Raw genomic sequence first — 144,179 nt, 5'->3', positions numbered from 1 at the left:
AGCTCTTTGAGCAGGGACTGTCTTTCTTCTATGTTTGTGCAGCGCTGCGTACGCCTTGTAGCGCTATAGAAATGTTAAATAGTAGTAGTAAATAGTAGTAGTAAAGAAGATCTGTCAGGTTCTCAGGTTCAGAGCCCGCGGGGTCGGGCTCTGGAGCAAACGTGAGCCCTTGGGCTGCTGCCGAGGAGCGACAGCAGCAGGCAAAACCCACCAACCAACACTGGGTAAGCACACCGGCAGGGACTGCAGGCACTGCCCAGCGAACCGGAACACATGGACTGGAATCCCCCGGACTGGAGGACACAGAACTGGACCGCTGGACTGCAATCCCCCGGACTGGAGGACACCGGACCGGAACACACTGGACTGGAGCACACTGGACTGGTCCACACAGCTTCACCTGCGCTTAGCTACTAAGCCCCCCAGGAGTTGAGCTCCGGGTTTGAGTAGCCGGCAGGACTTACTGGATACCGGATGACACAGGGACCAGGACTGGAAACAGAAGTGCTCCTAAACCTAAACTGATCTACGTGCTCCCAAGCCCTAAACCAGCAGGAGTGTTCCTAACAGTAAACTGACAAAAGGACTTCCTAAGCCCTATACTAAACAGGAGCTCCTAAGCCCTGCTCAAGAAAGGGACTTCCTAAGCCCTAAACTAACAGAGCAGGGAACTAAACACAAAGCTAACACAGGTGCTACTAAGCACCAAGCTATAAGCAGAGCTCTACACTAACAAGCTAAACACAAAACTAACAAGCTACCTAAGCACTGCTCTAGCAAGCTAGATACAAAACTAACAAGGTGCTTCCTAAGCACTACTCTGGCAAGCAACCAGAAGAGCTCCTAGCACTAAAAGGGAAGACAGGGGAGCCACAAGGAAAAAACAGGGAAGCTAACACATAAGCCAAAAGTGCTTCTATAGCACCAAACACCAACAGCAAAGACTGCAATGCTCCCAATAGCACAAACACCAGAAGTACTTCTAACAGCAAACTCTGCAGTGTTCCTAACAACACCAAACCCTGAAGTACTTCTATCAGCAACAGAGCTTCCAAAGTCCTACACACAGCAATGCTTCCAAAACCAAGAGGGAAAAGCAGGGGAACCATAAGGGAAAAGCAGGAAAGCTAAACACACAGTCACCAGTGCACACTGCACTAACACTATCCTGGACCTTAGCAAAAGCAAGCAGGGAAACTAGACACAAAGTCAGAAGTGCACACTGCACCACCCTACCTAAAGCAAACACCACCATTGCAAAGGCTCTGAAGGAAACAACACCACTTCCTTATCAAGGCCCTCCCTGATGATGTCACACTCCCTAGACCCAGGCAACAGCACACTGGCCCAGAGAGCACACGGAAACCCAGAGAGGCCCAACCCACACCAATGCAGCACCGTGAAACACTTGAAGCCAGTACACCCAAAGAGAGGTAGAGCAACTCAGGCAACACACACAGGTGCAGTATAGTGAAACAATTAGAGCCATGCTGCTGGAAGCTGCCAGCACAGAGAGACAGAGCCAGCTCAGACAGGACAGACAAAAGAAACAGAAGCCAGCTAAGAAGCTGACCCCCAGGAAAGAGGTAAGTTTGAGAGGGGTTCTGACCCCAATCATAACAAGATCCCAAACCATAGCTACATATACAGTGTTCCACATTAGGAGTCACCACTCAGAAAAAGGATTTAGGTGTCATCATAGATGACATATTGAAACCCTCTGCTCAATGTGCAGCAGCGGGTAAGAAAGCAAATAGAATGTTAATAATTATTAGGAAAGGAATGGAGAACAAAACTGAGAATATTATAATGCCTTTGTATTGCTCCATAGGGGAAAGGGAAATGGGACTTGATATACTGCCTTTCTGTGGTTTTTGCAACTACATTCAAAGCAGTTTACATATTATATACAGGTACTTATTTGTACCTGGGGCAATGGAGGATTAAGTGACTTGCCCACAGTCACAAGGAGCTGCAGTGGGAATCAAACCCAGTTTCCCAGGATCAGAGTCTGCTGCATTAACCACTAGGCTAGGCAACTTGAATATTGAACTAAAATTGATAAATGGCACCCAAATTTAATCGCAAAAAAAATGAGCATGGAACGCTATTTTATAACCAGTGCTCTGAGTTGGGTGGATCCCAGTGCTACTGTTTAACAGTAGCACCAGGATCCATGGCCAACTTTGGGCATGAGGATTTACACCAACTGAAACCTGGTGAAAACTCTAGCATGCAATTTAGGTGCAGATCCGCACTATTCGATAAGACTGCACGCATTTTAATGGAACACCTCTGAAGTGCCCATGCTCCTACCATGACCATGCCCCTTTGCAGATCCACATAGAAACACTTAGGTGCTATTCAATAAATGGACACATAAGTGTGTTTTCCCATAGATCCCATTTGGGTGCCTTGCATCCATTAGATCACTTTTGGGCTCATTTTCAAAAGAGAAGGATGCCCATCTTTCGACACAAATTGGAAGATGGTCGTCATTCAAGGGTCGTTCAAATCGTTATAATCGAAAGCCGATTTTGGATGTCCCCAACTGCTTTCCATCGTAGGGATGGCCAAAGTTTAAGGGGGCTTATCGGAGGCATAGCGAAGACGGGACTTGGGCATGCCTAACACTAGGATGTCCTTGACCCATAATGGGGAAAAAAGGACGTCCCTGACGAGCACTTGGATGACTTTACCTGATCGTGTTTTTCTCATGACCAAGGCACAAAAAGGTGCCCGAAATGACCAGATGACCACCGGAGGGAATTGGGAATGACCTACTACTACTACTTAACATTTCTAGAGCGCTACTAGGGTTACGCAGCGCTGTACAAAATAAACAAGGAAGGACGGTCCCTGCTCAAAGGAGCTTACAATCTAAAGAACGAAATGTCAAGTTGGGACAGTCTAGATTTCCTGGGTAGAGGTGTAGAGGTTAGGTGTCAAAGGTGACATTGAAGAGGTGGGCTTTAAGCAGAGATTTGAAGATTGGCAGGGAGGGGGCCTGGCGTATGGGTTCGGGGAGTTTGTTCCACGCGTGGGGTGAGGCGAGGCAGAAAGGACGGAGCCTGGAGTTGGTGGTAATGGAGAAGGGTACTGAAAGGAGGGATTTGTCTTGAGAGCGGAGGTTACGGGTAGGAACGTAAGGGGAGATGAGGGCTGAGAGGTAAGGAGGGGCTGCAGATCGAGTACATTTGTAGGTTAGTAGCAGACGCATATAGACTGGGTTAATGTAACATCTGTACACGCAAGGGACATAAGATTTCTTGATGAAATCAAGGACAGCTTCATGGAACAGCTAGTTCAGGAGCCGACAAGAGAAGGAAAAATACTAGACTTAGTCCTTAGTGGTGCTCATGATCTAGTGCAGGGGGTAACGGTACGAGGGCCGCTTGATAACAGTGATCATAATATGATCGGTTTTGATATTGGCATTGAAGGAAGTGAAACTAGGAAATCAAGTACGCTAGCGTTTAACTATAGAAAAGGTGATTACGACAAAATGAGAAAAATGGTGAAAAAAAGACTGAAAGGAGCAGCTCGCAGAGTAAAAAACTTGCGTCAGGCGTGGATGCTGTTTAAAAACACCATCCTGGAGGTTCAGGACAAACATATTCCACGTATTAGAAAAAAGGGAAAAAAGACTAAACGTCAGCCGGCGTGGCTAAACAGTAAGATAAAGGAAGTCATTAGAGCCAAAAAAACAATCCTTCAGAAAGTGGAGAAGAGAACCAACTGAAAGTAACAGGATAGATCATAAGGAATGCCAAGCCAAATGCAAAGCGGAGATAAGGAGGGCAAAAAAGGACTTTGAGAAGAAATTAGCGTTGGAAGCAAAAATACATAGTAAAAATTTTTTTAGATACATTAAAAGCAGGAAACCGGCCAAAGAGTTGGTTGGGCCGCTGGACGAAAATGGTGTTAAAGGGGCGATCAGGGAGGACAAAGCCGTAGCGGAGAAATTAAATGAATTCTTTGCTTCGGTCTTCACCGAGGAGGATTTGGGGGGGACACCGGTGCCGGAAAGAATATTTGAAGCGGGGGAGTCGGAGAAACTAAACGAATTCTCTGTAACCTTGGAGGATGTAATGGGTCAGTTCAGCAAGCTGAAGAGTAGTAAATCACCGGGACCTGATGGTATTCATCCCAGAGTATTAATAGAACTAAAAATGAACTTGCGGAGCTACTGTTAGAAATATGCAATCTGTCCCTAAAATCGAGTGTAGTACCGGAAGACTGGAGGGTAGCCAATGTTACTCCGATTTTTAAGAAGGGTTCCAGAGGAGATCCGGGAAATTATAGACCGGTGAGTCTGACGTCGGTGCCGGGCAAGATGGTGGAGGCTATTATTAAGAATAAAATTGCAGAGCATATACAAAAACATGGACTGATGAGACAAAGTCAGCACGGATTTAGTGAAGGGAAGTCTTGCCTCACCAATCTAATGCATTTTTTTGAGGGGGTAAGCAAACATGTGGACAATGGGGAGCCGGTTGATATTGTATATCTGGATTTTCAGAAGGCGTTTGACAAAGTGCCGCACGAAAGACTCCTGAAGAAATTGCAGAGTCATGGAATCGGAGGTAGGGTATTATTATGGATTAAGAACTGGTTGAAAGATAGGAAGCAGAGAGTAGGATTGCGTGGCCAGTATTCTCAGTGGAGGAGGGTAGTTAGTGGGGTCCCGCAGGGGTCTGTGCTGGGTCCGTTGCTTTTTAATGTATTTATAAATGACCTAGAGATGGGAATAACTAGTGAGGTAATTAAATTCGCCGATGACACAAAATTATTCAGGGTCGTCAAGTCGCAGGAGGAATGTGAACGATTACAGGAGGACCTTGCGAGACTGGGAGATTGGGCGTGCAAGTGGCAGATGAAGTTCAATGTTGACAAGTGCAAAGTGATGCATGTGGGTAAGAGGAACCCGAATTATAGCTACGTCTTGCAAGGTTCCGCGTTAGGAGTTACGGATCAAGAAAGGGATCTGGGTGTCGTCGTCGATGATACGCTGAAACCTTCTGCTCAGTGTGCTGCTGCGGCTAGGAAAGCGAATAGAATGTTGGGTGTTATTAGGAAGGGTATAGAGTCCAGGTGTGCGGATGTTATAATGCCGTTGTATCGCTCCATGGTGCGACCGCACCTGGAGTATTGTGTTCAGTACTGGTCTCCGTATCTCAAAAAAGATATAGTAGAATTGGAAAAGGTACAGCGAAGGGCGACGAAAATGATAGTGGGGATGGGACGACTTTCCTATGAAGAGAGGCTGAGAAGGCTAGGGCTTTTTAGCTTGGAGAAGAGACGGCTGAGGGGAGATATGATAGAAGTGTATAAAATAATGAGTGGAATGGATCGGGTGGATGTGAAGCGACTGTTCACGCTATCCAAAAATACTAGGACTAGAGGGCATGAGTTGAAGCTACAGTGTGGTAAATTTAAAACGAATCGGAGAACATTTTTCTTCACCCAACGTGTAATTAGACTCTGGAATTCGTTGCCGGAGAACGTGGTACGGGCGGTTAGCTTGACGGAGTTTAAAAAGGGGTTAGATAGATTCCTAAAGGCCAAGTCCATAGACCGCTATTAAATGGACTTGGAAAAATTCCGCATTTTAGGTATAACTTGTCTGGAATGTTTTTACGTTTGGGGAGCGTGCCAGGTGCCCTTGACCTGGATTGGCCACTGTCGGTGACAGGATGCTGGGCTAGATGGACCTTTGGTCTTTCCCAGTATGGCACTACTTATGTACTTATGCTTGAATTGAATGCGGTACCTGATCGGAAGCCAATGAAGTGACTTGAGGAGAGGGGTGATATGAGTGTATCGGTTCAGGCGGAAGATAAAACGTGCAGCAGAGTTCTGAATGGACTGAAGGGGGGATAAGTGGCTAAGTGGGAGACCAGTGAGGAGTAGGTTGCAGTAGTCAAGGCGAGAGGTAACGAGAGAGTGGATGAGAGTTCGGGTGGTATGCTCAGAGAGGAAAGGGCGGATTTTGCTAATGTTATAGAGGAAGAAGCTACCTCCCCTTACTCCCCCAGTGGTCACTTCCCCCCTCCCACCCTCAAAATATATCTTTAAAAATATTTTGTGCCAGCCTCTATGCCAGCCTCAGATGTCATACTCAGGTCCGTGACAACAGTATGCAGGTCCCTGGAGCAGTTTTAGTGGGTACAGTGCACTTCAGGCAGGTGGACCCAGGCCCATACCCCCCTACCTGTTACGTTTGTGGAGGAAACAGTGAGCCCTCCAAAACCCACCAGAAACCCACTGTACCCACATCTAGGTGCCCCCCCCCCCCCCCTTCACCTGTAAGCAGTGGTGTGCTGGAGCCGGCTCGCAAGAACCGGTTGTTAAATTTTTAAAGCTCTTGCGAGCCGGTTGTTCTGGCAGGCGAGCTGGCTCCTAGGGGTGGCACAACCCAGCGGTAAGTGAGGTAAGCATGGCAGGAGGGCGCCACAAGCCATGCTTACCTCACCTCCCGCTGCTCTGGGGGGTTTAAATCTTTGATTTACCTCTGTCGCAGCAGCCGCAGTGAAAGCCCATCTCTAGTTTTCCCTTCATTCCCGTCAGTGTCCCGCCTTCTTCTGATATCATTTCCTCTTTCCACGAGGGCGGGACACTGACAGGAAACGAAGGGAAGGCTAGAAATGGGCTTTCACTGCGGCTGCTGTGACGGAGGTAAATCAAAGATTTAAACCCCCAGGGCGGCAGGAGCAAAAAGAGGGATGTTGGGGGCGAAGAGGGCGGGCACTGCGACTGTCCCTGCTGCCTTTAAACATGCTGTGGTCACACCTCTCCTTAAGAAGCCTTCACTCGACCCTACTTGTCCCTCTAATTACCGACCCATCTCCCTCCTACCTTTTCTCTCCAAATTACTTGAGCGTGCTGTTCACCGCCGCTGCCTTGATTTTCTCTTCTCACATGGTATTCTTGACCCACTACAATCTGGTTTTCGCCCTCGCCACTCAACCGAAACTGCGCTTACTAAAGTCTCCAATGACCTATTACTGGCTAAATCCAGAGGTCAATATTCCATCCTCATTCTTCTTGATCTTTCCGCTGCTTTTGACACTGTCAATCACAGCATACTCCTTGATATCCTGTCCTCACTTGGATTCCAGGGCTCTGTCCTTTCCTGGTTCTCTTCCTACCTCTCCCTCCACACCTTTAGTGTTCACTCTGGTGGATCCTCTTCTACTTCTATTCCTCTGCCTGTCGGCGTACCTCAGGGTTCTGTTCTTGGTCCCCTCCTCTTTTCTAATCTACACTTCTTCCCTTGGTTCATTAATCTCATCCCATGGCTTTTCCTACCATCTCTATGCTGATGACTCCGAAATCTACCTTTCTACCCCTGATATCTCACCTTGTATCCAAACCAAAGTTTCAGCGTGCTTGTCTGACATTGCTGTCTGGATGTCTCAATGCCACCTGAAATTAAATATGTCCAAAACCGAGCTTCTCATTTCCCCCACCCCCCCCCCCCCACAAACCCACCTCCCCGCTCCCCCCGTTTTCTATTTCTGTTGATGGCTCTCTCATTCTCCCTGTCTCCTCAGCTCGAAACCTTGGGGTCATCTTTGACTCTCTCTCTCCTTCTCTGCTCATATCCAGCAGACCGCCAAGACCTGTCGTTTCTTTCTTTACAACATCCGTAAAATCCGCCCCTTTCTTTCCGAGCACTCTACCAAAACCCTCATCCACACCCTTGTCACCTCTCGTTTAGACTACTGCAATCTGCTTCTTGCTGGCCTCCCACTTAGTCACCTCTCCCCTCTCCAGTCGGTTCAAAACTCTGCTGCCCGTCTTGTCTTCCGCCAGGGTCGCTTTACTCATACTACCCCTCTCCTCAAGACCCTTCACTGGCTCCCTATCCGTTTTCGCATCCTGTTCAAACTTCTTCTATTAACCTATAAATGTACTCACTCTGCTGCTCCCCAGTATCTCTCCACACTCGTCCTTCCCTACACCCCTTCCCGTGCACTCCGCTCCATGGATAAATCCTTCTTATCTGTTCCCTTCTCCACTACTGCCAACTCCAGACTTCGCGCCTTCTGTCTCGCTGCACCCTACACCTGGAATAAACTTCCTGAGCCCCTACATCTTGCCCCATCCTTGGCCATCTTTAAATCTAGACTGAAAGCCCACCTCTTTAACATTGCTTTTGACTCGTAACCACTTGTAACCACTCGCCTCCACCTACCCTCCTCTCTTCCTTCCCGTTCACATTAATTGATTTGATTTGCTTACTTTATTTATTTTTTGTCTATTAGATTGTAAGCTCTTTGAGCAGGGACTGTCTTTCTTCTATGTTTGTGCAGCGCTGAGTACACCTTGTAGCGCTATAGAAATGCTAAATAGTAGTAGTAGTAGTAGTAGTAGTAGCAGGTGGACATGGGAGTGGGAGGGCAGGGGAAAGAGGAGCATCGAAGCCATCGATGGATATGGATGGGAAGGCAGGGCCCAGGGAGAGAGGAGAAATTGCTGGACATGGAGGGGAGGGCATGGCAGGGGAGGGAGGAGAGTTGCTGGTTATGGATGGATGGAGGGAGGCAGGGGAGAGAGGAGAATTGCTGGATATGGATGGATAGATGGATGGAGGGCAAGGGAGAGGAAAGTTGCTGGACATAGGTGGATGGAAGGGAGGAGAGAGGAGGGTTGCTGGACATGGGTGGATGGAGGGGAGGGCAGGGAAGAGAGGAGGGTTGCTGGACATGGGTGGATGGATGGAGGGCAGGGGAGAAAGGAGAGGTTCAGGACATGGATGGAGGAGAGGGCAGGAGAAATTCTGGAGATGGATGGAGGGGAGTGAAGACAGGAAGGAGATGCACATGGATGGAGGGGAAGGGAGAGAAATGCTGGACATGAATGGAGGGGAGGGAAGAGAGAGGAAGTGAGATGAACATGAATGGAGGGGAGAAAAGAGAAATGCTGGACATGGATGGAGGAGAGGGAAGGGAGATAGAAGAAATGCTGGACATGGAGGGAAGAGAGAGGAAGGAGATGAGATGAGGAAAAAGGAAGAGAGGAGAAAAACTGCACATGAATGGAGAAAATAGAAAGAAGCTGGATCCACTGGACAGTCAAGTCTGCGGAGGACCAGAAATGAAGAAGAAAGGAGGAAAGAAAAGAAATAAATGGAAAGGAAGCCCTGGAAACGGAGTCAAGGGAATAGATAGAGAGCAGCAGAATTAGATACTGGGCCAGCATGATCAGAAAAACAAAGTCACCAGACAACAAAGGTAGAAAAAATTATTTTCATTTTAGTGTTTGGAATATGTCCACTTTGAGAATTTACATCTGCTATCATATTTTGCAGTGTATAGCAACATGTTTCGTTCTGTTTTTCTGATATTGTGCTGCATGCAGAGTCTAACTTCTTAGGATTTCAGGTTAATTTTTGAAGAATTTGAATAGGGGCTATCTCTGTTCTGCATGTATGACTGCAAGGCCAAGTGTCTGAATAGGGATTTGTTTGTTAGGTTCTGAGATTTTGGTAACACATTGTTTTTCAGAGTTGGCAAGAATGTCTGTTCTCCTAATTCCTGGTCTGTATGCTAATTTGGTTTGTGTCATTTTGGGTATATTGCAGAGATCTTTTTGTTCCTGGTAAAGGGCTTCTAAAACATACGAGAATCAGGTTCTCAACGTTAAAAGTTTATATTTATTTATTTATTTATGGCATTTTATCCCACATTAAACATGAATTAGATTGGAATCTGGGAGCATTTAATTTTTTTTTTCCTGGAGACAGTAATGCATTGCGGCCGCCCCCCATGCTCTCTCCCCGGCTATAGCCAACTCTGCAATTTGGGGGGGAGGCACAGAGGTGGAAGGGGGGCGCAGAGGTGGACCAGGGAGAGAGCCTGTTGTTAAACATTTACCAGCACACCACTGCCTGTAAGGGCTATGGTAGTGGTGTACAGTTGTGGGTAGTGGGTTTGGGGAGGGGTTTGGAGGGACTCAGCACACAAGGTAAGGGAGCTATGCACTTGGAAGCAATTTATGAAGTCCACTGCAGTGCCCCCTACAGTGCCCGGTTGGTGTCCTGGCATGTCAGGGGGACCAGTGCACTACAAATGCTGGCTCCTCCCACAACTAAAGGGCTTGCATTTGGTCATTTCTGAGCTGGGCGTCCTTGGCTTCCATTATCGCCAAAAATCAGAAACAACCAAGTCTAGTGACGACCATCTCTAAGGATGACCAAAACTTCAAGATTTGGACGTCCCTGACCGTATTATCGAAACGAAAGATGGACGTCCATCTTGTTTCGATAATACAGGTTTCCCCGCCCCCTGCATCGGGACGTTTTGCGTGGACTTCCTCATCAAAACTTGGACGTCCCTTTCAATTATGCCCCTCTAAATGTACAGAATAAAAATCTTTGCGTGGGTAGGTGTGCTCTTACATACATAAGTGGCAGGGTTGATCCACTCCTGGGTTTACCCCATTGTATGCAAGGAGTAAGACTTTAAGTCCCTGCATGCAATGGGGTAAACCCATTACAAGTCCCTGCATGCAATCGGATAAACCCAGGATTGGATAAACCCTGTCAGGCAAATCGAGTTCCAGTTGGCAACCCTAGCCACTGGCTGGCCATGCGACTAAGCACTATTCCCTAAAAGTGGATATGTCATAGCATGTGAATTCAAGGGGGGGGGGGTTATTCACATGGGCAGCACATGGGAAGGGCATTGACAGTGCTGACACTTATACACATAACTTACAGAACACAGTAAGGGGTATATTTACTAAGATGCGTTAGCATTTTTAACACACCTGTAAATTTAAGGCATGTTAAACACTAATGTGCCTATACATTTCTATGGGCGCATTAGCGTTTAACGCGCGTAAACCATTTACATACGTTAGAAATGTTAACGTGCCCATAGCGCTGCTTAATAAACATAGGCATAAGTTACATGTGCCTCTTGCATGCAGTTATGTCAGGTCTATGGCTGGTGTAACTTTGGAGTATTTTGCAGAGAAAACACTTAAACTGATAATTTCTTTTAAGGATTCTTTAATCCCCAACAACAGAAACTCATGTTTTGTTGTGACTCCTGAAGCAGGTGATCACGCCGAAACACAGCAGCAAGTTGAGTCCTATTTCTCAACTTCTACTGTTTTGAGGAATTTGTTTTATGTACATCTGGCTCCTTATTTTTTGATTATTATTTTTTTACAATAAACTTTGACTCGAAGATTTCCTTTTTCTACTTTTTGTTGGTCCTCCCCTAATTCCTTTTCTTCTAAATGTACGACACACAGATACTGGGTCATGCTAGTGTTCTAATCTAGAATCTGGACATCCAGATGCTGTTCTAGAATAGGGCAGTACCGAGTTAAAGAAAGCATATACGTGCTTAGCAGTCAGTGCCACTGAAAATATGTAGGGGTAGTGCTGGGTGGAGTTACAGCAGACTGAGGCCGGAATGCTCAACTATATTAAGATGGAAGCAAAATTCAGCTGCTAGCCATATATCTATGCAGTTTAATTTAGTGCATAACAAGAGTTATCCTAAATTAAACCACATAGGGGTCATTTTCTAAATTATGCTTGTGCATAAAAGGGCTTTTATAAAATTACCTCATGGGTTACCATCATAAAAATTTGCACTGTGACAAAGCAGCCCATACTTTTATGCCAAGCATATATAGATGTGTTCTTGGGCAGAGTTTGGGTGGAACACAAGGCAGAATCACAAACTCCCTAATTCTAGAAAAGTTGCCAAAAATTGCACGTGCAATTTAATTAAATGAAAAGCTAATTAGTGCCAATAATTGGCTTTTTAACAAGCAATATTGGCACTAATTAGATATACTTGGAACTTAAACATGTAAATTTAGGTGCAGGATCCACACCTAAATTTTACGTGGAAGTCGAAAAAGGGAGGGAGGAGGGGTGGAAATGGGAGGGTAATGAGTGGAACAGGGACATTCCTAACATTTATTTTATTTATTTTTTTGTTTTATTTGTTACATTTGTATCCCACATTTTCCCACCTATTTGCAGGCTCAATGTGCCTTACATAGTACCGTAAAGGCGTTCGCCAATTCCAGTATGAACAAATACAGTAATGTTGTGGTAGAATAAGGTTCGTGTGTACAGACACATTAGGGAATCATAGAGAGGAAGAGAATCGTAGAGAGGAAGATTTATTATATGTCCATTACGAGCTTTGGTTTCTTTGTGTTGCAGGGTACAGGCATTTAAGTTGGGTCGGTAGGGTATGCCTTTTTGAACAGGTTAGTTTTTAATGATTTCCGGAAATTTAGGTGATCATAAGTTGTTTTCACGGCTTTTGGTAATGCGTTCCATAGTTCTGTGCTTATGTAGGAAAAGCTGGATGCATAGGTTGATTTGTATTTGAGTCCTTTGCAGCTTGGGTAGTGGAGATTTAGGTATGTTCGTGTTGATGCATTGTTATAGAATAAAGGAGGATATGCACCTAATTTAGGTACATATATTTGCACCATGCTTCAGTTGGTGCAATTGCGTCTGCCTAAAGTTAAGTGCGCTTTCTGGGCATAACTACTATTCTATAAACCATGCCTAACATTAAGCATGGTTTATAGATTAGTGCTTTTTTGGTGCTGATTCTTTTAGTGCTATATAGAGAATTCACTCCAAAATGTGTTGTTCTTTATAAAATAACAGTGGTCGTGGATACATTTACAGCAGCTCCCAAGTATAAATGTTCAGAGCTTCAATCTAGCCACAATTTCTTCTGGTTTACCCCTAGCTTTTTATAAACACGCAAAGGCCGGAAATAGCCACCTATTCACTTAACCCAGTTGATCTGTAATAAAATTTCCCCCATAACCCCGGATTCTATATAGCACGGCTGAAATTGCGTGCATAAATCTGGTTGTATTCTGGATTTGTGTGTGTAATTTAATTACTTAACAAGCCAATCAGTGCCGATAATTACCAGTTAAGCCATTATTGACACTAATTGGCATTAATTAGAATTTGCATGCACAACTTGCTAGGCATATTCTATATAGTGGTGCATGCAAATTCTAATGAGTGCTGCCAAAAAGGGGACAAGGCCATGGGCATGGAATGGCCTGACCGTGGACATTCTGAAAATCTATGTGCACGCTTATACAATACACCTGCTCTGCATCTAACTTAGGCGCCAATATTTACATCAAGTTTTACTTGGCATAAATAGATGCACCTAGAGTTAGGTGCAGGCATGGCCACTAGGCATAGTCTATAAACTCGCTAAGTATAGTCTATAAACCATGCCTAAATCTAAGTGCGGTTTACAGAATACGCCTAGGCAGAGATATTTTCAGCACTGATTTTTCAGGCACCATACTTGCAATAAATTGATGTTAACAATCAATTATAGCAGTTAATTAGTATTATTAAAAAATCATGCATACATTTTCCTGGACACTATTCTATTACCCCAAGTGGTTAAATCCTCTAGTGTACAATTCAAAAGGGGGCAGGGCTAGGGGCGGGCAGGGCTGCTCCAAAAAATTGCCTCCAGAGTTCTAGAATAGCACTATTTCCACACCCAAATACCAGGAATTGGGCACCAACATTCACACCAGGTTTCAACTGGCATAAATACTAGTGCCCAAATTTGGTGCAGGATTGAGAGGTCAACTGGAAGAAATTTTGTAGAATATACATGCCGATTTTTTTTTCAGTGCTAAAATTTGGCACCATTAACTGAATTTGGTCTTATAAGCCGTAGTGACTGCACATAGTGATATTCAGTGCCACTGTCTATCCATATGGTAGAGTTAAATACACATATTTTCTAAACACTATCTGTATTTAAAAGAAAGGTGGTTGCCATTGTTATTCAATATTGTTCTATGTGTGTGTAGTTTTGGTTAGAAAAATCTGCAAAAAAGAACAAGTACAGGCACGTTTTTGCCTTTGCAAGCTTTCAAATTGAAAGTATGTGTGGAATTTGCAGCACCACATGCAGCTTGGAAATTATCCTCTAAAATGCTTTAAGTTATGCAGGATTTTAGGCATATTGTTTGAAACTTAATTTGCTAAATAGTAGGTGGCAACCTACCACTTCAGACTACAATAGCTTTGGAAGCTCAGTTGCCAGGCTAGGTACCTCCAGAATAGCAGCAACCTGATCTATGAAATGCAACACACTGCTTTTACTTATTGCTTACGCTTCAATTTATTTAAAACTGCAGGAAACTGCTCCACTGAATGGAGAAGAAGAGTAAGCAGGCCAGAAACATGAAAACAATGAACATTTGAGGTCACTTAGTCAATCCCTGATATATTACATCATATGTAATGATCAAAAACAAGGAAGATAAGATAAGATGGAGGACTGAAGTCCATAAATTCCCACCTGTGCTTTAGTTCAGCATGCCAGAAGTATGAAGAACTTCCACTCACTTGAAGAGAAGGATTTTAAACTGAGGAGGAGTGGCCTAGTGGTTAGGGTGGTGGACTTTGGTCCTAGGGAACTGAGTTTGATTCCCACTTCAGGCACAGGCAGCTCCTTGTGACTCTGGGCAAGTCACTTAACCCTCCATTGCCACATTGAGCCTGCCATGAGTGGGGAAAGTGTGGGGTAGAAATGTAACAAAATAAATTAAGAGAACATTCTTTCTGATAAAGTGATGTAAACTTGTCAGGGATTGGGTGAAGTAACCATTTGGTTTGGCTCTGTTTAATTATCTTAATTCATTCATCTAATCTAATGCCCTGAAATGAACGTTGTATCAGATTACAGCCTTGTTACCTAAACCTGAAGCTGTATCCATTATTAATTACATTATCTGCATCTTATATATCCTCTCTGCACTGTCATCCTTTATGGTAATGGCACTTAGAATTTATACTAGAATTTTAAGAGATGATTGTGGATGTGTATTGGCATTTTTGTCCACCTCAAGAAGTATATCACTATGGGGGTAACTATATTACAGATCAACTGGGTTTTTTTCTCACACGTTTTTCAGTAGTAGCTCAAGGTGAGTTATATTCAGATACACTGGGTATTTCCCTGTCCCTGGAGGGCTCATAATCTAATTTTTGTACTTGAGGCAATGGAGGGTTAAGTGACTTGCCCAAAATGGCAAGGAGCAGTAATGGACCTTGAACCAGCCCCTTCTGGATATCAAGACTAGTACTCTAACAACTAGGCCACAGAGAATAAGTGACTGCTTTTGACCTTTTTTGTGTTTATAAAAAGCTAGGGGTAAACCAGCAGAAATTGCAGCTAGATTGAAGTTGTGAACATTCACACTCACTTGGGAGCTGCTGTAAATGTATGCATGATCACCCTTATTTTATACAGAACAAGCACATTTTAGGGTGAATTCTATACATGTTGCTGAAAAAAATCGGTACCGAAAAGTGCTATTCTATAAACTGTGCTTAAAGTTAGGCATGATTTATAGAATAGCGCTTACATCTGGGAATCATGCTTAACTTTAGGTGCAGCCATTTAGGCATGTATCTTCTTGAGGCACATATAAGATCTAAAAGATTGATGAACTGCATGGACAACACAAAATTTCCAAAGACATTTTTCCTCCAGCACTTACCTGGGGCAAAATGACCTCAACATGGATGCCCACTACTTCCCTCCTCCAAAATTAAATTGTGAATCTTATGGATGGCATGAGTACATGAATATCTTTTCTGAAAAGTGTACACATTCCTTTTCTGATCCCATGCAGTCCTCTCACTTTATGCCTCCACTCTTCATGCCAGTCTTTGTGCAGTCACCTCTTTCCTGACCTATTCACCTTGATGCTATTCTTTTGCCTCTATCCACTTTCCCTGATACAGTCTCCTCCTTTCTCACTTACTTGCTTCTCTCCTACCTAGACTCGACTCCTCCTTTCTTCCCCTTCCAATCAACCTCTAACCTTTCGTGTCCCTACCCACTTATTCATCTCTGTCCCCAATTGTTTACCCTTGTCTCCCCCACAAATTACTCCTTACCCTCCTCTTCTCCTCTCATTCAGCAATTACTCTCCTCCATCCATTTTTCTTCTACTCATTCACCCTATCCTTCTTTCACCATACTTACCCTACACATCTATCTCAATCAACTACTCAACTTCGTTCTCTCCTTTATTTACTCCTTCTTCTCTTTCTCCTTATCTTCCCCTTCCCCTCTACTCATTTGTTCACATCTCCTCGACATATTCAACCTTCTCACCCTTTTCACCCTTCAGCCATCTCTTCCGTATCTCTTTTCCTCTTCTCCTCCTGCTTGCTCACTCTCTTCTACCCCTACATATTTACCCCTTATCCTCCTCTCCTCTATCAACTCGCCCACATGCCCACCTCTCTATACCATTCCCTTACCTCTTTCACCCTTTTTGTTCTACCTATCCACTCCCAACAATCCCTTCACATTCGTACTCTCTACCCCTTCAACTGCAGTATTTTGATCACATGTCCATCACAGTAATAGAATTTAATACTTGCACGCCTAATGCACAGAATAAAAACCTTTGCACTGATGGCAGAAAAAATAAAACACATGGTCCATCTAATCTGTCCAATTATTCTGTCCATATTGCTAAGGATATATTCCATCTTCTAGCCACAGAATGAGACCACCTACACACTTGCTTCTCATCTGGCGTAGTCTTTTTCTCATCCACATTTTCTTCTACCATATCAGTTAGAAAAGTCTACAAGATCATCCCTACTTAGGAGACCTTTCATTAACATACACTAAGCAGTTAATGCAGGAATTAGCATCTGCTGGTTGTGCATGGCTGCACTAACCATTAGCACAGCAACTTGACATTTTGCATCTATTTATTAATGCATGTGACAAGCTGATTCTATAAACTGGATGCTCACATTTATGCACATATTGGGCTAGATTCTATATATCGTACCTAAAAAACTGGCACAAAAAATATGTCTAGGTATATTCTATAAAGTATGCCTAAATTTAAGCGTACTTTATAGAATATGCCTAAATTTATCTGTGGTTCATAGAATACGCCAAGGGGGCAGTTATGCCAAGTAAAATTTGGTGTAAATGCTGATGCCTAAATTAGGTGCATACCGGGTGTATTCTATAACAATGCGCATACATCTTAGAAATACCCATGACCCGCCCACTCCATGCCCATGGTCACATCCCCTTTTCAACTACTCAACTTAGAATTTATGCACATCATGTTACAGAATATGCTTGGACAGTTGTGCGCGTAAATTCTAATTAATACCAATTAGTATCAATAATTACTTGTTAAGTGATAATTATTGGCGCTGATTGGCTTCTTAACTAAGTTGCTTGTACAAATCCAGAATACAACTGGATTTGCACGCACAACTTTAGTTGCGCAATATAGAATCCAGGGGATTATGTTAAACTGTACCTGCTGTACACCACCTTGGGTGAATCTGTTCATAAAGGTGGTTAATAAATCCCATTAAATAAATAAATAATTATGAACATTTACAAGAATAGCATATATATGCGTAAATGCAAAAATTCTGTTGAAACACTATTCTGCAAATACCCACGTATGTTACATATGGGGAATTCTATACATGGTGCCAAACATTAGGTGCCACAGGAGCTCATTTTCAAAAGAGAAAAACATCCAAAAAGTGTTATAAAGCACCATTTGGACATATTTCTTCTAAAAATGTCCAAATTGGTATTTTTGAAACCTATTTTGCAGATATTTATCTATGCAATTCGTCTGCAGTGCATCAAAATCACAAGGGGGCATGTCAGGGGCATTTTGAAGGCGGGATTAAGGCGTGCCTAACACTTGGATGTTTTACAGCCATAATGGAACAAATATGTCCAGGACTAAAACTAAGGCGTTTTGGTCTAGACTTGTTTTCAGAACGAATAAGGCACAAAAAGGTGCCCTAAATGATCAGGTGACCACTGGAGGGAATCAGGGGTGACCCCCCCCAATACCCCTCCAGTGTTCACTAATCCCCTTCCACCCCCATAAAAATGTGAATATAAATATGACTTACCAGCCTCTATGACAGCCTCAGGTGTTAAAGTCAGGTCTATTAGAGCCACATGCAGGTCCCTGGAGTATGTAGTGGTAGGTGCCTTGTACTATGGAGTGGGGAACCCAGGTCCCTATCTCCATCTACCTGTCACACCTGTGGTGGAAACTGTGACCCCTCTCAAAGTCAACAAAACCCTACTGTACCCACATATAGGTGCCCCTTCACCCATAAGGGCTAGTGTAGTGGTGTACGGGGGAAGCAGTGTATTTGGGTCAGTTTTGGAGGGCTCAGGGGACAAGATAAGGGAGCAAAAGTGAGATGTGCACCTGGAAGCATTTTCATGAAGTGCACAGAAGTGTCATCTAGCATGCCACATTGCTCTCCTGTGATGTCTGTGGGACCAGTCTGCTAAAAAATATTGGCCCCTCCTACATCCCAATGGCTTAATTTTGTGCGTTTTTTACTTGTGCATTTTTTTTTTAAATGGCCTGAAAAGATAAATTCACAAAGCACAAAACCTTGTTTGAGAAGCTCATCTGCAGCTACTCCAGTGAGACGGTTTCTAGCCATAGTTTTTTATAGCCACTCCTGACGCAGGCCAGTTGGGCTGAAACACAGCTGTGTTGAGTCATATTACCTCAATAAATCCATAGTTTTATCATTATTTTTGTGTCGTTTGTTTTTTATTTTATTTTTTATCTTTTTTATTTTTATTTTTTTATTTTTTTGTGTCATCTTCGCTGTTTTTGGTAATTGTTTATTTTGCGAAGACTGGTTTCTTCTGTGTTTTGGATAGGTAGTAACGCTAAAATGTCAGTAACATCAACATAGCTTAAGATATTTAAATGTTATTTAATAGTAATACATAAGTGTAATGACTAAATAAGTTCGTAAAATTTCTCAATAAAATTCAAAGTGGTTGCTGAGAAAACTGCAAAAAACTTTACTTACTTTTTTTTTTGCCTCACCCTGAAGAATAGGCTCCTACCAATTCCTTTGAATATTAACCTGACCACACCCATGAAGAACTAGTCAGATAAGCAAAAAGAGGGTCAAGCAAGAAATGTTATGAGAAATGTTCTGAGGTATATAGTAAGATGGGTAGGGTCAAACAAGTGGTAAGAAAAAAAAAACAAAACAACGGATCCAGCAGATGAGAATATGGAAGTTCATAAGGAGATCTAAAAAGACTGAGCCTGAATGGGATCAGGAAGGCCACAACTTAGAGACATGGGTAGAAGTGCTAAAGGATGATACTCTTACCAATTTCCCAGAATGACAGCAAAACACAGTTTTGGGGGAGGTGGAGGGCCTCCCGCTGTCAGGATACCATTTGCTCTCAATTTGGCTCTTTCACACCCCTCTCCCCTAGCCCACACATAAGTGGCTTAGCACAAGAGTGGCCATGGCAACTCAATGATGAAGAGAGCCAAAGGCCCCAGTATACATCACAGTAAAATTGGCCTCACAAGGGTCCTCACTCCCCCTCCTGCTTCCCCCTCCCCTACCCCAGCACTAAGGATAAACAGATAAGGAGTGAAAGGGAGAACAGATGGGCATGGATGGCAGACTGGATAGACAGCGAGGGAGGTTACGGAAAAACCTATCCTACACCTCACATTTTTCTGCACAGTTAAGCAGTGGATGTGTTAGGGGTGGATGCTCAAGGAAAAGAGCATGCTTCTTGGCAATTTGTCAGTTCTGTGCTTGGATGGAAAAATTACAGTACCTAAGGGGAAGGCTTGCATGACTGATGCCCTGTATGTACCAGAAGATATAACACTTGCTGCAGGAGTTGTGTGCCAGATAGAGGTGGGGCCATCAAACAATGGAATAAGAACTGATAAAATTATATTTTATTGTGACTAATGATATGTGTCCTTGTTTAAGCAATGAGATCTGGCTGCAGTCATATCTGTCCACATAGAGGATCAGACTTACTGGTATTGGCTTAGTTCTTGCAGAAAAAGGGGATAGGGTAGGAAAACAGGTGGGGTAGTTGATGAGGTGAGTTGAGGATAAGGAGGAGCCTAGTGTAGGAGTAGAACCTACATGGATTCTGGAATTAGCTGTGCACATAACAGATTATTTAAAAAAAACTGAAGACTGAGAAGCAGGTTAGAAAGCCAAACGTTGATTAATAGAAAGGTAGAGCAGGAGTGAGATGGGATGGTAATCAGGAAGAACAATGAAAGCAGTGTTGGGTAATATTACTTTTAACAGAAACAAGTAAAATAGGGCCCAATATTCAAATCAATTAAAGCGGGCAGGAACCTCTCCTGCTCACTTAAATCACTTCCCACTGCCTTAGTGGGAATATTCAGCAGCACTTAACCAGAGAGTGCCGACAAATATCTCCACAGATGCACAATTAAAAGTGAGCAGGTCAGGGTGGCGCTAGGGGCAGCACTGGGGAGAAGCCTGAGGTTATGCAGGCATCAACGATGTTCAGTGCTGCACTTGCATAGCTAAGCCCAGGGGGTGTAGCCAGACCTCGAAGTGGAAAAAGAGGGAAGCAAGGCAGGCAATGTAAAGAGACCAGTGCTGGAGAAACGCTTCAGCTGGCGGGGGTTGAAGCCCCCGCCAGTCAAATCAGGGGCCCCATATCCATTTTGGGGAGCCCAGGCCCCCGTGGCCCCCTGTAGCTATGCCACTTGTTAAGCCTAATTTAGGACAACTTAAAAGCTGTCCTAAATTAGGCCACTTAGCTATGTGGGTGCTGGCTCTGAATATAGTGCAAGCACCTGTGTAACATTTTTTTTTTACCAAAAGAGCCCCCAAGCCCTCTCCCACCCACCTGACAATGCCCCCTCTTTCCCTGTCTCCTCCTCCAGTCCATGGCAAGACCCCCACCCACCGGAAGACCCCTCCTACTACTACTTTCCAGCAGGATTGTTGGGGGCAGGAGCACATCCCCCTCACTGCACCTCTCCAAAATGGCTGCCATGACCTCTCATGGCAGCTCACAGTACTTGTAGTACCACTAGAGGTTGCGGCAGCCATTTTGGATGAGTGTCACAAGGGGCAGGAGCAAGGGGGTTGTGCTCCTGCCTCCAACAACCCTGCTGGACCACAAGGGATACAGCTAGGCACTAGAGAAGGGCCTACCTGGAGTAATTATAAGTTTTTGTATAACCACAGATATAGATAAGAAGGATTGAAATAATTGAAGTGATGCCAAGATGGTAATCTCAAACCAAAAACAAATCTGACTGTACCAGTTAACCGTAAGACTCAGAAAATTTGGCCTTATAGGATACCTTCTGGAATGGATGGTACCATGGTGTATTAACCCTGGTGTCACCCTATGGGATAGGGTGAAGAGGGGAATGTTAATATATGGGCTAGCTTGAAGACCTATACACTGGAATAGTGATGGGCCAAGCAACATAGCTTAAAACAGCCAAAAAGCACTGACTAGGCCTGATAACAAGCTAATAGCTTCATATTTGAGAATCTGCAAAAAGCAGGAGTCTTGACAAGACCAGGTACAACTTTCTAATGGAATGTGGCACCTATAATATAGGAATAATGGATAAGATGAATAAAATGATGTTCTTAAAATGGGACTTATTTTCCATAAGATGGCACACAGATCATAAGATGTTATGAAAGGTATTACAAAAGGAAGATGTGAAACTGATAAAGATATTTTAGTAAACGAGAAAAACAAATTGTTCCAAAAACATGTTGACATTTACGGAAGTGTGGCAAGCTCTAGAAATAGATAGAACGGAAAAGAAATGGGTACAGATGAACATCTGGCCGGATACGAAAGTATGATCTCAGAAATTGAGAAATATTAGAAAAAAAAGGTACCTCACAATTGACTTGAATTGGGACCTGGGGCTATAAAAGAGATAAGATTTTGAGAGAGAGTTGGAGTCCTCCCCAACACTTCTCGGACGGCAGAGCTCTGTGCTTTTGAACCCAGAATCTGTTTGATGTCTGTACTTGATTGAAAACTTGGTAAGATTAAAGCCTTCTTTCTGAAATCTATCTCTGTCTTTATTTTCAAGTATTCTTCACCTGTCATTGATACTACAACCTAAGCCACACACACAACTGACACTTAGTGTGTAGATAAATTACTGTAGCATTGTAATAGAATACATGTGGGTACATAGATGACCAAGGATTCACTTAGATCCTAATAGACAGAAGGCCATGGTCATGGACATTACCTTTGACTTACGGCTACTGATACCTACACAACTGAGATATCACTGGGATGGAATCTCAAAAGGATTTAGGCAGGCGGGCCAACACATAGTGGAAGCGCAGACCCGTTGTCCCTGGAGAAGGGTATTCCTGGGGCGCAAAGAGAGCCTTTAAAATTAACACTGGATGGCTAGGGAGCGGGGTGTCTTCTAAGGAGTTACTTGCCATGAGCTGGGGCTCAGGGGCTCTTTTAGAAAAAAACAAAGTTATGCAGGCCCTGCCCAGTATTCAGCTGTGGCCACATAACTCTTACACAGGCCCTGGATAAGTTCCGGCACCCAGACCACCTGAAATTAGCCCCCAGTATTCAGTGCTGGTGCCTGTATGTGGCCGGGCACTAAATATCAGGGGATAATTTAGCCAGTGACGATCAGTGTTTAAAAACATTCTGACTGCTGCGGGGGGGGGGGGGGGGGGGGGGAGGGGGATAACATCTAGAAAGACAGTTTTTTGGGAGGAGGGGAGAACTGTTGAAATGTTTAGGTAAGAGAGAAAAAGAATTGGTAAAGGCCAAAATAAGTGCTAAATACATTGAAAAGTTGGAAAGGATTCATAGTAGATCAAGAAACAAGTGTGGAATAATATCAGGATTAAGCCATTGAGTTTCCAGTGAGGAAAGTAGGAGTATTTAAAAACAAAGAGGTCAATATTGAAAAGCATTTAATTGAGCAGGAGAGGAACTGCCCAGTTAAACTCCACTGAGCAAGCTGGCAGCCAATATGCAGTGGCACTTAACCTGCCTATGCCGCTGAATATGTCCGCTAACTGGTCATCCTCTAACCAGATAGGTTAGATGCAAACTGTGGACGGAGTTAGGGCAGAGCATCAACTTGGCCAGTTAGCATAGATTTTCAGTCCACTAACCAGCTAAGTAACCGCATAAAGTTAGGCCAGCAAAAAGGCTGTCCTAACTCTATGCACCGAGTTAACCCAGCATTGATCTGAATATAAGCTGGTGTCTGGTTAATTTACAGGTTGGTGGGCATACCTGAATATTCAATGCTGAGAATCGCTTGTGCCATGGCACTAAATATCCGTGAGGGCCTCGTGCTAATGCTGGCCAATTCATTTTCAAGGCCACCAATGTACCTTTTAAAATAGCAGTTCTTCATCAGCAGCAAGCACAAGCAGCCAGCAACTGATATACACTGCTTGCGCCAGCTGCACAGCCTTCTCTGTGATGTAATTTCCTGTTTCAGCATAGGCGGAAACATGCCAGAGACAGGCTGTGGGAGCCGGTGGGAGCAGGGTGTATCAGTTGCTGGCTGCTCAAGCTCACTGTTGATGAAAACTGTTGCTTTTAAAAGGTACGAAGGGCCCTCAATTTTTACAAAAACAAGGGCGGGGGGGGGGGGGGGAGGCAGCAGTGGGCCCCTTGTTTGCCCCGGGCCCAGCTTTGTCACATTAATGCTGGAGAAAATTGAATTCTTGGTTGTTTTTAATACCCTTTATTCAGTGCAATTTTTCTAGCAAAAAAGGTGCCGGTACTCAAATGCCAGGCCACCCTTCAGGGGTGGGGTGATCACTGAGGGACTCACTCCACAATAGCCAGGCCCCCTGCAACCAGTCACAGAATCTATGACAAGGCAGAATTGGTGTCTTGAGCTTGACCTCTTTCATTAAAACTTGAGGTTCATGGGTCAATTTTAGCAGACACTGGAAAAGGTGCCGGTACTCAGTACCCCCGAGTACCCCCTCAAAAAAAGCCCTGCCTTTATTGGACTAACAGAAGTATCACTAAATGAAGATGTTATACAAAAGCTTTCAAGACCAAGTTGTTTACTTGGAATGTGGAAAAAGGAATCCCAGTAGTCTCAGAAAGTCATATAGAATATCATTCTTGGATAATTCTTAAGTTAGTTCAATAAAAAGTTATCATGGCGTAAGCATATATTAATGAACAAATTGTATAGCCTAACTGTTTTTTAAAATATAAGTGTGACACAGAATGTGGCTTGCACATTGCCTGAGAAGGCAGAAACGTAAAGCAATATTGTTACAACTAGAATTGGCTCCTTAAAACTGAATTGACAGCAGAAAGTGAAAGCAAATAGAATATTGTATATCTTAAAACACTACTGATCCTTTGCTTCTTCCTTGGACCTTTTCTGTTCCTTAGTTGGTCTTACTCCTAATTCTACCTTTTATTTTTTTTTTCAGAAACAATAAAAATGCAATGAAGATGAGAACTTAAAGCAAAATTAGCATAACAGAAGAAACATTCCTTTCTTATGTTTCCAAAACAAGAAATCAGGGTACGAAATGGTATAAATAGTAAGAAGGGAAATTTGAGTAACATCTCAGTCCACTGACAAGCATAGACTTTTCTCTTACATTCTATTCATACAAATTATTGACTGCATTAAGGGTACGCACAACCACATTGTGTTTTGCACTATTTTGCCTTTCTGCAGTTTTCTGATTTTTTCCCCCCAAGGGGTGTGGCATGGGCATCGAGTGGGCATAGTAAATTAGCCAGCTAGCTTGGTTCACTTATTGCGCACTAAGGTCCAGATTCTATATATGGTGCCTGAAAAATCTGCACGGTAAAATAACACACCTAAGTGTATTCTCTAAAGTATGCCTAAATTTTATAGAGTGGGCTTAAATTTCCACACGGTATACAGAATACTCCGAGTGCCTCTCCGTGCGACAAACTTTGGTTGCATCCATTTAGACCACGTAAATACTGGCACATAGATTTTGGCGCAGAGGGCCGTATTCTATAACAGTGCTTGTAAATTTTAGAATGCACATAAAATGCCCATTTCCCCACCCACAACCATGCCCAGTGTGTTTTTTCTAGCAAAAAAGGTGCCGGTACTCAAATGCTAGGCCACCCTTCAGGGGTGAGGTGATCACTGAGGGACCCACCCCTACAGTAGCCAGGCCCCCTGCAACCAGTCACAGAATCTATGACAAGGCAGAATTGGTGCATAGAGCCTAAGCTCTTTCATTAAAACTTAATGAAAACTTGGGGTCGATGGGTCAATTTTAGCAGACAATGGAAAAGGTGCCAGTATTCAGTACCCCCCCCCAAGTACCCCCTCAAAAAAAGCCCTGACCATGTCCCTTTTTTGATGCATGTATTAGAATTTAGGCACTCTGCATTACAGAACAACCCCAAGAGATGTCATGAAAAATCTGCATATACCACATGGTAAAATCCCAGGTTAAGTTGCAATAACTGCAAATTTTAGTGCATTTTAGTAAAAGGGCCCCTATAAGATATTTGTTAGCCTGCCTTAGAGTTCATTTCAGTTTTATCATTTCTATCAATTGCTATCAAGGAGATTTGATTGACAGGAAAAGGCGTCATGTGACAAGGCTGAAGCCGTCTACACCCAAGGAGGTTTAATTGCTTCCCTACGCAGCCGCCATCTTGATACACTCAAAATACATTACTTTGTATGGCGGCAAGCTCTGCCCACTGGCTTCTACCCAGCACACGCCTGTCGTCTCCTGTCAATTAAACCTTTTTGGTTGCTATACACTAATATAAATAGTTTCCAGATATATCTCTCATTGCGTTTACTAATATCTCATTTATGAAACATTTCATACAGTTTTTGAATGTAGCACTATAGAACAGATTTTGTGTGTGTGTGTGTGTGTGTGTGTGTATGCATTCCCAAAATAAAGGTTAGATAAAAATGCACCACGCATTTTATACAAACACAAGTGTTTTTATCAATTTAACAAAAAAAAAAATGTGATCCACAGGAGGCTGACATTTTGATCGTACACAGTAAACATTGATTTTCAGTTCTTGCATTCAAGTAATAGCAGTGATACTTCAAATACTGTCACAGTTGCATATAGACTTGCTCCAGCGGCAGAGAGAGGCTGGCCATTTTACGCCTTCTCATACTGACGGACAGCTACTATATCTCCAAAGGTTAAAGTCTGCAGATTTAAAAAGTAAAGATAAGAGAAGTGAATGACAAAATAAGAATTTGAATTGTGGTGTTAGGGCCAGATTATGTATATGGCGTCTAAAATGTAGATGCGTCCAAATAATGCACTTAGTGCTATTCTATAAACTGCATCCATAGTAAGACACAGTTTATAGAATAGTCCCAAAGCCAGGGGAATGCACATACATTTAGGTGTGGCTATTTATGCCACTGAAAACCTGGTGTAACTGCCAATGCCTAAATGTACGCTTGTTACCCTGAATTCTCTAACATTGTGTATAAATATGATTGATTTGATTGGTTTTATTTATTTATTTATTACACTGGTACCCCAAGCTTTCCCACACACAGCAGGTTCAATGCGGCTTACATAGTAAGTAGAATTATAAAGTGTTGTAAGGAGACTATTACAAACTGAAATAAACATAGTAATAGTAAGGTATAAGAATATGTGAATTGAACATGGAAAGGTGAACAAGGTAAGATAGACAAAGGGAAAGTGTAGGCAAGATGGGGACGAGAAGACAGGGGATGAGTATAAGGAGTTGAGAGACATGGTTTAAGGTATAATGATCTTCAGAGCAGGAGTTGTGTGGGTGGGCTATAAGGTTAAGTTGGGTCGTTAGGATAAGCTTGCTTGAAGAGATGTGTCTAACATTTTTCTGAAGGGTAGATAATCGTTGATTGTTCGGATAACACCTCTGACATGCACACACTCCTCCCACAGCCACACCCTCTTTTCAACTATGCGCATTGGAATTTATGCGTGTCTCTTTTGGCTTTTTGAGGAAGAGGGTTCCACTGGCAGGGCTTGGGGATTCCTGCCAGCTCAGGTACATGTGTGCAGGTGTGGGGTGGGGCAAAACTTTGCACCCCCCCCCCCCCCAAAAAAAAAAAAAATCTGAGGTCTGGCTAAACGCATGAGGCACCCAAATCCAAGTATTCTATAACTTTGTGTCTAATTTCTGGGACCTGCCCATGCCCCACCCATGACCATGCCTTCTTTTGAACTGCATATATTAGTTGGTCAGTAACGTGTTAATGCCTTAACTCAGTTTAGTAAATAGAGCCCTAAGTTTGTACCTGAGGTAATGGAAGGTTATTTGCACAAGGTCACAAAGAATATCAGAATTGAACTTTGGCTTCTCTGGTTCTCAAACCTTCACATAATTAGGTTCCTTCTTAATGTGTAAAGAACACAACAGGTATCTCTCATTCCCCTTAAATAAGACAGACTGATAGCATAAATCTGTTATGTAAAGGAAGCTCTTTTCCAGTCTAGACTCTCTTTTGAGAGAAAAGGTAATATGAAAAGTTTGATCGCTATGGATTTTCCCTAGCACCGAAGCATGGGAGCTCTCTAGCTGTCACTGCAATGCTTGTGTACAAACACCAATACTATTTCCTAAATTACACACTGTAGTTTGCAGGGGCATAGCTACCATTGAGAGAGCACAGCAAAAATGCCCAGGGGTACCCAATGGTAGGGGCTGCCTTAACTTGCACCCTCCCTCTCTCTCTTGCAGAAAAGTGGAAGGGGAAGAGGAGGGGTAAGACCTTGGAGGAGGGAGAAGCAAAAGGAAAGAGAGAGATAGACAGAGACCTGGATCAAAGAGGAGGGGGAAAGAAGAAGCAGATGCTGGACTGGGGAGAGTGGAAGGAAGAGAGAGAGAGAGCATGCGATGCTGGACCAACAGAGGGAGGGATAGAGAAAAGCTAGACTAGGGAGGGTAAGTGGGGGGGTCAGGGTTGGGGGTGCAGGAGGAAGAGAAAAGAGAGGCAAGAATCTGGACATGTGGAGGGACGGGGACACAGAAGAGATGTTGACAGTGGATGGAGCATAGGGACATGGATGCAGAGGGGCAATACTGGACACAAGGGGAGGGATAAGGATACAGAGGAGTATGCTAGACAAAGTTAGAGAGGGACACATAGGAGAGATGCTAAACATGGGGGAGGATATGGATAGGGACAGGGACACAGACAGGATATGGTGAGCAAGATGGATAGAGACACACAAGAAAGATGGATGGTAGAAATAGAGAAGAAATGTCAAAAGGACATGAGACCCTAGAGAGAGCTGAGAAAAGCAGAAGAGATACATTAGGACCAAAGCAATGTTCAATCAATAAGGCTAGGGAAAAAAAGCTTTTTTTTCTATTATAATATGTCAGCTTTGGGAAATTAGTCGTCCTCCCCACCCTATCGCCACTTCCTGGGAACTATGGTGTTAAAGGGGGCCCCATCCCAATTTTTCCACCCAGGGTCCATTCAGTCCTAGCTATGCCTCTAGTAGTCTATACTCTTTCTGAGGCTTCTGAGTGGAAGAGAATGGGTAGAATGAACTGCTGGTAGTAAGTATATCTTTTGTTAGTCTTAACATCTGAGAAAAAAGTTACATTAATTATTTATAGGAGTATTTTTTTTCAGGGTTGAAAAATAAATTTTACTGCTGCATTTGAAAGATGACCTCTATAAAATTATTGAAGGCAATGACTAGTCCCAGGGTTGTGTATCTCTAATACTCACCATGACCATTTTACCGTCCTTAAGTTCCCTGACAAATGTTGTCTCTTTGCCATCCCATTTCTGCACGTGAACTAACTTGTCTCCATCCAAGCTCACAGTAGACTGAAAAAAAAACCCCAAACATAGATACATGGATAAACATGTAAGTTGACATTCACTGAAGTCCATTTTGATTCTTCCTCTGGTTTCATAGTAGAATGAATGACTTGAGGCTAATTTTCATTTTCAATAATACACAAAAATGAAACAATTATTCATTTGAATCTAGTTGGATTTTTTAAAATAAATGACACAGTTTAGCACATCTGATCAGACAGTTTTGCCCTTGTCACAAAATGCCACAGAACAGCAGTATAAAATCAGCAATATAAATAAATGCAGCGGCAATTCTATGTCAGGTCATGCCAGGTTGATTTTGTTGTTTATTTATTCATAATTCACTTTTCTATACCATAGATCCAAAACCACTCCCTGTGGTGCATACATGCATTAAATAAGAAATCACATAATATAATTCATAAAATCAACACCGATACATATAAACATTTGATATCAACCTCCTGAGTCCTAAGCCCACTGGAACAAATATATTTTAACCCCTTCTTAAACTTCAAAAGAACGTTCCCTATGAAAGGCATTCAGGAGGTCATTTTGATCATAAATCCTTTTTCTCATTATAGTTTATATGGATTTGTTATTCCGCTTTAATTGTTCAAGCAGAGCAAAGCGGTGCACAGACTACAATAATTAGAAAAAGGAAAGGAACTCCATTAGCAATAGTAAAGTAATCAGACACAAGGAGGGGGGAAGGTGGAAGAGGCGACAAGGAGTAGCTGGTGGCCACGGTCAACCTGTTTCTCCAAAAGCCAGGTCTTTAACTCAGTCTTAAAATTCTTAAGTGAGAAATTACCAAGGAGTGAAAGGGGAAGATTGTTCCAGGTGTGAGGTGCAAGAAAGAAGAAAGCACAGCGTCTGGCTGATTCAAAGTGGGCAAACCTAGTACCTGGAAGAACAAGACGATGGCCATTCAACGAACAATGAACCCTAGTCTGAAGACTAGGCCCCCCCATCTGCTACTTTTGTAAATTTGTGCTGCTGTTGTTGTTTAAGAGGCCCTTTTACTAAAGCTTAGTGTGCGCTAACAGAATTAACACATGCTCAATTCTAAGAAGCCAATAGGTTTATAATGGGATTCTTGGCACTTAGTGAATGCTGATTGCTGTTAGCACACACTATGCTGTGCTAAGCTTTAGTACTAAGAAAATAACCACTGCATGAATGGAAAGTATTAGCATCCATAGCAAGTCATGAATTGCTATGGATGCTTATACTTTCCATTCATGCAGTCATGAATTACTCCTACAACCCACCATGGGTTCCACTGAGACAAACAGTCTTGTAATTAACTATGATGCCAAGTAAGAGATGTTACAAATCCACATGAAGCATTTGCACTGTCTGAGTGTCATATTACTAGTAAGATCTTAATTGGAACATATTTAATGGTTTGAGAAATGAGTTTATGGATTATTTAAACTGAGATAAAGCTCTCTAGGCTGCCACTCTCGGTGAAATGCACAGACCTGGTACAGTCAATGGTGCTGAGTCACCTCGATTACCGCAATGCAATCTATGCTGGCTGCAAAGAACAAATCGTCAAGAAACTTCAAACAGCCCAGAACACTGCAGCCAGACTCATATTTGGAAAAACAAAATACGAAAGTGCAAAACCACTAAGAGAAAAGCTACACTGGCTGCCACTTAAAGAACGTATCACATTCAAGATCTGCACATTAGTTCATAAAATCATTCACGGAGATGCCCCGGCCTACATGTCAGACCTTGTTGATTTACCACCCAGAAATGCTAAAAGATCAGCCCGCACATTCCTTAATCTACACTTCCCCAGCTGTAAAGGACTGAAATACAAACTAACACAAGCGTCCAGCTTTTCATACACGGGCACGCAGCTGTGGAATGCCTTACCACGTAACTTAAAAACAATTTACGAACTAATCAACTTTCACAAATCTCTGAAGACATATCTCTTCAATAAGGCATATCACAACATCGATCAATTATTGTAAATGCAACACATCACCACTTTACCTTTTATTCTAACTGGTTTCTTTCGTATTATCCTATTCTCTATGCAACTCCAAATGTAACTTTTTTACTCTGGAATGGTGAATGCCATAACTGAACATTGTAAGCCACATTGAGCCTGCAAAAAGGTGGGAAAATCTGGGATACAAATGCAACAAATAAATAAATAAAATATCAACCAACACTACCACCACAACCATCCTACTTGTAGAGAATTGCAATGCAGAGCTGGGAACAAACTCAGGTTCCGATGGTCACCGATGGGAGCCCTGTGTTACATCCCCCTTGTGCAACAGTTCTCAACCCAATCCTTGAGACACACCTTGCTAGTCAGGTTTTCAGGATACCCACAATGAATATGCATGAGTGCATGCAAATCTCTCTTATGCAGATTCATTCTGGATGTCCTGAAAACCTGCCTGGAAGTGTCAGGGTTAAGAACCCCTGTTCTTGTGTAGCAACCTCATTTGTGTAGGCATGCAAACTAATTTGAGAAAAGAAACTGATAGCAGCAGGATTGGCTCTCAAGGGCTCTCTTGACTCAAGGTCCATTGGCAGCTCTTGCCAAGATTTATCATTTCTCTTCAGCAGGCTTTTGTACCTTGCTGTTTTCTTCACTCACAGCATAAAAAAAAGCTTGTTACAAATGCAACTTTGGGTGTCCTTTCTTTAGAACGACAAAAGGCAGCCTCAAAAATGAAAGCAAGCCGATTCAAGAAATCCTGTCTAGACAATTAGAGCAAGGATCAGACCCCCAAAGACAATAAAAGTGCCCAGGTATCAGAAAGAAAAAAAAAGAGCAGGCTACTGAAACCCGCTTTATTTTTGCTTTCTTTTAAATGCAGCTCCCTGGCTCCAGGCTTTTTTCTTTTCACTTACTTTGCAGTTCCTGTCATCTGCGGTGGATTCATCGAACTCCTCTCCCAGTTTGCAACTGATCTCGGTGTTCTTGAAGGTGCTCTGCGTCTTGATCACCACTTTCTCCTCTTCCTTGCTGATGATCACCGTTGGTTTAGTAACATTGCCGACCTGTCTGGTGGCGAAGCCCACACCTGAAGAGCACCGGTGCAAGCAAAGTAATTATTTCACACCACACTTTCGAAGACCGCGTAAAATACCTTCAGCAGTTATTTTGTAAAGATATCGTTTTGCGATCACTGGGGGGGGAAAACAACTTTCAAATATCATCTTTTGGGGAGGTGAAAATACATTGTCACGGGAAGAAGCGAATCTGTGCATAGACCATTTCCTTAATGATATATTTAGGAATAAATTCCCCAAAAGCAAATGTTTATAGTAGACCTGACGCACAGTTAAACCGTGTACTTCATTTGTAGCGCGGGTATAGATTAGTAGATGCAATTTCAGTCACCCTTCTTTGGAATAATTTTTGAACAAAGGGAAACAGAAGCCTTTGAAATGTGCAGTCAGTTTTCAGCCTATTTTGCCAAATAACATTTTCTAAAACAAACTAGGCATTATTTCGTTTTCCACCTTAACTTTAAACACTCTCATAGAGAGAAAGTAACATTTTTTTAAAAAATGCCACAGAAACACGCGCAATAAACGATGATTTTTCTCCTGGAAAGCTCTACACAGTTCAAGGATGCAGAAGTACTGCAGGGTCTAAAAAGCAATTACTGAGGTAATGCAAGCCTTGCAAAACGATCCTATACTTACCCAGGGCTTTCATGTATTCATCAAAGTTCTGGCTATCAATCAGCTTCCAGGTAGCACAAAAGGCATCAACCATTTTTGTCCAGGAATGGACTCAAATAATAACAGACAAAAAGCACTGCTGTGGCTGCCTGAGATGTTTTGGGGAAATAGGAGAGCGTGCAGTGAACAGGCTGCCCGGGTAAAATGCTTCCAACCTGAATTCCATGCACGGCACTGCCTGCCTCAGTGATCTTCTTATTAAAGCTCAAACGGGGACAGAAACTGGGACAGGACAGGAGGGATGCCATGGTCCGTCCCAGTCCCTTCACCAATCAGATCGCTACTAGGGGGCAGGTCTTCTTCATCCGCTTGTTGATAGGCCAAAGTGAATAGGTCAGGCGAGAAGGTGCATAGCAGAAGGGTCCTCTTGCTGAGGCAAGAGGGGGATGGGAGGGGGCACAAGATCTGTAAAATGCAAGATGAGGCGCGATTTGCCTATGTACGAAAGACATAATCAACTGCACTGCTTTTTTTTACCTTTCAGGGTGGTCATTTCTGTTCTTAACAGCCTATCTTTACATATAATCATTGTTATGGGGAAAGATATTTCAAAGCAAATAATTTTCTGTTTAAGTACTGTGTAACCTTAATTGGTGTTTATGGTTGTGAAATTTTGATATCCCAGGAAGGGATGCTGTACTAAAATGGAAAGGTTTCATATTAATCTAGCAGGCTTGGGTCCCATATTTGTAATTGGATACTGGGGCATAAGATCTTGGAAAATGTATGTCCTAGGAAAAGTGACTGTCCTGTTTCTTCAGGAGTCTCTATTCCTTTTAACAAAAAAAAAAACAAAAAAAAAGGCTTAGTTGTTTTTGAGAAGTCTCAAGCCCAAGAGTCTGTCGGGAGAGCATCCAGTAAGTGAAGGATGGGGGCTTTTCTTTTTCTGGCAATGGCTAGCTAGAGGCTAAGGAGTGAGGTAGGAGGTTAGAACGATAGGGGGAGGGAAAGGGAGGGCAAGGTAGAGGCAGGATGCTGTGTGTGCCTTCGGTCTGGCTTGCCATAGGGCAATTTTAAAAGTAAGCCAAACCAGAGACAGATCTAATTGGCAAGTCAGCTAGATGGGGAGAGGGAAGGTTGGAATATGCTTCCCGAGTGCAGGGCTTTTCCTGCTCCTCGCAGCAGTGGCGTAGCCACAGGTAACATAGTAACATACATAGTAAATGACGGCAGAAAAAGACCTGCATGGTCCATCCAGTCTACCCAACAAGACAAACTCATATGTGCTACTTTTTGTGTATACCCTACTTTGATTTGTACCTGTCCTCTTCAGGGCACAGACCGTATATGTCTATCCAGCACTATCCCCGCCTCCCAACCACCAGCCCCACCTCCCACCACTGGCTCTGGCACAGACCGTATAAGTCTGCCCAGCACTATCCTCGCCTCCCACCACCGGCTGGCTCTGCCACCCAATCTCGGCTAAGCTCCTTAGGATCCATTCCTTCTGAATAGGATTCCTTTATGTTTATCCCACGCGTGTTTGAATTCTGTTACCGTTATCATTTCCACCACCTCCCGTGGGAGGGCATTCCAAGCATCCACTACTCTCTCTGTGAAAAAATACTTCCTGACATTTTTATTGAGTCTGCCCCCCTTCAATCTCATTTCATGTCCTCTCGTTCTACTGCTTTCGCACCTCCGGAAAAGATTCGTTTGCGGATTAACACTTTTCAAATATTTGAACGTCTGTATCATATCACCCCTGTTTCTCCTTTCTTCCAGAGTATACATGTTCAGTTCATCAAGTCTCTCCTCATACATCTTGTAACGCAAATCCCTTACCATTCTCGTAGCTTTTCTTTGCACCGCTTCAATTCTTTTTACATCCTTCGCAGGTACGGCCTCCAAAACTGAACACAATACTCTAGGTGGGGCCTCACCAACGACTTATACAGGGGCATCAACACCTCCTTTCTTCTGCTGGTCACACCTCTCTCTATACAGCCTAACAACCTTCTAGCTACGGCCACCGCCTTGTCACACTGTTTCGTCACCTTCAGATCCTCAGATACTATCACCCCAAGATCCCTCTCCCCGTCTGTACCTATCAGATTCTCCCCGCCTAACACATACATCTCCCGAGGGTTTCTATTCCCTAAGTGCATCACTTTGCATTTCTTCGCATTGAATTTTAATTGCCAAACCTTAGGCCATTCTTCTAGCTTCCTCAGATCCTTTTTCATGTTTTCCACTCCCTCCCGGGTGTCCACTGCCCACCCACTTAGGACTCAGGCCCACCTAACAGCAGCACTCATTTAGTGGTAGCTGGTGGGGATCCCAAGTAGAGAGTTGCACGGGGACAGAAATCTTACCCATCCCCGCCCATCCCTGCTAGAATCTCACCCATCCCCACTGGAATCTTACCCATCCCCACCCATCCCCGCAAAAATTTAACCCATCACAACCCATCCCCGCAAGAATTTAACCCATCCCCACAAGAATTTAATGGAACATAAAAGAAAATTCTGGTCAGCTCCCTCAGTCTCTCTCTGGATTTGAGCCACATCACTATAGGCAAGGAAGGAATGGAAGCTGAAACTTAGAACACTCTGGTGTACACATGTAAGATTTGTCTCTGATTTCTGGCACTGTGTGCTGAGAGGTCATCACATGCACGCGCCAGTAGGTCAGGTGTCAGACCTGAGGTCTGCGCATCAGTCCGGGAGCAAAGAGGATTAATTGTAACATAGTAAGTGACAGCAAATAAAGACCTGAACAGTCCATCCAGTCTGCCCAATAGTCACACTCATTATCAATTCATGATTAAATCAATGAGTGTGATATTATATACTTTCTTTCGTGTTTCTGGAACATAGACCATAGAAGTCTATCTGACCCTATACTTATGTTCCAACTACTGGAGTTCGCTTTGAAGCCCACTCCAGTCTATTCATCTTCTCATTTGTGGGATACAGACCATAAAAATCTGTCCTTATGTTCCAGCCACTGAAGTTGCTGTTTAAGCCCTTTCTAGCTCATCCTAAACCAGACTGCCATATATTAGACACAGACCATACAAGTCTGCCCCGTATCGGCCCTAGTTAATCACAGCCAGAGTCGCCATCTAAGCGTCATTTGACACATCCACACACATGCAGCCATTTAAGGTTAGGATTTTTATAACTTCCATTTTCTAATTAGAGATCCTCTGTGTTCATCCCAAGTCTTTTTGAATTCCATCATTATTTGTATCTCTACCACCTCCTTAATGGAAGACTTTCCACATTTGTGCTGTTAAAGCAAGGAGGAAAAGGAGGAGGAGGAGACAGCACTCAAGGTACTTGGTAGATGAGAGGCTGATGCAGTGCAGCTTACACTTCCACAGGAACCCTGCAGAACTGCTTCCATCCCCGCAGGAACCCCACAGGACCTGCTTCCGTCCCCATGGGAGCCCTGCAGAACTGCTTCCGTCCCCACGGGAACCCCGCAGAACTGCTTCCGTCCCTGCAGGGATCCTGCGGGTTCCACGGGATTCCCGCAAACCCTGTTCCCGTGCAGATCTCTAATCCCAAGATCTGCCAGTTGAAGACCTCCCCCTGATGGTGCTGAAAACATTGCTCTCCACTTCGGCAGTCTGAGTTTCCTAAGCTGGCACCTGCACATGTTCAGTTTTTGGCGCATGCCTGCTGCAGGCTGCCAAGGTGGAGAGCAGTGTTTTTCTGCCAGCTGAGATATATTTTTAAGTTGCTGGAGGAGGGGGTAGAACACTTGGTGCCCACCCACTTCTTGTCTAGGGCCACCCAAAATCTGCTGTCTAGCTACGCCCCTGCCTCGCAGGTGGCTTTTGCATTGTGAAGTGGGTGTCCCAGCTGACTTGCTTCTGCGTGCAATGGATCCGGAGGTGGTTGGTGGAGACGTGGCGGGTGAGGAAGTGTCTTTATGTGTGGGGGACTCCTTTGATGAATTAATTCCAGAGCGTGTAATTACTGTGCCCCCTCCATGAATGGGTTCTCCGGTGCTCCCCACCTGTAAATCCAAAGCTGAGACTTTGTTGACTCTTGCCATCAAGGCTGCGACGTCCATTGGGGGAAACAAAGTTGAAAGAGTATGGCTGCTGGAGGAGGGAAGGGAAAAAGAGGTGGAGTAGATGTGCAGTCCGGTGGGATGGAGAGCAGACAGGGGTTGATGCCACCAGAGGATGCAGGAGCTCAGGAAGGAGAGTTCAATATGAGTGCATAAGTACATGAGCACATAAGTATTGCCACACTGGGACAGACCAAAGGTCCATCAAGCCCAGCATCCTGTTTCCAACAGTGACCAATCCAGATCACAAATACCTGGCAAGATCCCGAAAAAGTTCAATATATTTTATGCTGCTTATCCCAGAAATTGTCAATCTTTTTATGAATTCGACTCTAGGCTACTTAAAGCCCGTCAGCTAATACTTGGGTTGTACTTATAAACAAAAGTAAGCTTACCCTGGTGGTTCTTTACATCTAGTTGACCCTTTCACAATTTGAGCCGCCACCAACAACAATGGCAGCAGCGCCTTACAGTGGTTTGTCAACCAGAAGTTACTGAAATGTGCAGATCTTAAGATAAGTGACCACTTTGCCTGCCATTTTCAGTGTGATTTATGTATAAAACTGGAAAATTATTAAAAAATTGGACACTGACATATTGAGAGCACATGCACTATTAAGCAACACAGTAGGAAGGAGGGGGTTTTGTCTATGATTATAACAGTCACTGTAAGGGCTTCACCCATATTGTGGGTGTAGATGATATTGAGGGGCATTTCCGAAAGGGACGTCCAAGTTGCGATTTGGACGTTCTTGCAAAACATCCAAATCCAGGGGCGGGGAAACCTGTATTTTCAAAACAAGATGGACATCCATCTATTTTTTCGAAAATAACGCCAGGGACGTCCAAATCCTTAAATTTCACCGTCCCTAGATTTGGATATTCCTAGTCATGAACGTTTCTGATTTTCGGCGATTTTCAAAACCAAAGACTTCCATGTTAAAAACGGCCAAATGCAAGCCATTTGATCGTAGGAGGAGCCAGCATGTGTAGTGCACTGGTCCCCCTAACATGCCAGGACACCAACCGGGCACCCAGGAATTGCTCCCAGGAATATACCTCTCTTACCTTGTGTGCTGGTTTTCCTAACTTTTTCAAGACAAGTACCCCTAAGTCTAACAAGTATCAACCGAGTACCCCATCCTCCTCTTCCCCCCCCCCCCATACCTTTTTAAAGCTGATCTTAGAGAGGTTGCTGGCAGCGATTCACAACACGCTGCCCGTGCAGACATCGGAGCCTTCTGTCTGGCCTTCCCACCTGCCTATGTGGAAACAGGAAATTGAGTCATATAGAAGGTTCCGATGTCGGCATGAGCAGCAAATTATTGCTGCCCCTCTTCCAGCAACCTCTGTAAGACTGCTTTGAAAAGGTATGGGAGTGGGGAGAGGGATGGAAGGATTGATGCCATCGCACTTGAGATTTTGTTTTCGATGGGAGCCACACACCGCATACCCCCTGGGGACGTCTTGTGTACCCCTTGGGGTATGCATACCGCGTGTTGGTTAACTGTCCTACACTACAGAAAAACTAGTCACAGCAGCTCCGGTGGAACAAACTGGCTGGGATTCAAGAGACTTAGAGGTTACAAAGGTAGTCAAATGATGTGGTTCATAGAAAATATAACAAACCCCCTGATATTTAATTAAACGTTAACAAGGATAACATAGAAAGAATAATGTCCCTAGCTTCAGCACTGCAGGTTAAGTAAAAGGATTTGATGCCATCTTTTTTGAGTGTCCTTCGAAACATCAGAAAACAACTGAACTTTATCATTCATAAAGGTTGCATTTTTTACATGGAAAAAACATTTTAAGGAGTCAGTCCCTATGTGGTCAAGTACATATGTTACCAAGAGGGTTGCAATTACAGGGTCAGATTCAGACCTTTTGAACAAAATCAGTCAAATCCAAACTATTTCTAGAGAGGGGGCTTGAAGCTGTACCCTCTCTCTTCTTCACCTGTGGGAGATAGTATGTTCTAGATACTAGAGGAACCAATTCAATTGGCACTTTCAACACTGTTGTAACACATTTTTTATATGTACAAATAATCCTGGCATTTGGGAAAAATTTATAAATCTCAAATTCTTCCTTCTATCAGCATTATCTAGAGCCTCCAATTTACAATGCGTTATAATCGCATTCTTTATGATGATAGCCTCTCTCAGTTGAACCCCTTGAATATGCTTTTCAATGTCTGAGACACGTTGTTTCAAATCACTAATATCGGCCTGAACTGTGTCGTATTATTGTCCTACTACCTCTAGTTTTTGAAGTCACTTCCCATATGACCTAGAAGGGTCTAGTCCAATCCCAATATACCTTCCCATAAAGCCTCTAGTGTAAATGTTTTAGGTCGGTCTCACGAGTGTCACAGCTAAGGGAGCATTAGGAGTAGGAGGTGCTGCACCTTGCGAGGAAATCTGGATCCCCTTGTTCTCTTCCACTCCCAGAGTGCCAGGCAGCAATCCACCAGGCTGTGAAACCCCTACCATGAATGTCTCTTCCTGCCAAGCCACTCCAGTGGCTGAAGGCTGAACTGGAGCTGTCTCCCTGTCGCATTCATCTCCAAGCCGCACATCTCGGCTCACACGCAGCATAAGCAGGGCAAGCCGCTCTTCCGGAGAAAGTGAGACACCCAGCTCTAGGGGTGACACCAGCCTCCTTCCACCGGGGGCAATCCCCAGCAAGGCGCCGTCTGGTGAACAAAACTATCCATCGGTCCGGAAAGTGCTGGTGCCAGTTTCTCCGCAAAAAGCCGCCGAGCTCTCTTGTGTTTTTCTTCCCCATGCAGTATGTCAAAGGGTAAGTAAGCATGTGATAAATCTCTTCTGCTTCTGTAGGATATAATTACTCTAGGTTTTCATTGTGATGATGCATTGAAATTTAATTTGCAGATCTTTTTTCATCTTCATATGTTGTGTCAACTAAAGACTGTATTTGATAAAATTGGTGCATGCATTTGTTACAAGTAGACTTGATTATAACTCTTTTCTTTGGAGTGAGGAAATTCAGTCTTCAACGGTTGCAAATGGTGCAAAATACAGCTACACATTTAATAAAAGGGTCTAAGAGATCAGACCACATTATGTCAGTGCTTCATCAATTACTTTGGCTGCCTGTCACAGTACACATCAGTGTTAAGCTGCTGTGCTTGGTTTACAAATCTTTCATCTTGGACATCCAGGTTACCTCTCTAGCAAGTTATTGTAAACCCCCTAGTGGTGGAGTGAATAATTGTAACAATTAAATAAATAGATAAAAATAGATAGGAATGTCTTGGTTTCAAAGGGTTCCCAAATAAACTCCACACAAGGGATTTGACAAGAAAAATATTATATATTTTATTAAACAGTAAAGTAAATAGAAACACTTGGATATGTTTCTTTAAGTTGGTACCAATTATTAAACTTTGATGGTATTAAATAGAGATAGTACAAGATGTTAAATACTTTGCAATAGATTACAAAGGCAATGAGGTGTTCAAATTTACAGTAAAAATTACTAAGACCCCAATCCAACTTCTGCGATAACACAAAATGTCCCAAACATGTACAGAAACTCAATTATCACTTCGCTCCTTCTGTACTAAAACTTAGTCACTCTACAATAAATACTTCAAGGATATTTTCAGTTACTCAGCAATAAGCATTAGACAAATTTACCCAGGTACTCCTTTCCCCTTAATGTAACTTCAATTCTGTTCCTCAGGGACACGACCCTTTGTCCCAAAGTCTAAATTTTCTCTTACAGGTTTCTACAGCTTTGCATACACCCAGGCTTCCCTCAGATAAGTGTGTTATAGTGAGTGTGTAATGACAGCTAGTGTACTCAGATCTGAGATTTTTTTTCTTTTTAGGATCAATTTGTGTGCACACAAGGATATTACCGGTATATCAGTTCTTCCCTAGCATCGCCACTGTCTTGCGTTGGGTACCTTGGTTGTCTTCGTGTCCACATCTCCTCAATTGGCAGGGTCAGCTCACCGACTCAGGAACTCCAAGGTACCTACTATCCTGACTCAAAAGAACTCAAAAAAGCAAAACTCTGCCTCCCTGAACTCAGTGTGTGTGCCCCCTAGACTCAGTCAGTAATTTTCTTTGGCAGAGGACCTTGTGGACTAACTAAATTTAAATAAAAAGATAAGCAAGGGAAATTCCTATCTAGCCCTCCCAAAACATAACCCTTTTTCTTTTGTTGCTTCCCTTTTTACCCGTTCTACACCCACTACTCAAACTGATGGGTAGTTAAACTTGACAGATTTATCTGGATAACTTTAGACCAGCCATTTTGATGGTGTAATCTTTTTCTAAGGTGCGCTAACCAGTTTAGCACACATTAAATGCTAAGAAGCCCATTTTATGCCCATGGGCTTCTTAGCAGTTAGCACACGCTAAATCCATTACCTCCTTTTAGTAAAAAGACTCCTTTATCCGGTTAAGTTTAGTTGGATAACACTGACTTTCAATGCTTTCAGGTTAAACTAAATCCATGCCCCCAAAACACCCCATGTGCCACCTCCAGATAACCTGAAGACATTTTGTTCCTGAGTTGGTGAGAGAGAATTAAACCGGTCTACAGGGTAGAAGTTTTGAAGAGATTAGACCAGGTACAATTTGGCATCCATACATTTAATGGGGGCACTTTCGAACAGGGCGCCGCCGAGGACTTTAAATCTTTTACCTCGGTCGCAACAGCGTCAGTGAAAGCGCTGCCGACGTCTCCCTTCCCTTGCACTCATTGGTTCCCTCAGTGTCCCGCCTTCTTCTAACGTCACAAGAAGGCGGACACTGAGGGAACCAAGAGCGCGAATGGAAGGGAGACGTCAGCAGCGCTCCACTTTCACTGACGCTGCTGCGACCGGAAGTAAAAGATTTAAAGGCCCCAGGGCGCGGAGGAAAGAGCAGAGAGGCATGGGATGGGAGGGCAGAGAGACAGGCATGGATGGGAGGGCATGGATGGGAGGGCAGAGAGGCATGGATGGGAGGGCAGCAGCAGGGCCCAGGGAGAGGACAAATTGCTGGAAGGGGAGGGGAGAGAGGAGGATTGCTAGCTATGGATGCAGCAGGGAAGGGCAGAGAGGGACAAGGATGGACATGGGGGCCCAGGGAGAGGACAATTTGCTGGAAATGGAGGGGAGGGGAGAGAGGAGGATTGCTGGCTATGGATGGAGGAGGGAAGGGCAGAGAGGGACAAGGATGGACGTGGATGGGAGGACAGGACCAGGGAGAGAGAAGAAATTGCTTGAAATGGATATAGAGCAAGAAATGAAGAAGAAAGGAGGAAAGTAAAGAAATAAATGGAAAGGAAGCCCTGGAAATGGAGTTAAGAGGACAGATAGCAGCAGACTCAGATACTGGGCCAGCATGATCGGAAAAAGAAAGTCACCAGACAACAAAGGTAGAAAAAAATCATTTTATTTTCATTTTAGCGTTTGGAATATGTCCACTTTGAGAATTTACATCTGCTATCTTATTTTGCAATGTATAGCAATTTGTTTCTAAGAATATTGCTGACAATTCCTGTCAGTGTGGCAAGTGGTGAGCGATCATTTTCACCGGGGGGGGGGGGCGTGATCATTTTCACGGGGGGGGGGGCGCCAACTGATAGTCTGCAGGGGGGCGCCAGAGACCCTAGGCATGGCCCTGGCATTGTCACATTGCACCTAATCACCTTTTAGACCTTGTACATAGCAGCACATTTTCAAAGGGAAACTATCCACATTACCCCCAACCTAACTCCACTTGAAAGCTGGCACTTACTTGTAGCCAGGCAAAAGAGGCCAATCTCCAGCCAAGCTATTTTACCCAGGTCAACAGCTTTGTAAACCGCCCCCCTTCCAGGCTAACATTTAGATTTACATAAGAAAAAACAATCAGCATTTATTTGCATTAATCTTTTACGTAAAAAAATACCTGCTATTTGTCTAGGCAAAAAACTGTTACTTAGCCATAAATAGTACGAGAGGAGTGGGCTGCAAAATTTAGCCAGAGAGCACCATCTTGAGTGTGACATGAACATTTGCACAAGCAGCAGGGATAAATCTGAATGGGCAGGTTTCACCCATTTAGATTTCCCTGAATATTCTGCTGCATTTCCACCTGAACTAACATGATTGAACATCAGGATAAAAGTTATTCAGTTAACTTTTTCCATTTTTTTTTTTTGCAAGTCAAACATGCATGCTCAAGTTCTCAAATGAATAAGGGTAGCCTGCTCTATTTCCCCCCTCAAACCCTCGCACAGAAGACAGACTACAGTCTCAGGCCACGCTGACTCTGTTTATTGCTCAATTCTGCATCTGCTCATTTTTTCTCATTCATGGAAGACAAATAAAGACAGGAAGGAAAACAGCCGTGTTATAGAGAAGCAAAAGAAAAATAGAAAGTGCTACAATGTAAAAGCTCTTTTCTATCCACCTCTATTTCAGGCTCATAGCACCCCGCCTGTAATACAATCTGTATAAGAAGCTTCATCTAAATACTGAATTGCACACACATGGGTAGTCTTGCAGTGTCCTTCACAGACATAGCTGGAGTCATAACTCACAAGGAAGTGTTTGTAATAGTTTTGAAACTGTTTACTGTGCTGCTCTCTGAATTGCTTGACAAGGCCATACAAACTCTCTGGCTGCAGGTTTTGAATGCTGTAAGTGTTGGTCATGATGTATTCCAGCTTCCAGATTGGTTTCTTTTCTATATTGGCCTCTGTAAGGTTCAGGAAATACTGCCTCAGGTCCTGAAACAATACAAAAATGGTGTTGAGGAAGCTTTATTATTATTGAAGTTTGAGTGCTTGCCCATTCACAAGAGAGAAACCCTGAGCTGTTTGACAATGTTCAGTATACAACATAAATTTTGAAATAAGAACTGTCACACTGGGTCAGACCAAAGGTCCATCCAGCCCAGCATCCTGTCTCTGACAGAGGCCAATCCAGGCCACAAGTGCCTGGCAGGATCCCAAAGAATAGATCCATTTATTTTTGCTCATACTCAGAGAGAATCAGTGACTTCCACAAGCCTGCATAACTAATTATGATTTACGGAACTTTTCTCCAGGAACTTGTATAACCCCGTTTTAAATGCAAGCATGCTAACTGACCTCAACAGATCCTTTGGTAACAAATTCTGCATTAAGCAAAAAAAAAAAAAAAAATTTTTCTCTGATTTGTTCTGCCACCTATTACCTTTATGGAGTGTCTCTTACTATGGGAAAGAACAAATAACTATTTCCTATTTACCCATTCCACCCCATTCTCTGGGGAGCTAGTGGAGATGTGGGGGGGGGGGGGGCGGCACTTACAGGGCAGCAAGTTTGATTGTACCACAGAAAGATGGTATATCAAATCTCATTACCCTTACCCTTTCAGAGGGTGAAGTATGGAGCAGATAGGGATATTTGGGGGAAGAAATTTGGGGCAGGATAATGCAGGCCTGGAGTGCATGCAGGTGCACCAAGGCCCTGTGCCACATTTTGGAGGATAGAGGTTGGCAGCAGGGTGAAAGAATGCTGGATACAGCGAGGGGGGAATGGAAGGAAAGATGCTGAATACAGTCGGGGAAGGGAAGAAGAGAGGCTTAACTACTGAGGGGCTAAGGAAGGAGATATGCTGGAAACAGCAGGGGAGGGATGGAAGGAGAGATGCTGGACTATGATGGAAGGGGGAGACCGCATGGCTGAAGGTTTGCCCACGGCACTGTTGGGCAACCACAGTCCTCAAGGACCACAAGCCAGTTGAGTTTTCAAGATTTCCACAGTGAATGTGCACGAGATTGATCCGCACATACTGCAAATAGATCTTGTGCATATTCACTGTGGCAATTCACCTATATGTCAGACCTTATAGACCTGCCTACTAGGAACGCAAAAAGATCAGCATGCACATTCCTCAATCTCCACTACCCCAACTGTAAAGGACTAAAATACAAATCCACATACGCAACCAGTTTCTCCTACATTTGCACGCAACTATGGAACGCACTACCGAAGGACATAAAAACAATGCAAGACCTAACTACCTTCCGAAGGCTACTGAAAACTTACCTGTTCAAGAAGGCATACCATAAACATCCATCCTAAATACTAAGACTGACCATGAACTAGACAAAACCGAACTCTTATTATTGTCTGACCAACCACATTGCTATTAATGAATAAGCACTACCACTTTAATCCTCATGTCAAAAATGATTTCCTTATAGTTGATGACCTAATGTATGTTACAATCCAATCTATCACTCAGGAACCTATATGCAATACCATAATGTATTCTTCTTTACAATGTATGTATGCATCCTAATGTATTACCATTTGTAATTCTGTTAACTGGAAATGGCAATCGCCATTACGGCAAATGTAAGCCACATTGAGCCTGCAAATTGGTGGGAAAATGTGGGATACAAATGCTACAAATAAATAAATAAAACCCAAATGGGTTGTGGCCCTTTGAGGATCATGGTTGCCCACCTCTGGCCTAAGGTGTTAGATACACTTGGGCTAGCTCTGGCTGTTATCCTGTGTTATGAAACCAGCTTCACGCTCATCCCATGACAGAGGCACTCTTAGGAATGGAGGGGGTAAAAGATAAATGTATCTGCTTGAATTCTTCAACTTACAAAATACTGAGAGTGTCTATCCAAAACCAAGGCTGAGGATATAGGAAACATTTAGTTCACCTCTGTGGACCCTGGGTGCACGTTCTGTCTTTTTGTTACTGTTCTAATTTAATGTATAGGTGATTATTTTTTAATGAGAACTCTGCACCTGTCATAGGGTCAGTGCAGATTTTTTTTTGCTCCATTTACTTCTCTTTTCCTGTAGAGGGCAGCCCTGCCATCCTTAAACTTCTGTGTTAGTCCAGGCTCTTCTGAGACAGTCAAAAGACTTTATGGATTTCACCATTTTTGATGTGTTGCCAAAGTAATACATAAATGGGATAAGGGGATTATATTAAAAGACTTATTCAGAGTGTAGGCGCAGAATTTTTGGAGTTACACATATGAATCAATTTTAAAAAGGAAACAAACGTGTATATACAAGAGAGTTTGAGTGTAGCTGTTTGCAGGGAAAAGGGGAATGCTGACAATGCATCACATATTAGGAATTTTGTCATCACACAATCATGCACATGTTTACACTGGCTACATGAGGGAAGAGAAAAGATTTGGGATGTAGTTCACATCTGTTCCCGTTGTAGCTCAAGCAGAGTTATATTCAGGTACCCAGAGGGCTTACAATCTCTTTATACCTGAGGCAATGGAAGATTAAGTGACTTGCCAATGATCACAAGGAACCAAGGTAGGATTTCAATCCTGGTTACCCTGGTTCACAGCCCACCACTCTAATCATTAGCCTAGTCCTCTGTTCCTCTATTGGGTCCTTGTGATTGAATGGTTTGTGATGGAATTAGTGGTTTCTGATGAGAATTTTTTGCGTGTTCATGGTCACTGCACCTCAGCCTGTGTACTTTTATGTCTTCTCACCTTGCTCCTTCCTTATGTATTTTTTTCTTGACTCTGGTTAGTGTCCATCTCAGTCTGAGTTCCTTATTTGTCTGCCTGCTTGTTCTTTGTCTCTGTGTCTGTCTATTGTACGTGTCTGTTCTGTCTACCTGCTCCAGCTTTGTGTGTCAGTGGGAGTGGGTGTGACTCTAGCACTGGTGCTGGTTCTGGTGCATGGTGTACCTAGAATGAGTGCACTCTATGGTTTGCATGGGCTTTGTCTTGTGATTTAGGAGGACGTGGTAACCCTTCCAGATGACTGTATATACAGGTGCAAGATCCACCTCATGGATGTGTCGGAAAGGCACTACCTGTGGAGAAATAGCTTCAATATGGAGACCATTTGTCACCTGTGCCAGGATTTACAGGGTGAGTTGCAGCCTTCCACTAGGTGAGGACATGTAATGCCAGTGCCTCTGGTTTCACAACAATTGCTTTTCTGGCTGCTAGATCCGTGGCATAACCACAAGTGGACCTAGGTGGGCATAAGTTTTGTGAGCAATAGATTGTGAAGTGATATAATCAGCATGTTAAATAGGCACATTACGTTGTTCTATGGAACTTTGGAAGGTTAAGTGCTTTGAAAATATACCTCACAGTAGTTTTGTGTGTAGCAAAATACAAAATTGGAATAAGTTGTATGCATCCCACTTGAACACCTTAGCAAAATTTGCAATGGTATAGTACAGGCATCCTTAGTACAACATTGGGGGGATTTTCATCATACAGAAGCTGATCTGAAATTTGTAGTATTAGATAGTTACATGGGAGGGGGGGCAGGGAGGAAATTTGGCTAAACAACTATGGAGACGAGAACATTTCTGGATTTATTCCTGGAATACAGTTGAACCAGAGGATTTAAATAGGGAGGTGGAATGGTGGGCTCATTTATAAGCTTTATATTTTTATAAACATGTTAAGCAACATTTAGTTTGCCGTATTTACTTCCGGGGTAATGACGTCTCCAAGTTTAAATGGAGCAGCCACTCTTCCGGTTTTTCCCCGAGCGCCTGCATTTCAGTTGAAAGTTCAAGGAACTAGGGCCCCCTTTTACTAAGGCGAACTCACGATTTCAGCGCGTGCTAAAATTGTGGGCACGCTATATGTTAGAGATGCCAATGCATTCCTATGGGCGTCTCTAACGTTTAGCACGTGCTAAAAATGTGAGCCCGCTTTAGTAAAAGGGGGCCAAGGTGAGGTCATCCCATATAGCCAGTTGTATAGTTATCCTTTTTAAAAATAGCATTTATCTCTATGTTGAGTTTATAAGACTTGTGAGTTTGATTTCTGTTTTCAGGGACGCTTTCCATTGTCAGAATTAAATGTCTTATTGGCAGGTGTCTTGAAACAGCTCTGGCGAAACATGGACCATGTCGGGACCCGTTTTCAGTTTTTAAGTTAAGTGAAAGCTCATCATAAGATGTTTTGCACAAAAAATGATTTGCACAAGAGAATGTTACAAAGGGCACTTGGAAGCATCACTTTAAATTCATTAGAGACGTACTGTAATTATACGCCTGGACAATTTTGAAGATTTCCGAGTCTGTGATTGTCCTTTGAAAACATATGAGCAACGTCCCTATACATATATTTACATATGTAGGGGGAAATAAAATTTCAAGAGATTGAATGAAAAGTCATTATAATTGTTTTTCATGTTAGATGGGAATTAGACATTATGTAGTTTACTTACCTTTCTCATCTATCTTTTGAATTGTTTCTACCCATTTTTTCTGGTGCATAGATGGAGCTAACAGGTATGTGAGGGCAGGAGAGGGCAAGAGATCTTTGGAAGAAAAAGCCAGTAACTAGAGGGGTGAGGGGAGACCGGTGGCCATAAGAAAGGTATGAGGAAGATATAAAGAAGTCAGTGGCTAACATTTGAGGTGGTGATAGGGATCATATTTTGACAAGATGGGAACAGCATTGGATACATACTCTGGAACCAAAGGGTTTGAATTCCCATATTGAATGGACATAATTTTTATTGAAATAGATATTTATTCAAATATTTTTAAGGTATATTTTGATTGACAGGCATTCCCATCAGGCCCCCATGTACGGAGGATAAAGTTATTTAAAGAACGGAGCTCTTCTTCCAGTTTAGGGAGACTGTTGGTGTTATGCAAGCAGAAGACGCCATGATAGATATCACTATTGTCATCTACTTGTGAGATTTATTTGAATGGATGGTTATCACTAACACATGTTTTGATAGTTTGTAGGCATGATTTCTTGCCGATTTGGGGATGTTGAGTGTTCTGTCTCCTGATGAAGCTTATGAGAGAGTGAAATGGAGAGATAAATGCTCAATATAAGTGCTTCTTCCATTCATTCTCTATATTGTACGATGTTAATTGTAAAATAGAGTGAATGACATGAAACTAATAATGAAAAATATAATGATAGAAGGGGTTTATTTTGAAGACCGATGAGAAAAACGGAGTCTGATAAACGTAGGTGCTAAGATACCTAACTTGCTGACACTGTTTGGACATTTGAGATCTTTTTTCCCCTTTATTATTATTAGTGTTTATGGAAATGGTATATTCTCCTGTATATGGGAGTGAGTAGAACATATTATTCTTCAGCTTGGAGTTGAGACTTGAAGTGTAAATTTTGCTGACGTTTGTCCAGAGGATCTAATTAGGGGAGGAGGAGACAGAAGTGATTATGGAAGTTGGGGCTACCACTATGACCTGCACTAAGGTATAGGATAGACAAATAGAGGAAAATTCTTTAAGTAGCACTCAAAAATGGATGTAAAAAAATGGTGCTAAGTTATTCTAAGCAATGTTCAACACTTAACCGACTATGGGGAACCGCATAAAGATAAGACAAAGTCAGTCCTATTTATTTATTTATTCATTCATTCATGACATTTATACCCCACATTAGCCCGAAATAGACGCAAGTTCGATGTGGCTTACAAACTAACAATAACGTGAATAAAACATAATAATGTACAGAATATAACACAATTTACAAATTACAATAACTTCAAGAAGCAAATTAATATATGTGCAGTAAGTAACCAGGAATTTAGACTATCTCAAAGACCAACAAATAATTAAGGGTTGATAGGAGAGAGTATAATTAGGCAGGACTAGATGGGAAACGAGATTAAAGAAAAGGATGTGGGTAAAATTCAAATAGAGTTCATTGTATTCAGAAAGGCCAGACTAAAGAAATGTGTTTTTAGAAGACTTCTAAAAATTAGGTAATCATCTGTAAACTTGATTGATTTAGGAAGAGAATTCCAAATTTTGGTGCCTTCATTGGAGAAATTAGCAGAGTGAATTGCTTTATATATCACATTCTTACAGAAAGGGAAATGTAAGACATGATATTCTCTAGATGATGAAACAGCATTACGAGGGGGTAATTCAATAAGATTCTTCATATATGATGGGGTTTGACCAAACAGGATTTGCTGAATGAAAACGCATAATTTGAAAGATATTCTAATCTCTTATTGGTAACCAATGTAGCTCATGTAAAAGAGGAATGGCTTTGGCGAAGCAAGGAGAACTATATATAAGACAAGCAGCAGTTTTTTGAGCTGTTTGTTACTTTTGAGAAGACCACCTTTAAGTCCAGCATAGATGGAATTGCAATAGTCGAATTTGGTGAGGACAAGGGATTGAACCAAAATACAAAAGACAGATTTAGAGAAAAATGACCTTAATCACTTCAGCTTCCAAAGTGAGTGAAAAACACTCAAGGTCAACTTAAAGACTTGGTTTTCAAGGGTGAGGAAACCATCTATTGTGAATCCCAAGATTTTCATTGATGACTCAACGGAATAGGTTTTATTCTTAATAGTAAAGTTACTAAGATTCATAGGATGGTGACGGGTAGTTATAATTAGAAACTTAGTTTTATCCATGTTAAGTTTTAGTTTGAAATTAAAAGCCCATGATTCCATATTAGACTAATATGTAAGTTATGTCAAGTAATTCCTTCAAGAATGAGATATAAATGGTGACATCAGCATTTATGTATGTCGACCACATTTTTCTAAAAGATGACCAAGAGGTATCATCATAATGTTAAACAAGATGGGGGAAAGAGGAGAACCCTGAGGGACCCCACAGCCAGGAGACTAAGTGGAAGAAAGTACACCGATTGTTTGACTTGATATGACCTAGATCTTATGAAGCCAGAAAATCATTTCAGGACAACTCCACAGATTCAGTAATAGTCAAGAATATTATGATCAACAGTATCAAAGGCACTGGAAAGATCAAATTGAAGTATCAATATTTTATTACCAAAATTAATTCTCTCCTAAATTTAGCTAAGAGGGTAATAAGCACAGTTTCTGTACTGTAAGAGGGCCTAAAATTAGAATGTAAACTATGCAAAATGGCATGAAACTGGAAATACTCCATAAGTTGGCATATGACCAAGTCCTTTCATTACTTTAACAAGAAGAGGAATGAAGGCTACTGGTCTATAATTGGAAACTAAACTTAGGCTAGTTTGGGTATTTTTAGGTATAGGAGTCAAAATATTATTACCATTGTCAGAGGGTGTAAAAATGTTAAAGGAAATTAGGGACATAAACAAACTGGGCAACACAATAATGGGTGATTTCAATTACCCCAATATTGATTGGGTAAATGTAACAATGGGGCATGCTAAGGAGGTAAAATTCCTTGACGAAATCAAGGACTGCTTTATGGAGCAGCTGGTACAGGAGCCGACGAGAGAAGGAAAAATTTTAGACCTAGTCCTTAGTGGAGCGCATGATCTGGTGCGGGAGGTAATGATGCTGGGGCCGCTTGGTAACAGTGATCATAATATGATGAGTTTTGATATTAGCTTTGAAGTAAGTATACACAGGAAATCCAAAACATTAGTGTTTAAAAAAGGAGACTATGATAAAATGAGAAGAACGGTGAAAAAAAAACTTACAGGAGCAGCTTCAAGGGTGAAAAATATTAGATATTAGAGCTGAAAGAAAATCCTTCAGAAAATGGAAGAAGGAACCGACTGAAAAGAATAAGAAACAGCATAAGGAATGCCAAGTCAAATGTAAAGCACTCATAAGGAAAGCAAAGAGGGACTTTGAAAAAAAGATTGCGTTGGAGGCAAACACGTGGAGGGGCATAATCGAACGGGGCACCCAAGTTTTCCTGAGGACGTCCTCACAGGACTTTCCCCGCGAAGGGGCGAGGAAACCCGTATTATTGAAACAAGATAGGCGTCCAACTTTCGTTTCGATAATACGGTCGGGGACGTCAAAATCTCAACATTTAGATCGACCTTAGAGATGGTCATCCCCGATTTTCGGCGACAAAGGAAACTAAGGACACCCATCTCAGAAATGACCAAATCCAAGCCATTTGGTCATGGGAGGAGCCAGCATTCATAGTGCACTTGTCCCCCTTACATGCCAGGACACCAACCGGACACCCTAGGGCGCACTGCAGTGGACTTCAGAAAAAGCTCTCAGGTGCATAGCTCCCTTACCTTGTGTGCTGTGCCTCCAAAACCCCACCCAAAACCCACTCCCCACAACTGTACACCACTACCATAGCTCTTACAGGTGAAGGGGGGCACCTACATGTGGGTACAGTGGGTTTCTGGTGGGTTTTGGAGGGCTCACATTTACCACCACAAGTGTAACAGGTAGGGGGGGATGGGCCTGGGTCCGCCTGCCTGAAGTGCACTGCAGTACCCCCTAAAACTGCTCCTGGGACCTGCATACTGCTGTCATGGAGCTGGGTATGATATTTGAGGCTGGCATAGAGGCTGTAAAAATATTAAAAAAAAAATTTTTAGGGTGGGAGGGGGTTAGTGACCACTGGGGGAGTAAGGGGAAGTCATCCTCGATTCCCTCCGGTGGTCATCTGGTCAGTTCGGGCATCTTTTTGAGGCTTGGTCGTAAGAAAAAATGGACCAAGTAAAGTCACCCAAGTGTTCATCAGGGATGCCCTTCTTTTTTCCATTATCGGTCGAGGACCTCCATGTGTTAGGCATACCCCAGCCCTGCCTTTGCTACATTTCTGATATGCCCCTGTGAACTTTGGTTGTCCCCGCGACAGAAAGCAGTTGAGGACGCCCAAAATCGGCTTTCGATTATGCTGATTTGGGTGACCCTGGGAGAAGGATGCCCATCTTCCGATGTGTGTCAAAAGATGGGCGCCCTTCTCTTTCGCAAATAAGCCTGATAGTAAAAATTGTTTTAGGTATATTAAAAGCAGGAAGCCAGCAAAAAAATTGGTTGGACTGCTAGATGACTGAGGGGTAAAAGGGGCAATCAGGGAAGACAGAGCCATAGCGGAGAGATTGAATGAATTCTTTGCTTTGGTCTTCACCGAGGAAGATTTGGGAGAGATACCGGTACCAGAAATGGTATTCAAAGCTGACGAGTCTGAGAAACTTAATGAAATCTCTATAAACCTGGAGGATGTAATGGGACAGTTCTACAAATAAGAGTAACAAATCTCCTGGACCGGATGGTATTCATCCCAGAGTACTGATACAACTGAAAAATGAACTTGCGGAACTATTGTTAGTAATATGTAATTTATCCTTAAAATCGAGCATGGTACCGGATGATTGGAGGGTGGCCAATGTAACGTTGATTTTTTAAAAAGGTTCCAGAGGAGATCCGGGAAATTATAGACCGGTGAGTCCGACGTTGGTGCCGGGCAAAATGGTAGAGACTAATAAAGAACAAAATTACAGAGCATATTCAAAAGCATGGATTAATGAGACAAAGTCAACATGGATTTAGTGAAGGGAAATCTTGCCTCACCAATCTATTACATTTATTTGAAGGGGTGAATAAACATGTGGATAAAGTTGAACTGGTTGATATTGTGCATCTGGATTTTCAGAAGGCTTTTGACAAAGTACCTCTCGAAAGACTCCAGAGGAAATTGGAGAGTCATGGGATAGGAGTAAGTGTCATATTGTGGATTAAAAACTGGTTAAAAGATAGAAAACAGAGGCTAGGGTTAAATGGTCAATATTCTCAATGGAGAAGGGTAGTTAGTGGGGTTCCCCAGGGGTCTGTGCTGGGACCGCTGCTTTTTAACATATTTATAAATGACCTAGAGATGGGAGTAACTAGTGAGGTAATTAAATTTGCTGACAAAACAAAGTTAATAAAAGTCGTTAAATTGCGAGAGGATTGTGAAAAATTGCAAGAGGATCTTACAAGACTGGGAGACTGGGCGTCTAAATGGCAGATGATGTTTAATGTGAGCAAGTGCAAAGTGATGCATGTGGGAAATAGGAACCCAAATTATAGCTACGTCATACAAGGTTCCATGGTAGGAGTCACCAACCAAGAAAGGGATCTAGGTGTCATCGATGATACTTGAAACCTTCTGCTCATTGTACTGCAGTGGCTAAGAAAGCAAATAGAATGTTAGGTATTATTAAGAAAGGAATGGAAGACAAAAATAATGACATTATAATGCCTTTGCATTGCTCCATGGTGTTCAATTCTTGTCGCTGCATCTCAAAAAATATATAATGGAATTAGAAAAGGTGCAGAGAAGAGCAACGGAAATCATAATGGGGATGGGACGACTTCCCTATGAGGAAAGGCTAAAGCGGCTGGGGCTCTTCAACTTGGAGAAAAGACAGCTGAAGGAGATATGGTAGAGTGGATAATAATGAGTGGAGTGGAATGGGTAGACGTGAAGCGTCTGTTTATGCTTTCCAAAAATACCAGGACAAGGGGGCATGCGATGAAGCTACAAAGTAGTAAATTTAAAATGAATTGGAGAAAATTTTTCTTCACTCAACGTGTAATTAAACTCTGGAATTCATTGCCAGAAAATGTGGTAAAGGTGGTTAGTTTAGAAAAGTTTTAAAAATGTTTGGACAGCTTCCTAAAGGAAAAGTCCATAGACCATTATTAAATTGGACTTGGAGAAAATCCACTATTTCTGGGATAAGCAGCATACAATGTTTTGTACTTTTTTGGGATCTTGCCAGGTATTTATGACCTGGATTGGCCACTGTTGGAAACAGGATGCTGGGCTTGATGGACCTTTGGTCTGTCCCAGTATGGCAATACATATGTACTTATGTACATCTGTATCAAAGTAAGATTTGAGTGCAAATGATGTAAGAATAAGTCAGGAGCTGACTTGAGATAAGTAGGGCACGTATCAAGCAGACAATGTGAATTTGCGTATTTGCATAACCCGTGATTGACCTGATCAGTAGTGATTGGATGAAAAACAGACCAGATTCTATCTGCTTGAGAATGAGGCAGAAAAGGATCATGTAAATAGAGGAAATAGTCTATAGATGAAGGGGTATTGTTAAGTTCTAGAATGATTTTAGGTATTTTCTGTTTTAAATAAGTAGCCAAGTGGTCGGAAGTAGGTGTGGGATTGGTTGAATTGCTTATTAGTTGAGTGTCCAATAAACTATTAACTAATCAGTAAAGTTTCCTCGGGTTGACTACTGTATCACTAATGAATTTGAAATAGTAGGAGGTTTTCTCTTTGGAGATCTACCTTTGTAGATTTTCAAAAGTTTTTTCCAAGCGATCCATTGTTCAGTGAATTTATCCTTAGCCCAAATTCTCTCCTGTCTCCTGCATTTACTTTTCATTTGTAAAAGATCATCATTGAACAAAGGAAACAATCTTTTCGGACGAGATTTGACAGTCACAGGTGCAATAACATCAAGGATTCCTTTAAAAGTATCATTCAGTTGCTGAATGAAATTCAGGGAAGGGTTTGAGGCAAGTAATGTACTGAATGACTCATTGGACCAGAATTTTAAAAGGTCAAGTTTACCTCTAGTTTTAAAGGAATGTAACAAATTTGGGGATTTGGAATGACAATTAATCTCCTTCCAGTACAATTGTAAAAAGAGGATACTGTGGGGTTCAATGAAAATCTGAGATGAAAAAAGTAGTTGGGTCTGTACATTTTGTTGCAAATATATCTGATTGATGATCTTTAACATGACAGGACATTGCACTGAAAAGCGAGAATTGCCAAACATTAAGGAATTCTAGGAAATTCTTATGCAGTTACCTTGGTTAGTTAAGTGCTGAATATCGACACTTAACCAGCGAAGTGCTGACTCCACCCCAGAACACTCCCAAAATAACCCGTTTTTGGGTTGGGCGCTAACTGGGCATTTTCAGCAACACTAACCAGTTAAGTGCTGCTGGCTATGATCAGTTAGCCCTGAACAAGCAAATTAACTGGTCAGGAGTTGTTTCCAGACGATTAAATTGATTTGAATGCCAACCCCTGCATGTCTACCGATACTACAGAAAGCCCAGTTCATCATTCTTTTCAAATCCCTATATGAACTCACCTTTAACCTTAACATCCAACAGGACTAAGTAAGGGGATGTTCCAGCCAATCCCAGGATATAATTCTTTATCTTGCACTTTTATCTTACTTACCTTTACACTATAATCAGTGGGATCATATTGGTATAACCTGATGCCTGGATTATTAGAATCGAGGCTAGGGAAACCCTTGATTGGAGTTACTGCAGGAGCCACAAACAAAGAATTTACTGGTATTCCTGTGTACAAATTTAGAAAGAAATGTTTTTACAGTCTGAGTAAACATTGTTTAAGAAGAATCATCTGACTTTCTTTCCTCTATTACATAAGCTCTGAAAAAGGATGCAGAGTTTGTACTTAGCTGAAAACTTTTTAGCTATACTTTGGTAATTCCCTCCCTCCCCCTCCCCATACACGCGGCATAAAGACCAAAAAACTAGAACCATTTATAATTCACTTGTGGTAGCATTAATTAGTGCCTGGCTGCAGGACCTCACAAAACGTGGCACACAGGTTGCAGGTAAAAGTCAAAACACATTATTGCTAGCCCTGTTTTCACACAGGCATCGTACTTCTAATAAAGTCTTTCAAGCACAGTCACAGTCTTCAGTAGCCTGTCCCTAAAATGGCTCCACATTTCAATATATAATAATCTTTCTCAAGCATAATCACAGTTCCAATAGCCTGTCCCGGACAAGGCCTCACAGTTCCAACAGCCCTGGAATTCCTGGAGACATAGACTTGAGGCTTCTTACCACACAGGGTTCGAGCATCTGAGCTAGGGCTGCTCCTTTTCCCTGGAATTCCCCCAAGTCAATACATCCTCAAGAAACCTCACTTGGGTACTCCCTGTTCTGTTCTGCCAGAGGGCTTTAACTTCCTGCTCTCTGCTTGAGTGGCCAAACCAATCTATTCTCAGTCTTAAGGTAGATCAGTTCCAGCCTCAATGAGGAAGTGTCCTTAAGAAAACCCTGCCTTGTTACCATCCACTAAATTTCAGTAGAAGACTTTTCTGCACACATTCCGACTACAGGATTCCTGTAGAAAGTCAACAGTTTTCAAGAGATGGCATAGTTTATCTACAAAATGCACAGCAGACATGGTTACCTTTTTCATCCAGGAGAACCATGAGGCTATCTCGGTGAGTGTGTCCATAAAACTGTCCAGCAATAATGCTACTGTACTTGCGGAAGAGCATCACCAATCTTTCATTGTAGAATTTCCTCATGGCAGTCGTGTTCCTTGCATATGGCAAATATCCAATTGGCACATGTGCTATTATATACACCTAGAGGGTCAAACAAGCATCATAACATCATCTTTAGTGTCATGCATAATGAATTTCACATCCCATGCTCCAAAAGAAGCACTAATATAGGACCTGGCAGGGCCGTGCCAAGGGTCTCTGGTGCCCCCCTGCAGACTCCCTCTCAAAAAACAAAATTAATGCGGACTTGCGGAGCGCTGCGGGAGCGGACAGCAGCAGCAGCTGATCATCTAATGATCCAAGCAGCGGCGCCGGCTCTCCTCTCCCCTCTCACAGTCACAGCACTACTCCAAGTTCCAACGCGTCGTCGTCGCCAACACCCGTCCTTCCTTCGGAGTCGGACTGCCTGCGAGGCTCCAGGCATGATGATGTCACGCCGTGCGTCAGGCTGGGGCGGTGCTAAGCCTAAACAGACGAACGAGCACAGCGCACGGGAAGGCAGCAGCCAGAGCCAGAAGCGCATGCGCATATAGGCGCCAACGCGAGCGAGGTTTGTATTTTTTAATTTTATTACACACAACACTGACTCGGCCGGCAGCGGCGGTGGCGGCACCCTTGAAGATGAGGCGCCCCCCTGCCGTGCTTACCCCGCTTACCGGGTTAGCACGGCCCTGGGACCTGGCATCGATTCCTGGGCCAAGGTCCTTCTCCTCAGGCTGAAGCCAGAGCACGGAAGTGTTTACAGACTTCTGGACAGAGGGTGTCCTAGCTATTGACAAAATCTGTCATCTACTGTCTAGCAGTTCTACTAGTTTGATCTAGCATCCAGACGACTTTTGGAGCAATAGCTGAGACAAGTGGAGGGAATAATTAATAAGCAAAATCCTTACAAATGAAGGCTAGTGGGTCAATGCCACAATTAGGGCAGGCTCCGAGAAGGAAGGGCAACACAGCACAATGAAGCAGCAAGATGCACATACACTTCTTTCATCCCCACCCACAATCTCCTCCACTAGTTTATTATTTGCACAGTTCATTCAACCGAAGTTATTTATTGCCTAACTCTGAATCTTTATATCAGTTCAGAAATGATCATGAAAGAACAACTGAATTCTAGCACCCTAAGACCATAATAGCCATACTAGGTCAGATCAATGATCCATCTAGCCCAGTATCTTTTTTCCAACAGTGGCCAATCTAGGTCACAAGTACCTGGCAGAAACCCTGAAGGATGTGTGGGAAACTGCTGCTGCTCCCAATCAGCAAACCTCACCTCCATGAACCAGTTTCTAATTGGGCCATGTGAAGGTCAAATTAAAGGTCAGGGGTTCAAAAGTTACAGAAATATGAGTTGCAATCATTTCTTTGCATTATCGTGCCTTCTAAAGAGAGACAAAAAGTGACACTACAAAGCTTATTTTAGAAGCTCTATTCATGTTTTGAACATCTGAAAACTGGCATTTATACATCTATACTGCATAGACATCCAAATCCTGATTTTATAAAGCCAGGATACAGATTTCTAAAACTGCACTGTGCTTATATGGCAAGTAAATTCAATGGTTTGGTTGGGACTATGGAGGTGCAAAAATATGAACATCCAACTCTGATTTCAGAAGGAGAATGGACATTTATGTCCACAAAAAAGGACATCGGTACCTAAACCCGGCACCAGACACATCTAGGTCACTGAAAAGTGTTCCGATTGAGCAGATCTCCACTGGAGGGATTAAGGGAAGTCACCTTCCTTAATCCCCCAGTGGTTGGTTGCTGTCCTCCCCCCACCCCAACTTCTTAATAGACCTTCATATACAGTGCAAGAATAAACTAATGGTTAGAGCAGAGAGCTGAGAACTAGGGGACTCCAGTTCAAATACTTCATTACAGCTCTTTATGATTTTTTTTTAAATTGTGACCCCTACAGAAACAAAAAAACTACCTACTGTACCTGAATATAAAGCACTTGTTTGCAGGCAGTGGTGTGCTGGAGCCAGCTCGCGAGAGCTGTTTGTTAAGTTTTTAAGAATTTTGGGAGCCGGTCATTTAAAGAAGCCCTCCCCCCCCCCCTTCTCCATGGCTACTTTAACAACTGCCTCCCAAAATTTGAGCTCAGGCCCCCTTCCTGAACTCCCTTTTATTTTGTTGGCAGGATGCCAAGCCCCGCCAGCCAAATAAATGGACTGCCACCACTTCTCCCTGCTTGTTTCTGGCTCTGAGCAACCTGTTTAGACTTCTTGTACATGTATGTGTGTGGGAGAAATCCCGGCATGCTGCTCAGAGCTGGAAACAAGCACCGGCAGTCCATTATTTGGCTATCGGGGCTCGGCATCTCTGCCAGTAAAAGGTATGCCAAGCGCGCCCATATGGGGGGGGGGGGGTGAAGAATAATGCATTGTCCCCTCCAGTCCACCCCACAATTGCAAGGCTGGCTCTACCAAGAGAGAGAGCCCGTTGTTAAAATTTTACCAGCACACCACTGTTTGCGTGTTTCCTTTATACCACCTGCAAGCCTGAAGGCTACTGAAGCAGTGTACAGGTAGTTTTCTATCCCTGATGGGCTCAAAATTTTAATAACAAATGACAATAAGCAGAAGTAGGATTTGAACTTGTGTCCCCTAGTGTTTAACCCAACTTGCTGTTATAACCATTAGGCTACTACTCCTATGCTGTTCATGGTCCTTGTTTTGCCCTGTTCATAGTCCGAATGTTTTAGTTTGTAAAATGGATGTTCATGCTGGATGTCACCAGAACATGGACGTTCATTTCTCATGCATTTTAAGACAGGCTGTACATCAGCAAATCCTGTTCTAAAATACCAGCTGCTAACCAAAAAAGGAAGGTAGAAACCCCAACGTAAAAACTTCTGGGGCCAAAGTAGAAGTAGTCCAATGACTTTCCAGCAAAAGTATATATTATATATATAAGTATATATATATACACACAAACAATTATAACCAGCGACACAGACATGAAAAAACAATACCAACTCATAAAAAAAATCTACTCAACATCAACCCAATCACATCATCACCATCAAATTACCCATCTGCAAACCAACTAGCCAAATACTTCAATGATAAAATTACCCATATTTGCAGCACGATACCCCAAGATTGTGCAAATATCGATACCTTTCTTGACGAATTGGACCCATACATAGATGAAATCCCAGATGACCGCTCATGGACAAATTTCACCCTCCTCACCACTAAAAAAGTTTCTACGGCAATCACCAAGCTCTCCAAATCTCACTGCCATCTCAACCCATGTCCAAACTACCTAATGAAAGACGCCCCAGAACGCTTCATCACACATCTTACCTCCCACCTAAACTTCCTGCTACAACAAGGTTCATTCCCTACAGAACATGGCAATATACTACTTACACCAATACCTAAAAACTCCAAGAAACCAGCAAGTTATGTCACCAACTATCATCCAGTCGCATCCATCCCTTTTGCTAATTAAATTATTGGAAAACAGGGTGACCTCCCAACTAAACAACTTTATACAAAAATTCTCCATTCTACATGAATCGCAATTGGGTTTCTGTTCAGCCCACAGTACAGAAACTGTCCTACTCACCCTAATATCCAAATTCAAACAGGAAATTTCACTTGGAAAGAACATCCTCCTCTTACAATTCGATTTATCCAGTGCATTCGATATGGTAAATCAGAATATCCTAACCAAACTACTGGATAAACTTGGAATCGGCGGAAACATCATTAACTGGATAAAAGGCTTCATGAACTCAAGATCTTACCAAGTGAAATAAACCTCAACTATCTCATCTCCCTGGTCACCAAACTGCGGTGTACCTCAAGGTTCCCCTCTATCCCCAATCCTTTTCAATCTTATGATGATCCCAATAGCAAAAGCTCTATTCAGACATGGTCTCAACCCTTTCATATATGCCGACGATGTCACCATATTTATTCCCTTCAAATCTAATCTAACTGAAATTTCCGACAAAATATCCTTGGGCATGCACATCTTAACCGCTTGGGCCAACGCCTTTATGATGAAAATGAACAAAGAAAAAACGCAATGCCTAATCCTCTCTTCCCAGCACTCCGCGCCCCTCCCTACCAACCTTAACATCTCCGATACCACAATCCCCATATCTGACAACTTAAAAATCCTCGGAGTAACATTAGATAACCATCTCTCACTCGAAGATCACGCAAAATCCACTACAAAGAAAATGTTCAACATGATGTGGATACTGGAACACGTAAAACCATATCTCCCCCTGAAAACATTCCGGAAGTTGGTGCAATCCACAGTACTTACCCACGCCGACTACTGCAACAGTACTTTCTTAGGCTGCAAGAACCACATCCTGAAAAAACTTCAGACTGCCCAAAATACAGCAGCTAGACTCATTTTTGGCAAACCATGATTTGAAAGTGCAACACCTCTTCGAAAAAAAAACTTCATTGACTCCCTATCAAAGAACAAATCAATTTCAAAGCACACACACTAATCCACAAGATTATCCACAGTGAATCTCCAGGCTATATGCTTGACCTGATCGACCTCCCCATCAGGAACGTGTCTACAACCTCACAAACTTACCTCAAGCTACACTACCCCAATTGCAAAGGACTCAACTACAAAACCTATTATGGATCCAACTTCTCCTTCTTAGGCAGCCAACTCTGGAATGCCCTCCCCAGACCAATCTGATCACTCAGTGACCATCTGCCCTTTCGGAAAATCACTAAAAACCCATCTGTTCAGGCAAGCCTACCAAACGATCCAGATTAATTCCCACAAACCCATCTATTCCATCACATATCCAGGAGACAATGGCAACGACCTAGACTACATCTCCCCCCTCATTTTCCCCTGCTTATCCCCTGTTCTATCCCCTTTTGCCTCATCAACCCCTCCCCCAATGCTCACCTACCCTTACTCACACCTCTCCTACTCCCTTCACTCTTGCCCATTCCCCTCCGCCTCATCTACCCTCCAATTGCTCACTTACCCTTGCTTATACTTCTCCTACTCCCCTCATCCCTGCATTTCTTCATTCTTATTTCTTTTATTACTCCGATAATACTCAACTTATTTCTCTCCACCAATACTTTGTAATCCCAATTACTACGTAAGCCGCATTGAACCTGCTTTGAGTGGGAAAGTGCGGGGTACAAATGTAATAAATAATAAATTAATTAATTAATTAAAAAGCTCTTTTATTGACCAAGCACCAACAATTAAAAAGACCTGTCTGTACTTTGCCAAATAAAAGAGTTTTCTTACAATACCAGCACCAGTAGTGAAGTACCAACCTGGACATCCTTATTCTGAGTTGGATGTCTTTCTAGAATGCTTTTCCACATGTGAATCATATTATTTTAACCAAGATGAAAACAAATGTTGCTATGATAAACATTAACATTTTTTAAATTCTTTCTTTTTGCTCGTACCACCCTCCCACCATAAGTGCCATCTCTGTGGGTACTGTTGGTGATTGAGCACCTCTAATATTTTGGGACCCGACATAGATGGCACGGCAAGTGCAACACTCCATTAGAGGACCCCCAATCATAGGTATTCCATATAAGAGGCTTGGGGAGGCTAAGCCTCCCTTCCCCAGCCCAGCCATGACCTTCCCTTCTCCCAGCTGCTGGGCTGCTGCTTCTCAACCTGTGGAGACAGCAAGAAAAACAAAATCGAGCTTAACACCTCTGTACTGCCTGTCTGCCCAACCTGCCGCCTTCCCGATTCAGTGGCTCAATAAACAGAAACAATGCACGGGGTCATAAAGCTCTGTATGCCACTGTCAGCTCTGCCAATCCACCCGAATAGGAAGTTACATAATAGGGGGCAGACCAGCAGAGCTGACAGCGACATACAGAGCTTTATGACCCTGGGCATGGTTTCTGTTTATTGAACTACTGAATCGTGAGGGAAGCAGTGTGGAGGTGAAGCTCGATTTTGGTTTTCTTTTTAAGATATTTTGTTTTTCTTGCTGCAGTTAGGTGAAGGTGCCCGTGAGCAAGTGGAGGAAAAAGAGAGATAAGGGCTCTATGTTGCAGATGAGAAATTGGAGTAAAGAAAGAGGATGATGGTGGTGGGGGGGAAACAGAAGAAAGAGGGGCAAAGTTGGATAGTGGGGATGAGAGAGATGGGCAATGCTGAATGTTGGGGAAAGAGAGGCAGAGGGGTGATAGTAGAGAGGGAGGACCATTGCTGGATGGTGGGGGGAGGGATAGCGATAGAGAGACATCATTGTAAGAGAGGAAGAGAGAGACAGAGGAGAGATACAGGATAGCTAGAGGAGGGGGAGAAAGAAAAGAGATGCTGCTTGGAAGGAGAGAGAAAGAGACAGAAGGGTAATGTTGGATGGGGGAGAGAAACAGAAAGGAGATGTTGCATGGCAAGTGGGGAGAGAGACACATATGCCGACAAACAGAAGATCCTGAATGGTGGGGTAACTGGGAGAGAGAGAAAGAGCAGATCCTGGATGTCTTGGAAGGGGGCCTTCTCTGCTGTGTCCAAACAGGTGTTGCCACCCCAAGGATTTAAATTTGTCCCACCATACCCCATCCCACAGTGCCTTAGCCCCGCCCCCACCCCACCCCAGTTTAGCCTCCACAAACATCTGCGTCACCGACCATCAATGCCCCCGAATATCAACTCATGCATTGTCCCACTGCTGGCAGCTCTCTCACTCCCTCACTGGTGCTGCTAACTACCTTGATTGCTGCCACTAAAAGCTCCGCGGTGATTAAAAGGAGCTGCCTCAGGGATCTTGCTCTTCTCTATGATGCATCCTGCCTCCTCTGATGCAACTTCCTGTTCTGCATGGGCAGACTGTGTCACAGGGAAGATCAAGGCCCCAGGGCAGCACCTTTTAATCCCTGTGGTGCCTCTACCATCAGCAGCAGTCAAGGTAGTTAGCAGAACCAGTAAGCTGAGGTGGGGGGGGGGAGACAAAGGGGAGAAAAGATGGACCTGCGAGAGCAGAGGGAAGAAGAGAGGAACTGCTCCGCTGAACCAGGAAAGGGGAGAGGGGAAGGAGGGAGGGAAAAACAGACAGGAAGAGGTGCTGAACAGAAAGGGGAGAGGGATAGATACTGGACCAGCTTGGGGGGGGGGGGGGGGAGAAAGAGAGAGAGACACACACAGACTGGGGGGAGAAAACATGGGGGAAGGAGATGCTAGATGGAAGAGAGGGGAAAGACACTGGAGACCCAGGAGGGAGCCATACTGAACTGTGAAAGAGGTGTGGGTGGGAAGAGACAGGAAGAGATACTGGCCCCAAAGGGGAGAAGGAAAGAGAAAAGGGAGGGATAGGGACACAGAGAGGTAATGCTGAACATGGTGGGGGGGGGAACAGGGACACAGAGGAATAATGCTGATCACAGGGGTAGGGGGACAGAGAAACAGAGGGAGCAATGCAGGATAGAACAAAACATACACAGAGGGGAAATGTTGAATATAAGGGCTGGATCGGGACACTGAGAGGGCAAATGCTGAATATGAAGGAAGGTAAAGGAGATGGACACAGAGGGGAGATGTTAGGATGGATAAGGATGCAGGAGGAGGATGGTGGACATGAAGCGAGAAGAAATATCAAGTGGACAGACCACAGCAAAGACAAGAAAACAAACAAATGCAGAAAAGAGACACTGGGACCAAAGGGAACAGAAAAATAAAATGCTCAGACAACATAGGTAGAACAAAGTATTTTATTCTGAATGTATTAATTGGAATATGTCAGCTTTTAGAAATGTACATTTCTGATATTTTGCATTTTAGTTTCAATTTCTCTAGTATTGCTGTATGCCGAGTCTGACTTCTTGAGGTTTCCAGTTCAGTTTTTTTTTGCTTTCATAATGATCTCTGGTCCCTTGTGATATATTTGTTGTGTCATGTGTTTTTCATGTGTGACCACAATGGGGTATTCTGCTAGCTGCAATATCTACGTAAAGATCTTGTTTGTTTTTTCTTAAATTTCCGTGCAAATGTATCACTCTGAGAAATTTATTCTTCAACATAATGTAATTTTGAACTTCACTTGTGGACTAATGTTGGGTTAGTTGTGGAAACCTACAAAATTTATTATAATTTCCTATGATGCTTTAGATTCTAATTAACCAACTTTCTGAAGAAGTTTGATATGCTTGTATGTATTTGAAAATTCTATAAATAAAAATTAAAAAAAAAAGATCTTGTTTGTTTTTTTTCTCACTAGGTAGTGTATTGGTGTTTTAGGGCCCAGTGTAATATTTACAGTGCTGTCTTTTCACATATGAGTTGTATCTCTTCGTGTCCTGGGAGTTACTGCTATTATGGTATGGTAAGGTTCTGAGTGTGTTTGTGCTGAAGTTTGTGTATAGTGTAAAGATGTCTTAACAAGCAGTGGTGTTCTTAGGGGAGGGGCGGTGGGTGCAGACCGCCCCGGGTGCACGCCGCTGGGGGGGGGGGGTGCCGTGCGCACCTAGGGCAGAGGGAGCATGGAACGAAGGAAGGACAGGCACGCGTGCGGCGACGGCACCCCCCCCCCCCAGCAGCGTGCACCCGGGGGGTTCTTTCATGGGGGGTGTCCTTTCGCCGGGGGGGTCACGCTGCATCCGGGGGGGCCGCGCTGCGCATCGGCAAGCCGCCCCGGGTGTCAGCCCCCCTAGGAATGCCACTGTTAACAAGGTGTGGTTTGGATTTTAAAACATGCAGGGGACAGTGCTTTGATGGTATAGTAACGTCTCAGGAATGGTGTGCAAGTTAAAATTTGGGAAATGGAGCCTCATGTTATCTTTGAATGCAATCTAAGACTATTTCTTTTTTGGTGGTGGCAGGCGGAGGGAGAATATTGGGTTGTGTTCAGCACCCCCAATCATTTTGCATTTGCCTCAGCAAGTACTTTATTTATCTTTGACACAATCAGTTTTCAGACCTTTTGTTCCTTGTACATACCTTTTCATTCTTTTGGAAAGAACTTTCCAGGGTGTGCTCCAACCACTCGAACTGGCTAGCCGGGTCCGTCATATTCACCGTCAGATGATTGGGACTATAGTATAAGTTGGTGTTTAAACTGATTACTCTTAATGATTGCTGGGTTGTCTGGGATTTGTAAAGCTGGGAATAGAATCCACCTATCAAAAATAAGATTCTAACATAAATATTAAAAAGGAATTACTTTTAAGGCCTCAGAATCCAAAGCAGCCACATGGTTTGTTTTCCTGTGAAAGCAGAATGAGGCTGTGATTCATCTAGTCTCTTCAGATAAAGTAAGCAGCACAGTCTGTTTATCTATATGGTATCTGCTTTTAATACACATGTGAACTGATACAGGTCTGCCATGACTTCCACAAATTTGAATACAACCTGGTCTTGTCAGCGACTCTTAACCTCTGGGCCCCTGATTTTGCTGGCGGGGGGGGGGGGGGGGTCCCCAACCACCACTAGCTGAAGCCTTGTCCAGCGCCTCCAGGGCTGCCGCCCTGCCTGCCCTGCTCTGTCTTCCCCTCACGTCCAGCACATGCCTTTTAGTGAAACTGAGCATGCTCAATTTCACTAAAAGGAGCGTGCAGGACATGAGGAGAAGAGAGAGCAGGTCAGGCAACGCAGTGTCACAGGAGACTGGCACTGGACAAAGCTTCAGTTGGCAGGGGTTTGGGACCCCCGCCAGCCAAGGTATTTGCTGCAGTGGGTGGGGAGTGGCATGGCGGCAAAGGTGGCGGGGGCGGCAAGGTAGCAGACCAAAATGTGCCCTCCCACCTCAGGTTCTGGCCCCCTCCCACCACGAGGTATGGCTACGCCCCTGCTCTTAACTGACACTAAGGTGACAAACCAGCTTATAATCGAACGAGAAAAACGCCCAAGTTCCGACCTAAATCGGGAGATGGGCGTTTATCTCACAAAAACGAATAACGCGGTATAATCAAAAGCCGAATTTGGGACGCTTTCAACTGCACTCCGTCGCGGATGCGGACAAAGTGGACGGGGGCGTGTCGAAGGCGTGTCGAAGGCAGAACTGGGGCGTGGTTATCACCCGAACAGAGATGGGCGCCCTTCGCCGATAATGGATGCGTTTGTAGCTAGAATTTAGGGCACTTTTCCTGGACCCTGTTTTTTCACGAATAAGGCCCCAAAAAGTGCCCTAAATGACCAGATTACCCCCAGAGAGAATCGGGGATGACCTCCCCTGACTCCCCCAGTGGTCACTAACCCCCTCCCACCACAAAAAAATGATGTTTCACAACTTTTTATTTTCACCCTCAAATGTCATACCCTCCTCCCAGGCAGCAGTATGCAGGTCCCTGGAGCAGTTGTTAGGGGGTGCAGTGGACATCAGGCAGGTGGACCCAGGCCCATCCCCCCTACCTGTTACAATTGTGCTGCTTAATGCTTATTAGTCGTCCAACCCCCCCAAACCCACTGTACCCACATATAGGTGCCCCTCTTCACCCCTTAGGGCTATAGTAATGGTGTAGACTTGTGGGCAGTGGGTTTTGAGGGGGATTTGGGGGGCTCAACACACAATGGAAGGGTGCTATGCACCTGGGAGCTCTTTTACCTGTTTTTTTGTTTTTGTAAAAGTGCCCCCTAGGGTGCCCAGTTGGTGTCCTGGCATGTGAGGGGGACCAGTGCACTACGAATCCTGGCCCCTCCCACGAACAAATGCCTTGGATTTATTCGTTTTTGAGCTGGGCACTTTCCTTTTCCATTATCGCTGAAAAGCAAAAACGCCCAGCTCACACATTGGCGAATAAAACATGGGCGTCTATTTTTTATCGATAATACGGTTCGGTCCGCCCCTTCACGGACCCGTTCTCGGAGATTAACGCCCATGGAGATAGGCGTTTCTGTTCCATTATGCCCCTCAAAGTGTCCCTGACACTTCTTGGCGGACCACACCTGTTGCACAGCTTATTTATTTATTAGGATGTATTTACCACCTTTTGAATAAATTCACTCATGGCAGTGTACAACATGAATAATACACAAAATCATCTGTATGTTTAGGTATTATTAGGAAAGGAATGGAAAACAAAAATGAATGCCTTTGTATCGCTCCATGGTGCGACTGCACCTCGAATATTGTGTTGAATTCTGGTCATCGCATCTCAAAAAAGATATAGGGGAATTAGAAAAGGTGCAGAGAAGGGCGACGAAAATGATAAAGGGGATGGTACGACTTCCCTATGAGGAAAGGCTAAAGCGGCTAGGGCTCTTCAGCTTGGAGAAAGGGCGGCTGAAAGGAGATATGATAGAGGTCTATAAAATAATGAGTGGAGTTGAACAGGTAGATGTGAAGCGTCTGTTCACGCTTTCTAAAAACACTAGGACTAGGGGGCATGCGATGAAGCTACAATGTAGTAAATTTAAAACGAATCGGAGAAAATGTTTCTTCACTCAACGTGTAATTAAACTCTGGAATTTGTTACCAGAGAATGTGGTAAAGGCGGTTAGCTTAGCGGAGTTTAAAAAAGGTTTGGACGGCTTCCTAAAGGAAAAGTCCATAAACCGTTACTAAATGGACTTGGGGAAAATCCACTATTTCTGGGATAAGCAGTATAAAATGTTTTTGTACATTTTTGGGATCTTGCCGGGTATTTGTGACTTGGATTGGCCACTGTTGGAAACAGGTTGCTGGGCTCGATGGACCTTTGGTCTTTCCCAGTATGGCAATACTTATGTACTTAGCTAATTAAGTTGCATGCACATGTACAGAATACAACCTGATTTGTATGCGCAACTGAAGTTGTGCTATATAGAATCCGGGGGATAAGGGGAAAAGGAACGTGAATAAATGCTTAATGACCATGTTCTGGTTATGTGCTATTCTGTAAGTACATGCAAATGTGGCATATACTTTGCAGATGGGCATTTACATGGATAGAATATGGGTGGAGCATGGGCAGAGCAGGGCTAAATTTACAGGTCTAAGTTTAAGACGCTATGTCTGATCTTCAAGACCCTCAAAGGAAATGGCCCTGAGTACCTGAAGAAAAGGATGATCCTCTACACACTGCCAAGGACACTAAGATCTTCTCAAGAACTATCACTAACCACACCTTCTCCAAAAGACATTACAGCACGTGATACTCGCAAACGCGCCTTCTCTGGAGTGGCTCCCCACACTGGAATGCACTACCTGAAAGGCTACGCTTAACACAAGACTATCTCTACTTCAGGAAGCAGGTGAAAGCTTGGCTCTACTACTACTTACTACTACTACTTAACATTTCTAGAGCGCTACTAGGGTTACGCAGCGCTGTACAATTTAACAAAGAGAGACAGACCCTGCTCAAAGAGCTTACAATCTAATAGGCAAGTGAACGGTCGGTCCGATAGGGGCTCTTCAACCAGGCCTTTAATGGAAGAAGTAACTAACTTGTTAGTCCCACTCGCACACACAAGGAGTGACTCGGGCTGCACACACTGCAGCAGGACATGTTTATCCACTCCTGACCTAACTGAAATAATATTTAATCATCTCTCTGACCTCATTTGCAACTTTTTAAAAATCAGTCACCTTACTTTCTAACTCTTCTTACTCTCTTACCTATCTATATGTTCCATCTTTGCTTTAGCCTTCACTATCAATTAAAATGTTCTATTATGTATTGTGTTGACATTGTAAGTATGCCATACTTTGTATTGTTATTTGAATATTTTTACTGCTGCAATTACCTATTGTTCATGTTTTATCTTTCTGTACACCGCTTTGAGTGAATTCCTTCAAAAAGGCGGTAAATAAATCCTAATAAATAAATAAACATGGTCAACACATTCTCCTAGAGAAGTGTTATGTTAGCTGAAAGGAAGTTGTGAATTCAATTTTTTTTTTAAATCATGCACACATTCACAGAACAAAATACAATACTGAGAAGTGTGCCTCACTTCCATATATCCTGATTTAATCATTCTTTCTATCACCCGCATTGCCCAGTTCGCAGCACAATGCTATAGTGTCACACGTTACACAATAAAAGGGCCAGATTTACTAATCTTTTTTTTTCCCCACACAAAAAAACACAGAACAGGAAGAAACTTTTTAATATATCATACCCAGGAAGGCAATGTTCAGCAGGATGACCAACACATAAAAGGAATCTATACAAGATCTTTATGCATATTTTATTTTGTGCCAATTTATCTACATGTTGCTCTAGAAGAAAGCGGGGGAGAGAAGGGATATGATAGAGATGTTTAAATGTCACTGTCACATTAATATACAGGAGGTGAGCCTTTTCCAGATGAAGGAAAACTCCGGAATGAGAGGGCATAGGATGAAGTTAAGAGGTTATAGGCTCAGGAGTAATCTAAGGAAATACTTTTTTTACAGAAAGGGTGGTGGATGCATGGAATAGCCTCCCAGTGGTGTCTGAATTCAAGAAAGCGTGGGGACAGGAACATGGGATCTCTTAGAGAAAGGAGGAGTAGTGGATGATGCACACGGGCAGACTGGATGGGCCATTTGGTCTTCATTTGCTGTCATGTTTCTATGTTGGACGGCTGAATATCCAGTTCTAAACATATAACCTACTAGTAAAAAAGGCCAGTTTCTGGAAGGAATGAAACGGGCGCTAGCAAGGTTTTCCTGGGAGTGTGTATATTTGAGAGAGAGAGCCAGAGTGAATGTGCGGGTGTGTGACAGAGTGAGACTGTCTGTGTGACAGTGTGTGTGTGAGAATGAGAGTGTGTGACAGGGCCCCCTCCCCTGTTCCTAATGCCCCTCACCCCGTTCCCTCCCCTCCTTTTCCTCCTCCTTCCCACACTTTGGGTTCCTTAAGGCTTTCAAAAGTCTATGTACCCCCATGGCCCTAACGCCCAGTATCCGGATACCCCACTGCTTTCCTCCTCACCCCTCCCCCAAGATGTAATACTTTCATGTCCTTCATTTTTTTTTAAAGTGTCCTATCTACCCTGTGTACAAATGCCCGGCATTCAGATTGTGTTCCTCTCGTAAATTTTCATTTCTTTCATTCATTCAGAACTTGCCCCCCCCCCCCCCCCCCCCCCCCCCGAACACTTTTGGTTCCTTCAGTCTTTTAAAACTCTCCTATGTACCCTGTGTGCTAATGGCCAGCATTGAGATTGTTTTCCTGTCCCAAATTTACATGTCTTTCAGTCATTCACAACTCCCCCCCCCTCTTCTCCAGTTTAACACTTTCATTTCCTTCAGTCTTTTAAAACTCTCCTATCTACCCTGTGTCCTAATGGCCAGCATTCAGATTGTTTTCCTTTCCCAAATGTTCATGTCTTTCAGTCCTTCAGAACTCCCCCCTCCCCCATTTAACACTTTCGGTTCCTTCAGTCTTTTAAAACTCTCCTATCAACCCTCTGTCCTAATGGCCAGCACTCAGATTGTTTTGCTTTGCCAAATTGTCTGTCACTGAGGTCAGTGCGTGCCTGCCTAGCAGACCACTTCCGGCAGGCACGGTCCCAGGCACATCCTGTTGGAGGTGAGAATTATTATATAGGATATGGAAAAGTCATCCATATAAGATTAGGACTACTATTTATGGGGTCCACTTATGGGGTAACTGGGTTCAATTCCCACTGCGGCTCCTTGTGACTCTGGGCAAGTCACTTAACCCTCCATGGTCCCAGGTACAAAATAAAACAACTGTATATAATATGTAAACTGCTTTGATTGTAACCACAGAAAGGCGGTATATCAAATCCCATCCGCTTTCCCTTTATGTAGGTAAATGTATCCAGATAGGAGGCAATTCTTAAGTGGGCATCTTGTTTTAGACACCCTGTTACCACACAGTGAGGCCATATTCTATAGCAGAATCTGGGTGTCCAGCATAACCCTGCATCAGTGCCTAACATTTATGTCTGTGGTTATACCACCCACAGACCTGGAGTAACTGTAGTCACGTAAGTGCAGCAAGAACTTGTGTAACTATAAGTTACACACGTAATTGGGAGCCCCCACCCATGTTCTGTCCATGTAAATACCCCCTCCCCCTTTACATTTTCATGCTATGCAAACTTAAATTATTTATTTTGATTTATTCATTCACTCAAGTATTTAGCCTGCTCTCCTGATAACACACAGAATGGGTTAGAAAATTACATATATAATAATGCATCCTTAAAGCATAGAAGTCAGGCATCCTGCTAGCCAGGGCTGTGGAACTGGAGTCAGTCGTGGAGTCTGAAACAATATACCGACTCCAACTCAAAACTTCAAAATAAAAAAAACATTATAAAATAAGTATAAAATGATAAATTTACCATATATGTACATACCTTTGTCCTGGATCTAATGTACTGGTAAATAATAAGTTAAATTTACCAATAATATAGATCCAGAACAAAATATTTAAAGTCTAATATCAGCAGAAGCCAAACTCAGACTAGAAAAATAGATGAGTCGAACGTTTGGTGTACTGACTCAACAGCTCTGCTGCTAGAATTATGCACATAAAATGTTAAAGTACTGGTATTTGGTACATTTATGTGTGCAAGTGGCACTTAAATGTGAGCATCTGGTTAAAGAGTTGCCCTTATAATGGCTGAATATAACTGCCCTAGCCCTGGAATGCCCCCAGCCCCTCCTCAAATAGCTAAATGTTGGTCATGTATTGATCTATGCAGACAAAATGTTACCCACTAAGCAGCCTGGAAATTTTAAAGAGAAATCACATATGCAGTCAGTGTTCTATACCACATGAACTTTTGTGGAAATTTCGAACCCCCTTTTTGTTTCTATACCACATAATGCCATTTGGAATATTGTCCCTCTAAGTTTTCTTTACCTTTCTTTAAGGTGCTGATGGCTTCATCAGTCAGCCAGGGTTTCCAAAATTTTGCTACAGCAGAGTAAACTTCGTTGACTGATACAGGCAACTGATCCTAACTCAAAAAGAAACAAAGTTTCAGATCAGATCAAGTACACCGCTGAAAATGTAACTATATCACTATCCAAGGACAAAGCAGTAACCACGGTTTGGATTGCTTCAAAGTAAAGCGCAACTGACTTAATTAGTGGTGTCACGAAACGCCTAGCCACCTGCCTGGGGTTACACCCCATGGCCACTTAGAGGGTCTATCTCCAGCACAGCTCGTCCACGTGTACCTGCTGCTGGTGCTCTACACTAGCACCCTCCTCCCACCAACTGGATCATAACCATCTCTGGACAAGTCTCCTGCTCTCCAGTTATCCCCCAGTGATTCCTAGGTTACTGGAGCCACAGTTCCAGTGGTCCCACATTTCCCAGAAAGCACTCACAGACACAACAAACAAACCACCTTTCTTTATCAGTCCAGACAGGTAGAACGAACAAACAATTGTGTTTATTCTCAGAACTTGAAACAGCGGACTAAATAAATGTGCAAACACCCCCTCCGAAGGGACACCACCTTGTAAGTGGTGGAGGGGCTTCCGTGTTTCAATGACTCAGAGGGCTATGCTGTAGGGCTACCCATATCAGACAGGCCTCTGAGGAGAAACCAGACAAAGAGTGTCCCAACCTGGAGGATCCAAGATGGCGTTGAGGGAGGACGTATGTTAGTTGAGTTCCCGTTTTACACCAGAATGCCTAAAGAAGAAGGCGCGCTCCCCAGAGAATGGGGAAGAGAAAAGGCAAAGCCATGGTGTTGTCCTCCTCGAACATGGCTGGGGTTCCCACCACTTCTCAGTCTATTTTGGAGAGATTCGGGGTCATAACGTCGGGGATATCGGTTCCTGCTTCGGGGAACAGCAAGGCTTTATTGTCGAATCTTAGTGGAGAGGGAGTGACTTTGAGTCCCCCTGTTGGCACGACCCCTCCAAGACCCGGAAACAGTATTGCTTCGCTATGGAGGTCAATAATGGAAACGCCAGAAGTGGGTTAGGATTTTCACGTGACCCGAGGAGGTCCTGGCGCAGCATCGACTGGGATAATAAACCAACTGGGGGATTGGAGAGTGAGCTCTTCCCCCCGAAGATATCTGGAGCGGTTTCTGTGGAGAAATTGGACTTGGTGAAGCCAATAATGTCATAATGGACGTACTATAGGAACTGCAGCAGAATGTGAACAACTCTCTTCTTCAGATGTTTAAAAATTTTCACTATGTGAGTTAAAGAATTTATATTAATACCTATCTAACAAAGTGGAAGTCCAAGATATAAAAATAGAGACTTTGATTATGGAAATGGCTTCTCTATGAAAATCAGACAATTTGGTAATGAAGAATAGTATCTTTTTTGTAAAAATTGGAATTTCTGAAGAACCAATTAAAGGAAAAGAACTTGAGAATGATAAATTTACCTATAATATCCTATATATCAGCTACTGAATTCTTGAAGAAATATTTCTCTGATACTTTGCTAATACCTTCTGATAGCCACCTATTGGTGACTAAAATTATGTTTCCTTTATAAATCTTCCTTATCAGAGAAAAGAGATGTAAGTTTAACCGACATTTTGGAAAATTCAGAAGTTATAGATAATATAGAGTTATATTATTAGTGACTTTCGTCTTTGATTTAGATAGGAACAATGTTTTGAAATTGTATTTCCGATACACGGTTGATAGTTTTTTGGGTTCAAAGATGCATATATTTCCGACACATCAAGGGAATCACAGACTGGGAGGTGTGAAGTCTTGGCTTTTAAGCCAGGAATCATTGCCCTAGGTGGGACCTTCCTAGCATGATTCCCTTGTAAGTGTTTTATTTCCTTATTACTTATTTGTTTGAACCTAAGAAATTATAAGAGTTTGTGGAAACAGATGAAGAATACTCTGCAGCAACTTCCTTCAGTTACCACTGTACCGGCTGCAATAACCGATTAACCTTCCTCCCTCAGAAAATGTGAAGTGTAAGATTAACCATTTTGAGTTTTTCTTATTTTTTTAAGATTGTTTTCCTGATCTTGGATCTTCCAATTGTAGGCAATTATGTAAATATATATTGTTGAGAGAAAATGTTTTCCTTTTTATATTAATTTCTGTATTTCCTTATATTTATGTGATAAATGTGAACGTAATTAAGTAAAATGATAAATTAAAAAATAAATAAATAAATAAATAAATGTGCAAACAGTAACAAGTAACTGAAAAATGCATCAATTTGAAAACGAACTAAATATCTGCATACTTCCTAGAAAGTACCTGGGGAGATCAGGGCATATATCTGTTCACAGAACTTCAGCAAAGAGATTTCTCTCTCCGTCTTCTCCTAGGCTGTAACTGAAGCAACAGCCAGCAACTGCTGTACGGTAATTTCAAACTCCAGTCTAATCAGGATATATGCCAGCTACAGGACGCTCACTATGCCAGCTGGTAAAATCTCTTTCTTCAATCAGGACAGATTTTTTTCATCTTCCTTATTTGTGCTCTACCATCTTAGGTCAATAAACACGCAAGATCAGCTATTTCACTGAAACCCAGGACTTCATCCTTCCCAAGTCTATCCATGAAGTCTAATCATGTCCTACGTTAAGAGAAAAAAAATTCTTCTAGGCCCTTTAAATCATAAACCCTATGGCACAGTTGTTAGTCTGGCCCCCAACTGGAATCACATAATACATTACAACAGGTAGCACCATTTGTATACCGAGAAGGGAGATACATATCAAGTAAAAAAATAAACAAAGAATATGTGAAGTGACTCTACTGCTCCCAGAATCTGAAGGTTTGGGCCTTGTGGTATTGCATTTCGAAACAGGTAGATAAGATGAACCTCATGGTCATTATCTGTTGTCAACTTTCTATATTAATGACGAACACAATTTCAAACCAGAGCAGCTCACAATTTGCACAGAATGTCAACTATACCTGAGGCCAGTAGTCATGGTTGCCCAAAGATGGAAAGACTTGAATATCTGGGAAGAAGTTCAAAATGGTGGAAGTCAGGTTGCCAATACAATTTATGACAGCTTCTGTTGAAAGTTCGTTCTCTGGAACGTGAGGAGGACTGTCCCTGGGAAGAGAGTTAAGTTAATAACAGCTGGGTTAGTAGATGAAATATTTCCTTTAATAAAAAAAATAGCCCAGAAACCTATTATATGTATTCTAAAGGTAGCAAGTTTAAACAGAAAATAAAATAAATAACTATACATTAAAGTGCCAAGCTAAAAAACTGGAGTTACTTTTTATTTTTATGCCGATGATATTCAGCTATGAAACACAGGCAGCGCATCCTATTTTGGAGAGCTCTTAAACTGGATTTACTTGCTGACTGGTTAACTAACAGCGACCTGATACCGAACACTTTCTAAAAAATGTTCCCCTGATACTGAACACTTTCTAAAAAAATGTTCCCATACTATTCCCCTGGGGCGTTTCATCAACACTTTCCTATTTACCACCCATACATGGCATACAAATCCCATTAACAGAATCTGTTAAAATCCTTGGGATTACACTGTACAGTCATTTTACTTTTTCTAGCCATATTTCAATAGGGTACAGAAATCATTTTCTACATTAAGACAAATTTGTGCAGTTCATTCACTCTTTGATGATAAAGCTCATGGACTCCTACTTCATTCGCTGGTAATATCTTGGCTAGATTATTGCAATTTGCTTCTTCGAGGCCCACCTCAATATCATTTTAGGAGACTGCAGATTATACAGACCACTGCAATAAAGTTAATTCATATAGCCAAGAAATAGAATTGGATAACACCATTTCTTGCAGAGAAACATTGTCTGTCTCTCTCTCTCTCTATTTCGCATAGCTTTCAAAATCCTGTCTTTGACCAATTAGATTATTCATACTGGCTCTCCCTTCTTTCTGTTTAGTTTCCTTGCACCATATGCATGTGCTCCAGTCCACATTCTCTGTTCAGTTCATCAGCATTTGCTGGTTGCCCCTACACACCTATAGGTCCGTTTGCACACTGCTAGATAATAATAAAATTTATTTATAACCCTCATTATCATAAAAATCATGTTTTAGTGTTTTGACAGAAGTAAAAGAGTAGTGTGGCCAACAGGGTACTTCCAAGGAGACTCAAGGGAGAAGTAGATAATCAAACAAGGTTTATTCATATAAAGACTCGACATGGAACCATGTTTCGGCAAGAGTGCCTGCCTCGGGAGTCTTGACATATAGACAGTGGTTGAAAAATGTCTGTATATAATCAAGGCAGAACAAAGCGATAAAATGAAACAGTCTTTAAAAAGACTCACAAAATGCTTCAAAATCCTGCCTGAGAATGTCACAGCCAAAGGGTTGCAGAGTGCTGTCAGAGTTATGGCAGCAATACAAGAGCTGACCAACAACAGCAAAGGTTTAGCACAATCTTTATTAACCACAACACTTTGGAGCTTATTTTCAACGCATATGAAGTCTCAAAATGCCCAAATGGACATCCACGTGCCTGAAACGCCCAAATCTCGATTTTGAAAAGGCAGAAAAGGGACTCCAATACTACAGTATGTCAAAATAACAAAGGGGTATGTTGTGGGCAGGTCTAGGGAGGGCCCAAAATCAGGACTTCCAACAGCGATTACCAAACAGGAAGAAACATCCAAGCCTCAAAAGAAGGATGTCCTAAATTAGACCTTTTTCAGTCACGTCCAGGATACAAAAAGGTGTTCTGATCGAGCAGCTCATCACTACAGGGATTAAGGCATAACACCTCCTTAAACCCCAGCGGTTGCTGTCCCCCACCCTCTCCCTTGAAAGTGAACTGAAAGGGAATACCAGGCTCTGACAGATTTAGGTATTATGGGAATTCTTAGCAAAGCAGAAAGCAAGTCTGAGGAGTAACCTAATGGTTAGTATAGTGGACTTTAAACCAAGTGATCCAGGTTCGAATTCCACTTTAACTCTTATTTTTCTTTTTTATTGTGAGCCCTCCAGAAACAGAAAAATGATTGATATTGATTAATTGATAGTTCTGACAACTATAGTTGACTATTAGACCACAAGCAATCTTTTTCAATTATTTTATAATCTACACACATACTTAATGATTCCGCTCCTGCTCCGTCCACACTACCTCCAAATACACATACATTCAGGCCACATACAAATACACACTGTCACAGGACAATTTTGTAAAGTCAGCTAAGGTGAACCAAAAACACTAAGTTACCTTCTGACCCTATCAGTAGTACAAACCGTTATTTAACACCCAATCAGTCTACATAATGGATGCAATTATTAAAATCATGTTCCAGGAATTTCTAGATTTGCAGTTTTCTGAAATATGATAAAATCAGTATCGGGGGAGGGTTTTTTTCCCAATTTTAGTGACAATGACACATGACTTTATGCTGCTCATTTCCAGAGCTCACATTTCAGTAGCTATTCACCACAAACAATCTCATAAGCTTTCCTATCCTTCGGAAATAAGGCTAAAACGTTCTACAACTGTAAAGTGGAATACATTTCTTTCCGCTCTTAAAAGTATGAAAGTCATGAAACCTTTAAGAAATTCACAAAACACCAGGTACATGAATCTTTATGCGCTGGTCACCAAAACAGCCATTGTGTAGAATTTGACATGTAACTGACTGCTTGCTTACCCAGTCCATATCATAAATGAAGCCTGCTGTTCAGTTTGCTTCATGTAGTTTAACGCTGAGAGGATAAGCTGGTATGGGGAATCACACATGAAGTCTCCATAGATACCCGGTTTGGAGGCATTCCACCCCTTAGACGAAGCACACACTTTGGTGTGGTCATCAGTCAGGTGGTATGTGGCATCCAAATGCAAGTCGGACAACTGCCAGAACTGTTCTGCAGAAAACAAAGAACAGAATGAAATGAGACTCTATCAACACAATCCCAGGTCTAGCATTACTACTACTACTTAACATTTCTAGAGCGCTACTAGGGTTACGCAGTGCTGTACAGTTTAACAAAGAAGGACAGACCCTGCTCAAAAGAGCTTACAATCTAAAGGATGAAATGTCAAGTTGGGGCAGTCTAGATTTCCTGCGTAGAGGTATAGTGGTTAGGTGCCGAAGGCGACATTGAAGAGGTGGGCTTTGAGCAAGGCTTTGAAGATGGGCAGGGAGGGGGCCTGGCGTATGGGCTCAGGGAGTTTATTCCAAGCATGGGGTGAGGCGAGGCAGAAAGGGCGGAGCCTGGAGTTGGCGGTGGTGGAGAAGGGTACTGAAAGGAGGGATTTGTCTTGAGAGCAGAGGTTACGGGTAGGAACATAAGGGGAGATGAGGGTAGAGATGTAAGGAGGGGAAGAGCCACAGGAAATGCCACCACCAGAAAACTGATATTCTAACATGAATTTCAGTCTCCATGGACTATTTCCACAACTTTCATTAAGCACAAGAAGGAAGCTCATGTATAGCAAATCCAACCCCAAGGCCACGAACTAGTCTGGTTTCAGACTATCTACAAGGCGTATCCAGGGTCTGGAACTACGGCTTGCTCTATTGTCGCCAGTTCTGCTTGCAGTCTGCTGGTGTCTCTTGATTGTCTTTTGCTGTGCCAGATAGTATCAAAGATAATTTGATTCCTTATATTGTGCTGCAGAGCTAGAGGGATGTCGTCTCATGGCACATGGAACCATTTTCTCCCAACAATGCTAGAAACTGATAGAGAAGTCATAATGCTTCTCAGTTCTACAGACTGTAAAGGCAATTCTGTGACGAGGGGTCCTTTTACTAAAGGGTTGGAGTGCGGCAACAAGCTTGCTGTGTGCCAATCTGGAATTAGCACAGGAGCCTGGCCTTAGTTCTCACCCCCCAGGACATGCCATTTCCGGCACTACAGGAATTCTTTCAATTCTTGTAGCACCGGAAATTAACCGTAGGTAATCAGGCAGCACGTGTTACGCTGGGCTAACACGGGAGCCCCTACTGCCACCTCAATGGGTAGCGGTAAGTGATCCCCACCGAAATGGCTGTGCAGTAAGTGGTTCACTTACCACACGGCCATTTCTTTTCATCAAAAATGGACAGCCTTTTACCCGCTGCAGTAAAAGGGAGCCTCAGCGAGTGTAAAAAAAACACGCGCTAATGCTAGCGTAAGCCCCCTTTTATCACAGCTTAGTAAAAGGGCCCCTAGGTGCCTGCAGTTATGCATACCTTCTACATGTAAACAGTGAGACAATTAGCATGAGCAGAAGTACTCTAAGTGTCACTCTATAGGGGCACACAAGTACTATGGCATACACGTGAGAGCCATGAAGAATAATGCAGGGATGATAAGCACTGCTGATTGGCAGCCTCAAACTCAGGCCTATTCAACATTTTCCAGGCTGAAACTGAACATCTTTTATCTACTGATTTAATTTTTGCATTAAGTGGGGGAATCTACACGAAGAAATACATTGAAGAAAAAGTTGCATTGATGCATAACTCTTTTTCAACTGCTTCCTTGTAGCTTCCAGAACTCAACCTCTCTCAGTTTTCTGAACCAGAAATTCCTATGGATTGACACTGGATTTCAGTTAGTCCTATTGTAGAAGGCCATCTTTCAATTTGCTGTTTTCAAGTTTACCTCATAAGTACAATGAATGTTTATACTTGGTCATTTTAGTATTGTTATGCTGTTAACAAAATTATAAGCTTTATGTTAAACTATACCTGCTATACATCACCTTGGGTGAATCTCTTCATAAAACTACTACTACTACTATTTAACACTTCTAAAGCGCTACTAGCGTTACGCAACGCTGTACAGTTTAAAGTGGTTAATAAATCCCAATCAATCAATCAATGAATAAATAAACATAAAAATCTTAGATCAATAAAATACGGTGTAATGTGGGGTAAAGAAATTAGGTACGGCAACCACTACAGCAGCTCATCAACGAACTACACAAGTTAGGTTTCGCTGGCACACATTTCTCACAGGAGCCTCAGGACCAGGTCAAAGCGCTGTAAGAGCATCCTCTGCATACCTCAGTAAAATTTCCTGGTGGCCCATGGTGCTATGTTCCACCTGCCCCTCTCCCAGTTATCTGTCTGTTAAATTAAAAATTAAGAGCCCATGTTCAAGCCCCATTCCAGGCTAAAAACTACATCCTCTTTCAAAGATCTCAAAATTCCTTTGAAGCTGCTCCCTCCCCACCCAACCACATTCCTCCTTACTCTTACCAAAGAGTCCAAAGTACAAAAAGCACATGAGCAACCCCCTCGCTCCTAACCTACTGGTGCCATACAACATACAAGCAAAGGAGATCCTAGGGTCAACCAATTTTGGTGCAGAGCTGCTAAAGGGACTCAGTATTTAAGAGGGAGATTTTAGTGTACACATCCCATCCCCACCCACTCTGCCTCCTGGCTCTACCCCCAGCCATTCCAGAAAATTCTTTATTTACACTGGGGACAATAGGAATGGATTTAAACTACAAATGGTTCCCCTATTCCTCTGTCATCTCCTCTCATAACTCCTCTTTTAACTTATCTTCCCTATTGGTCACTTTTCTTGTCTTAGGCTGTAGGACAACACTATATATTACACCAGGCTCTAGAGAATCAGTCCAGCTGCTATTAGAAAACTAGAACAAGTTGGATTGATACAGATCCCTTACACAAGAACTTACACCTCATCCAAACGACAGATCCTCATCCAACCAAGACAGAATATGAGTATTTATTTATTTGTTGCATTTATATCTCACATTTCCCCACCTCTTTGCAGGCTCAATGTGGCTTACATAGTACCGTGATAGCGATCGCCAATTCCGGTATGACAAATACAGAGTGGTATTGTGTTAGAGTTCATGAGTGACAGAATACTTCAGGTAATCAAAGAGGAAAAGTTAGGTTTTGTCCAGTTCTAGTATTAGTTTTGTTGTGTTGCAGGGTTCAGGGGTTTAAGTTGGATCGTTAGGATATGCCTTTTTGAACAAGTTGGTTTTTAATGATTTCCAGAAGTTTGTTAAGTCGTGCATTGTTTTCATGACGTTTGGTTGTGCATTCCATAGTTGCGTGCTTATGTAGAAGAAGCTGGATGCACAGGTTGATTTATATTTTAGTCCTTTGCAGCTTGGATAGTGGAGATTTAGGTATGTGCATGTTGATCTTTTTGTGTTTCTGGTTGGTAAGTCTATGAGGTCTGCCATGTATACCGGGGCCTCGCCGTGAATAATTTTATGAACCAGGGTGCAGATTTTGAACACAATCCGTTCTTTGATTGGGAGCCAATGCAGTTTCTCTCGTAAGGGTTTGGTGCTTTCGAATCTCGTTTTTCCAAATCTGAGTCCAGCACGGCTATTTCAGTGTGGAGCCATTACCGCCACCATTGAAGTGGCGGTAAGGGCTCCCACGCTAACCCGGCAGTAACCCAACAGCACGTGGCATTGCCCACTTATGCCGGTTACGTTCTGGCACTACAGAAATAGGACATATTTTTGTAGCGCCATAAAAGGAGCGTGCTAGTGGTAAGAACTACTGCCGGGCTCCTCTGGTAGCCCGGCAGTAGTTCCGGATTGGCGTGCGGCAAGCCTGCGGTAGACTTACCACTGCTTAGTAAAAAGGTCCCTTAGGCTCTCTTCTATCAGTTAGAGCCTAAGCGCTTTAGCGCATAACTGCAAAGGGGGCATGCATGTGGTTCGGACATGGGTGGGTCATGAATGGGCTACACTTAGGCGCCAAACTAATAGAACACTGTAAGTTACACATCTCAATGCCAACATTTAGGCACAAACATTCACATGGTGTAAGTACTAGCACTTAAATGTTAGCGCCCAAATGCAAACTTAGGTTTTATTCTATAATTGAACTTGGGAACCAAGATGCCGATACAGAATACTATCTTAGTGCAAAGATTTTGGGTGCCTACTTTATAATGCCTTTATATAAGTGCCCCCCCCCCCCCCCACACACACACATGTAAAATGAGGCTTTACAATTTCACTGGCAACTAGTGAACATATAAGTCCTTGACTCGTTTTGAATATAGGTGATAATAAAGATGCTTGCTCAGTTTGTTCTTCTTCTGTATTCTCTGAAATAATAGAAGTAATCATATTCTAGAATTAGCATAATTGAGAAAACAACAGACCTATAACGGAAACCTCAAAGTAACCTAGACTCTATAAGCAGTGCAGTAGCGGTAAATGAGAAACAGGAACTGTATTTCCTTCTGTATTCTGCAAATTACAAAAATAGAGTCACTTTTCCCAAAGCTGATGCAGTCTAGTTCTCAAACATTTAAAAGTACTTTTTTTTTTCATTTCTACTTTGTCTTGTCATTTTATTTTTCTTTCTATGACTCTTCTAAATTCTTTTTCCAGCATCTCCTTTCCCTCACTCTCTCTCCCCTTTCCCAGAGTATTCTTCCTTTGTCTTTTAGTCATTCCCTAGTCCCCCATTTCTACATCCTGTACTTGGTACTTCCCAAGCCCTCATCTAACTTTCTCTGCTTCATTTCTTTATCAGCCTCAGCTTCTGCCCTGTAACTGAACCCTTCCTGACATCCAGGCCATTTCTTCTTCCTCTTACCTCCTAACCAGCTTCCCATGCCTCCTTTTTTTCTCTAGTCTCATTTCCATATTCTCTGTGCTCTTCATTCTCACACCCAGTCACCCACTTGACACTCTCTCCCCTATTCTCACCCCCACCCACCTGATGCTATCACTCCATCCAAATGAACAGTAGTAGCACCCACTCACTAAATGGGCTCTCCTTTGTCATGGTCTGATTCTTCATGGTGACAACATACCCCCCCCCCCCCCGCCCCCCCATCAGCAGGGATGCATTAATAAAATGTCATCTCCTACTGCAGCAAGACCAATCTTGTGATAAGAACTGCAAGATTATCACAGCTCTTATTATGAGACTGATCTTATGGCGGAAGATGACATTTTATTAATGATTCTCCAGCTGCCAATGGAAGGGGAGGCTGCTGCACTATAACACATGCGTTGAGTGAGATTTTTTGGCCCCTCAGTGCGTATGCGGGAGATGCTGCCAAATGCAGACCAGGCAGGTGTGTTGTTATATAGCACCTGCACAGCTGAAGCAAGTGGGGATAGGCCCTGCTCCTAGTGAACTGACTTTTAAGACATGTAGATATTTTTTCACTTAGCCTTTGATAGTTAGATCTAGGAACCTGAGAGCTGGAGAGGCTCCTGCTTTGTTTCTGTTTCTGCTAAGAGATGCTATTATGAGAGGAGTAGTGGCCTAATGGTTAGTGCAGTGGATTTTGATCCCAGCATCCTGGGCTCAATTCCCCCTGCAGCTCCTTGTGACCCTGGGCAAGTCACTTAACCCTCCATTGCCTCAGGTACAAAAACAATGATTTGAGCCCTCTAAGGACAGAGAGTACCTGCTTATAACTGGATTGCAAGTCACATTTTTAAAAAAATTTTGTTACATTTGTACCCCGCGCTTTCCCACTCATGGCAAGCTCAATGCGGCTGAAACTCTTGTTTGGGATAATGGTGGATACATATGTCATAATAAAAAAAATTATGGTAGTTGTCTATCTTCACAATGGTGTGACTGTCTTTTCCAAAATTTTAATTCTTTCCTAAGCTTTATTTTGTGAACGTAAACTGCTTTGCCCGGTATCAAATCCTAATAAACAAATATAAACCCTGAATTCTCTGATAAGGCTGAGGAGGAGGTTATTGGGGGGGGGGGGGGCACTGATGTATTTGAAGAGGGCAAATGCAGGCCAGCACCAGGGTTTAATGGTGTGGGGGTGGGGGGAATTAAAGGCCAACAGGTAAATTATATAGAGGATGATGGAGGGAAGCTCTTTTTTTTTTTTTTTTTTTTTAATTAGCAATTTCAATGCTCTTGGACAGAAAAACTACACAAAGGCTAAGTATATGAACACTGTCAACTTGCAAAATAAAGGAAATTGAGATTTTCTCTATTATCTAACCCTCTAACAATAGGCCACAACTTTTGGGTCCAATAACATGGAGAAAATTCAGGAAAACGCTAACTAAGAGGTCCTTTTACTGAGCTGCGGTAAGCACTAACGCTTGCATACTGTAGGTTCAGAAGAACTACCATGGGGCATCCTCAGGCGTCCCGTGATAGCTTTGGGATCAGCACACATATCCCATGCGCTACAAAATAGAATTTGCTTTTTAGAGATGGGGGAGTGTCTAGGGGCGGAGAGTAATCAGTTAGGACAGCTACACTGCCGCAAGCTAACCGATTAGCACAAGATTAGCGTGAGCCCTTACTGACTAGAAAATAGGTGCAAGTGCTCATGTGCTAATGGGAAAATTAGTGTGTGACCGTTAATGGGGATAACAGAAATAGGGCCATTTTAATGCGGTGCTAAAAGTGGCCTCTGTGTGTGGGAAAGACCCAAGCTGGGGATATTGCTGGCCACTTTTTACTGCAGCTTAGCAAAAGGGCCCCTAAATGTTTAAAGAAAAAAAGATGTCACGGATAGAGAAGTGAAACGCTACCTAATTCCCTCCATCACTACAACCAAGATGAGATGGCCTGCAGATCTTTAGGAACCAAAAAAAGAAGCGAGGCGAGCAGAATCCCACAAAACACACTTAACCATTCTGATACACCACAATGCAGTTACAGAGGAATTTCGGGAAAATATGTGCCCCTAATTCGAGGGCCTCCAGGGAAAGCAAGAGAAATTCCTTTCGTCTATTTTGAATATCTAGACTCAGGTCAAGAAAAAGAGAGATAAAAGTCTGTATCTCTGTGCTTAAAATAATAACCAAGAATCTCCCTCTTAGTGACTTTGGGTAGCATTTGAATTCTGTCTCTATCATAAATGCTACCCAAAGTCACTAAGAGGGAGATTCTATATACAGCAGCTAGAAAATCTGTGTGGTAATCATTTTTGCCTAAGTGTATTCTTTAAGATTTAGGCGCAGTATACAGAATACACTTAGTCAATAGTCCTGCGCCTAAAACTATGCACATCGATTTACACCAATGAAAATGTGGCATAAATCCCTGCGCCTAGATTTAGGCGGATTGGTCCATATTCTATAACACCATGCGTAAATTTGGGAATGCCCACGAAACTCCCATTTCTCTGCCCCTTTTTTGATGTACGCATTAGAGTTTAGGCACAGTAAGTTACAGCATAAGCTTAACGAGTTATGCACATAAATTCTAATTATTGCCAACTAACGCTCAATATTGCTTGATAAGTGTTGTTAACAATGCCGATTGGCTTGTTAAGCCAATTAAGTTATGCGCATTTTCATGGAATACTACTATTACTAATCATTTCTATAGTGTTACTAGATGCACGCAGTGCTGTACACATTATATGCAGGTACTTTCTCTGTCCCTAGAGGGCTCACAATCTAAGTTTTTGTACCTGGGGTAATGGAGAGTTAAGGGACCCTTTTACCAAGGTGCGCCTAAAAGCGGCCTGCGCTGGTGTAGGCACGTATTTTGGATGCGCGCAGGTCAATTTTTCAGTACGCCTGGAAAAAAAGTCATTTTGTTTTTTGTTGTGGCCGAAAATGGGCGTGCGGCAAAATTAAAACCAGTGTGCATCCATTTTCAGACTGAGAACAACTAATAATGCACAATGAATAAACAACATAAATATATTGTATGTTATTAAAATTAAAATTAAATAACAATGTTAGTCATCAAATATAAGTTGAAAATGACAGTGTAAAACCGTGAACAAATCATTTGTAATAAGAGAAAAACATTAAAAATTAACAAATAAACCACGTGGTGTGAAATGCATATCAATAAAATTAAAATTATATCTTAAAAAATGAAATAAATGAAAGTAATATATTTTTTTCAGAATAGACAATTGTTCATATATATATATATACATACACACACACACATGAATAGTATGAGGGATCACAATAAAACAAAAAAATATTATCGTTAAATGTGACATTTATACAAATCCATATACAAAAAATAATAATCATGATATAAACAGTAATAAATGCTAAAAATTATTAAATATGTATCTTAAAACATAATGATGAATGAAATAATAAATGAAAATATAAGTGTTAAAAATTAATTAATATAAAATATGGAATTAAAAGTACCTCAGGTGTTGCAATGTAATATTATACACCGATGAGAATTCATGCACAATTTAGGAAAATCAAAAACTTCTCTGTCCACTTATTCCACTATTTGGTTGGAAAGAGTCCAATGTAAGTTCCTCTGAAATAGAGTAATTCCCTCTTTTTTTTTTTTTAGATGCAAGAAAATATGGATTTCAAAATAATTGGAAAATACTCAGAACTTAGTTATAGAAGATACTGCTGTACCAATTCTTTGGGGGAACTTTATTCTGGAGTGGAACTCTTAAAAGGGCCAGGATCATGTGTTGCTGCAGCCGTGAAGGCACTATCTTCCCACCATGGCAACATCAGCAAAATCACTGAGGAATTTACTGAACTAGAATACTCTTGTAGTGCATTTTAATAAATCTAATGGGAATTTTCCTGCAGTAGAACAGCATGTTGGTTTAATAGAACTTCGTAAACAGACCCCACAGTGAGCTGAGATTTGAGAGTTTACCTTCAGATACTTAGAAAATGACTGTAAAGTAATATTGCTACCTGAGCTCTTTCATTTAATGCTCCTGTTCCAACTGCAGTATAAAGAATTTGAGTGTGTTAAAAAACCTATTAGTGCACTGAGATTGTGAAGTACTACATGATAAAACTACAGAACAGTTCTATGAAAACACCAGTGTCACATTTGTGTATGCTGAGAGTATATAGACTCTTGACTTGTTTAGGCAAAACAGGGAATACGAGGGAGTAAAGGGGTGAAACATGGAGTAAAAAGGGCACAGAATTTTCCATAAATGTTTTCACAACTAAGATGGTCAACAGCCAGTTTGGAAACTCACTAGTACTACTGTCAAATGGAAGGCCCTTGTTTGATTCCTCAGCCCAGGGTCCACTCTTTATGCCTCTCTCCCGCCACAACGTTCTCTGGAAAGAAGCACCTTTGCCATAGCTTGATAATTATGTTTAGCAGTCAGATTCTGGGTATGTGTGCACTTGCTTCTGCAGAAAGCCCTTTTATGACCCCTGGACTATACTGGGGGGTGGATATGAGAAAGGTATAAAGGAACAGGAAAACCCCTAGGTAGCTGTGAACAAAGTTCACCGCAACCTCAGTAGAGGCTGGTTTTGATAGAGCTGGAAGGTAAGCCCTAAAAAGAGAAGGAAAAAACAGAGGGAGAGGGCTGATTAAAGTATGGATTTGAACAGGGCTGACAAGTCAGTTTTACTGTAATGCAGAATTCCCTCATCCTATACACGCAGTGTGTAATTGCTATGATGAGGTTCAGTGATCCTTTCAGAGAGTTTTGCATGCCTACCATCTCCACTGTATGTAAAGCTCTATATTCATTAGGGATGGCCTAATAACCTGACCCCCACCGGTGGCCCTCCAGGATGGAAAGTGAAGATCACCACACTTTAAGAAAGAAACTGTTGGAATGGATCCATAGGCAAAAAAGAAAGTAAGAAAAGACTGTGGGCGCCACATGCTGGCAGGAGAAGGCCTGTGCAAAAAATGCCATGGGGAGAAGCTAACACAGGGGGGAGAAAAGGAGTACCCCAAAGCACCACAAGTGAGCCACCCTGGAGCTGCACAGACAAGAAGCAACAGAAAGTTGTGCTGGAGGAGAGAGTGAGAGCCAAACTCCAGAGAGGGACTAGATCCAGTGAGAGGCCAGAGCTGCAGAGGTGAAACCGGATCCAGCCCGAGAACAGACCAGATCTGGTGACAGAACTAGAACTAGTGAGATACACCCAACTGCACAAGTGACCAGATGCTGCTGTAAAAGGAAGTACAGGGAGAGACACTTTTGGAAGTGAGACTACATCTGGTCACCGAGAAATCAGTCTAAGAGGCAAACAGAAATACTAGAGCCAGATAAAAGACCACATTCAGCTACCTGTGAGAAACTGCCCATCTACAATGCTGGCAGCTTAACCTGTAGCAGAACTACCATAAGACTTCTGCTAGGATCAGAGATGTCATTCTGAACCCAGGTGTCAATGGAGCAGGAGCATCCATTGTTCCTGCCCCCCCCCCCCCCCACTAGCCCTCAGGGACTGCAGTTAAAAGCTGGAGGGGGGGTTCAGTGTGGGGAGGGGGGTTCTCGACTGCCTTTTAGTGGGTAGGTTACAGACGTTTTCCCAACATCTTCACGCCAAGTACCCCCTAAGTTGAACAAATTTTACCCAAAGACCCCTGAGCTCTGAGCAGCAGCCATTTTAAAATTGACATTTTATTGTTAAACAGTTAACTTACTTGGCATATTTATTTGGATTTATTTACCGCCTTTTTGAAAGAATTCACTTAAGGCGGTGTACAGTAAGAATAAATCAAACATAAGCAATAGACAATTACAGCAGTAAAAATATTCACACAACAATATAAAGTATGGCATGTAGGGGCACAATCAAACGCGAACGTCCATCTCCATGGGCGTCTATGTCCGAGAATGGGTACATCAAGGGGCAGGACAGACCGTATTTTCGAAAAAAATGGGCACCCATCTTTTTTTCGATAATACGGTTTGTGTCGGGCAAATGCATCGGATTTGTGCGGATTTGAGCTGGGCGGTTTCGTTTTTCAGCGATAATGGAAACCGAAGGCGCCCAGTTCAAAAACGAACAAATCCAAGGCATTTGGTCGTGGGAGGGGCCAGGATTTGTAGTGAACTGGTCCCCCTCACATGCCAGGACACCAACGGGGTACCCTAGGGGGCACTTGTAACAATTTAAAATAAAAAGTAAAATACCTCCCAAGTCCACAGCTCTCTTCCTTTGGGTGCTGAGCCCCTGAAATCCCCCCCAAAACCCACTGCCCACAACTCTACACCATTACCATAGAACTTATGGCTGAAGGGGGGCACCTAGATGTGGGTATAGTGGGTTTTGGGGGGGCTGTTTGGAGGGCTCCCATTTACCACCACGTGTAACAGGTAGGGAGGGGATGGGCCTGGGTCCACCTGGGTGAAGTCCACTGCACCCACTAACAACTGTTCCAGGGACCTGCATACTGATGTGATGGAGCTGGGTATGACATTTGAGGCTGGCATACAGGCTGGGAAAAAAAAGGTTTTGAAAGTTCTTTTTTTTTTGGTGGGAGGGGGTTAGTGACCACTGGGGGAGTGGGAGGTGATCCCCAATTCCCTCCGGTGGTCATCTGGGCAGTTGGGGCACTTTTGGGGGGCTTCTTCGTGAGAAAAAAAGGGTCCAGAAAAAGTGACCCAACTTCTCGCTAAAAACTCTTTTCTTTTTTCCATTATCGGCCGAGGGCCCATCTCTGCTTGGCTGATAAACACGCCCCAGTCCCGCCTTCACCATGCCTCCAACATGCCCCCGTCAACTTTGTTTGTTCCTGTGACAGATTGCAGTTGGAGGCGCCCAAAATCGGCTTTCGATTATACTGATTTGGGCGCCCACCGGAGAAAGGCGCCCATCTCCCGATCTGGGTCGAAATATGGGCGCCCATCACTTTTGAAAATTAGGCGGATAGTATACTACTTACAACGTCAACACAATATGTAATAGAACATTTTAATAGACAGCATAGGGTACATGCAAAGATGGAACATATAAATAGGTGAGAGAGAGAGAGAGAGAGAGAGAGAGATAGTTACTTCTTCCATTAAAGGCCTGAAAAGCCAAGCCTTCATCTGCTTCCTGAAGTAGAGATAATCTTGTGTTAAGCGGAGTCTTTCAGGGAGTGTATTCCAGAATGTGGGGGCTACTCTGGAGAACGTGCGCTTACGGGTATCACTTCATATAATGTCTTTTGGAGAAGATGTGGTTAGGGTTACCCCTTGGGAGGACCTTAGTGTCCTTGGAGGTGTGTAAAGAGTTATCCTGTTCTTCAAGTACTCGGGGCCATTTCCTTTAAGGGCCTCGAAGATCAGACATAGAGTTTTAAATTTAGCCCTGTACTGTACTGGTAGCCAATGAAAATTTTGCAAAAATGGTGTGATGTGGTCACATTGCTTGCAATCTCCTATGAGTCTTGCTGCAGCATTCTGAATCAACTGGAGCTGATGCAAACCCTTTGTACTCAGACCGGTGTAGCCTGCATTACAGTAATCCAGTCTTGATGTTATCATGGCATGCACAACTGGGATAAAATTTTCCATCTTGATGTAAGAAGAGAGGTAGCACAGTTGTTGTAAATAGTAGAAGCAGCTCTTGAAGGTTACTTGGAATTGGGGAATCAGAGTAAGTGTTGAATCTAACTGTATTCCAAGGTTCCTGACTTGTGATTTGAGGGGGAGTTCATACTTACCAAAAGAGATTTTGATGTCAGGTATGTGACCACTTGTGTTAGGGACCCAGAGAAGCTTGGTTTTGCTTGGGTTTGTTGTGCTTAGCCCATTCTTGAATAGATGTTAGATAGGTAATCAGTTTATTCAGGGCTGTAGGTAAGGTGCAATGGGCATGAGTAGCTGCACATCATCCATGTAGATGTAGAACTGAGTGTCCATTGACCGAATCAGCTCGGCTAGTGGCTTGAAGTAGATATTGAACAGAAGAGGTGACAGTATCGTTCCTTGTGGTACCCACAGGTCAGTGCCCATAGTGGCAATGAGGTGCTGCCAAACATTATGGATTGTTGCCTGTCTGATAAACAGGATCTGAACCATGCAAGTACTGTTCCATTGATACCTGTTTCTGCCAGTCATGCTAGCATATCATTATCCACAGTGTCAAAAGCTGTTGAGAAATCTAGCAGTACTAACACCGAGGCAAATCCCCTGTCTTGGTTTCTGTGAAGGTTATCTAGTAGGGATACAAGGACTGTTTCTGTTCCATAACTGGGTCTGAATCAAGATTGACATGGATCTAGCCAATTCTTCTAGCCAATCATTAAGTTGGACACAGACTGTTTGTTCTATGAGTTTCCCTAGAAACGGGATGTTGGATACTGGCCTGTAACTTTCAAGTTTGGTCAAGGTTGTTTTCTTCAGTAAAGGGTCAACCACTGCCCTTTTCAATGCTGGTAGTTGGTAGCTGCCCATTAGAGAGGACTTCATAGTTTTAGTGGCACCTTCTATGAGGCCCATACTTGCCTGCTGCACTATCTTTGATGGGCAGAGGTCGACGGAGCAGATAGTTGTCTAATATCTCTTATGATTTTGTCAAGGCTCATCTCTGTTATTGGGTTAAAAGTGTCCCATATGACTGTGCCAAGAGGGGGTGAGTTTGTGCATTCCTGGTTAACTGATTGGAGGCAGGGTGGTATTGCCTGTAATCCTAACGGCAACTTTTAATTTTATTGGCAAAGTATGCAGCAAAACTGTTCAGTTTTGACTGGGCAGGCTGGTTCAGTTGTGGGGGTTGCAGTAGGCTGTTTATTATACTGAACAGCTGTTTGGTTGAATTGGCAGCTAGTGCAATGCATTGTGAGAAATATTGTTTTTTGGTTGCTGTTAAGGCTTGGTGATACTTTGTCGTGTGCTTCCTACAGTTTAGCCTATCTTCATCCTGGGAAGATTTCCACCATCTCCTTTCCAGTTTCCTTCCTTTGCGTGTAAGGATTTGAAGCTCTGGAGAAAACCAAGGTGAGCATTTGTGAGCGAGGCATAGACCTTTCATAGTGGTGACAGTTTCTCTAAGGTTTTGGTTGTGTATTCCAAATGTCAACCTGTTCTGACATTGTAGTTATCTTCATCCACACGTGGAAAATCTCAAAGGTCAGCATTTTGTTTGTCTCCGATATCCTTCCAAACTCTGGGAGGTGCCATTTGTTTCAGGTGGCCACTTTGGAAAAATTTAATTAGAAAATGGTCTGACCATGATAGGGTTGTTATTTCAATACTGTTGTCCCAGAATTCTGGGATGTCAACCCCTTTGTAGAATATCAAATCTAATACGTGACCCTTTTCGTGGGTTGGAGAACTGATCACCTGTGTGAATCCTAGTGCTGTCATCGTGTCTAGAACTATTACTATACTACTACTATTTAGCATTTCTATAGCGCTACAAGGCGTACGCAGCGCTGCACAAACATCTGTGGTGATATCTGGGGATTGAATGTGTAGATTCAAATCTCCCATGATCACCATCCTAGGGTAATTCAGGGTCACTTGAGTAATCAGGTCTACGAGTTCTTGCACAGATAATGTGCTGTTACGCGGTGTTCAGAATACCATGAGTAGCCAGATTGGTTTCTCCTCTTTAAACTGGATTAAAAGAGATTCTGATTCATTTAGCTGGGGAATGGAGATTCTGTGCATTTTGATTGTATCTCGAATTAAGACTGCTATCCCTTGTCACGAAACGCCTAGCCACCCACCTGGGGTTACCCCGCAGCCACTTAGGTCTGTCCCCAGCACAGCTCAGGTCCACCTACACCTGCCACTCGTGCTCTACACTGGTACCCTCTTCCCACCAACTGGGTCAAAACCGCCTCCCCAGTGATTTCTAGGTTACTGGAGCCACACTCCCAGTGGACTCACAGTTCCCAGAAAGCACTCACATACCCAACACACAAACCACCCGGAATCTTTTAGTCCAAACAGGGCAAACAAATGATTATGTTCATTCTCATAAAAATATTGAACAGTGGACAGAAAATGTGCAAACAGCAACAAGTAACTGAAAATGGATCAATTAGAAAACTAACTAAATGTTTGTTTACTTTCTAAAAAGTACCTAGGAAGATCAGGACATAATTGTTCACTCATACTCAGCAAAGATCCTGCTCTCTTTTCTTCCTGGCTAGGATTGGAGGCGAAGCCAGTACACTCTAAGGGAAATGAGCACCTGGGACAATCAAAGCCCAGTCAACAAGATTTCAAAAATATACTGCTTCTTGCTTCCTGTTTGTGTTAAACTAAAGAAAAGAACATTCAGTTCTCTGTAACAGCTTTACAGCAAAGAAACACCATCCGCTGGCCAAATAGGAGAAATACACTTCAGGACATAATTAAGGCAGGAAAATATCAAAATACATTTTACAGGCTTAAAACACACTGTTTCTTCACACTTCTCCACCCCGTCTTCCTAGTCTTGGTTGATGTTATTTATTGAAACCTATTGGGCATAGTTCAGTCAGTGGTAAACCCCCACTTTCATCTAGCCAGGTTTCATTTATTCCTAGGATGTGAAGATGCTGTTCATGTATGTTATCATGGATCGCTGAAGATTTCTTTGCAGCTGATCTGGCATTCACCAGTACCATAGGTCCCAAGGGTGGTCTGGGGGGTGCTGGTGTTAGCTTTGGTGTGACAATAAGGTGATCTTTTAAGTACTATTTTATAGGTGTTTGACCTCTTACACTTTTGCCTTCTCTTTGGTTGGTGGGGATTATAGTTTCCTCTCCCGCACACCAATATACATAATAAATATAGATTACTGCAACCGGCATAGAAACAATAACACAGCTGGCATGATCTTTTATATTTTGGTCTCATATAAACTGTTTAGCTCCTTGACAGATAGTCAAGGAGATACAAGTTGAGTAAAAATGATCAATGAGACAGATGGGGCCTATTTATAAGAACAGGAGAAAAGAAAGTTCTCTTCAAAAGTTGCCCATAGTGACCAATCCAGTTTCACATTTTCTCTGGGAAAATGAAACAAGAAATCTAACTAGTCACTATTGGCAAGTTCTCCGCTTTAGTGAAGTATTTTTGTTTTTCTTATAAATAGACCCCAATAAACCAAGGCATCTATCTATGCATTTACCAAAAGAAAATTAAAAATAAATAGCACATAGTAGTAATGACACAGAATTAGAAGCTGTCTTCAGAATATGGAAGGAATGCAAGATATATATAGTCTCTTAAACAGAAAATGTAGACTGTCTTATAACGTGGTGAAATATAGGCAAACATGTTTGCTTTTACAGTTTTAATGGTAGATCTGGGCTTTTTTGGATGAAATAACCATTCTGAATCTTGGTTTGAGTGAGATGATATCCACAAACAGATAATTTTCCAGACAGAAGTGGTTTCTCATTTTACATTTCAGCACTATTAAGTGAGAGAAGTTGATTTCACATAAGTATGTTGAAACAAAAGGAAGAAGCTATAAGAGTAATTTTTGTTAGCAGTGGGTATTCCCTTTTCTGCATCTGCCAACATGCTGTAATGTTTCCCAGGTCCTCATTTTGCAGTGTTTCAGTGCAACACAGGAAGGGCCCTAGAGTGGCAACTGAATTAAAGAAAATTGAAAAAAAGTGTTTGAAGATGATGCCTACACCTCAGTATAGGCCTGCAGCCAGTCTGCCCTCTCTTTCTCTCTCACACATCCCACCTGACCTCAGTCAGTCTATCCCACTTGTTCTCAGCCAGTCTGCCTCCTTCTCTGTATGTTATGTTGTTCTGTTGTGGAATACAAGTCCTGTGTAACACAAAACACTAAATCTTGGTTCACTGTGGATAACAAATGAAAAAAAATTGGAAACAATGTAATCCAGGAATTACATTGTAAATCTAATTACAAATGATAATAAATAACTTCACAAACATAACTACCAATTTAATTAATAAATGTTAAATATTTAGAAAATAGGAACACACACCCTAACTCTATCTTTTTCACACAAACACAACTTTCTCCTTCCTCTCTCTTTCAGAGAGTTGGTGAATTTTGCTGTCTCATAAAATTGGGAGTTGCAAAATCAACAGGCTCTTCTTGCATATCAACACATGTCAGTTCCTGCAAAATGTCATAATGTCAGAGCTTTAGACAAGCTAAAACTATATTAAAGTTTTGATATCACCTGAGTAAGGCCAATTTACAATCCCTCCAATGCAAAACACAGAGTTAAAACCTTATCATATACTACAACAGCACTAACTCTATGAGTAAAAAGATAGCACTATAAATATTGCACCAGGTCCTAAAACACTAACTCACCTCCTAGTGAGAAAACAGGACATATGAGACTGCTAGAGGATACCACAACCTGGTCACACATGCAAGACACTGACAGGCCCTCAACAAATACAAAACAAAGAACCACAGATCAGTAATAGAGATATGAAGGTAAAAAAGCAGAACTGGAAACCTCAAGTAGTCAGTCTTAGCATGTACAGCAATACTAGAGAAATAGATACTGAAATACAAAATATCAGAGATCTGCATTTTCAAAGGCTGACATCAGAATTTAGAATAAAATATTTTTTTCTGCCTTTGTTGTCTGAGTATTTTCAATTCTATCGTCTTTGATCCCAATGTCTCTCTTCAGTTTTTCCTAATTTTTTTCTGTCTTTGCAGGGTCTCCTGTCAAATTGACATTTCTTCTCTCTCCATGTCCACCATTCATCTTCCCTCTGCTTCCCTATCTGTCCTGTCTACCCCCTGTGTCCCTTTCCTCTCCCCATATTCAGCATCAGTCCTCTGGAGCCCTATCCCTCCCCTTATCACTATTGCCTTTGTGAGTCTCCATCCCCTTTCCCTCCAGCATCTCCCCTCTGCTCCCTCCATGCCCAGACTCTCTTCTCTGTCCCCCCCTTCCCTCCCCTTTCTCTTTCCTTCTTCCCAAACCCCCCCCCCCCCCCCATCCTGGGGCTAGAATCTCTCCTTCTCTCTTCCTTGCTCCCCCTGAAGTTCAGCATCTCTCCTTCATTTAGTCCAGTGTCTCTCCCCTGTCTCCCACCTAGTCTCTCTTTCTCATTCCCCCGCTCAGTCTCCACTGCTTCCCCCAGTCCAGCAGTACCTCTCCCTCCCCAGTCCAGAAGTGCCTCTCCCTCTCCTCCCCCGAGGTCCAACAGTACCTATCCCTCTCCTCCCCCCAGGTCCAACCTCCCCCTCTCCCCTCCCAGGTCCAAGAGTACCTCTTCCTCTCCCACTTCAAATCTAGCAGTACCCTTCCCACTCACCCCCTAGGTTCAGCAGCATCTCTCTCTCCAGCTGCACCCCTCCCTCTCACCCCCAGGTCTAGCAACAGCTCTCCCTCTGCTCCCCCAAAGTTCAATGGTACCTCGTCCTCTATGAGTCCAGCAACATCTCTCCTTATCACTATCCTCCCCCCCAGATACAGCAGCACCTCTCCCTCTCACCCTCCCCCAGTCCAGCAGCACCTCTCCCTCTCACCCCCCCCCCCCGGTCCAGCAACATCTCTCCTTCTCACAACCCAGTTCAGCAGCACCTCTTCTTCTCCAGCTGCACCCCTCCCTCTTGCTCCCTGGTCTAGCAACACCTCTCCCTCTGCTCCCCCAAGGTCCAATGGTACTTTGTCCTCTATGAGTCCAGCAGCACCTATCCTTCTCACTATTCTCCTCCCAGGTCCAGGAGCACCTGTCCCTCTCATCATCCCCCCAGTCCAGCAGCACCAATCCCTCTCACCCCCCCCCCCCCCCCGGTCCAGCAGCGCCTCTCCTTCTCAACCTCCATTGTCCAGCAGCACCTCTCCCTCTAACCTCCATGATCCAGTAGCACCTCTCCCTCTCACCCCTCGGTCCAGCAGCAGCTCTCCCTCTCTCCCCCCAGTCCACCATTGCCTCTTCCTCTCCCCCCCCCCCCCCAGTTCAGCAGCACCTTTCCCTCTCCCTCCCCCCTCTAGTCCAGCAGCAGCACTTTCCCTCTCACCTCCAGCAGCATCTTTACCTCTCACTCCACCAGTCCAGCAGCACCTCTCCCTCTCACCCCATCAGTCCAGCAGCACTTCTCCCTCTCACCCCCCCCCAATCCAGCAGCACCTCTCCCTCTCACCACCCCCAATTCAGCAACACCTTTCCCTCACACCCCTCCAATCCAGCAACATCGCTCCCTCTCACCCCCCCCCCACCAGTCCACCAGCACCCAATACAGCAGCACCTGTCCCTCTCACCGCCCTCAGTCCAGCAGCACCTCCTCTCCCTCTCACCCCCCCCCCAGTCCAGCAGCGCCTCTCCTTCTCAACCTCCATTGTCCAGCAGCACCTATCCCTCTAACCTCCATAATCCAGTAGCACCTCTCCCTCTCACCCCTGTCCAGCAGCAGGTCTCCCTCTCACCCCTCGGTCCAGCAGCAGCTCTCCCTCTCTCCCCCAGTCCACCATTGCCTCTTCCTCTCACCCCCCCCCAGTTCAGCAGCACCTTTCCCTCTCCCTCCCCCCTCTAGTCCAGCAGCAGCACTTTCCCTCTCACCTCCAGCAGCATCTTTACCTCTCACTCCACCAGTCCAGCAGCACCTCTCCCTCTCACCCCATCAGTCCAGCAGCACTTCTCCCTCTCACCCCCCCCCCCAATCCAGCAGCACCTCTCCCTCTCACCACCCCCAATTCAGCAACACCTTTCCCTCACACCCCTCCAATCCAGCAACATCGCTCCCTCTCACCCCCCCCCCCCCCACCAGTCCACCAGCACCCAATACAGCAGCACCTGTCCCTCTCACCGCCCTCAGTCCAGCAGCACCTCCTCTCCCTCTCACGCCCCCCCAGGTCTAGCAGCACCTCTCCCTCTCACTCCCCCCCCCAGTCCTATACCACTCCCTTTCTGTCCTCCTCCCTGCTGTCCATTCTACATTTGCTTGGATTGCTGCCACTACCGGCAGCCCAGCAATTCATACAAGGAACTGTGGGGAAAGAAATAGGTCTTTCTTTCCCATGCCTTGTCTTTCCACCATGATAGGAGTGGGAATAGGTTACACTGCATAAACACTTGCTATAATGTGCATTCTGTGTGATTGCAGGCATTTAACACACATTAAAACCATTTCATAACCTGACCTTTTATGTAAGCAAAGTAGGCAAAACAGAAAAGCTTTCAGGTATGGACAGAGCATCCCACTATATTGTTGATATTGCAACATGACTAGGTGTGACACACAACAGTGCATTTCACATCTGCTATGTGCATATATTTCAGGAAGCTGTAAAGGAAAAATTGTTACATGTATAACCCACTTTACAAAAACCACAAAATGTGAGCATATGGCTGCTGTTCCAGTTTGCTGCCAAGTGGTAAGAAAATGCTACACTGAAACAGCAGCTGCACAGCCAAGCTAAGACAGACAGTCAAGTGAAGTAGAAGTCCTCTCTACTTGCTTGTCCACCACAGAGAGATGCAGCACCTGCAGACACTCCATTCCAACAAACGGTGCAAGGCTTTGCTCATTAGCTGGGCTTTAGCACACAATATAGTGGCTATTCAATGTACAAACGAGCTTCGTGCATGAGCTAACTGTGCGCAAAGATGCAGCAGCACATTTAAATCTCAAGGTAATGAAGGTATTAAGTATTCAGTGCAGATGCAGAGAAATGCACAGAAGACCTGAAAGCTGAGCGCACAGTTTTCTAATGCCAGGGTTGGCTGAGGAGGAGCATCAGTGCTTCCCAAACCTGGTCCTGGAGGCACCCCAGCCAGTCAGGTTTTCAGGATATTCAAGAGAGATTTGCATGCACTACCTCCACAGCATGTAAATCACTCAAGAATATTCAGTGTTGGTAAGTGCTTGAAATAATTGAGCTTAAAATATGTCATTTATGATATACAGATCCATTTTTACGTGCACAAAGAAACATTACTTGTCAATAACCAGCAGCCCTTCCTTGGGACTCAGTCTCGTCTCCTCCATGACAAATTTATATACCGAATGCACTGCAAGAAAACTTTCACTTGCTAACCTTCAAACTCACTAATTAGGTTGGTACTTGTAACTTTTCACATTTGGCATGGGACACCCTTCCCTCCCTTAGAGTACATTTATGGTGATGCACCATTAATAGGGTGTTTTCGACTTTCAGATCCATAGTCTTCAACCAGAATATACTAAACATTGACTTCTGTGCTATAAGTCTCTTTGAAAGCCCTATTAATTATACTTCTGCTGTCCCTTTTCTCTCTTTCTTCAAGGCCCTGGGCAGAGCCCCTGCTGGGGAACCTCCTGACTCAGAATTTGGGTTCAGATCTCATCAGACAAACCCCAGTTAGTCAAAACATCATGGATATTTGAAAAATGTTTGGTGCAAAAGTCACACTGAGCTCTGGACAGTGCACTTCAGAGAAAACAAGTTCTGGAAACACTAAGTGCAGCAGAAATGAATGTAGAGAGAACGAGGAGATACCAAGTAATTCTGAGCAAGATTCAAACATGTTATTCGTTGGCTGCTCTAGCAACATTAGTTCCTAATCCACAGGAAGAATTCTCATCAAATGAGCTTCAAAATCTTGCAGTTTCAACCAAAAACAAATCTTGGCCATACTCCTATATTAGATCTTGGGTCAACTACGATGGGGGCCATCACAGCCTCATTTCCCTGAGTTTCCAAAATCTGTGTTTGGAAAGCAAAACCGTTCCTTCACATCAGAACATTACAAGGCATTTTCATTTTCAGAATATAGTCAGCAGTTTTCTGCTTTCCTTATAAGTACATAAGTATTGTCATACTGAGACACACCAAAGGTCCATCAAGCCCAGCATCCTATTTCCAGCAGTGGCCAATCCAGGTCACAAATACCTGACAAGATCCCCCCAAAAATACAAAACATTTTATGCTGCTGATCCCAGAAATAAGCAGTGGATTTTCCCCAAGTCCATTTTAATAATGGTCTATGGACTTTTCCTTTAGGAAGCCGTCCAAACCCTTCTTAAACCCTGCTAAGCTAACTGCCTTTACTATATTCTCTGGCTACAAATTCCAGAGTTTAATTACACATTGCAGACAGTTTTCAAGTTCTAGTGTTTTGAAAAGCTTCAGAAACATGTAGATTCTGGTATACATACGCAGTGTTCTGAAACATGGCATTTCCTCAAACTATGCAGAGAAGTGGGCTCTATCGCAATACAGCTCTCAGCTTCTCACAAAAAGTTAGTAGAAGAAAATAGAGACTATGCTGTAAAAATGACTAATTTGGCCAAACAAGAAATTGCACTGTGGGGACATGATGAAAGAGAAGAATCAGCATATCGTGGAAACTTCCTGGAATTGTGCAATTAGTTTTCAAAATACAGTGAAGCATTAGCAAGATAATTGAGGGGGTTCTTTTCAATCTAGTGGGCCACAGAACGCAAAATGAGTTACTACAGATTGCAGAGATTTTGTAAAAAAATAAAATCATTCAGAAAGTGCAGGAAAATGGGTTCTTTACTCTTCTTGTTGATGAAGCACACAGTTTCAAACAAGAAGAAATTAAAGTGTGTGTGAGACATACACAAAATCTGGAAATAAAAACGCTTTTTGGGATTTGATTGTTCTGAGCGAGGAGATGCTAATTGCATCTATCAGCACATTAAACAATTCTTACAAGTATCAGGGATTGCAGATTTGCCAATTGTATGTATGTATGTATATATATATATATATACTGCATGGCCCATAAATTGAATTTGGTTTTAGTAGAGGCCTGCAAAGTAAACCGAGCAGCAACAGGATTTTTTTTTACACTCTGGAAAGCTTGTTCACATTTTTTTTTTCACAACCTGGTACACACCATGCATACCTAGAGGCCCAGATGGTGCTTGGTGTCAAATTAGAATTGTTCAGTTTAAGTGGCACGAGATGGGCCTGTCAATGGAAAAATGTATCTGCTGTTAAAAACTCACTGGGAGCACTTCTCAGCACTTTATTGGGACTGTCAGAGCCTCCATACTGTACATTCATCGAAGCATCAGGTTTGCTGAAAATTGTGCGCAAGTTAGAATTTTGTGTGTTGTTGTTTGTTTTTTTTACTATGTATTTAGTACAATTTATGTCACACACAAAGCACTGCAGGCAGAAGATACAACACTTTCTCGGGCCTCTAGTGTACTCCAGAGAACCATTGACGTCTTGCAGAATATGCAAACAGATGCTAAGTGGGCTGATATTTGGGAGGAGACCCAAAAGTTATGTTAGCTGCATAATGTTTCTGACACAGATGAAGAGCACACATACAAACGACGACAGTCAAGACCTGTGAAAAGAACAACTTCACTAGAATGTTTGTTTATTATAAGCACACTTGGACAACGAGAGTATCTCTCGGAGTCATCGAGTAAAAATGAGAATGCAAAAGAAAAATGGAGACGACAACTGTATTTCTCTTTGCTGTCGTAGGTTTTCACCTTAGTCAACAGAAATCGCAAAAAGTGTTGCCGCAGTACTGAAATGCGATTTGGAGGGCAGCAATGGGCTACTCAGTAAATATGCAAGTGCTCTTTCTATCAATATGAAACTTGCTCACACAGAGATGGAATTGATAAAAATTGACTTACCAAGCACAGAAATCACTGTGGAAACTCTGAAAGCAGCTGCTTCAACACCTTTTGATCCAAATTTTACAAAACTTTTGAAACTGGCACTTACACTTCCTGTTGGCACAGCTACCTGTGAGAGATCCTTTTCTGCCATGAGAGGTGTACGAAACTGGCTGCAATCCACAATGGGTCAGGAAAGAGTGGAATGGAATGAGTAGACGTGAATCATTTGTATACTCTTCCCAAAAATGCTAGGACTAGGGGGCACGCGATCAAGCTACAAAGTAGTAAATTTAATACGAATCGGAGAAACCTATTGTTCCCTCAATGTGTAATTAAACTCTGGAATTCGTTGCCAGAGAATGTGGTAAAGGCAGTTAGCTTAACGGGGTTTTAAAATGTTCTGGACGGCTTCCTAAAAGAAAAGTCCATAGACCATTATTACATTGACTTGGGGAAAATCCACTGCTTATTTCTGGGATACAAAAATCAAACGAAAAATGGCTCTGCTTTGTCTATATATAACTTTGTAAAACTACACAACTAGGAACAGACAAAACAAATTTACTGCAACAAGGATATGTTGACTATTGAAGGTGTCTCATATCGTCACATAAACATGTTTATGCCATATTGCTTTCAGCTCACAAGCATGTGACAGTCTGTAATCATAGACCACCTCCAGCCAACCAATAGTGCACGATATCTGTCTCTTATAAAAGCCTGAGTGTCCAAGTGTCCATTTGTTTATTCATTCAAATATTTTACCCCGGCTAAAAATGTTGGTGCACTACTGTTCAAAAATTAAACACTATTGCAATAAATTTACAAATAATGCAAAAAATCAACTTAACTTGATAGCTCTGAGCAATGTAAGCCGTCTTCTAGGGCTGGAGCTTATCGTGTTTCAAGGGTTCAATGTATCAGCGTACTTGACATCTCCGGTATCGCTATAAGCCCGACAGGACCCTGTTTCGCGGTCAACTGCTTTTTCAAGGGCATAAACTTCTCCAATGGAACTGTTTCTTTTAATGAAACAGCTGATTATGACGTATTGCTTTAATAGGTGGGGCTTAAAGACTTTATAACAAAAACGCTAACGCCATTTTGACTGGTTGTATACCGGTATCAGATGCTGTTGAAGTGAGTCCAGTTGTCGCTTTTGTATATAAGGTAGGCTAAAATCATGAGGTTGTTGATATTAATGCTTATTCTCCGTGTTTCAGAAGTTTATGCCCTTGAAAAAGCAGTTGACCGCGAAACAGGGTCCTGTCGGGCTTATAGCGATACCGGAGATGTCAAGTACGCTGATACATTGAACCCTTGAAACATGATAAGCTCCAGCCCTAGAAGACGGCTTACACTGCTCAGAGCTATCAAGTTAAGTTGATTTTTTGCATTATTTGTAAATTTATTGCAATAGTGTTTAATTTTTGAACAGTAGTGCACCAACATTTTTAGCCGGGGTAAAATATTTGAATGAATAAACAAATGGACACTTGGACACTCAGGCTTTTATAAGAGACAGATATCGTGCACTATTGGTTGGCTGGAGGTGGTCTATGATTACAGACTGTCACATGCTTGTGAGCTGAAAGCAATATGGCATAAACATGTTTATGTGAGGATATGAGACACCTTCAATAGTCAACATATCCTTGTTGCAGTAAATTTGTTTTGTCTGTTCCTAGTTGTGTATTTCTGGGATAAGCAGCATAAAATGTATTGAACTTTTTTGGGATCTTGCCAGGTATTTGTGACCTGGATTGGCCACTCTTGGAAACAGGATGCTGGGCTTGATGGACCCTTGGTCTATCCCAGTGTGGCGACACTTAGCTTTATGTTTACTGAACATTGAAAGTGATCTTGTTGGAGATATTAACCCTGTGCAGATCATTGACACATATGATGCAAAGTCCAGGCGCCAGATATTACTTCACTAATGTGATCATTTCATTTTCGGATTTTCCATGGATGGAAATAGCAGTTTAATAATTGCTAACATTTTTGAACAGTGTACATTGGTTAAATATGCTTTGAGCAACCACTTTATTCTTTGACATATGATACATATCTAAATTTAATAAAAGGTATTAATTGTGACTATGTTACTTTTACTTATTGTTTTTTCTGTGTGATGTCAGACAATTATAGACATAAGCCACGCCTGTGGCACCACCCCTAACCCCACCCCCTTCAGTCTCCCCAAACAATTGGGCCACCACCGCCTATGCAGTCTGTATGCATTGGTGGTTCTTTTCTGTTGTGCAGGTTGTCAAGATCTATTGTTTTGGCTTTAATAGCAGCTGCTATTTGCTGCCCTAGGAAGCTTCTTGTCTTTCAGTTGCCTCAGCCCTGCAAACAACACCGGGTGCCAATACAATTTTCTTGTGTTTCAAAGTACAGCTGCCTCAACTGCAAAAGTGTGCATGTCTCCTGGGTGCTCTCCCATATTTGCACACAGCCCATTTGCACTGAATTTGCTTACTGCATGGAGAGTAAGTAATTAATGATTTTTTTTTGTAGTGGTGTACTATAAAACACCGAAGTGCTGAGCCGCGTTTGCGCAGAGTTCTAATGAACGGCTTTGTTTCTACATCGGCTCCATCATGCTAATAAGTGACATGTGGACATGAAATAAGAGCTGGGCGTTCAAAAGACTCCCTCCTACTCCAGGAAGTAAAGCCTCAACCCTGAGCCTGCTCTTGACTCTGGAAAAGTTTATTTTGGAAACCAATTTGTTTTATCAGATTAACAACCACTGAAGTAGCAAACTGAACCGAAAAGTAATCTGTGTCAGCACATCCCTTATAAAACAGGAAAGCGTGCGTGCCTTGAGCTTTTTGGCATTTGGTACACAAGCAGTACCTCCGTCCCACAGAGTTACATTACATAGTCCAGTCCAGTCCAGTCTACCCCCCCTCCCCCCCCCCACACACACACACACATAGAGAAGCGCTTTAAATATGTTACAGCAAACGATTTTTCGGTATTTTAATCACCAATTGCTGGAAGAAATACTGTCTTCCAACGCTTAACAGTGTGTGAACTCACCTACAGATCCCTCCGATGCCCTGTGCATCGGGACTGCAGATACGGGGGAATAATAATTAAACCACCCGCAGTAGATGAGAAGCAAAAAGCTCCAGACACAATCGACACCCATCTCCGTCTCTCGCAGTTTGCTGCCCGTATTCAGAATCTCTGATAACCGATCACGTGACTACAGAGCCTGAGCAAGGACGTGGAGGTTAGCTCTAATCTCCTGCCTGGGAGACAGGTCACGTGACAGGTTTCCCATACACGCTGCAAAGTTTACACCACGTGACTAAGTAGTTCTCTCCCAACCAGGACAGGAGGAGGAATTTCCTTAGCTTAATAAAAGAAAGTTTGTCGTTTCCTCAACATATGATTTCTTATCTGGTGGTATTTGCTTTAACAGTTGTCCTTATATCCAGTCGCTCCTACTGTACTTTTACATTGTATCTTTTTGAGTTTATTACACTTTGAGATTACTGGGTGAGGGTGGGGTTTTCCAAAAACCTGCAAATTCTTTTTCGTGGGCTGTTTTAAGCATTGCCTTTGCATTCGGTCGTCCCTATTGTACTGTACTTATTAATTTTAACTTTTCAGTTCTGGTTACCTTGAGATTGGTGTAGATTAATGGAAAGTAGAGGCTTCCCAAAATTATGCACATTTTTCTATCTTCCCTCTCCTTTGTCCCCCTATCCCAGTCACTGGGACTCCCAGTCTCTCCTACCACCCAGTCTCAGTCTCTGCGGTTTCCAACTGGCTCAGCCGACCTAATCTTGTCTTGGTTTTATCTGATGAAGCAATCAGAACTGCCAGGTCTGATTACACACCACATTTTCTTTCACTGTACCAGAGAGAAGGGTAATGTGTGTAGAGTTGAAAAGTTGGTTTCTATGCCAGCAATATGAAAGCATGTTTTAAATGGCCCCCTTGCTGCTAGTCATCTGTGTTTAAAAAAAACACACACAGGTGGCAAGCAGCATGCCAGCTCAGAGGCAAAGGAAACAAAGAGCTGTGCTACTCTCTGCTCTTTCTGCTCCCAAGCATGGCAATTGTCTAGGATTCCAGCACCCCCAAGGTCCTGGCAAAGCTGAGCGATGTCACTCAGGCAGAGGGCACTTGGCACTAGTTAGACCCACTATTTGCCATGGGCCCCCTGTGCCTCTCCTAGTGCTGCCCTGCCTGTTCCCATGGGTGTAGTTTGACTGTTTCATGTGGGGGGAGCAAAGGATGGGGTGGGGCATATTAACATATTCATATTCATTAAGATTATTCCCAAAAAAGCCAGCTCTTTTTCCCTTCCTTCCTTCTTTCCTCTTTATCTCTTCCTCTCCAGTAGTATTTCCTCACCCCCTTTCCCATACCATGCCAGTGTAGACCTTAGAAATGCATAAGCTCTATATGTAGATCCTTCAAGAGGTAGTGTGTCATGATTTAGATTCTAAAACCCTTTCTGATGTTTCTGTGCCACTTCAGTAAGGCCAACACACATTCTCTCCACTGCAAAACACTATACACAAACTTGTACAAAAACACACCCATAACCTTACCAAACCATAACAGCTCTAATTCCAAAGACAGGATGAGCTACAAACCTTATGCGTGGAAAGGCAGCACTGTAATTACACCGGGCTCTAACACACCAGTACATTACCTTGTGAAGAAAAAAAATAAAAGGGCTGCAAATACTAGAAACTAGCAGAATACTGCACCTTGATCACACATGAAAAACACATGACACAACAGATATGACACAAGGAATTAGAAATAAAAAAAATATGAAGGCAAAATACTGAACTGGAAAGTTACCTCAAGAAGTCAGACTCGGTATGTAGCAATACTAGAAAAATTGAAACTTACATGCAAAATATCACAGATGCATATTTCCAAAAACTGACATATTCTAATTAATAAATTCTGAATAAAATACTTTTTTCTACCTTTGTTGTCTGATCATTTAGTTTTTCTATTTGCTTTGGTCCCAGTGTCTTCTGTTTTATACAGTGTTTTCTTTCCATTTGATATTGTTTCACTCATCATGTCCACCATCCTCCTTTGTCCTTATGTGTTCTGTCTACCATCTGTAGCCCTGTCCCTATCATTCCTCCAGTTTCAGCATCTGCCCTCAAAGTGTTCCGATCCAGCCCTTAAATTCAGCAGTTTACCCTCCATCCATAACCAGCAGTTTTCCCTCCATCCATATCCAGCATTTCTCCTCACTCCCCTCCCCTCCATCCATGTGCATCTACTTCCTCTGTCTTCCCTCCCCTCCGTCCATGTCCAGCATTTCTCATCTCTCCCTTCCCCTCCATCTGTGTGCATCTTCTTTCTTTGTCTTTCCTTCCCTCCATCCTTGTCAAATATTTCTTCTCTCTTCCCTGCCCTCCACTCCATCCATGTCCAGCATTTCTCCTTTCTTCCCTCCCCTCCATCCATGTGCATCTCCTTCCTCACTTCCCTCCCCTCCATCCATCCATGTCCAGCAACTCTCCATTCTCCTCTGCCCTCAACTTCATCCATCCATATCCAGCAAATTTCCTCTCTCCACTGCCCCCTCCATCCATCCATATCCAGCAATTCTCCTCTCTCCCCTGCCCTCCCCTCCTCTCCATGTCCAGTGATTTCTCTTCTCTCCCCATGCCCTCCCCTCCCATCCATGTCCAGCGATTCTCCTCTGCCCTCTCCCCTATGTCCAATGATTCTCCTTTGACCCCACCCTCCCCTCCCATCCCATCCATGTTGTGACTTCCTCAGCTCCCCCTTTTCAGTCCCCAAACTCTAGTTCCCTCCTCTCCATCCATCCATGTCCAGCAACTCTCCATTCTCCCCTGCCCTCTCCTCCATCCATAACCAGCAAATGTCCTCTCTCCCCTGCCCCCTCCATCCATCCATGTCTAGCAATTCTCCTCACTCCTCTGCCCTCCCCTCCATGTCCAGCGATTTCTCTTCTCTCCCCTGCCCTCCCCTCCATGTCCAGCGATTCTCCTCTGCCCTCCCCTCCATCTCCAGTGATTTCACCTCTCTCCCTTGCCCTCCCCTCCCATCCATGTCCAGTGGTTCTCCTCTGCCCTCCCCCTATCCACGTCTGATTCTCCTTTGACCCCCCCCCCCCACCCTCCCCTCCCATCCATGTCCAGTGACTTCCCCAGGTCCCCCTTTTCAGTCTCCTTCAGTTCCAACCCAGCCCCACCTGACTGCCCTCAGCTCCCTGACAGCCCTCCTCTCCGTTCCTTCCTGCCCCCCCCCCCCCCCACTGCGTTTAAACCTTTTATTTTCAGTCGCAGTGATGGCAGTGAAGAAAACGGCACAGTGGGCTCGCCTCCAGCCTTTCCCTTCCCTCACACAGTGTCCTGCCCTCACAGAAACAGGAAATACATCATCAGAGTAAGGTGAGACACTGAGTGAGGAAAGGGAAAAGCTGGAGGCGAGCCCACTGTGCTGTTTTCTTCACTGCCATCACTGCGACTGAAAATAAAAGGTTTAAATGCAGGGCGGTCAGGAAGGAACAGAGAGGAGAGCTGTTGGGGAGCTGCCTGCAGCGTTACGCCAGCCCTGCGTTTGGAGAGCAATGCCCCTCACCCTTCCCCAAAGATAACCATATGTGGTGACTGTTTAGGCAGAGACAGGAAAAGGTGGAAAGAAGGAGCTACAGTGCCAGGCAAGATGAATGATGGGGGAGAGGGGGAAAAGTAGGAGTGGCAAGAAATAAAGAGGGTGAAGAGAAAGGAAAGAAGGCTAGGAGGCTGTGAAAAAGAGGGGATAAATGCTTTGCTTCACTATGGTGACAAGCAGGGGAGAATGTTGGGAAAGTGGCAAGAGCAAAAGCTGTGATGGTCCTACTAATGAAGGGACCGCTGTAAAAAGTGCTCAAAACAGTTGAAAAAATGCAATCAGTATTTAACACTTTAAAAAAGGTACAAAAGGCCTCCAAACTATGGTAGCCTCACTATGGATGGCTATCTACTCTTCTATCATCGATAAAATAACCTTCCTGTTTTCATAATTAAAGTATTGTGTGCCAAAAACACTTTTAACTACAACAATATAATTCTTCAAATTCAAAACTTCAAAACTCTTTTAATCTCCCAAATATATTCAGAAAACCAGTACAAAAAGTTCACTTATCTTTATAAGTATTGTCAGCCACTCCTCCCGGCCGCGTAATTGTCTCTCTCACTTATCCGTGCTGTCCGCTTCGACTCCACACTCGTCCGTGCAGTTCGCTCTCACTGCCACACAGTTCCGCTAGCAAGGCAGTGCAACACAGTTCAGCTTGCCAGTCTTTTAAACAAAGTTCAGCTAGTCAGTCTTTAAACACAGTTCTGCTAGTCAGGCTTCAAACACAGTTCGGCTAGCCCAGCCTTCCAACAAAGTTCAGCTAGCCAGGCTTTAAACACAGTTCGGCTAGCCCAGCCTTCCAACAAAGTTCAGCTAGTCAGGCTTTAAACACAGTTCTGCTAGCCAGGCTTCAAACACAGTTCTGCTAGCCAGGCTTTCCCACCCCGCCCTCTTCAGCAAGGCCTCAAAACAGTTCAACTTAGCTAGGCTTTAAACCCAGTTCTGCTAGCCAGTCTTCAAACACAGTTCTGCTAGCCAGGCTTTCCAACAACGCCCTCTTCAGCAAGGCCTCAAAACCGTTCAGCTTAGCTAGGCTTTTTTCCCCAGCACAGCTTAGCCAGGCTTTTAAAGATCCACCACCCTCACTTGTCAACACTTTACCTCTTGACAACCACCCGCCGGATCTCTCCTGACTATTATTCTTTTCTGATACTTTTGGGCTCCTCTAGAAATCACTCTTCTTCTCCAGCCACTTCCTCTCCCACCTCCATTTCCTCTTCCACATCTTCTCCTCCTACCTGCTCCAACTCCTCCCATTCCATCCCCTCATTCTCCACCCCCTCCCTCAGGTGTTCCACCCTCTCCTCAGTTGATTCCATCTCCCAATCAGCCCCCTCTCCTTTCCTCTCCTGTGGCTCAGGTACTCGTTTGTCCTCCTCTCTCCTATTCTTCCAGGCAGTCTGAAATCTGTGTTCTCTACGCTCCTGCCTCCTCCCCTCCTGCAATGCATTCTGGGATCTGTAGTTTTTCCCCTCTGGCTTTTCTCTCTTCCCCCTTGCATTCTGGGCTCTGTGGCTTCTCTGATTCTCACAGTATGTAGATAACCACATTTGTATTTTCGCATGCAGTCTCAGTATAAAGTCTGACACAACTACTATTACTACTATTAAACATTTCTATAGCGCTACTAGACTTACGCAGCGCTGTACAAATGAACATGAAAAGACAGTCCCTGCTCAACAGAGCTTACAATCTAAATTGGACAGACAAACAGACAGCTAGGGGTGGGGAAATTGCAGTGGTAGGGGTGATAAGTGAGGGTGTTGAGTAAGAGAGTCATGGTTAGGAGTCGAAAGCAACCAGCACTTAATCCACAGAGTCAGAGAAAATATCAAATTGCTGCAATTTCGACTTCCATTCCGTCTTATTTTCTCAGTTTTCACTCAGAGTTTTGCACTACCTTCCCAGGTTGATCCAGTCATCATTGTTTCTTCCTTCCAGCCTGACATTAGGGATGTGCATTAATTTACAAATATCCATTGATCGTCAAAAGCTTGTGGATTTGGGTGCTAAATTTCAGTTGCAGTCTCCATGTAAATGTGGAGTATATTTAGACAATCATTCTTATATCCCTAGGATCCATCCCAGTTACAGTTTTTTTCCTGGAGAGAAACAGATTGCCCAACTTATGATGTATATTAGGATAATTTGTCGTCCACATTTTGGTAACTGAACCATGAAGTTTGTTAATGTATCAGCCCTCTTACTGTTTTCATGAACTATTTCCATCTTCCTGTGGTATATTATTTTTTGGCTGTCTTCCCTTAACCTTTTTGCTGGCACTACCACTACCAGAAAAATATGACAATCTTGATAAATGTTGTTCTGTTATCATTCAGGATCAAAATAATCACAGATGCATGGCAAGAAATTTTGAGTCTCTTCCAGATGAACTTACTGCTATGTTCCTGAACAGGAACATTGCCAACTTAAATTACACTATAGCATAATGCACAGCAAACATATGATTGCAAAATGCTCAGAACAACAGTTGATATGTCATCAAAAACTCTGTAATGCATCAAATGTAAGCACACTGGGCATATCAGTTGCGATAATCTACAAAACAGGCTTTTCTTTGCAAACACTGCGCATCACCATTGTGTTTTTCATGCATATGCAACAGCGACCTCGGCTACAGCTGAACCTTTCATGCTTCAATTCATATGCCTGACATCAGAAACTTAGTGAACCAACCAGTGGCTGCACACTGTAATCTTCGATGATCCCACATAATCATACCAAAGACCAAATGCCATACTACAATACCTGATCCCCAGCAGGGACGCCGAGAAGGGGAGCAAAATTCCCCAGGCCCATGCCTCCAAGGGGGGACCTGGCGCTGGGGTTTCTCTCTCTCCTGCTCCTGATGAGACCTGACTGATCGCGTCCCGACAGAAGCTGGAGAGAGAAAACTCTGGTGCCGGGCCCCCATTGGAGGCTGGGGAGGACCTGGAGGATCAGACACTGCAGGTCTTCCTCCAGCGCCAGTCTTCACTCTACCCATTACAGGCTAAGCAGCTGCTTTTTCTCTCAGAAAAAGCAGCCGCAGGGGCAGGCAATCGACAGAGTGAAGAGTCAGCGCTAAAGGAAGGCCTCTTCTGCTGGCGGGTCCTTGGGATCCCCACCAGCCAAGGTATTTGAATTGCAGTAGTGGCAGCGATCTGGGTGGGAGGCGGCAGCAGCGACAATCATGGTGGGAGGTGGCAGCAGCCAACTATTGGGGGGGGGGCACCAGCAGTGACGATCGTGGGGAGGGGTGACGGCCCTACCCTGGGACCTGCGGCCCTGCCTCAGGCCTGGTTCAGTCTCTCGTCAGCCCTGATCCCCAGCAGAACGAGAACAAGGACAGCTCTTCTAATGGCTTTGTAACATGTCTGACATGAAGTAACCTGCAAGCTACATTGAACCGATCACCTGATTGGAAAATGTGGGGTACAAATGCACAAATAAAGAGCAGTGGAAGGAGCAGTGCCCTTCAGTAGGCACAATATGAGATGTCTTCTGAATGCTGGATGATCCGTTTTGTTTCCATGCACTTTGCAGTAGGTCCTCCATGTGGCAACCACCAAGTCATTGATAATGTTCATGAGCAAAGGCCATAGTAACATTTTTCCAAACAGAGATGGCCTGTAGCTTGTGAGCAGTCTGTCCATGAGATAAACTGCCCCATTCCTCTGTTGTATTGTTTGACGACAAACGACTGACTCACTGCAACGGTGGATGATTCTTTGACATTTTATTTATTTTATTTGCAATATCTTTCTATACCACTTTAACTGACGGGCAGAACAGAGCGGTGTACAGGCTGAAAAATAGGAAACAAGAAAAGAACTCCATTAATGTATAGGAAAACAGGGTGTTAAGCTTAGAGACAAGCATTGCAAAAAGATGGTAAAGCAAACACACAAAAGAAGGACAGGGTCGAAGGGTAACACTGGTAATTTCAGTAAACTGTTTCAACAAAAGCTAGCGGAAAAGCCAGATTCTCAGCTCAGTTTTAAAATCCTTAAAAGAGAAATTGCTACGAAGAGAACGGGGGAGATTGTTCCAGGTATGAGGTTCAGGAAGAAGAATGTACTGTGACGGGTTGATTCCAAGTGGGCACATTTTGGAGAAGGCAGACCTAAGTGGCAGTGGCATTCCTAGGGGGGCTGACACCCGGGGCGGATCGCCAATGCACCCTGCCCCTTGAGTGCAGTGCCCCCCCCGGATGCAGCGCAAGACACCCCCCACGAAAGAACCCCCCCGGGTGCACACCGCTGGGGGGTGCCGCACGCGCCTGTCCTCCGTTCGTTCCATGCTTCTTCTCTGCCCCGGAACAGGACTGTTCCGAGGCAGAGAAGAAACATGGAACGGAGGACAGGTGCGCGCGGCACCCCCCCAGCGTCGTGCACCCAGGGCGGACCGCACCCACCTCCCCCCCCTAGGAACGCCACTGCTAAGTGGTGATCGTTTAATGAACGGAGGGTTCTGAAGGGGCAATAAGGAATAGCTAAACAAGAGAGATAGTCAGCAATACCAAGACTAAAGGCCTTGAAAATGAGGGTGGCAATTTTATAAGAGCCAATGATATTGTTTCAGCAGAGGTGAAGTATGATCATAGCGATGGGCATGGCACAGTAATCTGATGGCTGTGTTCTGGTGCGATTGAAGTTTCTTTAGTGTTTGACGAGATAGACTAGCATAAACAACAGTACAATAATCAAGATGGGTGGTAAAAAAAGAGAGGATTAGTGCATGGAATTGAGAAACCCATAGCCACGCCCCTTTTGAACTGCACACTTTAGGAGTGAGGTGCAGTTCATTACACCATACACTTTGCGAGTTATGCACATAAATTCTAATTATTGCCAATTAGTGCTTATTATTGCTTGTCAAGTGCTACATAAGTACATAAGTATTGCCATACTGGGAAAGACCAAAGGTCCATCAAGCCCAGCATCCTGTTTCCAACAGTGGCCAATCCAGGTCACAAAGATCCCAAAAAAGTACAAAACATTCTATACTGCTTATTCCTTAATTCCATTTAATAATGGTCTATGGTCTATGGACTTTTCCTTTAGGAAGCTGTCCAAACCTTTTTAAAACTCCGCTAAGCTAACCGCCTTTACCATATTCTCTGGCAACGAATTCCAGAGTTTAATTGCACGTTGAGTGAAGAAAACTTTTCTCCGATTCGTTTTAAATTTACTACATTGTAGCTTCATCGCATTCCCCCTAGTCCTAGTATTTTTGGAAAGCGTAAACAGATGCTTCACATCTACCTGTTCAACTCCACTCATTACTTTATAGACCTCTATCATATCTCCCCTCAGCCGCCTTTTCTCCACGTTGTATGTGCAGGACATCAGGCTCACAGAACAAAGCCTTGCAGATCAGCTGGCTTTACAAATACTGACCTAGACTATATTATTGGGTGAGGGAAGTGTGGAGTGTATGGATTTACTCTGAACAGCTTGCAATCCAGGCAGGCCAATATAATACAGACTGTAACTCTCTAAAGAGCAGAGGTAGTTGGTCCTAAAGAACAGTCCTAAAACCTACTTTAACCTGCCTGATACTTGCTGAGCAAAAAGCGTTGCACAGATAACGCATGAATATGGCTCTTTGATTTCAATTTTATGCTGAAATGACTCTGTTGGTGGACTATGGACAGGCAGCACCATCTAGTGTCTCCTTGTGGGCCGTAAGACCTCAAAATATACCTCCAGCTGCATGCAGCCCTTCACAGATTTAGATCTTAAGTTAAAGAATACACTAGAACTATAAAGATTGTATTACTGTCTATTAAATCCTTTTGATAACCTTTATACTCTATCATGATAAGTATCTCTTATAAGTGGAGTGGATTCTCATCATTTTTACTCTGGTTTAGAAACATAAAGGGGTCTTTTATTAAGTCGTGGTAGCGTTTTTAGCTCTCGGTAGAAATCAACTGGTGGTAAACGCTAAGACGCCCATAGGAATATACTGGGCATCTTGGTGTTTACTGTCAGTTGATTTCAGTAAGCTGCTGTAAGCACTAATGCATGCTTACCGCAGGTTAAATATCAGTACCATGGGCCACGCTGAGGCATCCCATGGTAGTTTAGTGTTTGACACGCGCTACCCATGCACTAAAAAATAGAAATTATTTTTTAGCATTGGATTAGTGTTTGGGGGCATAGAGTAGGTATGCCCAGTGCTAATTGGTTAGTGCAGCTGCATCACCATGCACTACGCGATTAGCAAGTGGTTACCATGGTAGCCCTTACCGTCTAGTAAATAGGAGTCGGAAAGGGTTTCCGCCCTAATGGCCAAATGTTAATTGGAAAATTAGTGTGTGACCATGAATGAAGGAAATTGGAAATTTAACCATTTTACTGTCATGCTAAAAGCAGCCTCAGCAAGTGGGAAACACACACGCTAGTAATAGCGCAGGCCATTTTTTAGCACATCTTAGTAAAGGGGCCCCTAAGAGGGCATAATGGAAAGGGACATCCATGTTTTGATATGGACATTCTTGCAAAACATCCCCATCCAGGGGCAGGGAAACCCGTATTTTTGAAACAAGATGGATGTCCATCTGTCGTTTTGATAATACGGTCAGGGACACCCAAATCCTGAAATTTGGTCGTCCTTAGAGATGATCATCCCTAGACTTGGTCATTTCTGATTTTTGGCAATAATCGAAACTAAGGACGTCCATCTCAGAAACAACCAAATACAAGCCATTTGGTCGTGGGAGCAGCCAGCATTTGTAGTGCAATGGTCCCCCTGACATGCTAGGACACCAACTGGGCACCCTAGGGGGCACTGCAGTGGGCTTCATAAATTGGTCCCAGGAACATAGCTCCCTTACCTTGTGTGCTGAGCCCCCCAAAACCCACTACCCACAACTGTACACTACTAATAGCCCTTACGGGTGAGGGGGGGGCACCTAGATGTGGGTACAGTGGGTTTGTGGTGGGTTTTGGAGGGCTCACTGTTTCCTCCACAAACGTAACAGGTAGGGGAGGATGAGCCTGGGTCCGCCTGCCTGAAGTGCACTGCACCCACTAAAACTGCTCCAGGGACCTGCATACTGCTGTCATGGACCTGAGTATGACATCTGAGGCTGGCATAGAGGCTGGCAATCAATATTTTTAAAGATGTTTTTTGAGGGTGGAAGGGGGTTAGTGACCACTGGGGGAGTAAGGTGAGGTCATCCCCAATTCTCTCTGGTGTTCATCTGGTCATTTCGGGCACCTTTTTGTGCTTGGTCGTAAGAAAAACAGGGCCAGGTAAAGTCATCCAAGTGTTCGTCAGGGACGTCCTTGTTTCTTTTGATTATGGGTCGAGGACGTCCTAGTGTTAGGCACGCCCAAGTCCCGCCTTCACTACGCCTCCGATACGCCCCCTTGAACTTTGGGAAAGCAGTTGGGGACGACCAAAATCGGCTTTCAATTATACCGATTTGGAAGACCCTGTGAAAAGGACGCCCATCTTCCGATTTATGTCGAAAGATGGGCATCCTTCTCTTTCGAAAATGAGCCCATAAGTGTCAGTAAGTGTTCCTGTAGTAATTCTTTTTAATGGCAACATTAGCACATGACCATTAATAGAAAAAAATAAAAAATCACACATTTTCCGGCACAGTAAAAATGGCCTTAGCTCAAGAGAAGGACCCATGTAAGGGCATGCTAAGGCCATTTTTTACTGCAGCTTAATAAAAGGAAGTTAACAGTTAAAACAAAACAAAAATAAGACCATTAAGATCCGTTCTTTTCATTCTCGCCTATATTTCATTTGCGAAGAGATGTTAGTGTCGTTACTATGTGGAAGTTTCTCCTGCTCAGTCACTCCCACCATAACTCGGGTGCAGCTGTGCTGTTTTTTAATGAAACGCCTTACAGGCATCATGTCGATACAGCAGGAACAGCTCAAGAGAGGGTTCAGGTGTACTATCTAGTAACGCTGTAGAAATGATTAGACGTAGTAGTAAGCAGGTCTTTGTCCATTTATTTCATTATAGGCCTGACCACAAAAGTAGAGATTCTTTCATGTGACATGCAGTACTTGGAATCCACTAGCGAAGGAAACACCATCAAAATGAGCTATGTTCTGTGCTTGGTTGACGTGATCAGAGAGAAGAGGAGCTTGTTCAGATGTCTGGACTGAAAGAACGCATGTACTCAGAACAAGAAACTTCAAACAAGCCAAAGTCATTTCATGTGTTTTTTTTTTTTTTTGCCTCAAACAAAAGGGGAGGGAGCAAAATTTGGGGGTTCCTGCATTGTATATAATGCACACTATTTGTGGAGTGCAGGCTGCTGAGAAGTGTTGCACATTCTTTCAGAAGAGTGCACATACACATACTACTGAGAAGGAATGCACACTGTTTCCCAATAGTGCACACTCTTTTGGAAAAATGTGCGCTACTAATGATATTGCTCTTGAAACAAAAAATAAATTAATATCTGATTGAAACACACACAGGAAACTAAGGGGCTGTGAGGGATACCAGCAGGTGCATCCTAGGAACACTCCCTCACTGTTGTTGAAATTAAATCACCTTATGGCAGGTGGCACTATCATGCTGAGTTAGAGGGGTGGTGCTCAGGCAAGAAGCTGGTTAAATGTCATGGGGCAGAACAGTTCAGGGAGGCCTCAAGGGAAGACATCTCAAGGGGAGAGGTCCAAAGTGAATGGGTCTCCAGGAGAGAAGCTCCAATGCCCAGATGATCAGAAACCCCGCACTATTCCAAAGTGCTCTAAAATTAGCGCCAAATTTGGACGGGGCATTAATGCCACTATGATCAGAGCTAATAGCATGTCTGGTGGATCTCCAGTCCCCCTACCCCCCCCCCCCCCACACACACACACATACACACCCAATAAAGCCTCCATGGTGGCCTAAGTGGGCTGCCAACCTGACCCTTCACCCACCCTGGTGGTCTAGGAGCCAACCCGCCTCCCCTGTACCTCTATGTTGGAAGAGGGAGTAGCACTCCCTCCTCTTCCAGCACCACCTTCAAAATGGCGGCGCCCTGCCCAGTACATCCTGGGATACTGTGGATGGAGCTCCCCTACCATATAAGGGAGTTTTGGGGGGTTGGGAGGTTAGGGGGGCTGGAGATCCCATAGTAATTTTTGGATATGTGCGCACTATCCCACGCTAGAAAATAAAAATATTTTTTTTTTAGTGCTGGAGTGGGTCTGGGGGTGGAGAGTGGATGTGTTCTGCACTAATCGGTTAACACAGCTGCATTGCCATGTGCTAACCAATTAGCACTTGCTCAGCACATGAGCCCTTACTGCCTACATAATGGGTGGCAGTAGGGCCTCACATGCTAATGGCCAAATGCTAATAGAAAAATTAGTGTGTGGCCATTAATACAAAAAATAGGAAAATCGGCCATTTCACCCCAGTGGTAAAAATGGCGTTAGCACTCAGGATGACCCACGTAAGGCTGCACTAAGGTCACTTTTTACCAGTTTGGTAAAAAGGCCCATAAATAAAATTGTATTTTATGGACTGTACACCCCTACCCCTTACTCTTGCTGTAGTACACCCAATGGCCACCATTAGGCCGGAAAAAAGTGTCAAAAATGTAGATAGTGTTTGCACTACTGAGTTGCTGGAAACCCCACATAAAGACTCCATATGCAGGGCAAACACCTATCTGGAAATGAGCCTCTGAACCTCTGATTTCAAATTGGCCTGAAGAGACAGTGCTGTGGAAAGGAGTAACTGTTGAATGAATTGTTGACTTCAGCTACAATTTGGAAACTGCAACGAAGAGAGAAAACCATGTGAATGACAGCTGATTTGTCTGAGAGTTAGAAACTAAAAGAAAAAAAAAAACCTGTCATATTCGTTCGGGCATGAACTATGGAAGCAGCTGTTGAGAATTCTGTAAGTACAATGGTTTCCTGGGTGGGAACAGCTAAAGTGCTTGTCTTTCATCCTTTCTGTTGTGGTGGCTTAGAATGAAGAGTGAAAAACCTCATCTGATTTCAAAGATGAGTTTCTTGTAATCAAGCACTGCTGGGGACGTGCTTGAAAATTGGCAATCTCTGAGGCAAAGGACCAGAGCCGTAGCGAGGGGAGCTGACATCCGGGCATAGGCGTAGACTGTGGGGGGCGAGAGGGGGGCAATGCCCCCCCAAACGACGACGAGGCGCCGCCGCGCCATTAGTTAAAAAAAAAAAACACATGCAGGCACGCGCTCCTCTCCATCCGCTTGGCTTCCCTGCCCTCTCTGTCTGCGTCCGTCCCGCCTTCCTCTGACGTCAGAGGAAGGCGGGACGCAGACAGGGAAGCCAAGTGGACGGAGAGGAGCATGTCCGTCTACCCCTCTCTCTTCCTCCCTCCGGCGCAGGCAGCAGTCTTTTTCAGCGTTCCTGGCAGCGGTAGCGATGTACACGCTGCCTTCGGCTCTGCCCCAAAGCCTTCTCTTCAAGTTCCTGTTCCCGCATAGGTGGGAACAGGAACTTGAAGAGAAGGCTTCCGGGGCAGACTGAAGGCAGCGTGTACATCGCTACCGCTGCCAGGAACGCTGAAAAAGCTGAAGACTGTTGCCTGCGCCGGAGGGAGGGAGGAAGAGAGGGGGTAAACGGAGTCACGATCTTGGACCTCGCGGGGGGGGGGGGGCAGTAGAAGGAAGATGGATGGAACTGGGAGGGGTGGGGAGCAGAGGGAAGGAGCAAGAGATGGATTGGACTGGGAGGGGTGGGGAGCAGAGGGATGGACCAGGAGATGGATGGGTTTGGGAGAGGTCAGGCACAGCAGAGGGAAGGAACAGAAGATGGATGGGACAGAGGGATGGTGAGCAGAGAGAAGGAACAGAAGATGAATGGGACTGGGAGGGGTGGGGAGCAGAGGGAAGGAGCAAGAGATGGATGGGACTGGGGAGGGTGGGGAGCAGAGGGAAGCCTACTGGAAAGAAGACACTGCATAAAACAGAAGACACTGGGACCAAAGCGAATAGAAAAACTAAATGATCAGACAACAAAGGTAGATAAAAGTATTTTATTCATAATTTATTAATTGAAACGTGTCAGCTTTTTGAAATGTGCATCTGTGATATTTTGCCTGTAAATTTCAATTCCTTCCTCAACATTAGCATATTCATTTGCATATGTATATATGCAAATGATATGCTAATATGCTCCGCCCATTCTTTGCCCCCCCAAATGAAACAGTCAAACTATGCCTATGCATCCGGGGTGGGTCGCCGCTGCGCACCCCCTCCCCCCGGGTGCAGCACGGCGCACCCTCCTCCCGCTGGAGCGCAACCCCCCGGAGCACATACCTGTGGCGAGGGACGGGCGGGAGGGCCAATCCGCCCCGACTGCACGTTGCTGGGGGTGTGTCGGCTCCGCATTGGTTCACTGCTCTCTCTGTCCCGGAAAAGGAAGTAACCTGTTCCGGGGCAGAGAGGGCAGTGCACCAGCGCGGAGCCGACACCCCCCCAGCGGCGTGCACCCGGGGCGGACCGCCCCCCCCTTCCTACCCCACTGCAAAGGACATTGTTGGAGCAGTTTCATAAGTGAAAGTCCCGATGCTGTACGGTGAGAGCCTGTTCAATAACAGCATCTGGCACCTAAATTCCATTATAGATTGTTAGTGTAACCCATCATCAGCGCGCCTTTTATTTACATGTCTGCCATAAATCTGGTATAACTGCAGGTGCCTAAGGAGCCCTTTTACCAAGCTGTGGTAAAAGGGGGCCTTCTGATAGTGGCGGTGGTCATTTTGCCATGTGCTTGAGGCCCTTTTTACCGCAGCGGGTAAAAAGGCCAAAAAAAGACATGACCATGTGGTAAGATTTCATTTATGACAAAAATGTTGAAGAGTCCGTTATTGATGCAAGATATATATACTAACACGAGGAAAAGACCTCAATACACCTGAATGCCGACTTCAGTTCTAGCGTCTTTCATTGGGGTTATGGTGATCATCATTGGTCTTAAAACCTCATGGTATATTTTTTCAATTTTTTGAATCCATTTTTATTTATTAAATTTTAGTCCTTAGTTTAAAGCATATATTTGTTTTTTGTATATTTGTTTCAGTTTCTTACTGCAAATAACTTTTATTCATTGTTTATTCCAAAAACACTTATTGTTAGTCTTATTTCTAAAAAGATTGCTTAGACTATTGCAACTTGCTTCTCACAGGTCTCCCACTTAGCCATCTCTCTCCTCTTCAATCTGTTCAAAATTCTGCTGCACGACTAATATTCCGCCAGTGTCGTTATGCTCATATTAGCCCTCTCCTGAAGTCACTTCACTGGCTCCCTATCTGGTTCCACATACAGTTCAAACTCCTCTTATTGACCTATAAGTGCATTCACTCTGCAGCTCCTCAGTACCTTTCCACTCTCATCTCTCCCTACATTCCTCCCCGGGAACTCCGTTCATTGGGTAAATCTCTCTTATCTGCATCCTTCTCCTCCGCTGCTAACTCCAGACTCCGTTCCTTTTATCTTGCTGCACCATATGCCTGGAATAGACTTCCTGAGCCGGCACGTCAAGCTCCATCTCTGGCCGTCTTCAAATCTAAGCTAAAAGCCCACCTTTTTGATGCTGCTTTTAACTCCTAACTGTAACCCTAAGGGGTTAAAATAATCTTACCTGGGCTCCTCCAGAGGAAAAAAATAAGGGTTCTAAAGTGACATCACTATGGGACAACAGCTGAGCAAGCTGAGTCCTGGTTGCCTTGGCAACAGCTTGCTGTTCTGTAGTTGAGAGTTGAGCAGGAGAAGCAGAAGAGGGCGAGGTTGTGTGCTGCAGTGTGGCTGAGACTGACTGGCCCTGGTAGGAGTGTTTAAGTCACTAATTGACAGTAGGAGGAATTTGGAGTGAGCAAAAGGGGTTGTGGTGAGAGTGTGAGTTCCAGTTCTCTGAGGGTTTGGGGTTATTATTTTTGTTTGGATTGAGAATTAGTAATATTAAGTCCTGCTTGTCTGAGGGGTGACAGAATAAGAATAATAGGAGGGATTGAATGTAAATTGGTGGGGAATTAACTGTATAGACCTAAAACTGGTCTCAGGTGTATTTAAAGGCTACACCAGGGCTGCTGTGTCTGTGCATGGGAAAAGTAGTTTGGACTGTTATAAAATGTTATGGGAGCAGGAATGTAGAGAGTGAATGCTGCAGCAGAAAAAGTGGGAATGCGCTTCAGACCTGCTTCTGTGAGAACAGGGCCACTAAGTGAAACTAGGATTTGCTAGCAAGGGTGCTTTAAATGAATTTCATTTTGTTATTAGCAAGTGGCCACAGTCTTGATAGAATAAAATTTCAAGTCACGCAAAGAAGGACAACAACAAAAGGTTAGGGAGAGAGGGTATTGCCTCCTATTTATTTTATTAAGGGAAGGTTTAGGGAGAAGAAAAGGATCCTAAGGAGCTGTCGGTTGAAGAGGTTCTGGGCCCCCATGCAAAAAAGACTTACCTACACCGACAAAGAGGCAAAGTGCTCTACAGCTAAGTGACATCTGCCTCACCATTAAAGAGGAAAGAAAAAGAAGAAATACTTACCTGATATTTAACTGATATGTTAACAGTCACAGTGTTTATTCTGGAAAAGGTTAAGAGTTGTTAATAGAAACAAAATTGCATTGAGAAATGGAAACAAAGTAGCTTAAGTGACTTTTACAATTTTAAGCCTAGAGAACAAGTAGTGAAATATCATTTAGTGTATATGTTATAATTTATTGAAATGTTGGGTTAATAATTGTCCTAAATAATAAAAACCTTAAAATCAGCTCCATTTCTCTAGTTTTATTTGTATCTTCTCTCCCCTTCTGGGTAAGGTGTTCGTGGTACTCGGTCCTGACTACTTCAAACAAACTGAACCACAACACATTGGTACACCTAGCTTAACCCAGGAGAGGGGGAGGGGCTTACATAACCCTTATTCACTTGTTCAGAACCCTTATTTTATCCCTTATCTCTTGTTTGTCCTGTTTGTCTGTCCTAATTAGATTGTAAGCTCTGTCGAGCAGGGACTTTCTCTTCATGTTCAAGTGTACAGCGCTGCGTACGGCTAGTAGCGCTATAGAAATGATAAGTAGTAGTAGTAGTAGTAGTTAGCTATGTGCTCGTCTTTTCCTCATGTTACTAAGATTAGTAATATATATCTTACATCAATACTGGACTCTTCAACATTTTTGTCTAATTTGATTTTTTTAGAGCCACGGTTATTTTTCTCTCTGTTTGTGTTACTAACATTTCATTTACCACATGGCCATCCGGGGGTGGGGGAGCACTTAATGCCACCCATTGAGGTGGCAGTAAGGGCTCCCACACTAATCTTGTGGTAACTGGATAGCATGTGACACAACCAGGTTACCGCCAGGTAACTGCTGTGCTAAAAAAGTAGGGTGCTATTTTCCCTAGCGCGGGAAATGGCGCACACTATGGCTGGAACTGATGGGCCAGTGGTAGCTCCAGATTGGTGTATGGTAAGTCCGCTTTGTAAAAGGGCCCCTAAATGCAGCAAAGGTACGTGTAGCTTACATTATTCTGTAAGCTGCGTGCGTAAGTAGCAGCCCTGCGAACACCCCATAATGCTCCGCCCATGTGAACGCCCCCTTCCATTTACACGCTATACCACTGCTGTGCACCCTAAGAAAACTGTATTTAGGAGCCCTTCAACTAAAGAGCATTAGACGCTTAAGACTAGATTCAGTAAATGGCATTCAAATTGGACCTTTGTGGTTTGGATAACTGCAAATAGAAGCTCACGACAATATCTGTGTGGCACCTTCATTGGATTGTACAATTCCTGATGCAGGCATCAATGCTGAAACACAGCCGTGTCGAGTCCAATCCCTTGTGCCTCTAAAACTTGCAGTTGAGTGAATTATTTTGCATTACTTCCTATTGGAACTATTAAAATGTCTCAAAAACACAAGAGTACAAAGCCCTTTTGTTTTAAGATGATATTGAGGAGCATTTTGGAAAGGACATGCAAGTCAGAATAGGGACGTCCAAATCAGAAAGTCCTAAATGGACATTCATCTCACGTGTATTTTCAGACAGGATACAGCCTGGAAACATCTAGCATGAACATCCATTTTACAAATTGAAACGGCCAAATTTTGAATGGGGGAAAACAATGGACATGGATGTCTGTATAGCAGCATTCTTAGAAAATGGTCACACAGACATCCCTGCAGACCAGAGGGTCAGCCTAGTGGTTAGTACAGTGGACTGTAAACCAAAGGCCCAGGTTCAAATCTGACTTTAACTCTTTGTCTTTGTAAATGTGAGCCCTTCAGGAACAGAAAAAAACTACTGTACCTTAATATACACCACTTCAAAAGCCTTCAGACTTGCAGGTGGCTTATACAGTTAGGTACAGTAGGTATTTTTCTGTTTCTGGAGGGCTCACAATTAAAAAAAAAAGTTGAAGTGGGATTTGAACCTAGGTCCCTTAGTTTACAGTCCACTGCACTAACCACTAGCAGAACTTCCAAGGGGGCCAGCCTTATGAGCAAGAGATTTCAGACATGCCCCCAGCCCACCCATAGCTCTACCCAACCCTGCCCACAGCTCCACTCTGCCCTGCTCAGCCCCATCCACAACTTCACCCTTAGCACACTCTGATGGCAGCCAGTGGCATCAGCAGCTGCTTCCCCTTCCAGCGCCTTAATAAAACGTTATCTCCTGCTGCCGCTGGACCAGTCCCACAGATCTTATCGCAAGACTGGTCCTGCAGCAGCAGCAGATGACATTTTATTAAGGTGTCTCCTGCTGCTTCTGGAAGGAGAAGCAGCTCAGCGGGACATCCCGGCTCCCCAGCAGGAGTGCTGGAGATTACCTTCAAAAGCGGGAGACTTGGCAGGACTGTACTAGGCTGCTCCTCAGACCTGCTTCCTGCTGTGCTAAGAATGCCCATAATACCAGAAGCTGACATACAGCCTATTCCCTTCTGGCTTTACTTTCAGGGGAGAGGGTGGGGGACAGGCACCACTAGGGGATTAAAGAGGTGTCATGCTTTAATCCCTCCAGTGGACATCTGCTCAATCAGAGCACCTTTCTGTAATCTAAGCAGGTCTAAATAAGGATGTCCTTTTTAGCCATAGACATTTCTAATCCCTTTGGTAGCTGTGGTTGGACATCCAGATTTCAGGCCCTCTGTAGCCCCAACCTTGCTATTTGGATGTACTGCAGTGTTGGATGTCCATATTCTGCCTTTGCGAAATCAGAATTTGGATGTTTCTAGCACATGGATGTCCATTTTGGCCATTTGAGACATCCATATGCTTCGAAAATGTGAACCATTATGGGGCTCATTTTCAAAGTGCTTAGACTTACAAAGTTCAGTGGGTTACTATGCAACTTTGTAAGTCTAAGTGCTTTGAAAATACGCCTCTTTATCACTTCCGATTAATTGTAAGTATTGACTGAAAAATAATTAATACTACGACCACTATGCAAAAATTTTTTTATTTCAGTTTAATTTCCTTGTTTATATCAAATAAAATGTAAATCGTTTAACAAACATGTCTACTTTTATTCAAAGACACACACACACAAATGGCATAAGGAATCTCTGAGCAGAAGACAGGTCTAAAAAGAGACATGATGAGTGTGCAGGAATATCCCCTGGTTAAACTGCAATTTGTGTGAGTTTCAGGAAACAACAATGGAACTGGCCATATGGTGCTCCAATCATACACACACAGAAACATTACAGTGTGAACACATAATTTGTATTCCAGCTGATACTGTATTTTGCAGAATTGTTCATGTTAATTTGTTGGTCTCTACAAGACTGTTTGGTTGTTAGCAGTGTAGCCAGTAGAAATTAAAAGAACAAAAAGCATTCCTATCAATTCCTTAGGCCTTTCCTGGGCTGTGAGTGGTGAAGAGCCTACATTTTGTCAGACTAGCTTAGAAAGCCATTCTTAAATCAAATCTAGTGGTGTGCTACAGCATATCTGGATTTGACCGTGTTGCATAGTCCTGCTTGTAGCACTACAGTTCCTAGTTGGATCTCAGGATTTATGGAAAGCAGTACACTGCAATGCCGGTCCTTTTGAGTAAATAAAGCCACCAGTCACTGGGACATTAGCTCTTTCCATTCTTCGCCTGCACCACTTTATCTTCCACAGGGGTTTCCGAGGATGATTTCTCTCCACCTTCTGCTCCTCCATCTAAAACAAATACAGAATATTTCCAGGATAAGGCAACAGGTCCAGTTTTTCTTTCACCTGGCTACTTTTCAGCTTTGAGTAACTTGTAATGCCTTTCTAATATGGGTTTATCTTCCTCAGTTTCTGACTACCTGATGGTAGCACTAGCAACATTAATATTCCCTTTGTAATCAGAAGTTTTCGTGTCATTCCACCTGTTCATCCATTCCACAGGCACCAGCATGTATGTTTCTGAAGTGAATATTTGTAAAATATCCCAGGACTCAATAACCAAGAAAATAAAAACATGCATAACATGGGCACACACACAACCTCCTTGAAAACACATACCCCAAATACTAATGAATAAAATAGTAAAGAGAAAAACATAGAAAGACATTGGCCACAGCTTTATTAAATAAGTCATCATGAAATACAATGGAAAATTCATTCCCCAAAACAACAACATCCCAATTCCCACCATGTTCCAGCCAGGGAGTGACAAACTAGTCACTTTGCAAGAAACCAGAGATCTTCAGATATTATTATTATAAATGTCCAAACCATGGCGTCACATGGTCGTGCCAACCCCCCCCCCCCCCCCCCCCCCAACTAATGACAGTGATAGGCACGAGTACCCAACAACTTATATCTGGTCTCACTAAACCATCATTGTAATCCATCATTTTCCCAATAATGCCCAATGCCTCATACATTCAGGACAAGGCCTTCGGTTGCAGCTGTGACTGGGAACTGACTCCTCCTCCCCCCCCCCCCCCCCCCCCCCCCCCACAGAGTTCAGCTTCCCATTGCCTCTTGTCCACCCACAAACTAAAAACAAAATCCTTCCTTCCTGCCCAAAAAAGTCCCACACAGCATTCCTCCAAAACTCCACCTACCCTCCATTTTTGACCAATCAAATTATTCCTCACACATCTGCTACCTCAGAGTCAAATCCCTATATTTTAAGTCTAGAAACACTGCATTGCCCCTTCTCACTTCCTCCTCCCCTCCCTCCTTTTTCTGTTCCCTTTAGCTTGAGCTACTCAAATACCCTCATTAATTCCCAAAAATGTTTGAGGCCTGTGGGTTCGGCCATGTTACATGCGCTTTGGGTAGAAACGCCCCTGTTTACTGCAACTATATTTTCACAAAAAATAGTACCCTGTGGCAAATTGAAACTAAATTTTCTGCTGAACTGTCTAATCAACTAACCAAGGCTGAGTAGCATGACTATTTCAGATGGTACATGGTGCTCTTTTTAGGTAATGATTTATATAAGCATGAAGGAGGAATGTGGCACTGTTGCTATTAACATTTATTTTACTGTGGGTGCTGAAAGAATGGAATCAATTTTTGTACGTGATAAACTCAGCATTTCATCCATGCCTCATTATTCACATTAACTTCCTTGGAGGAGAATTAATTGATTTATATACACAGTTTGATGCATTCAATATTTAATTTTTTCAGGATGCGTCTGATTGATTTTTGGTCCAGATGTTGCAACTGGAATAGAATGACATGACTGTCATGCAGGAAGAAAACAGACACATACTGAAAGGCCTGGAATTAATGTTTTTGTGGGGTTTTGTCTTTTGGTTTTGTTTTTTCTTAAATCTCAATTTAATGTATAAGTAGCAATAACTAACACTCTAATAATGAATCTCATATGTATTGTGACACAGGGCTGGTTCAAAACAATCCGTGAGGTATGAGATAGTGACCCCACCAAGGCACCGAAAGCAGAAAGCCCCCTCAGAGTTCTAGTCAAGGAGTGAGGTGGGAAGGAATTTCACCCCACCCCCCAGAACACTGGTCAAGCAGCTTCCCCCCAGAAAAGACATGGGGACCTTCTATTAAAGGGCATTAAACATTTAATATATGGTTAAAGTGCAGGAATAGACTACTACACAACTGCATTAAGGGTATTTATTCTGCCCCCCCCCCCGTCACTTGCATTGGGGCAAATGATAGGATATATAATAAGACTACAGATCCCTCTTTCAAAGCACATGCCTGGTTTCCTGTGTCTTAATAGAAACTCTATTGGCTTGCCTTATTCTCTAAGCTTGCTGGGCAAGTTGCCCCCCATCAAGTCTGGAGATGTGGAGGGGCATACTCGAATGGCACCGGCCAAATCAATGTGCAGCCATCTTCGAGCCGGCTCTGTGAAGGGGCGGAGCCAAGCATATTTTCGAAATACGCTTGGCGCCGGCCAAATCGCTCGCCGGGGTTAGATGAGATGGCCGACTCCGATTTTCAGCCATAATGGAAACCAGGGCCAGCCATCTCAAACCCGGCGAAATGTAATGCATTTGGGCGTGGGAGGAGCCAGCATTTCTAGTGCACTGCCCCCCCCCCCCCCTGACATGCCAGGACACCAACTGGGCACCCTAGGGGGCACTTCTAAAAAATTTAAAAAATAAAACAATTAGCTTCCAGATGCATAGCACCCTTCCCTTGGGTGCTGAGCCCCCCATCCCCCCCCCCCAAACCCACTGGCCATAACTCTACAGCATTACCATAGCCCTAAGGGCTGAAGGGGGGCACCTACATGTGGATACAGTGGGTTTTGGGGTTTTTTGGAGGACTCCCATTTACCACCACAAGTGGAACAGGTAGGGTGAATGGGCCTGGGTCCACCTGCCTGAAGTGCATTGCACCCACTACAAACTGCTCCAGGGACCTGCATATTGCTGTCAGGGAGCTGGGTATGACATTTGAGGCTGGCATACAAGTTGGCAAAAAAAAGTTTTTAAAGTTGTTGATTTGAGGGTGAGAGGGGGTTAGTGACCACTGGGGGAAGTCAGGGGAGGTCATCCCTGATTCCCTTTGGTGGTCATCTGGTCAGTTGGGGCCCTTTTTAGGGACTTGGACCTGAAAAAAAAGGGTTCAAATAAAGCGGACCAAATTCTTGTGACGGCCGGCTTTCTTTTTTCCATTATCTGTCGAAGCCGGCCATCTCAACGCATGCCCCCGTCCCGCCCCATCCCACCTTCGCTACCATGCCGACACACCCCCTTAGAACTTTCGCCGGCCCCGCGACGCAATGCAGTTGAAGCTGCCCAAAATTGGCTTTCGATTATGCCGATTTGGCCGGATTCAGGAGATCGACGCCCATCTCCTGATTTGTGTCGGAAGATGGGTGGCGATCTCTTTCAAAATTAAGCTGGTTAGTCTGCAGCATATCTCCTGTGAACTGAAACTGCCTATGCTGTATTCTGTCATATGATCCTTTCAAACTACTGTGACTCTATCAAGATTTCACCAGTATAAAGTATAAACAGCTTCAGTGTGTGACTGAAAATCAGTCTCTGTTGCTTGAGAGGGAGAGAGAGCTGGTAGAGAACAGACCCCCAGTTGGCAAGACAAAAACTCTTGTCCAACACATCTGAACTGTAAGGTTTTTTTTTCCTTGTTTGATTACTGCATTAAAGTAGATTTTGGTTTAAGAGTTCTGAGTCTTCTCATAGTGATGGTCTGTACTCTGGTTTAAACTGCATGCCAATCACCCAATGAAAGGGCAGAACAGTTTTGCAGTAATTTGCCTGTTGCACGTTAAATGACACATATTATGGGGCATGGCATAGGTGGAAAGTGGGAATGGAAGAATGTCAGTTAGCCTGTTATATTTACCAAGAATATTATATTGCCTCTGTATCACTCTATGGTGTGACCTCACCTTAAGTATTGCATTCAATTCTGGTCGCCGTATCTCAAGAAAAGATATAGCGGAATTAAAAAAGGTTCAAAGAAGATTGACCAAAATGATAAAAGGGATGGAACTCATCCCATATGAGGAAGGGCTAAAGAGGTTAGGGCTCTTCAGAGATGGCTGAGAGGGGATATGATTGAGGTCTATAAAATCTTGAGTGGTGTACAACAGGTAGAAGTGAATCAATTTTTCACTCTTTCAAAAAGTACAAAGACCAGGGGACACTCAATGAAATTACGTGGAAATACGTTTAAGACATTATGAGGAAATATTTTTTCACTCAAAGAATACTTAAGTTCTGGAACTCGCTGCCGGAGAATGTGGTAAAAACATTTAGCATATCTAGGTTTTAAAAGGTTTGGACAAGTTCCTGGAGAAAAAGTCCATAGTCTGTAATTGAGACAGACATGGGGAAGCCACCGCTTGTCCTGGGATTGGTAGCATGGAATGCTGCTGCTGTTTGGGTTTTTGCCAGGTACTTGTGACCTGGGTTGACCACTGTTGGAAGCAGGATACTTTTGCTATACCCAAAACTTAATGCTCTTTAGTAGAAGAGCCCCAAACAGGAAAACTCTACAATCTCTGGTTATACTCAACAAATACTGTAGCAGTTAAATTATACAGACTGGAGTTCTAATATAAAAAAAAAAATACTCAGCCATGGCCCTGCACACTGGAGTGTCATGATGTTAAATATAAACATATGTTCCATTTAATGTGAGTTATAGATATATATTTTTTAAGATTTCTGCCATAGTTGCTGTATATATTTTTCTTATTATTATTTTATTTCTTTATTTTTCTTGTATTACTTTTTATGGAGTTGTGTCATTCAATTTTTTAATTAAAAAAACGTAAACATATATTTTACATCCACTGAAGCATCCCCCATCCATCAGTGGTTATCTAGAACATTTCCTCATAGAATGCACTACACAAAAATAAAATTATTACTCTGGTATCACTTGAGTAACAGCAACATAAATTCTCTCCAGTACCAGGTATAACAGCATTAGCTCCCAAAATTCGCATAAGAGCCTTACCTAGGAAAAGGCAACAATGTAAATGTTCATGTTTATTCAATACTTTTTATACCACACTTCAACAATAATATCAAAGCGGTTAACATCAACTATAATACCAAACAATAAAAAATAAATATAGAAAAACATAAGGAAACTCAGTAAAATATGCATATAAAACTACTGTGTCTCCATCACTATGCAACCCCATAGGAACCAAACACCACAATGAAATTAATAAGTCTTAAGAATCAGGGGTGTAGCCAGCAGTTCATTTTTTTTGGGGGGGGGGGCCCTAGGGGTGGACTGAGGGGCCATGCATTTTCTCCCTGCTCTTACCCCCCCCCCCCCCCCCCCCCCCGCCACCATGCTAAAAAATCATACCTTTGTTAGCGGGGATGCTAAAGCCCCACTAGCCAAAGAGATCTGCTTCTGCTACTCACCACATGTGGGTTGGGCGTTTTGTTGCTTTTGCTTCTTCCCACCCAACAACCCCCCCCACCCATTATCTCTCTGCTGCTGCTGCTGCTGCTTCCCCTCTCCCCCATGCAGATCCAGCATCTTTCTCAGCCCCCCTCCAGAGTCCCAGCGGGTGACCGTCAGAGGCAACGAAACAGACTTCCTGTGGCTGGTTCTGCCTGTGCCTTTCCTCTATCACATCCTGCCTCCTGTGATGTAACTTCCTGTGGACAGAAGTGACAGAGGAAAGGCCCTGGCAGGACCAGCCACAAGAAATCTGTTTCACTGTCTCTACAAGTCACCTGTCGGGACTCTGGAAGACCGAGGGGGGGCAGTGGGTAGAGAGAGAGATGCCAGACCCACAAGGAGGAGGGGAGGAGGGAGGAAAAAAGGAATGAAGATAGTGACACCAGACACTGGGAGGTGGGGTCGAGAAAAGGAAAATGGATAACAGTAGCAGAGGACAGCAAGCCCCCCCTCCCCGTGGCTATGCCACTGTTAAGAATTTCCTTAAACTTAAAAAATGAGCTATCAAGTCATATCTTATTAAGAATAGCATTCCAAAGAAACAAAGCCAAGATATAAAATGAAGAGTTGTGTGTGTCCTCCAGTCTAGCATGAGCAGTTGATGGAATAATCATTCGATCATGCTTCAACCATAGAGTGACTAGGTGTATAGGGTATCAAACCCTTAAATAGTATTTGTGGAAATCCAGTTCCAAGAGCTTTATCAACAAAAAAAAGCAGTTTAATATGGATTCTAAAGGTAACCAATGGCTTTAAATAAACAATGGTGTAACATGTTCATAATAGTGGGCAGGAAAAAATCAGCCAAATTGCTGTTTTGAATAAGATCCAATCTCTTCAGTAAAGTTTACATAATACCATTATATAAAGAATTACAATAGTCAAAATGTGAAATGAAAGCATGAACCATAGAAGTCAATATTTTTTTAAAAAGCACCCTAGCACCTTCAAAGAGCTAGTGAGACTAAGCTGATGACCATTGATGATGGGGTCTGAATTGGGGTGGGGTACCACCCAGTAACACAAATAGCACCAGATGTACTAGGATTAAGATGTAATTTGTTTTCTGTGATCCACTGAGAAATCGTAGCTAGACAATCATTCAAAGGAGTAAGGTCTGGTTGTTTAGGATCGACATAACTAATACCCACATATTTGATCAGAGAGGCAAGAGTAGGTGAAAGAAATAGTGCCTTGTGGTATTCTACAATTCATCTCAACAGATTGTGATGTTGTGCATTAAAACTAACCCAAAAAATCTTGCTGTATACTGTATAGAAATCAATGCAATCCCACATCATGCAACTTCCAGAGAAGTAACTCATGATCCACAAGACTAAGGGGGAAAGTTATCAACAATTGGGTTACTATAGCATAGAGTCCCATTTTATGTAATAGAAATAGGTTGATAAATATTGGAAATAGAAGTGTCAAGTAACATAGTAACATAGTAGATGACGGCAGAAAAAGACCTGCACAGTCCATCCAGTCTGCCCAACAAGATAAACTCATATGTGCCACTTTTTGTGTATACCTTACCTTGATTTGTACCTGTCCTTTTTCAGGGCACAGACCGTATAAGTCTTCCCAGCACTATCCACGCCTCCCAACCACCAGCCCCGCCTCCCACCACTAGCTCTGGCACAGACTGTATAAGTCTGCCCAGCACTATCCCTGCCCCCCAACCACCCTCCCTGCCTCCCAACCACCAGTTCTGGCACAGACCGTATAAGTCTGCCCAGCACTATCCCCGCCCCCCAACCACCAGCCCCGCCTCCCACCACCAGCTCTGGCACAGACCGTATAAGTCTGCCCAGCACTATCCCTGCCTCCCAACCATCAGCCCCGCCTCCCACCACCAGCTCTGGCACAGAAGAAAAGGAGAAATGGACAAAAGGTGTTCTCTCCTGCAGTAGAGAGGCAGTGATTTAATTTTATATGAATACTAAGGCAATCTGATTACTGTGTTAACTTTCAAAGGATCTGTTTGAAGCAGTCCCCTTAAACTATATAGAGAAGAAAGCTCCCAGGTAACCTTCTTTCTGAGATGTTCTACTACTACTACTTGACATCTCTAAAGCGCCACTAGGGTTACGCTAGTGTTAGAAGTGTCAAGTGAAGGTTGAGGGGGGGGGGTGTTGTTTTGGGTTTTTTTTTTTAATTCAGGCAAATTAGAGACTCCTTCTATACCAGGGAGTCTACCAGTCTCCTGACTAGTATTTAGCATGAAAAATTAGAAACCTAGAGGTCTGGGACAAGGCTCTTCAAGAACAATTCTGAGAAAGGATAGATGGCAGAAGAAGAGACAGACAGAAAATTTAATCTGCCAATAGTTAAAGTAGTCTAAATCACTTGTCCAGGGCTAACCACAAATATTCAGCAGCACTAACTGATTGGTGCTACTGAAAATCCATGATTAGCATCTAGCTGATTCCTGCTAACTTGTGGACATTCTGGGGCAGATTTGGCACGGTTAACTGCATAAAAAGCAGTTCTATCTTTATGTAACTCATCTTATGTGGTTAAGAGCTACATATTGCACTGGCACAGTACTTAAATGGTTCTTTTCCTTCTTACACAATCATTCATTTATGGTCTCTACTATAACTTCTCAGTCCTTATCATTTCCTCTTTACTGTGGTGTCCCTCAGGGTTCAATTCTATCCCCCTCTTCAATATCTTTCTAAGATATTTCTAAGAACACTTCATTTGTTCGGTCTCATGGAGGGGCATAATCGAACGTGAACGCCCATCTCCATGGGCATCTATCTCCAAGAACGGGTACGTGAAGGGGCGGGACAAACCGTATTTTCGAAAAAAATGGGCGTCCATCTTTTTTCCGATAATACGGTTTGTGCCAGCCAAATGCTTCGGATTTGTGCGGATTTGAGCTGGGCGGTATCGTTTTTCAGCGATAATGGAAACCGAAGGTGCCCAGCTCAAAAACGACCAAATCCAAGGCATTGGGTCGTGAGAGGGGCTAGGATTCGTAGTGCACTGGTCCCCCTCACATGCCAGGACACCAACCGGGCACCCTAGGGGGCACTTGTAACAATTAAAAAAAAGTTAACTACCTCTGAAGTCCATAGCTCCCTTCCCTTGGGTGCTGAGCCCCCCAAATCCCCCCAAACCCACTCCCCACAACTCTACACCATTACCATAGCACTTATGGCTGAAGGGGGGCACCTAGACGTGGGTACAGTGGGTTTTAGGGGCGGTTTGGAGCGCTCCCATTTACCACCACAAGTGTGACAGGTGGGGGGGATGGGCCTGGGTCCACCTGCCTGAAGTCCACTGCACCCACTAACAACTGCTCCAGGGACCTGCATACTGCTGTGATGGAGCTGGGTATGAAATTTGAGGCTGGCATACAGGCTGGAAAAAAACGTTTTTCAAGTTCTTTTTTTTTTGGTGGGAGGGGGTTAGTGACCACTGGGGGAGTCAGGGGAGGTCATCCCCGATTCCCTCCGGTGGTTATCTGAGCAGTTGGGGCACTTTTTGGGGACTTGTTCGTGAAAAAAAAGGATCCAAAAAAAGTGACCCAAATTCTCACTAAAAACGCCTTTCTTTTTTCGATTATCGGCTGAGGACGCCCATCTCTTCTCAGCCAATAAACATGCCCCAGTCCCGCCTTCACCACAACTCCGACATGCCCCCGTCAACTTTGGCCGTTTCCGCAACAGATTGCTGTTGAAGACGCCCAAAATCGGCTTTCGATTATACTGATTTGGCCACCACGGGAGAAAGACGCCCATCTCCCGATTTGGGTCGAAATATGGGCGTCTTTCTCTTTCGAAAATAAGGTGGATAGTATCTCAGCCTATTATTATGATGACACTATTCTTTTAACAACCTCTGTTCACCCCTTTTCTCTTGATTTCTCATAGTTACAACATTATTTGGATGTTATCTCCTCATGGTTGAGGACCAATCATCTGGTTCCCAAGCTCTCAAAATCAATCACCTGCTGAATTACTAATTCATCATCTGGACCAACTTCTGCTCCCTTGTTTAATGGTATAAATGGTAATAGTATAAATTAATCCCCTTATTTTCTTAGTCCTGTTACTCTCTCTTATCCATCTATATGTTCCATGTTTTCTTACATTAATGTTTTATTGCATATTGTGTTAACATTGTAGCATACTGTGCCATAATTTCTATTGTTATTTGCATATTTTTACTGCTGTAATTATCTTTTACTTCGCTACGCCTCTGACACGCCCCTGTGAACTTTGGTCATCCCCGCGACGTAAAGCAGTTGGGGATGCCCAAAATCAGCTTTCGATTATACCGATTTGGGCGACCCTGTGAGAAGGACGCCCATCTTCCGATTTGTGTCGAAAGATGGACGTCCTTCTCTTTCGAAAATGAGCCTGAGTGTTTCCCCAAAATGACTCAATGCCAACCAAGGAGTTTAACAATAAAAAGATAATATTTTTTTAATTATTTGAATTATATTTAAATGTTAATGAAATTTTACCAACTTGCAAATTCAACATATGTATTTCAATTACAGATTTGCAACACAAATCAGTTTAGTCTCTAGAAACATTGAGAGCATTTTCAAGTGAGTTTAACTATTAGTTACATAAATCATTTAAGCACATTCAATTTTGAAAACACTAGATTCTTTAAAGTTTCATTTCTCCTATCTTTCAGATTTCTGGAGACCTTCAAGGATCTCAACAGGTAAGTTCTCCCTACTCTTTTTTTTTTTTCTTTTAGTTCTCTCATTTATTGTTCAGGTTTCCTTTACTATTTTCTCTTATGTGCACTTTTTTAATAGTTTCAGTCTCTTAGCTGTTCTTTTTGTTTTCTCTCTGGCTCTCTTGAACGGTGGGCGCCCTTTCTTTCAGGTGATGATCTCCAGCATCAACTTTCTTCCAGTCTTTTCCTAGTAACATGTTCTCACCAATACAGCTCCCTCCCAACTGCCAGCCTGAGCTGTTTGTCACTCTCCTGAGAGTTCATCAGCATGCGGAACACTCAGCCCATGCACACAGACTACTCAGTTTCACTACACTGCTCACTGCCTCTACACCAGATCTAGAAGGGGCCAGTTAATCTTTTAAAATTTAACCCATAGGGTTACACATAAAAAAGTTTCTTAGCTAGACAGTAAGCTTTATTATCCAAGCTGTCTTGGTCTGCCTAATGCTAACAGATTTAAGGTAAGTGATAGCTCAATGTTTGTAAATAGCTAACATATTCAAAGATTTAGAATATTGCTAGGGATGCCACTTTGGATGATGGTGCTGCCCCAAGTGGCATTGGAAGGTGAAAGCTGCCACATGGAACCCTCTGAACTATCAATGTAAGACCCAAGGGAGCCAGGGGGTGAGGGAGGGTAAGGGTAGAGGGTAGAATGTTGATGTTGAGGATTGGGCTTGATGGTGGGGAGAAGATCGGGAGAGAAGTTTGATGTATGGGATGCAATTGAGGGGGTTTATGGATGTCATGGGCTGGGGTTGAAGTTGGGGAAGGGATTGGAGAATTCACTGATGTCAAGGATGGAACTGAGGATTTATGGTTGTTGGAGAAGGGATCAGGTGGAGGAAAGTGGAAGGGGGTGCACTGCCCATCATTTCCGATTTATTTATTTATTTGATGTACTCTCATAAACTGCATGTTATGCTGTCACCATGGGGTAACTGTCTGTCCTGTATGCCACATTCCTCACCATCTAGTTTTTAAGCTCCCTCTTTTTAATGCATCTAAACATAGTAGATGATGGCAGAAAAAGACCTGCACGGTCCATCCAGTCTGCCCAACAAGATAACTCATATTTGCTGCTTTTTGTGTATACCCTACTTTGATTTGTACCTGTGCTCTTCAGGGCACAGACCGTATAAGTCTGCCCAGCACTATCCTCACCTCCCAACCACCAGCCCTGCCTCCCAACCACCGGCTCTGGCACAGACCGTACAAGTCTGTCCAGCTCTATCCCTGCCTCCCAACCACCAGTCCTGCTTCCCACCACCGGCTCTGGCACAGACCGTATAAGTCTGCCCAGCACTACCCCCGCCTCCCAACCACCAGCCCCGCCTCCCGATCTTGCAGTTTTCAGCCTTTCATTAACTCTCCTCTTTCTTTCTTTCTTTCTTTCTTTCTTTCTTTCTTTCTTTCTTTCTTTCTTTCTTTCTTTCCTTCCTTCCTTCCTTCCTTCCTTCCCCCTGTACGAGCATCTCCCCTCTCTATCTCTCCCTTCTCTCTAGTTCTATCCCTGTGCTCAGCATATCACCTCTTACTCTAGATCTCTCTCCTTACCCCCAACCTCTCCCCCACCCAGCAAGCATCTCTCCTCCCATCTCTCTCTCCTGTGTCCAGCAGTGCTCCCTCTAAGGTGCACAATTCCTACCTCTGAGAGTTGTGTAGGAATAGCATGGTTTCATTTTGGAAGAGCAAATCCAATAGGAATCCTGAAGAATTTGCCTGTCTTTTCCAACTGAAACTAAAATATCACTACACCACTACCACTTAAAGGAATGCTAGTGGCGGACTGTCATGCAACTCAGAGGGAACACTAGCCCATTATAAACCATAAAGCTGTATGTCTCTGTTGATCACCCCACCCCTCACCTATCCACACCCATCCTGTTAGAATATCAATGATATGCTTTGATGTCCCCATGCATACCTCCTACCCAACCCCATCCTCCCACCCTGTCAGACTGTCATAGTAATGCTTGAATGTTTTCACTTATATACACTGTCAGCTAGCACATTTGCTTATTTCCGATCTGACGAAGAAGGGCAACCTTCGAAAGCTAATCAAGAAATGTATTAAGTTACTGTATGTCCAATAAAAAAGGTATCAACTTATTTTCTTTTCCATGTTTTATTTTGTTTGATTTCTATTGATAACCTTCCCAATCTCTAACCCCAGGTACAGTCCTTGCTTCCTTCCTTTCTCCAGGTTCCACATCTCCCCCTTGTTTTCTTTTTCACCCTTCCCCCTCCAGGTCCAGTCTCTATCCCTTTTCTCTCCCACCCCCACTAGATTCAGCATCTCCCCCTTTTCTCTTCCCAACCCCATCCTGCATTTGGCCTTGCTTTTCTTTCTATGCCCACCATTTGTGTTTAGCATCTTCTCTTCCTTCTCTTCCAGCCCCCTCCCCTCAATACAGAATATTTTTTATCTCTTCTAGCTCCCCACTGTACAGTACAGCATCACTCCTCACTCCCTACTCCTCCCACTTCCGAGTGATACATCTTTCCTCTTCTTTTCCTTTCCATTGGCCGCAATGCTGCTTTCACACATAAAAGGCAGCACAGGAACTTAAGACTCCCAGTATGCACTTAAGGTCAGTCAGTGTTGCCCTCTCTGATGCAAACTTCCTGTTTTGGAAGAGGTGGAACAGATAGATTTTCAGGAGGCCCAGGCACAAGGGCTCAAAATTCCATGCTGCCTTTCCCTTCTACCGTCGACTGCTGCTTCTTCACAGATTTGGAGGCTCTTTCAGCCTGAGGCAGCTGCCTTATCCTACCTAATTTTAGAGCCACTATTATGCTATTCCATGCACTAAACATGCAAATATATGCATGTAAATGTACTAATTGGCACTGGATATGATTTTCTTAATTATGAGACCTATCTATTTTGGGGTTCATTATCCAAAAATATAACCGGAAGGAGCGTATGGCTAGATGTTCAATTTTTGAATCACAACCACGACCAGATTTTTTCTGTCTCTGACTTGCTCTGAAATGCTGCAGAAATGGCCTGTCTGGTTGGTTATTCTTATGGTATTTGGATGACAGAGCAGAATTAACCCTTAGATGGGTCTCGAGCAAACAAATGCATTGTGTACCCCACTGTTATATGGACAGATTTATAAACCATCTCACCCCCACTCCCTGGCATAATCATAGTGACCCAATCCCCATTCAGTCCCCTAAAATAATCACCTTCATCATCCCTCACTTGAAAAGATTCAACTCTGATTACCAAAAATTCCCAGTTCAGATAGACTGAATTTAATCCAAACTATTTTGTCAACCTTCACTGAAGTGATCCCTTTCCTCCTTGGACTATATAGGTTAAGAGTTATGGATTTACCCTTAGACAGTGAAAGTTCGGCTAGTCTGGGTGGCAACTCTGAAGTCTCAGCTTCGGTTGGAGAACCCAGTATATCTGGTAAGGCATTTCGGCGACCAGCTCTTCCTGAAGATGCGAAATCTGTGGCCACAGGCTCCACATCAGTCATTTCTGACCTCTGTCCTCATAGCAACACCTGCAAATAGGAAAAACAATATAACAATTGTGACGCCACAGTTATATCTGAAAAAAAATCTGAAATAAGATAGTTTGAACCTTGGATCCAGAACAAGTATTTGTTTTTCTAATCCTTCAGGGCTTTACTGCCCAGAGCATAGGTGCTGCCACATCCAAAGTATGTTGCCAAAGCTGATACTCTAGTATCTTGTTACTAGGAGCACTAAAGACCTTTTATTTCAATTAGATAGAATATTTATTTTGCCTTTTTGTTTGCTGATGAAAAAAAATCTGAAATTACAGGGACTTTTTTTTTTGGCTTTAGGACCTGAGAAATAAAAACAACCTTACCCCAGAGTACTGATTTGTGTATAGCTTAATCTGTCTAAAACTCCACTGCAGTTGCACACAACCATAATGGAAAATGTAGGGTTGGTTATTGTTAGATTTTTTTTTAAGGGTGAAAACCAATGCTGTAGAGAGAAATGAAATGCAGAACTTTTCAGACAGGTCTATTCCATCACATCACTTGCTAATTTTTTCTGTTTACAATTTCTATAAAATAGGAGCAAGTTATCAAAGGTATGATACAAGATCACCTTTTACTACACCTTGGTTTCCCATGGGATTCACTAACCTGAGATAGCTCAGTTCCAAACATTGCTGAATCCTATTTTAAAGATGTAATGCTAATTATGAGTCAGCTCATAAGCGGCATTATTTCAGCAGCCCAGGAGTACTGGACCGCAAAGCCAGGCCCAATGCTCCTGGAATGGCGGAACAGGGTCCCCTGGCTTCCAGCCTCCCAGCTTAAGCCCCACCCACCTTTCACCATCCATTCCCCACTTCCAAGGTAGCCTTTGCACCCTCAAAAAGCTACCTTTGCAACATTGGTGATCCACATACCCAGTCACTATTGCCTAGTCAGGTACCAACAGCAAAATGGCATGACTACTGCTAGAGGTCATGTTTCCTTATATGGAAATATGACCCCTAATGGTAGTCACACAAGACTCTCACTAGGGGTGCCATTTTATGGCCAGTGCCAGACTGGGCAGCGGCAACTGGGCATTGCTCCTGCCCAAATAACCCTGTCTGGACCACCATTATTGCAAAGGTAGGCCTTTGAGGGGGTGAGGTCTACCTTGGAAGTAGGAGAGGGGGCCTGAGCTGGGAGAGGGCCATGGCAACTTAAATATCACCATGTGAAATTAAGTTGGGCTACATTAGGGCCCTTTAAGTGAAGTTACGGGCCAAATGACTTAATATGACTTGAAGCTCGAATTCTAATTGATAAAATCCCACCAAAAACACGTTTTTCAATCACTTGCTGCCATTGAATTTTGGAATATACAGTATATACTTAAAATATTGTTGCACAGACTAGAAATGGTGTTTGATTCTTATCCAAATGAAAGCACAATTTCTTTGACCATGAAAATTTTCTTTTTTCTTTATTGTATTTTAATTTATCATATAGTGCCTGCAAGTCTGAAAGCTATCAAAGTGATATACAATCAGGTACAGTAGAAACGTTTCTGTCCCTGGAGGGCTCACAAAGTATTTGCTTTTAGATTTCACCAAACATAACAGAAGTGAAACTAATCAACCTTTAAAAACTCTTCATTTTTATTTAAAATTGTAAGTTTCCCTTTGAGAATTTGCTTGCATGCTTGTAAGTCACAAGTGAGCTTTGTAAATGCCTTCTACAGGGGAAATGCTATAACAATACACCTGTTCTATAAAGGAAAGTAGCCGCCTGCTTTCTTTTATAGAATAGTAACATAGGGGCACTTTTACTGAAGGGTGTTCATTCCTAATTTGCAATTAAGGCTTACTACAAAAGCATTTTGTGGTATTTTGTCTGTTAATATGTGCTAAATCATGCAATAGCTATTGTCTGTGACGATCCTAGGTCGGCTGCCACCCGGGGCAGATCGTCAATGCGCACCCCCCCCCCCGGGTGCAGCATGACACACCCCCCCCCCCCAGTGCAATGACCCCCCCCCCCCCCCGGTGCATCAACCCCTCCCCCCCAGGTGCATTCTTAGCTGCTGGGAGCAGCCGCGCGGCTCTCGGCTCCGCTGGCTCCCTGCTCCCTCTGCCCCGGAACAGGAAGTAACCTGATCCGGGGCAGAGGGAGCAGGGAACCAGCGGAGCTGACAGGCACGCGGCTGCTCTCTGCACCCCTCCAGCAGCGTGCATCCGGGGTGGACCGCCCCCACCGCCCCGCCCTTGGTACACCGCTAGCTATTGATAATAAATATTTTCCAGATGGCATACCATAAGCGAAGAATGGGCGTGGAAGCATTATCTAGCTAATGTGTTCTGATTAGCGTGCTCTAACTGGATAATATGGAGTTTACATTGAAGCATAAAGTACCTCCTAAATAAGAGGGGGTAAATGCTCCCTTGTGAAATTTTTGCATGTACCATTAGTGCACAACCTACAAATAAAGAAAAGCTATAAAAATAGGCCACAGTAGATCTGAGTTTAGCATGTGGGAAAATGTTCCCTTGGGGCTGGGCTTCTCACTTTTTCTTTTGCTCATTTTAAGGGGAAGTGCGTAAAAACAAAAATTGTACAGAGCACATGGTCTTTGATTCTCTTCATCCCCGCCAGGACCAGTGTGGAGAAGGGGTGTCCTGGATAGGCCCAAATAACCTAGGTGGAAGTTTCTGCCAGTAAGAGCATTAACCATGGAGTGGAGTGCTCCGGGTGGGAAGCAGAGGTGACCCAGCCCGGGAGCAAGAACAGAGAAGGACCCTGTTTGGTGCCAAAGGCAATAGTCCTGTGAGGTACACTTTTGGAATTCAGGTCTGTTCCTTAGAGGAGATAACTTGCTGCAAAAGTGCTGCAGGTGTAACCCGGTCCCACTATCCTAGGTTAGAAGGGGCTCAAGAGGCACTGCTTGATTTTATTAACTTAATTCACTCTGGTCCTATCAGCTCATCCACTCAGGAACCACATGACACTCAGAGGATGAAAAGAACTGGAGCATTTATTAACTCTTAACTGATGGTTTCCACTGCATTGATCTTCTTACAGTCATTGTCGTTCATATTGCTCTCCAGCTGATCATAGGCAATAGTACATATCTGGGCTAATACTCATGCTAAACCCTCATGCCTGTCCTGCAGCTCGGTCAGTACCCAGAGCAGATTTCACACTCCCGATGTACTTCAATACCATCCGGGCTGAACTTCCAGTAACTGTATACTCCCTTCAGGCTGCCACCCCGAAGGTCTCACTATCAGCTAGGGGTAGACTGCAATTCCACCCAAGCCCCAGTTACGGCCGGACTCCCCAATCCGCCGAGTTTCTGGCTCCTATAATGATTGATGCAATATAACAGCTTACTGTCCAGATAATCAATCCACTGGTTGCAATGCTACAGGACTTCCCCTTCTCTTGCAATGGGTCATCTGGCAGGGGAACTAACAGTAACACCTAACTCCCACACCAGAGCTGGTTACTTCTTCAAGAGGCAGAACCACAGACAAAATCCTTCCCATAGGGTTTCCCTTTTTATACCCTCTGAGCTCCTCCCTAATGACCTGCTACTCGGAGGCCCACTCTATCATATTCTTAAACAAACCATGGATTATAAAGGCACAGACTTGAATTATTCTGCCCAAATGGATGGGTACTGGACTGGAGGAGCCGTAAATATGTATACTCTTAGGATATAACAAATACAATAATGAAGGAGATATCTGAGCACAACTGGCATTACTTCTGACCGAAGATCGAATCTTTTAATCATAGAGGTATTGCCTCAAAAAAACCCCGGCTATATAACAAAGAAAGCTCATGGGGGCTGGGCTGTTTCATCACTGGCAAACACCTCATATAAAATTTTTTAAATATTTTTTACATATATCTAATCGTTTTCATTCTCTTATTACTTCTCTTACGATATGAAGATATATATACTATGCATAATTCTAAACTTAAAAGCTACTTAGCTTTGTAGAGGTCCGATTTTTTCTTTTTTCTTTTTTATTTGACGCTGAGCATGACCACGACCAACGATGGCCAGCATTTCGTTACCTGCCTCAGGGTCATATGGTCTGCGTCAATCTCAACCCAGAAATCAAACAGCTCCAACGGACCTTAGGATATACCAGGATTTATGGACCGCTAAATTGCACCAAAGTTTTGAACTGGCACTTATCCTTTTTTGAGCAAGTTACAGAGCTGCCAAGGGGGATGATCCGCTTAGCGGGAGATTTAGGATCTGCCCCTATCCCACGCCACCTTCTCCCTACCCTACCCATTGCTCCACTCAACTCTTTCCACAACTCCACTCATTTATCCACCCCCAGCACAGCTGATTCGCAGCCAGCAGCTACAGGAGTCCAAACTTAAAGCCCACCTCTTTACCACTGCTTTTGACTCCTAACCACTACTCTCTTGCCCTGTCCTTTTACCTCGCCTACTTATTCCCTTACCCTTAATTGTTCTGTCTGTTTACCTGTCTTATCTAGATTGTAAGCTCTTTGAGCAGGGACTGTCTTTTTGTGTATGGTGTACAGCGCTGCATATGCCTTGTAGCGCTATAGAAATGATAAGTAGTAGTAGTAGGAGGAGGAGTGGTCTTCCTGTCCAGCAGCAGCAGGAAACGCCTTCATAAAATGTCATCTTCTGCTGCCGTGGGGCGTGAGATAAGTAGTAGCAAGAGATGGTGCTTTATGAAGGCGCTTCCTGCTGTTGCTGGACAGGAAACCACTCAGCGGGAGATCTCAATTTCTTGGCAGGAAATGATCCGCGAAAGTTGGAGATTTGGCAGGTCTAAAGTTATCTGTTTGGATATAAACTGACCTGTTTGATACTGAAAGAATTGTTTGCCTCCAGAATATATGAAGTTTGGATAAATTGTACGTTGCAGGTTGCAGAGTTCAAGTAATGTTTCTGTATGGATTATAAAACCTGGACTGGAGTATTTCTTTGAGTAAGAGTGAAGTTCATTTGCTCCTGGGAGAAATAAATAAAGATAAAGAGGGGCATAATCGAACAGCGCCAGCCAAATGCGGGTGGCACCGTAAAGGGGTGGAGCCAACAGTATTATCGAAAAAGATGGCCAGCCATCTTTTCCTTCGATAATATGTTTGGCGCTGGCTAAATCTCAACATTTAGGTCAAATGTTGAGATGGCTGGGTTCGGTTTTTGGCCATAATGGAAACCGGGCCCTGCCATCTCAAACCCGGCAAAATGCAAGGCATTTGGTCGTGGGAGGAGCCAGCATTTGTAGTGCACTGGCCCCCCTGACATGCCAGGACACCAACTGGGCACCCTAGGGGGCACTTCTAAAATTAAAAAAAAATAGCTGCCAGGTGCATAGCTCCCTTACCTTGGGTGCTGAGCCCCCCAAATCCCCCCAAAACCTACTCCCCACAACTCTACACCATTACCATAGCCCTAAGGGGTGAAGGGGGGCACCTACATGTGGGTACAGTGGGTTTGGGGGGGTTTGGAGGGCTCAACATTAACCACCACAAGTGTAACAGGTAGGGGAGGTGGGCCTGGGTTCACCTGCCTGAAGTGCATTGCACCCACTAAATACTGCTCCAGG

At 43.4% G+C, this 144,179-nt stretch overlaps 3 protein-coding genes across 3 annotated transcripts; all 3 read right to left on the bottom strand.

The window, feature by feature from the left end:
- Positions 1–25,910: 25,910 nt before the first annotated feature.
- FABP7 (fatty acid binding protein 7) lies at positions 25,911–32,637 on the bottom strand. The gene is made up of 4 exons (XM_030195529.1): positions 32,410–32,637; positions 31,609–31,781; positions 28,624–28,725; positions 25,911–26,083 (listed from the first exon to the last, which is right to left on the bottom strand). The coding sequence occupies exons 1-4, from the start codon at positions 32,480–32,482 to the stop codon at positions 26,033–26,035; spliced, it is 399 nt and encodes a 132-aa protein (XP_030051389.1). The 5' UTR covers positions 32,483–32,637; the 3' UTR covers positions 25,911–26,032.
- Positions 32,638–42,615: 9,978 nt separating this feature from the next.
- On the bottom strand, positions 42,616–104,660 carry SMPDL3A (sphingomyelin phosphodiesterase acid like 3A). The gene is made up of 8 exons (XM_030198569.1): positions 104,450–104,660; positions 77,910–78,123; positions 75,207–75,351; positions 72,203–72,299; positions 65,397–65,575; positions 56,369–56,549; positions 55,376–55,500; positions 42,616–43,212 (listed from the first exon to the last, which is right to left on the bottom strand). Exons 1-8 carry the CDS (start codon positions 104,559–104,561, stop codon positions 42,907–42,909), a joined length of 1,359 nt encoding a protein of 452 aa, XP_030054429.1. The 5' UTR covers positions 104,562–104,660; the 3' UTR covers positions 42,616–42,906.
- A 19,799-nt stretch (positions 104,661–124,459) lies between these two features.
- PKIB (cAMP-dependent protein kinase inhibitor beta) lies at positions 124,460–138,628 on the bottom strand. Its single transcript, XM_030195528.1, has 2 exons — positions 138,448–138,628; positions 124,460–125,180 (listed from the first exon to the last, which is right to left on the bottom strand). Exons 1-2 carry the CDS (start codon positions 138,593–138,595, stop codon positions 125,095–125,097), a joined length of 234 nt encoding a protein of 77 aa, XP_030051388.1. The 5' UTR covers positions 138,596–138,628; the 3' UTR covers positions 124,460–125,094.
- Positions 138,629–144,179: the final 5,551 nt, after the last annotated feature.

This window comes from Microcaecilia unicolor, chromosome 3 (assembly GCF_901765095.1).
Source record: "Microcaecilia unicolor chromosome 3, aMicUni1.1, whole genome shotgun sequence".
Classification (NCBI taxonomy): Eukaryota; Metazoa; Chordata; class Amphibia; order Gymnophiona; family Siphonopidae; genus Microcaecilia; species Microcaecilia unicolor.
This window is presented reverse-complemented; position numbering and strand designations above follow the sequence as displayed.

Coding starts and splice junctions, on each gene's coding strand:
- FABP7 (XM_030195529.1), bottom strand. CDS start 32,482: ATGGTTGATGCCTTTTGTGCTACCTGGAAGCTGATTGATAGCCAGAAC. Junction 31,782..32,409: donor TGAATACATGAAAGCCCTGG/GTAAGTATAGGA, acceptor GGTGCTCTTCAG/GTGTGGGCTTCGCCACCAGA. Junction 26,084..28,623: donor AGGACGGTAAAATGGTCATG/GTGAGTATTAGA, acceptor TTAAATCTGCAG/ACTTTAACCTTTGGAGATAT.
- SMPDL3A (XM_030198569.1), bottom strand. CDS start 104,561: ATGGGTGTCGATTGTGTCTGGAGCTTTTTGCTTCTCATCTACTGCGGG. Junction 56,550..65,396: donor CTTTCCAAAAGAATGAAAAG/GTATGTACAAGG, acceptor TTGACCCTCTAG/GTGTATATAATAGCACATGT. Junction 55,501..56,368: donor GGTTCTCCTGGATGAAAAAG/GTAACCATGTCT, acceptor ATTTGTACACAG/GAATACCAGTAAATTCTTTG.
- PKIB (XM_030195528.1), bottom strand. CDS start 138,595: ATGACTGATGTGGAGCCTGTGGCCACAGATTTCGCATCTTCAGGAAGA. Junction 125,181..138,447: donor CGAACTTTCACTGTCTAAGG/GTAAATCCATAA, acceptor TATTTGTTTTAG/ATGGAGGAGCAGAAGGTGGA.